General features: G+C 43.6%; 5 protein-coding genes across 8 annotated transcripts; all 5 read right to left on the bottom strand.

The window, feature by feature from the left end:
* Positions 1–32,864: 32,864 nt before the first annotated feature.
* Positions 32,865–55,108, bottom strand: LOC140662001 (OX-2 membrane glycoprotein-like). Of its 2 annotated transcripts, XM_072884970.1 has the most exons (8): positions 55,004–55,108; positions 50,241–50,324; positions 49,671–49,901; positions 48,145–48,226; positions 47,043–47,369; positions 46,107–46,373; positions 44,108–44,224; positions 32,866–35,405 (listed from the first exon to the last, which is right to left on the bottom strand). In XM_072884970.1, the coding sequence occupies exons 4-7, from the start codon at positions 48,200–48,202 to the stop codon at positions 44,112–44,114; spliced, it is 765 nt and encodes a 254-aa protein (XP_072741071.1). In that variant the 5' UTR covers positions 48,203–48,226; positions 49,671–49,901; positions 50,241–50,324; positions 55,004–55,108; the 3' UTR covers positions 32,866–35,405; positions 44,108–44,111. The 2 variants fall into 2 exon arrangements, with proteins under 2 accessions (XP_072741080.1, XP_072741071.1); XM_072884979.1 differs by lacking the exons at positions 50,241–50,324; positions 55,004–55,108 and having other exon boundaries at positions 32,865–35,405; positions 49,686–50,021.
* Positions 55,109–57,609: 2,501 nt separating this feature from the next.
* LOC140647619 (uncharacterized) lies at positions 57,610–64,917 on the bottom strand. The gene is made up of 6 exons (XM_072852470.1): positions 64,854–64,917; positions 60,361–60,699; positions 59,788–60,072; positions 58,928–59,030; positions 58,595–58,715; positions 57,610–57,957 (listed from the first exon to the last, which is right to left on the bottom strand). The coding sequence occupies exons 1-6, from the start codon at positions 64,915–64,917 to the stop codon at positions 57,610–57,612; spliced, it is 1,260 nt and encodes a 419-aa protein (XP_072708571.1).
* Positions 64,918–70,680: 5,763 nt separating this feature from the next.
* Positions 70,681–82,083, bottom strand: LOC140647124 (OX-2 membrane glycoprotein-like). Of its 2 annotated transcripts, none has more exons than XM_072851482.1 (5): positions 81,948–82,083; positions 79,762–79,911; positions 77,732–78,067; positions 72,280–72,591; positions 70,681–71,755 (listed from the first exon to the last, which is right to left on the bottom strand). In XM_072851482.1, exons 1-5 carry the CDS (start codon positions 82,060–82,062, stop codon positions 71,409–71,411), a joined length of 1,260 nt encoding a protein of 419 aa, XP_072707583.1. In that variant the 5' UTR covers positions 82,063–82,083; the 3' UTR covers positions 70,681–71,408. The 2 variants fall into 2 exon arrangements, with proteins under 2 accessions (XP_072707583.1, XP_072707592.1); XM_072851491.1 differs by lacking the exon at positions 81,948–82,083 and adding an exon at positions 81,553–81,564.
* Positions 82,084–98,186: 16,103 nt separating this feature from the next.
* C1H3orf52 (chromosome 1 C3orf52 homolog) lies at positions 98,187–108,428 on the bottom strand. 2 transcript variants are annotated; one of them, XM_072884956.1, is made up of 7 exons: positions 108,318–108,428; positions 107,240–107,458; positions 104,162–104,285; positions 103,460–103,593; positions 102,507–102,577; positions 100,443–100,642; positions 98,187–99,455 (listed from the first exon to the last, which is right to left on the bottom strand). In XM_072884956.1, coding segments are annotated over exons 2-7 (699 nt in total). In that variant the 5' UTR covers positions 107,408–107,458; positions 108,318–108,428; the 3' UTR covers positions 98,187–99,453. The 2 variants fall into 2 exon arrangements, with proteins under 2 accessions (XP_072741057.1, XP_072741049.1); XM_072884948.1 differs by lacking the exon at positions 108,318–108,428 and having other exon boundaries at positions 107,240–107,629.
* A 2,669-nt stretch (positions 108,429–111,097) lies between these two features.
* Positions 111,098–132,250, bottom strand: LOC140647110 (suppressor of tumorigenicity 14 protein-like). The gene is made up of 17 exons (XM_072851463.1): positions 132,170–132,250; positions 131,669–131,837; positions 130,881–131,005; positions 129,892–129,959; positions 128,686–128,867; positions 128,551–128,589; positions 127,570–127,789; positions 125,655–125,794; positions 124,082–124,179; positions 122,935–123,047; positions 121,894–122,027; positions 118,179–118,286; positions 116,973–117,092; positions 116,168–116,351; positions 115,194–115,465; positions 113,902–114,038; positions 111,098–111,256 (listed from the first exon to the last, which is right to left on the bottom strand). Exons 1-17 carry the CDS (start codon positions 132,248–132,250, stop codon positions 111,098–111,100), a joined length of 2,349 nt encoding a protein of 782 aa, XP_072707564.1.
* Positions 132,251–132,596: the final 346 nt, after the last annotated feature.

Here is a 132,596-nt window from a genome sequence, read left to right as displayed (position 1 = left end):
GCCAATCCTTGTATGGCTAGAGACGAATTATTTTAGGTGAAGGACTGGGAAACTTGGAGCAAGTTAGGTATGAATAGGCCCAGAAATAGACCTTTAATTGCATTTATTGCTCAGCTGATAAAGGTACGATTATTTTCATAGACTACAAGTAGCTTTCAGAATAAAAAAGAAATGTTTCTCTGAAATAGATTCTACCTCAGTGGTCTTAAACTGAAAAACAAGGACAGCCTGAAAAACAATGGAGAGTCTAAACGGATTTGAACAAAAGGCATGAAACTTCTCTAATTGCTTTTCGTGACCTGGATACAGGCCTTGCAGGCAGAACTCTCCTTCCAGAGAACAAATACACAGGAAACAATATGGTTCTTGAAGATGCTTTGCAATACTTTGCCTATACCATAGTATGTATAGGGAAGAGTCCAAAGACCCTCAGGAAGGTGAGGAGGGGTGCTGGGAACAGGCACGTTGCCTGTTTGAGTTTCCAACCAGCTGTGCGGTGCATTCATCAGGGCACGCACAACTTTCCCTCTGTCACGCCAGCGAGCTGAAAGCACCAGCAGGTCCGTTCAGAGCAGCCCCAGAATGATGCAGCAGTAACTGGGACCGAGAATGAGACCAAACACACGTGGAAGAAGTATTGCACCGTCAAGAAATGCAAAGGCTAGAAATCTTAACATGGTTTGTTCCACCCGTATGGCAAGGCTGAACCTTGGCTGAATAAGGTCCCCAGAGAGCCAAGTTTGATTTGGAAGATGAGATTTTTGTAGATAAACAGGAAGTATCTCACCACCTAACCATCAAATATGCTAGTGTAGAAAAGCGAAGCACAGGAGTCTGCAGTAGGTTCATTTTGTTAAGCGAACAAATTGAAAGACTGTGCCTTTTGAAGCAGGGAAACAAAAGGCGTTGACTGAAACCATCTGCCTTTTCAGGTGCGAATAATCCATTCAGATAAAGTGCAGCATTGCTCAGTTTTCACAGCCTTTTGAAAAAAAAAGAAAAAAGTTGTTATTTCCACCATCCACTGGCTGTAAAACTGACTGGTGGACAGAAGGACTGTGTGCTCTTTCACTTAAGGTGCTACATATTCATCTCAATCATCTAGTGCACCTCTAAAAAACATAATGTCACACTTGAGACATCACACCCAACGTCGGTTGTGTTAAGGCTCAGTGGACAGCCTGCAGATTTTACAGAGTAGCACCCAAATGGAGGGGCAGGACACCAGTGGGAGCAGAGCAGTTTCACAATTTGCCCGGCGTGCTCAGTGAGTGACTGAAAGGAGCCAGTACTGGGTTAAACCATGCAGTGAAATCACACAATCACAACAGTGCACTAGAGGAAACAAATAGGCTCGGGACCCATTCTGTGGGAGCTGTAAGGCACCTGTGCAGCCTCCCTAAGACATGGTGTGAGAACCTCAAATTTATATTACATAATTTTCTATGTCTTGTCTTTCCTTTGCTATTTTTGCACCAAATATGTTGTACAGGTATAGTCACACAGGAAGCCCAAAGAACAGAAACAAAACTGTACTGCTCTCAGTTACACCCACAAACCCACATGGAAGGAAAATAGCAAAGTCTGTGGAGCTGAAGGTCTGTTAATGCCAGCAAAGCACGTTATTGCTCTTCTTTGCAATCTCTTCTTGCAAGGGAGGGACATGTAACTAGTTACTCCCTCCCGAGCAACCTCCATAGCACACAAGCCTCTTACAAGCTTAGATGGAATGAGTGGGCTCTTGGACAGCAGAACACATCAACCATCCTAGTTTCACTTTATCCAGTTATTCCCCCCCAAACTGTGCTTCCTTATAAAGACATAAACAAATTAGTATAGCTTGAGGTTTATTCATTTGCCAACACTTGGCCCCCACAGGTCTATCAGACAGGGGACTGCTTTTGGCAAACCACAAACTTTTTCATATTGCTAGATCAAGCAACAGCTTGCTGAGCCTTGCTCCTCCACCTACCTGTTTTGCAATACTTTCCCCCACAGCCCCATAATAGCCTGAGCCCCATGTTAGCTCATAAGGCTCACAGGCAGTGAGAGAATGCAGAAGGGAGTGCTACAGCTAAAAGTACCTAAGAAGTGGAGCTTGCACTTCCAAGAAAAAGGCATCGTCTTACATTGCTAAGTTTCCTGCTGCTTTCCCCCTAAGAGAGTGGCCAGGGCTGTAAATTGTAGGAGTGCTCCTACAAAGTAATAGGGTCTTGTCATGGTTTAGCCCCAGCCGGCAACTAAGCCCCACCCAGCCGCTCGCTCACTCCCCCCTGGTGGGATGGGGAAGAGAATCGGAAGAGCAAAAGTGAGAAAACTCGTGGGTTGAGATAAGGACAGTTTAATAGGGAAAGCAGAAGCCACGCACACAAGCAAAGCAAAGCAAGGAATTAATTCACTACTTCCCATGGGCAGGCAGGTGTTCAGCCATCTCCAGGAAAGCAGGGCTCCATCACGCGTAACAGTGACTTGGGAAGACAAACACCATCACTCCGAACGTCCCCCCCTTCCTCCTTATTCCCCAGCTTTACATGCTGAGCATGATGCCATATGGTATGGAATAGCCCTTAGGTCAGTTGGGGTCAGCTGTCCCGGCTGTGTCCCCTCCCAGCTTCTTGTGCACCCCCAGCCTCCTTGCTGGTGGGGTGGAGTGAGAAGCAGAAAAGGCCTTGACTCTGTGTAGGCACTGCTCAGCAGTAACTAAAACATCCCTGTGTTATCAACACTGTTTCCAGCACACATCCAAAACATAGCTCCATACTAGATACTGTGAAGAAAATTAACTCTACTCCAGCCAAAACCAGCACAGGTGTACAGACAATGCTTGTTCCTCAGTTCACCTGAGCTGCTCCACCTAGGTCCTGCTGCACCTGCACTACCTGCACCGTGAAGGCAGTGGACTCAGGAAGAAAAGGGGGCAGCACAGACAGAGGGAAACATAGGATGGTTCGGGACTTAGCAGCCAAGCTCCACGGCAAAGCCTTGCTCCCTGCACCCCAGCCATTCCCCGTGTTGCCAGCTTGGATCTTTCCAACCTCCAGGCAAGTGCTAACATTCCCTGGGTCTCCCTACATCCCATGTCCTCAGCAGGGGACAGAGGATGCAAGCCTGGAGCTGAGCCCTGGGACCAGACTGCAGCACTGGTTTGGGTGCACAGGCAGGTTGAGGGAAGAGGGAAACATCCATTTCCCTGTCGGGGTTGTTCCCTGTCCTGCTCCTTGCACAGGGTTCCTCATTCTGTGGTCTCACGGCTCTGCTTCCCTGCCCCATTTCATATCAACAAATGTCAGCCCAGGCAAATGGGAACCAGAGACAGGAACAGTCACATGGATGGTGGCAGGGAAGAGAGACCAGCAGATTTCAGGGGAAGACAGAGAGCAGGAGAGGGAGACCTGAACAGGTGCCCAGAAAACAATCCCCAAGGAAGACCACCAGAGCCTAGAGAACAGCGGAGTTAGCTATGAAGCTTGAGATGAAAACAACCCCATGTCCCTCAATACAGACAAAGTGAAGAAATCTCATTTTTCTGTGAGTTTTAAATGGCAACTCCTATTTTCCATTTTAAAAAGCCTACAGTGGGCCAGGCCTGTTCATTTGCAGTTCCTGCTCACCTAATGAAAAGGAAAATGCCTAAGAACCACGTAAGCCCACATTTCCATCCACACAGGTCAGTGGCATATGTCAGCCACGTGAATCAACTGCACTCGTACTCTCTCAGTTTCACACAGGTGATCTTACCATGCCCTTTACATTCCTAACCACTGCAATTACATCTGTAGCCTGAACTCGAATTTCAAACTCCTGTTCCCCTTTCTGCCTTCTCATACGTACATACACACCTCCGGGGACCCAATGGAACACTACTGCCATAGTTACTGTAATATAACTAAAGCAACAGGGGATAATCAGTATTGGAAACACTGTTAAGAGGCTGAGCTTCTATTATGAATCTTGGCCTGTGAGACAGAGGAGTTCAGGTTATAATTAATTATGCATCTTGTGTAATTGATTTTAGTCAGGAGACATGCTCGATCAACTGAAGTGTGTAGTAAAGAATATGCTTGGCATGAGATGTAACCAGACTTAACTGAGAACATGAGAGTGATCGTTTTGCACAACTGAAGAGTAAAACTTTGCTGGCTTTAAGCTAGCGATATGGCAGCTGAGTTTTCATCCAAGTGGCATTTATTCTCAGGTAAACCAACTCAAATTCTCTTTTCAGATGAGATTTTCTAGACAAGATAGTGCATGTGCATTACTTTCTAGTTATCACATGTCTGCACGTGGCATTACCGAGACCCCTCTCAACAACAGTGCTGTGGTGTTTGCTGCAGCTCAGCCACCTCTGCTGCTGAGACACAAACCTGTCATCTGGCAGGGAATCAATCTCACTCATTCAGTTTTCACACTGCAGCTTCGGAAAGGAAAAAGGCGTTCAGAGGCAGGCATATTCAACAAGCACACTACTGGTGTACGAAAAGGATCTTTATGATACTGCAGTTAGAAACCAACAATAAGTAACAGACAATCTCTCCAGTCCATCCCAGCAAGGCACATGCACTGGGACTCAACACTTCCTAAAATCAAGCTGCCTTGGCTAATAAAGATCTCTTAAACTTATTAATAACCATCTATCTATGTCTTTCCATCTGAAATTGTGGCTAATAATATTGTCTGTGGACAACTTGCCCCTCAGTTGGGGTAGTATCTAGAAAAAGGCACACCTACTGCATACGCAGCATTTCTGCACATAGCCAGATGCACCGACACGTGTCTGTTGACTGAGACCTGCAACTGAGATCACATTTCTTCAGGTCTCGGCACTGTTTGCTTTGTGGTCACAAAGAGCCAGCTTTTCACCTAATGCAAAGGGATTCAGCATCATCAAAATCTACAGAGCTACTTCACCTCACACCAGCTGATGTACGGGTGTTTAGGTTTTACAGACAACAGTTCTTCAAACAGCTCAAGGTAATCCGTGAAGTCACTATTCACAGATTTCTGGCTGCAGTCTCAGAGACTACATTTATTTTCTCTTCTGTAACCTGTTCTAAAACAATGTCTGCCTCAGTAAAAGAGATGGGATTGTTGACTTTCAGTGTGCACTAAGAAACGTGTCTACTTTCTGGAGTTTCTGGATTATGGGAAGGATGGTGAAGCAGGGGTAGCTTTCACAAAATTTCTTTCTTCATTTTTTTAGTTGTTAATACCCAGAAGTCTACTACCTAAACTTTACATCCGGGATTTAGTCTCATTTTGCTGCATTTTCACAAATTCTGCAGAGGCCCAGAACCTTTGGGAAATGCCATTTCAATTGCATTTAATAAAAAAATGAATTCAATAACTTACAGCTGCCTTTGTCCATGCCTTAGTTATTGACAGTCGTGGTTTTCTGGAAGAAGTGGTAGCTTCAGTAGACCCTCCATTTTGTCAAGAAAGTAATATTTAAAAGGTTAACTACAGTGGCAATCTCTGTCACGGCAGGAAAGCAAGACACAAAAACTCACCTTATGTAATTTGTGGTTATAGTGTCACTACCAGCTCCCCAGCTGGGGATGTCACAGATGCACATGATGGTCAATTACGTCGCTCAGAGGCTGAAAACCCCTGTGATCTATCAGCTTCCTCTTCTCAGTAGTTTGGGAACAGGCTTTACTAAAACAGTGGTCTCGCATTATAAGTACATGATGGGAAGTAATAAGTGTGCTTTGATTTTGGACACGTACTTGTCATGATAAAACAAAAGTTGAGCAGAAACAGCTTTCAATACCCATGCAAGGCTCTCATCTTCCAGTGTGGTTTCTTTTCTTTCTTGGAGGGGCTTCAGAGCTCCAAGACAATGAAAGACAAACCAGAGACAAATCAGAAGTGTTAGTCAGTACTCCGGCTGACCTCAAATTATGGGAGTGGGTGCCAAGAAGCAAACTCAGAGTATAAGTGAACAAAACAAGAGCAAAAACGCTCCCCCAGGATCCTGGAGAACCTCACATTTCTTTGCAACAGTCCTCCAGGGGTGTAGCCCTTGCTGAAGTGCAGATTTCCACTTAGATGTGCAAGCTGAAACATGCTCAGAGAGAAATTTTAACTAGGTCAGGTGGAGGTGCAAGGCTTCATTTTCTCGTCTTCTGAAGGTTTGCAGCACCTGCCTGTTGGCAAGAGGCTATCTAGTATCAGAATTAGCACTGCAGCATCTGTCACCAGCACAGAAGGCCTGGGAACTTTTTTCCCTAGTAAAAAAGAGAAGAAATGTAGCCTACATTACATGTATTGCATTACACATATGTAAGAAATGTCATCCCTGAAGTAGCCTTTGTAACACATTTCTCAACATTTTGCAAAAATGCACCCATTTCACATATAGGAAATGTGAGTGCTAACTGCTTGGAAATCAGAAAATTTCTGTCTGTCAGTTCCAATAATGAAATGGAACTGCCTTCTTGAAAGCAATATGCACACATTTTTGGCTAAATATGATGCATCTGCTCTTGGTAAGGTCACCTAGGGCTAAGCTTAAGATCACAGATCTCACTTGAATGGGGCACACTGGCCACCCCTTCGTCCAGCCTTCACTTTAACTAGGGTCACCTTTGAAGGTACACTAGATTGCTCAGGGCTGGGTGCTTTTCACCACTCCATCTTTCCTATCTGTAAAATGAATGAAATGACATTACGATTGCAGAGTAAAAGGCAAGAGAAAGAAGGCTGGGAAGGACAACATGACCCAGGACAAGATCATGATACTGAAGCCATCCCGAACAGGCCTGTCCCTAATTTGTTTCTGAAGACCTTTAGTGATGGAGATTTCTTGGTCACTCAAGATAATTTATTCCAGAATCTGATAATCACTACCAACAGAAGCTTTTCCTAATGTTTAGCCTGAAAATCCTTTCACAGACTTAAAGCCAGTAGTTCTTATTCTATTTCAAGTGGACATGGAGAACATATACTCCTATCCTCTTTACAGATTTGTATTTATGTATTTGAAGATATCACATCTCATAGTAGACTAAATGACCCCAAGTCTTTCAGCCTTTCCTCAGACCCACCAGCAGTCTCGCTGCTGTTCTCTCTGCTCTATCAAATTGGTTGACATCTTTCTTGAAGCCCTGAAAAATTGGACTTGCTACCTTCCAAGATCCTATTTCTCTGAATCAGCAAGCACAGTTCTCAAATAATTTCTTAGTTGTTTTACAGGGGAGAAAAAAATCAAGCAGTGCCCTGTGCTAGATAAAAGATTGTGAATTCATAGATCTGGAAACAGCATTCTTGCTCCAGAAAATAGACAGGTACTATGTAATATCTGTTTAATATCTTTACCAATGATCTGCATGAGGGGATGGAGTGCACCCTCAGTAAGTTTGCAGATGACACCAAGTTGTGTGGGAGTGTTGATCTGCTTGAGGGCAGGAAGGCTCTGCAGAGGGATCTGGACAGGCTGGATCGATGGGCCCAGGCCAGCTGTATGAGGTTCAACAAGGCCGAGTGCTGGGTCCCGCACTTGGGTCACAACAACCCCATGCAACGCTACAGGCCTGGGGAAGAGTGGCTGGAAAGCTGCCTGGCAGAAAAGGACCTGGGGGTGTTGGTCAACAGCCAGCTCAACGTGAGCTGGCAGTGTGCCCAGGTGGCCAAGACGGCCAATAGCCTCCTGGCTGGTATCAGAAATAGTGTGGCCAGCAGGACTAAGGAGGTGATCGTCCCCCTGTGCTCGGCACTGGTAAGGCCACACCTAGAATCCTGTGTTCCGTTTTGGGCCCCTCACTACAAGAAAGACACTGAGGTGCTGGAGCGTGTCCAGAGAAGGGCACCGAAGCTGGCGAAGGGTCTGGAGAACAAGTCTGATGAGGAGCGGCTGAGGGAACTGGGGTTGTTTAGTCTGGAGAAAAGGAGGCTGAGGGGAGACCTTATCACTCTCTCCAACTACCTGAAAGGAGGTTGTAGCCAGGAGGGGGTCGGTCTCTTCTCCCAGGTAACAAGCGATAGGACAAGAGGAAACGTCCTCAAGTTGCACCAGGGGAGGTTTTGATTGGATATTAGTAAAAATTTCTTCAGTGAAAGGGTTGTCAAGCACTGGAACAGGCTGCCCAGGGAAGTGCTGGAGTCACCGTCCCTGGAGGTATTTAAAAGACGTGTAGATGTGGTGCTTAGGGACATGGTTCAGTGGTGGACTTGGCAGTGCTAGGTTAATGGTTGGACTTGATGGTCTTAAAGGTCTTTTCCAACCTAAATGATTCTATGATTCTATGAATAAGCTTTCACCCTAATATTATAAAATCAATTGTAAGGCTATAATGTCAAGGGAAGCATAGATTTTGAAAACTCTTTATGCAGCTAAAAATGAATTTTCAAATTATATGCATTTATTTTGCCAGGAGTTGCGACAATCCTGAGTCTGGAGACACCTGCCAACACCTGCTGCAAAGACTGTGGAAAGAGGAGCTAGGAACATAACTTCTTCCTTCCTTCCCCTGCAGAGATGACATAATATCCTTTTACCTTAGAAACCAGAGAAACACATACTGACTAGGCCAAATATATAATCGAGCTCTTTCAGTGGTGAGTTTGCACACAAACAGCTCAGCTCACTGCTCTGTGGTTAGGGACCACAAGAATTCCTTGCAAACCCCATCCCGCCCGAAGGTGATTAAGTCACATGCTTTGACATCTCACTTACATGGGATGGGGCCTGAAGACAGACCAGAAAGATAAGTTAGCTTAGATCTTTTGAAAACTTAGCTAAAACCTGTAAAAGCTATCTGGTAAACATGTGTCTAGATATACAAGGTGAGCACCCTCACTGCAGAAGTGTAGTTAGGAGAGGTCGTGCATGCTGGGGAGACTGCACTGCCTGGCTGGACACTGCAGCAGCCACAGCCACCACGGCCACTTGGTAGGCAAGAGGGAGACGGCTCTTGTCCCTTTGGTCCAAGACGACCACCGTCAGCAGAAAGAGCACTCTGCAAAAAAAAAGGCTAAGGAGCATAGCATCTAACTCATCAAGACTAGCCGCTGCTGGGACCACAGCCAAGAAGCCCTCATTCTGGCCATGATAACACGTCCTCCCCATCTCCTGGAGCACACGTTAATCACCTGTGGCTTGAACAGCTAGGTAGCTGACCTTACTTGCGGACTGATGTCCCATCCCCATCCCCAGGGAGGTGCCCAGTGCCAAGGGCTGGGGCTGCCCCTGGTGCCCCAGGCTGCCCTGCTCCTGGCTGGGGCGTGGGACAGGTCCTGGCTGCCAGAACCTGCCCTGCTGCTCCAGGGAACCCCTGGCCCTGCTGCACCCTGACACAGGCAGGGAAATCACCTGCCATCCACCTCCACTGCTGCGAGATACACTCTGATTTTGCTGGGGTGGGGGGTGGGAAAGGCTATAAATAAAAAAGACAAAGTGATCTCCTGTTTTTACTTTATCTAATTACCACGAAGGGTAAGGTGGAAAGTACCAGACTTGTACAGCACACTGTCTTTCATTTTCTACATGCGTGGAAATTTTGGACAAATGTGTCAAAGCATCCTACTTCCTCTGGGAAATGTTTTTACTAAAACCCCTGATAATCTGAACCTGCTTGCAAAAACAATACCCTAAAGCTTAGATCTGGTCAGGATTACTTTCTGTATATAAAGTGTCTAGTGAGTCACAAGCGTAGGGCCATTGCCTGTGTAAAAAGCTGAATGCAACTTGAAGTCCTTCCAGGGAAAAAATAATACACTTGAAATCTATTCAACACACCAAAAGTGTACACAGAGAACAATTTTTATAGTTCCCACGAGTGGGTAAGTAGGAGTGACTGAACTGTCAACCCAAACCACTCACCGGCATTTGCAAGTCACATTTCCCCTTATAATAGACATCGGCATCTGAGTTCACCACCATCCTAATCTAATAGTTATTCCCAGATAGTTTAGTGAGGGTAAAGTCTCACAGAATGAGTGGATGCTACTGAGGGAATACATGTCAAATATCGAGGAAGGCTACAGGGGGTTTGCCTACTCCAGACGATTTTTTTCCCAGTGTTTGCCAGTATTTTACCTGTCCGTTGCTATGAGCGAATGGCTGGTAGCAATGCTGGGAGCAGACCCGTGGCCAGGCTGACCACATCGGGTTGTTCAAGCCCCGATGCTGCTCCACCCAGCCCAGTAACACCAAGGACCAAAAAACCTGTGCTGTGATACCAGCATCCTCCACTTCAGTGCTCGCAAAACCCCGGCTTAGTTGTTCAGCGACCACCAGAGGTAAAACTTTGAAGCCCTTTCCAGCCTAGACAGAGAGCCAGCCTTTCCAGGTCAGAATGCGTGACCAAAACCTTCGCCACCTGGCCACCTTCTGGAGAGAAGAAAGAAGAAAGGGCAGAGGGGAGTGGATGGGAGGAGGCAGGAGCGCTGCAGCTGCTTGGCTGTGCAGGGGCAGAACGCTTACTGCCTCTCATCCTTCTCTCCCCTGAGCGTACAGCATCCTCCCTCTCTTCTGATCATGTTTTTAACGCCGTAAGATGTTGGGCAGAAGACTTCTGTTTTGGTAGACCACTAGATGGCAGGAAACGGCAGGGATTGAGCACCAGCTGCGCCTTCCCCCTCTGCGAGCAGGACCCCCTATTTCTCCCCCGCCCAGCTCCCAGCTGCGAGCCAAGCCCGCAGACCGGCCCCCCTAAATTCAATGAGCGCATCAGAGCGCAGACACAACCCCTCTACGCCCTGCAAACCTCAAATTAATTTCCCCTCTTTTTATTTTTTTCTTCTTTTTTGGGGGGTGGGGGGTGATATTTTGGGGGTTCTTTGGTTTCGCTTTGTCTTCTTACAGTGCTGAAAGAAGACATGGCACCTGTTTTGAGATGCCACTAAACTGTGGCATGGTGGCGGTGCGTGAATAGAGCCTGTTCTTTTTAGGGAAGCGCAGCTGCTTTTCTACAGTTCTTTGGAAGGCAAGATAACGTGCCACCAGCCAAAACAGGTTTTCATTGATTAAGAATAAAACAAAACCCTTACACCTTAAATTACATCTTTAATTGCTCACCCTTTTGCTCCGTCTTCTGAAGTGTTACGTGTCCAGAGAGAAAATCCCACAAAACTGTTGAAATTTCAGGGCTAAACAGGTTTACTCTGAGCATTTTTCAGCACTGCTAGCTGGGGTATCATTTTTATTTGCATTTTTGGCCAGGACAACTCTGATTTGCTTAACCAGAGAACACCAAACCCATTTGACAATATTTATTCAGTTTCAAGTCTTTTCTCTAAGTCTATGCTTTTTAATTTCTCTGGTGTCAGTGAAAGACCAAGTCATCCAAAAAGTTATATTCCAAACAGAAACAGAGCAATATTCTTCTTAACAATATCTCTGCCACCTTCTGTCTTTCTTGACTCAGAGGAATCCCCTACAAAGATGGAAGTTGCCCCCTGTCACATCCCTGCCCTAAGCTTCTGCTGTACCTGGCCACATGAAGCCAAGGCAGGGAACATCTTTCATTTTGGTGACGCTCTGATTGCCACAGGTCCCAATCCCCACCCCCAACCTGCTAACAGGCTGCATCATCTGCAGGGCTTGCTTCTACTTGGCTGTCCCAAATTAACTGCTAAAATAATTGACTTTCTTTTTATTTTCTCAAAAGACCATGCTTCTTTTGAATTGAATTTATCTACATTTTCTACTCCCATCCAGCTTTGTCTCTGACGAATACAATATTTCAAAACTTGCTCATCTTTCCTTAGAATTTCTTTCTCCTTCAGAATAATAAAAATGTAAAATAAAACCTTATTTGCCACATGGAATATAATCAAGCATCCCAAAACTGACCTTGGCATCTTGCCCCTGGACCCCGACCCTGGTGTAGGATTCATCCCACCCACTGCAGACAGCTACACTGGAACGCTGTATCTGAGCTAACCACCACCAGGCTCCCTTAAGACTCATGGGAGAAAAACGAATCATATCTCAGAATTTGTGAACATTATAGTTAAGTGGGCATTGGATGAATCACACCATAAAAAGGCTGATTCACTCCTTGATTGTGAAGAAAGACCATCTACAGAGTAGGGATCCAGTGACTTCACTATGAGCTTCACCAAGGAGAACATGACTTCCTTTGGTCTGCTGTCACATGCTTATTTTCCAGCATCCGCAAGCCTCCTTTCCAACTGCAGTAAAGTACATCCATCTGGATCAATTAAGGCAGGTCTAAGAATGAGATCTGCTCACCTGATTTGTATGCTGGGTCTGAGTTTGATCCATTGGGTCTAGATCCGGGACCGAAGATCCTCAATCCATGTTAATTTGTGGATGTCCTGCTACAACAACGGATAAAAACTGAGCAGGAAGCAAAGCTACCATGAACCATGGCAAAAAGTACCTGTCTCAGTCCCTCAGACACAAAAGAGTGGAAGCAACTGAACTACAGGGTTGTTCCCAGGAACTCAGAGCAGTGACCTTGGTGGACAACACCAGGAAGGTCCCAGTGTGAGAGCTGGAGCGCACCACTCCGCAATACAGGAGAACAGAGTTGCCTTCTTCCCCCCTAACATGAAGGTGGCAGCAAAGGGAAGTCAAAGATTTGTATGAGTAAAAAACTTCAGGCCAGCTCATAGGTTTCCTCTGATCCCTGTGGCATCTGAAGAGAGGTGACAGATTTTTAGGTAAACAAGGAAAAGTAGGGTGGGTCTGACATTACAGTTTTCATATCAGATAAAGTGAGTACAAAGGTTAGTGGTGGCAAGAGATTGAATCCCAGCTTTCTTTTCTGCCGCACAGAAAAACAATTTAGTTACTTCTTGTTCCCACCATATTCTGGCATAAACACCTCCTGAGGGCTCTTGGTAGATGAACCAGAAGGAAGAAAATTAATAATAAAAGAGTATTTTTATAGTTTCATATTTGTCTAAGCAGAGAGCATTTGAGGGGAGCAGACATACCACGCAAGCTGTTGCAGCTACAGTTAACCTCTTTCCATCATGGAAGAGGACAACTCCTTTACAAATGCGAGGGCAGGGATGTTAAATTCCCTGGCGTGATTTACTGTTAGCTCTATTAAAATAATTGAAAGATAACCATTAGAAACACTCATCAAGCATCACTGTAAAGGAAAACCAAAGACTAAATCCTGAACTACTGCTTATCTCCTTCTTCCTTAGGCAAGGACAGGGCTCCTGGAAGAACCATCAGAGAGTGATGTCCATGAAGTCAGGAGAACACCAGGTCAGCCATTTAGCATAACCCCTCTGTCATGAATTACAGAACTGGAGGAGAGGGGGGGAGAAAGAAAGGGGATTTACTCAAGGTCCACCCAGCAGATCAGTGCAAGCATGGGAAGAGCAGTCAAGCCTGTGGTTGACAGTGTGCACTTGGGATCCGTGGCAGAGCTGAGAAGGACTGCAGTGAGAAAATTTCCTCCCAGCATTTACTATTCTGATCCTTGTAAAGTGTCTTACTCAAAGGACTGTCCCAGCAAGGCACACAAAGTACAGCTTTCCATAGACAGAAAATACAGTTATTGTGCTTAACTATCACTTACCTCCCAAAGAACAGAAAACAAACATAACCTATTACAGGGCCCCAGAGAACTGTAATTTGCCCAAATATGGGGGAGGGACACTATTCATTCAATCTTGAAAATTTTAACAAGATGTCTAAAATTAATCTCCCTAGCATTCTTACGGTTCTTTTTCCATAAATAAATATCCTTTTACTAGCTACTGTTTTTCCAGAATAAGGGGTATATTACCAGCACATGTACCTTTGATTACTAGTTCCACGGGATTAGATTATCTTTAAGTTTTAATCGTTCTTGCTTTGCTTTGACTTTCTGAAGCACTAGATACACTTTCTAGTAGATTAGCCTGTTACCTAAACGCAGATAGACTTGGTTTAAAAATTGTGTATTGTAACAGGCTGTGTTTTGAGACAGCTCCCACTTTTGAAGTACACAGAACGTAAATTCCTACCGGTATTCCCATAGTTGCTTCAATACCACTACTACAGCAACACTTTCATTATAGGAACCATTTGATGCCATGGAGCAAATTACACATACTGAGAGGATACTGTGACCTTTGAGTATTTTTCTTTCTTATAGAGCTTCAGTCATTGATGAGGACAACTGAGAGATCTGCATCCCCAAAGAAAAAGGACTGCAGCCAGTCAGAAAACTTCATGTAGAGATGACTTGTGCAATCAGCCAAGCTAAAAATACTCATCCCCCACCCACACATGCAAGTTTTGGGCTGCACTAGCTGAGGCCTGCTGGCTATTAGAAGGCAAAAGCAGCAGTGTTTTATGTAGCTGCCTCAGGCGGTGCCCCTGGTGCTAGCGACAGATAAAGCTCACAGGAAGACTCAAGACCTCTCCTTAGGTTATCTGATCTGGCACACAGCTCTGGTGCAAGTTTTGATTTCCTCCAAACTCACTCAGGGGTCACAAAGCCCCCACTGCCTACACTGACCATACACAGCAGGCAGTCTCAGAGCAGACCATGGGTGATGGAAGCAATGGCCCCTGGCAGGGCTTCCAAGGAAAACAGCTCTGAATTATGAAGTTCTGGTTTTCCTCTTATAAATGGTGACTGCACTGTGGCCCTCCCCAGAGTGGAAAGACTACGATAAGGAGAAATAAACATCATTAATTTCTTCTGAGACAGTCCAGAGCTTGCAAAGGTTTCTGGAATAATGAGCAGGCACAGCACAGTTTTTCAGATGCCAAATAGAGGTCTTAATGTGCTTCCTTTCCAAAAAATATTTTTCTCCTACCACCTCATCTTTGTTTTCCCTGAATTTATTGTAAATGTAATTTTGTTCCTAGCAGGAAGGTTATATGTGTAGTAGATGAAGGACCGTATTCAGGGTGTGACGCACACAGAGCGATACCCTGTAATTTTCACAGACATGTAGGTGTCTGTCTGACCTCATAATTGCTTTACTATGTCTAAACCTCAGGCTCAGTCTCTGTCAACAGTCGCAGAAAGAGGAGGGGAGGGCAGAAGGGCAAGTGGCCCTGGCAAGGCAGGCAGGGGCTGAGCTGGGCACGGCCAGGGCACAGCCACTTGCCACCCCCAGAATTAAATACTGAGGTTTGGGCTGACAACGTGCCAGACTGGGTCCAGCCACTTTGGGGAGGGGGGGGGAAAGTTTGAAAAATCTCCAACAGTTTCAGGTGTATGAAAACAGCATTTTTGTCTAAACAAACACAAAAGGTATTCGGCAGCTCTGTCCGGAAAATTGTGCCCCCTGGAATACCCCAGAGGACAGGGATGTTTACACTGATGCTCGGGTCAATGCTATGGACCTGTAACGTTTAATGCAGTTGTCTTAAATGATCCTTGACTTTTTCCCACGAGAAAGCTTTTCAGAGTTTGTCTCCTCATAAGTTCTCCTAAAAAGTTGACAGAAACATTCAGAAAAAAATATTTTCTGATGAAGAAGATAATTTTTTTCAGATAGATTGTTTTGATGTAGCAAAGAATTAAAAATAAATTCTGAGAGACTGTAAGATTTCATTTCTTCTTTATCTGAATAGGTGTTTTATTATTTCATTTGAAAATGCTATTTTAACCACGTGTGGCTTTCTTTTACACCTACTAGCTAATCAGCTAACCTGTTACCATATCAGCTGCTGTTTTAGAAGTGGTTGCCTTGGTTAAGAAACGAACGAGACCTTGAAAGGATATGGCAAATAGGGCTTTTATGGCAGGCAAATCAATATTCTGCCATCTTTAAGTCTGCATCATGGTAAAATCGTTGTCTTACTCCATGATGACTCATGTTCCTTAAAGAAAGAGAAGACAAAGATAGGAAGCCCTTTCAACCTGATTGCAAGTTACTCATTTCCTGACCCCTCAGCCTCCAACCTTCCGCCAAGGCACAACGTCCACCGCCCCCAGGCACCCCTGCAGCTCCCAAGGGCTCTGCACACCCATGTCCTCCTCTTCCTTGGGAGGGAGGGGAGAGGAGGAGGAGGGGACAGGAAGCTATGAGCCTCTGAAGCACTCAGAGCAGTGAAAAAAATCACTGAAAACCATGTCTTGAACAACTGAAATAGATGAGCACTGTCTGTTCTAGTCGCCAAATGAGGGAGAGTCCCATGGGGAAAATGTAGGTTGAGACTATGCTCATTCACACACCCAAGGAGGCCAAATTAAGATTACTTACACAAGCTTTTCATTCTATCATTTCGTAAGTTCCATTTACATAAGGGTATAATGCTGTTTTTCCTATTATTCATCCTGTTATCTGGGTAAGCTACTTCTTTTAGGATCTCCTTTCCGCTTTTTAATTTCAAGGGCAGACGGTACCGTCTCTGGCCATGCCTCAATCTTTTCCGTTCTTCATGCAATTAGTTTCAAACACTCAACACACAAGAGGAATTCACACACCCTTTTCCTGTGCATTACCTACTGCCCATTCATCGGTGCGATCCTTGTTGCCCATTCCTGTTAGACTCGCCAATAAGGTAACCGAAATCATGGTTCATCCATTTAGGACAAACACTGTCTTTCCCATTGCCCTCTGTGAACTACTTCACAGCAGCACCCTGAGGGCAGTGGGCTTCCCCTTCAACTCCCAAAAATGTATTTTGGGCCCCACTGAGTATTTTGTGGCACCGCCAGACAAATTCCAGTCCAAGCCAGTCCAGGAAACTAAGTAAGTTGCAGACAAAAGTAAATGCCGTTACTTTCTACCTAGCACCCGGGCTTGGACATTTTGAGCGCAGCTTTCAGAAAGTCCCCCGTTCCCAGGTAATCTAACTACTTACACACTTTTAAGAATACAAGGGGTTTTTGCCTTTCAAACACCCACTGCTTTAAATAGGGTATACAAGAGGGGATCTCCTTGCTGATTTCACTAAACTTCAGGTTAGGCCAGCCAGGAAATGCCACCCATATAATGCATTATTTTTGGCCTTAAAATGACGCCAGCTGGCAAACTAGGAGCTAGGGAGAACTAGGAGGGGTTTTGCTGAATACGTTAAACTAAATAGAAATGAACAATTTTTCCTAGACTCTAATAATTCATCAAAGAGAAGGACATAAAGGTTTGCAGGACAGTTCAGAAAGTGTTGATAGAGAAGTTTAATTTAGTTTTAGTGAGGCTTTTCTGTCCTCATGAAGAGCATTGCAGCTCAGCTCTCACAAGGAGAGTTGGTCATCTTTACTAGGGATGTGACCCCTATACGACTGGATGGCCTCTTACCATGTCAATGTAGCAGGTTTCATATGGGGCAGCCCAAGTATGCATTACCCTACAAAAAAGACATTCTTTGTGGCCCTTTAAGACTAAACATATCACCAATCTCATCTGAGCATCACATGAATAATATTTTAATACCATAAATGTCTCAAGTTAACATATTTCTAGCTAACAGGCAAGAAAATTTTTCTCCTGGGTAGCTGAGTTAAAGCAAGAATGAAGAAATACGTCTTTATTACTTACATCTTCACATTTAAGTACAGAAAGAACTTTTGCTCCATCTCAGTAGGCACCATGCATTTTTTTCCATGCAAGATTCCTAAAAATTTCCACAGTTTGCCAAAAGATTGTGTAATGGCTGTAAATGTTCTGTGCTACTTGGGGCCTGTAACTTAAGTGGATGTTTGAATTTACATACATTTTAAACAGAAGCCAAGACTATATACGAATCCCATAACTTAAAATGAGTTAACTTTTTCGTATCTTTCCCTCCCATGCGTTAAACTAATTTCCCAACTTTCAGTTTCAGCAGTAAGTCAGTAATACAGTAAACAAACTCCATGCAAGTAATTTTGCACAAGTAACAAATGGACAGGAGACAGAATCAAGAATTGACATTCAACCTGTTTGACGTTCATGGTATGTTTGAACTTCAGCCTCTAGATGGAAGACCTTCTACTACTATGTTTTCTGCAAGCAGATCCAGGTTGCATATTATTTATTTGCTTATGAGAGATTAAATCTCCAGTAGGTGTTCCTCCAAGATTGTAGCTAACAGCAAAAGTCTTCTAAAATTATTTATTTTGGACAAATTCATTAATACAGTCGTGTAGGACCAGCTTAGTACCTTTGAAGCCTAGTCTAAACCACAATGCACACCTATTCAGCAATACTACAGTATTATATCAATCAGTGCCTGCCACCCATCTTTGTATGAGCTGAAGAATAGATCCAAGTAACATAAAACCACAAAATGGAATATGTGCAGCTGTTTCACATGCCAGTGATTAATGAGCTTGCTTCATAGTAGAAAAATTTACTCCACATCAAAACCCCCAGAAATCTCACTGAATAAAAAAAAGTGGTTTAATACCCTGCAACCACAAGCTCCACACAAAATGGACTATCAAGAAGGCTAAAGCATGATTCCTCACTGCAAGCCTTTATCCCTTGAGCTAAGACATTGATTGGTGATAAGTGTGTAGTACACATGCTCCCACTCCCACAGAAGCTATGGATGCCTCCGTAGCTTGGCTTACAACGTAAGATAACACCTTTCAGCAAGAGAAGAAATAGCCTCTGCTTCTTTCTCTATGCTGCGTCTGATTAGGAAGGGATGGTAACAAATCTGGAGTCAACCTGGGGATCCTGGAATTTTCTTGCTAGGCTGCTGCAAGCCAAAGATACTGGGGTTTACATTCTGGCTGGCAGATCTCCCTCCAGTCAACATTCTGCTTTACTAGCTCTCAGGCAGACCCTATAGACGGTACAAGGTACACAAAACATGGACTAGTCCCCCTTTTTACCAGTTACTATTCCTGGAAACTGAAGGCTGCTAGTTCGCCAGCTATGTAAAAAGAACTAAGTTTACATTTTGTCTAAATAAATATTTGATGGCAATGCACAGTAACAGGAAAACAGTTACCAGTTTTAGAGACAGGTACAGCTTTGTAGGTAACTTTGGCAAACCACTGGGATTCATGGATCTGTCTCCTCTTTGGGACCTACTTAAATGCAGACTTTCTCTGGAGTTTCCTGTAATCCATCAATTTGACAATCTTTCCTGGAATATCAGTTTAATAATATCAGCCTGATATTTATGGAGGCTGTCATTTTTACTGGAGGAGAATTGAACACAACTGCCCAAATTAGATGCTGACCTCCTTTGGGAATATGGATGTGGAATAATCTCCTGGACAGAAAAGAATAGAATAAAATAGAATAGACTATTTCAATTGGAAGGGACCTACAACGATCATCTAGTCCAACTGCCTGACCAGTTCAGGGCTGACCAAAGGTTAAAGCATGTTGCTAAGGGCATTGTCCAAATGCCTCTTAAACACCAACAGGCTTGGGGCATTGACCACCTCTCTAGGAAGCCTGTTCCAGTGTTTGACCACTATCTCAGTAAAGAAATGCTTCCTAATGTCCAGTCTAAACCTCCCCTGGCACAGCTTTGAACCATTCCCATGTGTCCTATCACAGGATCCCAGGGAAAAGAGCTCAGCACCTCCCTCTCCACTTCCCCTCCTCAGGAAGCTGTAGAGAGCAATGAGGTCGCCCCTCAACCTCCTTTTCTCCAAACTAGACAAGCCCAAAGTCCTTAGCTGCTCCTCATAGGACATTCCTTCCAGACCTTCCACCAGCTTTGTTGCCCTCCTCTGGACACATTCAAGGACCTGAACATCCTGCTTAAATGCTGGGGCCCAGAACTGCACACAGTACTCAAGGTGAGGCCACACCAACGCTGAATACAGCGGGATAATCACCTCTCTTGACCAGCTGGTTATACTGTGTTTGATGCACCCCAGGATGCAGTTTGCCTTCTTGGCTGCCAGGGCACACTCCTGACTCACACTGAGCCTGCTGTCGACCAGCACCCCCAGATCCTTTTCTGCAGGGCCAGTCTCCAGCCACTCCTCTCCCAGTTTGTACTTGTGCCCAGTGTTACTCTGCCCCAGGTGCAGAATCTGGCATTTTGACTTGTTAAATTTCATCCCATTAGTCATTGCCTAATGATCCAATCTATCTAGATCCCTCTGCAAGGCCTCTCAACCCTCAGGAGAGTCAACAGCACCTCCCAGTTTGGTATCATCAGCAAACTTGCTAATGGTGCATTTAACTCCTGCATCTAGATCATTGATAAATATATTAAACAGAACTGGCTCTAGAATTGAACCCTGAGGAACACTGCTGGTGACCGGTTGCCAGGCAGATGTAGCCCCATTCACTACAACCCTTTGAGCTCTGCCCCTTAGCCAGTTTTTCACCCAGTGCACCGTAAACCCACTCATCCCACAGTTGGGCAGCTTGTGCAGAAGGATGCTGTGAGGGACAGTACCAAAAGCCTTACTAAAATCCAGAAAAACTACATTCACTGCCCTCCCTTCATCGACTAAGCAGGTGACCCTATCATAGAAGGATATCAAATTAGTTAAACAGGAATTTCCTTTTGTGAACCCATGTTGAATGTTTGTGATGATTGCATTATGCTTTAAATGCCTTTCAATAATACCCAGTATAATCTTCCCCATAATTTTTCCAGGAACTGAGGTTAGACTAATAGGTCTGTAGTTCCCTGGGTCTTCCCTCATGCCCTTTTTGTAGATGGGAATAACACTGGCTAGCTTCCAGTCAGCAGGGACCTCCCCAGACTCCCAACACCTTTGGTAGATGACTGAGCGGGATCCTGCCGTAACATCCACTAGCTCCTTCAGTACTCTGGGATGAATCCCATCAGGCCCCATGGACTTATGAACATTCAACTGATGCAACTGGTCCCTTACAATTTCAGTGTCCACAAATGGAAAGTCACTGTTCCACAGTCGCGGTCCTCTGACTCAGGAGACCAGGCAGCCCAAGGTCTATCAGTATTATTAAAGACTGAGGCAAAAAAAAACATTGAATACTTCCACTTTTTCTTCATCTCTATTTGTCGGATGACCATCTTCAACAAGTATCAGTCCAATGTTTTTCTAAGACCTCCTCTTTCTCTTAACGTACTTAAAAAAGTCTTTCCTCTTGTCTGACACAACACTGGCCAGTTTCAACTCTAGTTCAGCTTTGGTCTTACATGTCTTCTCCCTGCATATGCAAACCACAGCTCTGTAATCTTCCTGCAAAGTCTGACCTTACTTCCAGCGATCGTACAATTTCCTTTTCCTCTTGAGCTCCATGAGGAGGTCCCTGTTCAGACAAGCTGGTCTCCTACCCAGCTGCTTGACTTACGACACAGTGGAATTGCCTGCTCCTGTGCTTCTAAAAGGTGGTTCTTAAAAACTGACCAGCACTCATGGACCTGTAACACCTCAAAAGCAGATTCCCAGGGTACTCTGCTAAATAGTTCCCTGAATAGCTTAAAATTTGCTCTCCTGAAGTCCAGGGTAGCAACTCTGCTGTCCTTTTTTCTCATTACACTGACAATTTTAAATGCAACCATTTCATGATCACTGTGGCCAAGACAGCCATCTAGTATCACATCCCCCATGAGCCCTTCTCTATTCACAAATAGCAAGCCTAGGAGGGCATCTATCTGAGCTGGCTCACTCAGTACTTGTGACAAGAAGTTGTCTTCAACAGACTTCTGGAATTTCCCAGACGTGATTGTCACAGCAGTATGGTATTCCCAGTTGATGTCTGGGAAGTTGAAATCTCCCATAAGGACAAGGGCTACCGATCCAGAGATTTCTCCTGAGTGCCTATAGAATAACTCATCAGGGCTATCATCCTGGCTGGGCTACCAACAGTAGACACCCACTATAACATCTGCTTTGTTTTCCATCCCCCTAATCCTCACCCAGCAGCTCTCAAACACATCATCCCTAACTGTAAGGGCTGTACAGTCAAACCTCTTCCTTACTTACAGTGCAACTCCTCCACCTCACCTGCCCTGCCTGTCCCTCCTGAACAGCCTGTAGCCCTGCATCCCAGCACTCCAACTGTGGGACTCATCCCACCAAGTCTCACTAATACTGATGACATCGTAGCTCTGGGAACAGACCAGCGCTTCCAGTTCATCCTGTTTGTTTCTCATACTGCATGCGTCGGTGTACAAGCATTTCAGATGAATAAAAGAAGTGTTTTGGTGAACAGGAGCACAAACCCTAAGGACAGATGTTTTCATCAACTACTGTAAAAAAAGAACTTCCTATAGGCTGGCAGGGCAGGATTCAAACCTCACAATGTGACCTTGAATAATATGATAATAGTGTTTCATATAAATGCATAAAACACCGCATATTTTATACCAACAAGTAAAGGCAAGCAGTATGCTCAGTTCAGTGCTAGGTCTCATCAAAAACATGCCAGGAGGGTACCACCAACCGAGGTGGATGACCATTTAGCCTTGACTGGCAACTGAGGCTTGTCGTGACATAGTCACCATATACCTAACCCTCCCTTTTTGCATCTCTCCCTCCTTGTGGGCCTTAACAACATGTCGTCAAACTTACCCTTCAAAAGACTTTCCAAAAGTCTAAGAATACCTCAGCCTGCCTCTGTGCAAGAGCTTCGTATGAGGATAGGGAAGGGACTAATGCTTATCAGATTCATAATCCCTGGAAAGAGGGGTTTGCTGTTACTTTCTAATATATAGTCACTGTTCAGAGGCATCCCAGAACGTACATAAAATGACATAAGTTACGGAGTACACACTGCATCACTGCTGCTCCAGGACTTCAGCATAGCTGCATTTACATAAGCAAAAGCAGAATATGATACTATACTACATCTCTGAAAATATTTCCATTATCTTTCTGAAAACTAATTTTTTTTCTATAATTAATTATTTTCCAGAACGAGCCTCAATGAGTACTGCCACAAAATGTTTTCTTCTTCTCTTCACAGCTTTGCAATTGTTCTCAGTTAAAGAAAATGACAAAACACATACACATAACCAAAAAAACCACTGGAAAAAACAACAAGGAAAGTTACAGTTTATGACATTTAATCAGAGCTTCTCAGATCTGGAAGTGGAATACTTTAAGATACTAACAGTGGAAAGAATAAGCGGTGCCATGTTTTTTTCTCTGATGGGGAGTGAGTCACTCAGATAAAAGTCACCTATGAAATACCAGGATGTACAGTCTGCACTAGTTTCCTTTATAATTATCTTTTCATCATGTTTACAGTAACAGGTTCTGGAAAAATGGGACTCTCTCACACTTTTGGGCCTTCAATTATAAAAATATTTTTTTACCCACTTTTCGGGTTTTTTTAATAAATCCTCATCTAAAGGATGAGCCGATAACTTAACAAAATTGATGGCACATACTGGACTAACCACACCCTCACAGCATGTTTGTCCATGGTTGAAAATAAATGGCATGAGGCCTTCCTTTGACCTGTGTCTCTACACCCTTTTTCAGCCCAAAGCAAACCTTTCCATTCACAACCACACCAGTATGAAATCTGCCCATAAAGATCTACGGGCATCCTGGCAGTACTGCCAAAATGTATGCAATCAACTGGAAGCCAAAATATGCATTGTTCTGTTGTTTCCACTGCATTATGTATAACCTTTGTGCATGACAGGTTACAGAGGCGATGGCAAGTGAACAGCAAAAAGGGCAAAAAAATATGAGGTGGGGGAAAAAAAAAAGAGCACGTGGGTGGTGAGAAAAGTTAAAACACAAGAACAGAGGAGAGACAAGATGGGGAAGAAAGAGAAAACCTGTCTGTGAACCTGCATCATTAAGGTCACCATACATGTTCCTATCCCACCTATACCAACAACTCGCTGTGGCTCTCACTCCCCTTCCCCTCCTAATCACTTCTTGTGAGCTAAAACTCACAGTTTCACATTCTGTTCCTCCCTGGCAATATTCAGACACATTCCCTGGCTTCAAGCAGTGAAGGTTACAAAATAAGAAAATAACTCAGCAATCAACCCATCCCCACACATACATCTCTCATCCTCCCTTCCGCAGCGCTCTGCTTGTAGGAAATTACTGGTAGCCACCAGAAACCTTTAGAAAAAACAAAGGATGGGAGTTAACCATTTAGAAAGTTTTGCTACAAGACTAAAGGAGTTCAGCCCTCACCCTCCCCCTCTGGACTGGGTCATTATATCAACAGCATTGCTCACAGCCAGCAAGGCAAACTGGTAGGTCTCACCTCTTCCTGCATAACTGCTTGGGAAGGGAAAAAGACACGCTGTGAAGAAAGTAGTCTGAACTTTCTCAGGATGTGGGAAAGTTGAGGGGTTGCTGGCAGCTCATTCTCTGGAGATGATGGAGCAGAAAGAAAACACACGCTCAAAATTAGGATTCAGTGAAAAATTTTAGTTCCTACCCCCATGGGACAAAACAATTTTTCTTCCAAGTTAGGGCAGAGAAGAGTCATTCTTAGTAGTTTTTCTTTTCTGCACTACACTGCTTCAATTATATATGTAGCACAAATAAGGTGAGAAAGAAGAGCTAGATCTCTGCATTAATAACCAAAGATTTTTTCCAGCCTAAACCCACTGGGTTTACACACCTGGGTTATGTCACTTCTCCCTCTTTTATAAGGAGACTGACGGTACTTTTGGTATTGCATCTTCTACATTCAAATCTGTTCCTCCCAGAAGATTCAGTGGACTGAGGATTTCCCTACTGCCTGCAAGGAAAGATTAAAATCTCTGATATGTAGCAAAATCAGATATTTTCCTCCTGGAAGACAAGATAACCTGGACAACCTGGACTCACTGCACATACAGAGAGCTGCTGTGTGGCACAGGGGTAGTTGTACTCCAGTAGCTGCTTATTGGGGGTCCTTTAAGATGGCCCCAGGCCATGCAGATGTGTCTTCCAATGGGTCTAAATACTTGGCTTCTTAGAGAAGTGAAGTTCCTGATGTGCCTTTTGGGGGTTTGGTCCTTCCTTCTTTTCAATTTGGGCGGCGTGTGTCTTCAGAAAGGGAGTGATGGGTTCAAGTTAGCATTTGGGAAGGAGGAGAGAAGTCCTCTTTTTCTTGGAAGTAACTACATCTGTTCTAGAAAAGGAAGCTCCAGCCTGGAAGCTATTACATAGAAGGAGAGTCCCAGTGAAGAGCCCAGGACCTGCATCCCCTAAAGAAAGCACCATGAGGAACTGAGAGCAGACAAGGAGCTGCTAGAAGGTACTGTGCAAAATCTGATGCAAGGCAGAAAAACATAGAGTTGTCTGAAATCAAACCTGGAAGCAACCTGCCTACAGGGACACCATGAGGTGGGAACAAGATGTACACAGGCCCTTTATTTCTGTCACCTCAGTTTTCTCTTTCTAGAAGGTGAAGACTCCTCATTTAGATACTAACCAAAACCTACCTTTTTGAATTTAGAAGTCATTCTGCTTTTCAGTGGATGAACTTGTCTAGGGAAAAGGGCTACTCAGAGTAACCTCAAAGCTGGATTCATCTCAGGATCATGTCACAGAAGTCAGCAAATCGCACAGAAAGTTAAGTACTGGTTGTATGTTCATATGTACGTTAATCTTGAAACAGCGTAAAATATGACTACATGTGCCCCAAGAAGGAACCTGGGGTATTCTCTAAGGTTTTCTGCAAGAATGAAAACTAACATCTGTATTTCCACATATTTCTATTTGACCCTGTTATCGAGAACGAAAGTCATATCTAGAACTAAAGTCATATCAACAGAGATCACCTTGTAAACGTGAGAATTTGCATGGGTCTTTTGGGGTTTTTTTAGCACAGAAGCCAATCAGCAAAACCACCAGCATTAGATATTAGCAGTTCTCCTGGAAACAGGTGAGTTCATACAGGCAGCAAAAATCTGAAGCAGCCCCATGTTGGGTTTCTGTAAGTGTAGGCTCTCCACAGAGAAGGGCTCTCCCACTGCACCTCAAAGTGCAGCTGGCTTCTAACTTGCACTCCCCTGAAAACCCTCCCCATCACACAAAGAAGTGGCCTCCTTAGGCTTCTCTTCACAAAGCTAAACTCTCCCCATAATTCCTGTAATCGTGTCTGCTACTCGCCGTAGTTCCTCTTCTGCCCTATAGCCCACTGTTGATGGCACCCTAAGTCAAACAGGGCAGGTTCAGGATCTCTCCTCTGCCTGGGGGATTGGCTCCACCATCATCTGTCTCTCAGTGCTCTGAAGACAAAGATGCAGAGCAGTGTGGAGGTTGTTCTCAGCTCTTCCTTTAAGACAATTCTTCTTCATGCAAGGTCAGAGAAATGGGCAACTCCATTTCCAAATAGTTACTGGTTTGGAAATGCCACTGAGAAAGGAGATTCATAAAACAATATCCAACCTCTACCTAAAGTCTCAGCACAGCTTATTCGGTTTCTTGTACATCCTAATCACTGCTCTCTTTTTTCCCCTCTATTGTAGTCTCTTACCTTCAACCAGAGCAGCAAATCAGAGTCAGAAGATGTAGAATTTTACATTATTTGGTGGTGTTCACAAGAAGTCTATTCCTTAACATAAAATATTTTCATAGTAATTTATAAAGGTAAAATAAAACATTATGGAACACTTTAAGTTGAAGACTTATTAGACCTTGAAATACTTCTCTCACAAAATATTTATTTATTCCACTGAAGGTACCGTCCACCCTTTCAGTGGGAAAGGCAAAAAAAAGCAATTGTTTATATTTACCCTATTTTTGGCAGCAAAATTTCTGGCAGTAAAGGTGGTGAAGTAATATTTTCTTTTTTTGACTTAACATTGTTTACACTGTGACAAGATGAATAAAAATTCTTTATTTTTAAAATGGAATATACCATATATGTGTATGCCAGCAGAGAAGAATGTTTCATATAATATCTAAATCATACACTATCTGAACTAAGACACACAGTATTTTGGGACAGGACAGTATCAACAGGCCCACTTCTCCTAAATGCCCATTTCAGGGGCATTTCCTCTCTGAGAAACAGCCCCAAGCTAACTATTTTCTCAAAAGGATATAAATGCCTGTAAATTCTAAACATAGCTCAAACCTCTCTCCCAAAGATTTCAGCAGGAAAGGCTAACAAATGCGTACCGATATAGTCGGTTACACATACGAAACACATAACTATATGAAAGCTGTACCTGCCCAAACACACTCTGTAGTGGAACGGATTATATATACACCATCAAAACAGCCATTCTGTACACAGTGCAAGCAAACGAAGCAAAGATATTAAATTAAGTCTGCTTGCGCTATCCCAAGAGTGGTGTAAAACCACTGAGCAGAGGATTTACAGCTTGTGTTGAACAATTTGTCATATTATCCACATAATACAAATTAGGCTGATAGCAAATAAGGTCATGCCTATTGTTTACCACTTATCCCCTCAAATTTTCAGACTTATAAAAAGGTCATAAAGACCAGAAGAAACAATTGTGCAGTTTCTGGGAATATCTCCCCTCTTATATTAAAATACTGACCTTCCAGCTATTACAGAAAAGCTTGAGGAAGGGAGACCTCGCAGCAGAGGTCTTACTGTAAACACAAGGGGAAAATGTCCTGAGGAGTGCTTCCAGGAAACCAGAAATCTGTTCTAGTCAGTCCAGTTAGCTGCTTACACCATTTGAGGTTTCCACATCCGAACTTTTGCAATGGCTGTCTTCCCTGCTTTTAGCATAACAATTTTTCTAGGTGCCGGGGTGCCCATACTGCTTTCTAGGGCTAATTTTACCCCTAGGTTCTTTACATGGGCTAGATTAGCATGCAAAGCTGTGTCAGAAGGGAGAGGGAAAATATCTGGGTTGGCTAGCAGAGACACAGTTCCTACTCCTGTGGGAATGGAGAGATTTTTCCGTAGATGGGAGTGCTGCTTACATGCCAAAAAATAAAGGCATAACAAGCTCTTTATATCGACTGTTAGGCACCATGTTTATCCCATAGCAGAGAGTTTTATCTTTCCCAAATCCAACATCAGATTAAAGTTTCTCACCCAAATCTGGCCTGCGCAGCACTAAGAAATGTGCCTGAAGACTCAGAGTCTGGATCTCGTGAACCTGAACAGCTAAGGCCAGTGGAGCACTCAAAAAATAAACTCTTCACAGTCCCAAAAAGCACTTCATAGGAAACACAGTTGGGAGACCACAGCAAAAACCTCAACCTCGGGTGTTGAACAAGGCCATGCTAACTCCTGCAGCCTGATGCTCTAGGTCAGTCACAGGGCTTCACACCACCTCTGCTCCCGTATCGATTCGGAGGGGACAGGACCAGACCAGAGGGGCTGCCCCTCGGCGTTTCTCACTCTTGGTAGACCGCCAACCACCTCCTACACGCACCCATGAACTTGTGTCATTAATCCTCCCTGACACTGGGATTTCTGCTCTTCCAGTGGAAATACAACTTCTGCTTAGGAGGCAGCCAGACTGCTCAAGAATCCCAATTTCTCCAATTTTCTCCATTTCCAATTTTCCAGTTTCTTAAGTGGCCAGTATGCCCCTTCTCAAACATTGCAGGCAGCCAGACCAAAACATGGCTGGTCAACATGCGCAGAGTAACAATTTCTCTTTCTGGTGAAGCAAATGGGAAAAGGAGCTCAGTCCATGGTTACTACTGCAAATTGCAACAAGATTTACCCCCCCCGGTGCCCAAATCAGTTTAGAAGGTAGGATTCTTAGCTGCAAATTAGGAAGGGCTTCACTGAGGTGGGAGTGATGGCGGCAGGAGGAGAGAGGAGCTGTTCACTACAGAAGAACCCAGGTCAACAGCACTCCTACCTTATCAACGATAACATTGCAACAAACTCCCTAAAAATCCTAAAACTAAACTATCGATCTCAGATCCTAGTAAACACTACACAGCTCAGTGCAAAAATATTCCTCAATAGATTCTCAATTCCTCTGAGATCCTACCATCACTCCAGATCAAGCAGAATTTACCTTCATTTATCTCTGAATTCCAATCCCTTCTTCCACACAGACTGGAAAATGTTTCTTATATCTCTTCTCACACCTCCGTATCTGTAGAGAAACATAGTGGTTTAAGGAAGAATTAGGAACACAAGGGGAGGGCACTGGGCCTGCCTGGAGGTGGAAGGGCAGAGCACCTGCTGCAGCAGCACGGTGGCCACCAGGCAGTCCTTTGGGCTGCTGCCCAATACATGTGCATGTTTGCACCCATGGCAGTCAGGACAAGAGGAAAACACAGCTGAGCAAGCATAAGCAGCTACTTGACTCCAGGCATGTGATTTGGAGGCAGAGCAAGACGCACGAGCTCTCTCTCATCTCTCCCAGTGCAACCACTCTCATGCAGGTTCCTGCTGGGATGCTCAGGGCTGGCAGGGAAACAAGCCAGGTTTCTCTCACCCAAGACTTCCCATCTCTCATTCCAGTCACCATGCCTTCTGTGCTGTCCAATAAAATATTCTCCAGTGTTTCCATCAAAGCCTCATGTGGTTTCCTAGTGCTGCTCTGATTGCCACAGAGTGCTCGCTCCCAGGCTGGTTGGTCCAGCAAGAAAACAAGACTTACCAAGTGGATTTCATAGCTACCTTTTGATTTCTTATCCCAGATTGTGCCATGATAAAGGAGGCAGAACAATGCCAGTATTTATCACCCCTACATAAAGATCCGTTAGCTGAAATCCCCAGCTGCTTAATATAAATAACACAAGTGCAACAGTGTTGAGAGTACGCTTCCCTTTTTCTCCATGGTGAAACACCAATCACGTTACTCAGTCAGGCCCACAGTTGCTCATTCTCTTTTTCTGTGCATCTTGATGGGACAATCATGCAGCCCAGCAAGGGAGGAGAAGACACGTCAGTGGGCTCCACACAAGCTCCAGGCAGTGTGTGCCCAGGATCTGGGCTCTGTGGAGCTCCTGCAGAAAGACAGTCACCTCCGTTTCTCCCAGGTCTGTCTACTGGCGTCCAGGTTATTTGCCTTTCCTAGAAGGGCTGCCTTCTGGTTTGGAAACACGGACAAGCTTTCACCAAAGCTACTTTCACCATGTGGTTACTATGACCCAGGGACATAATAACACCTTCACATGATGGAGTGACCGCTGTGAACTTTCAGGTATCAGAGAGGGAAAGGGAGCAGTCAGATGGAGAGTGTGTCCAGAGAAGCAAGAAAATAGCACTCTTGAGGCAAAATCCTTTGCAAAGAACAACAGAGTGACCAGGAAGGGACTTGTTCAGGACTGAGAGGAACAAGGGGTCAGGGAAGCCTGAACAGGGAAGGACATAATCAAGAAGAAAGGAGCTGAAATCAGAAACACTTTAAGAGTGGGTGAAATCAAATATAAATCAGTCACTCTCTCACAGTATGTTTCCTTACCAAAATACATTAACTAATAGCTTGTTAACCTACCGCTGCCAGAACAGGCAATCTGGATGAAGCAACATACTTCATCTGCCAAGGAGCAACCTGCTTAAACCCTGTTTCAAGTAAGCAGTGGGAAACACCCCGCTTCCTTTTGTCAGCCTACTACACTCAGCTATGTTGTTTTCCAGAAGTGATTTACTAGGCTGCAACTAGCAAGGAAATCCAACTCCTCCGTTTCCTTAAGGAAACCCAGATTAGCAAGGCCAGGGCTGCAATCCTATTATTTCCTGCCCAGTTCTGTCCATCCAGGCAGCCACATTTCCCTCTCACAGGCGGAATGCCTCAAAGCACTGAGCTCCTGTCGTTCCCATCTCCTTTGAGCCATCCCTACGTATCCCATGGCAGAAGGATCCTCAGTCCCTGGGGGAGACATCGATTCTTTCAGCACACGGAAACCGCAGATTGCCTGTCTTGCTTCAGCACGAGGCCTTCAGCAGTTGGGGGGCTGACTAAAAGACTTGTTACCCACACATTTTCCTACTAAGACAGGGCACACAGCCTGCCTCAGACTCCATCCAGGCAGATTTTTTTTTAAGATAACTCATGAAAGCTGCTGAATGTCAGAAGGCATGCAGTGCTGGTGAGCTTTCGGACCTGCTGGAAACACCATGAAGCAAGTTTCTTCTGGCACAGAAAATGATCAGCGAACCATTAGGCAGCTGACTGTACAGAAACAGACCTTCAGAAGGCTGTGGAGGTTTCCAGCTGGATGTCGTGAGATTAGAGCCATGGAAATAGAAACACCCTATTCAGAATGAAAAATGGCACGAGGTCCCGGAAAGGAGGCAGCAGGTGATACCTATATAAAGTAAACCACTTTCTGGTGGTCTCAGAAAAACATATTTAAGTGCTTTCGATTTTAAGTTGAAAGCTCTTTAAGCCTTTCCGGGTGATAAACACTGGTCATCAACATGCAAATTCTTGTCCAGTGCCAATTCTGCTGCTCACTTCAGCCCACCTTAAAGGAAAAAAAAAATCCAGACAAAAATCCCCCATACATCCTCTTAGCTTCTAAAATTATCTTGCACTTCCTTCCCTGACATCTTGTTATGCAGCAGACTTTGAGAATAGCTGCTGCCACGCTTTCAAAGCAAACAGCATTTTAGTTAGCAGGGCAGCAGCCGGGCGACACAGGAGTGAAGCAGGCAGGCAGGCACATGGGATGACACGACAGGGAAAAAGTCACCCAGAAGCATCCAGAAAGTCTACTTCTCAGACTTGGAAACTGGAAATATGTTGTGCAGAGGCAAAATTCATGGATCCATGAAGGATGAGGAAAGGATACAGGAAAAAACCCAAGCATGCATTCGCCACTTCTTCAGAGGCAGCTGGAGCAGCTGTTCTGACATCGGGCTGGGTGGTCGGTGTGGTGAGGCAATGAGAAAACACCCAAGGCAAAAAGAAAAAGTCATCCTCATACTGCTGTCAGAAGTGATTTTTTTTTTGCAAACTCCCTTTCCTAGAAACCCAGCCCTGCCTGCTGAGGTTTTGAAGACCCTCTCTTTCCATCACTACGGCCACACATGGAAGTTATCTCTAGCAGACACTTCACCTTCCTGCCCCGTATGTCAGCACAATTCAAGACTAAGAATAATGGCATCCTTCAGCATGCCAGGGACAAAAGCACAGAAAGAGAGGACACAGCTGTAGGAACTAAACAATTCACTGTGACTTGAAAACAAAAGCAAACATCCTGACAGGTTCTGAGGAGTAGGCTGTCAGCCAAAGAAGCAACCTTTTACGGCAACCTTGAGGTTTCGCTGAGGAAACCTGCTGTTCTGGATTTGTTTATCTTTTGTGAAGTTAAGGGTGGCCAACCTTCTTTCTCTAAGGTCATTCAACGCTGCTACCATACCTCAGCCCCAGCCCTCACTGCCCAGTTCCTGCCCTGCTCTGCCAGCACAACTGACCTCGTGACTGGTGGGCCAGGCAACACTCGACTCAGCTCTGCCAGGAGCTCCTGGGCCACGGCAAGCAGACCTTCTGCTTGGTAAAAATTGCTCTTGTGCCTGGGAAAGCGACAGCTTGCCCTACACCGTGCTCAGGACAGTGGTGCTGCTGGCTCGCTACCTTCCCTTTGTGCACGGAGAGGTGACCTGGCTGATCTCAGAGCGCCAAATTCCCAGGAGAAGAAACTACTAACTCCCATCAGTCAGGGTGAGGTACATCAGCAATGAGACTTGCACTTCTGGCCAGCATCTAGTAGGAAGTTCTTCAGAAACCATCAGCAGCAACCGTTTGTTTCCCTGAAAAATCAAGAGTGGGAGTTTATGTTACAATCTCAAAACCTTTGGAAATCACTGCCTATTCTACTCTGTTCTATTCTATTCTATTCTATTCTATTCTAATTCTATTCTACCAACTGGTAGAGCTCAGACAAGCAATAAACTGTTGCCTTTCACTGTTATTACAAGACCTGGGACATAATCCCACGACACTCAGCTCCTTTATGGAGATGGCAGTGTTACCATGTCCTTTTAACTAGATCCAAGTTTCTCACTATCACATCTTTTAAGAAGAAAAGTGCAAGCAGATGCCATGACAAACAAAAATTATTGTGGTTTCATAATTCACCCCAAAATGTCATATGTCTTAAAGAATACACCAGGTCACTACTGCCTTTCCCAAAGGAATTATTCATGCACTTGGAGGTCACGTGTGATATTTCTCTCATCAATTTATTAAAATAAGCTCACAGGCAGTGTGCTACAAATGAAAGGAATCATCCAGCCTTATGTTCAAAGTTGCTTTATTTGGCTTCTTTCCAGCAAAGGCAAATACAGAAAACAGGACAGTCAATACATCAGTAGAGCATGTAACTTCAGATAAAGAATAATTAAGCAACGAACACGACACACACACAATACCTCTAAAAATATAAAATACAATTCTTTGATTGACTGAAGTTATTTTTGAATCTGAAGTAAACTGCAGCTGCTGTGGTCAAAAATACTTCTGTAAATTTATCTCAAAAGTTGTTTCACTCAAAAATTTTTTTTGGGGAAAAAAAAAAAAAACAAAAACCAACCACCCAAAAACCAAAACACCTTAAAAACCCCCTGAAGTCTCACTTTCTGTACAGAAAGGAAGCAAAGTGTAAATCAAAACTACAAAAAAGCCCAACTTGCAATGAAGCATTTCTGGTATCCCAAACACCCAGAAAAAAAAAAAAAAGGACCAGTTGGTGTTTTGGCTGGATCAGTTTTTTTTTTTTTTAATTAGAAAAAGTGAAATATATAAATAAATAATTCTTATTGCACCTACGATAGTAACAGCAAACATCACCCCTCACGTCCTCAGTAATACAGGCAGACATATACACACACACCCCCCCACACACACCTTTTTGCCAGACTCTAGAGAGGCTGCTGCTCTGGAACCAACAAAATATTGGTTCTGAACACTTAGTCATAAGTCTTGCATCTGCTAAATCTTCTCTGTTGATTTTTTAGATTGACAGTTTGTATTCTTGGTAAACATATGACATAAAAAGCACAATCCAAAATGCTAGGCACTTAGATAGAATATTTCAGATGCACAAACAACTGCTAATCGAACCCAAAAGACAAGAGGATTCTGGTAGCGATCCTGATACGATGACAAATATTCAGACAGAAGGAAGACTGAGAAACACCTTAAACATTAGCACTCGTCAGCAGAACAAAAATCACCAGAGGACCCCCTGCAGTCCTCCATCTGTCTACTCTGTCAGTAAAACGGGCAACGAAGTCGGTACGCCCAGAGGTAGGCTTGTTTTTAGCAGCCTTCACCCCGTGAAGCAGGCATGAAGCTCTGGCGAGGCAGAGGGCACGCCGAGGCTCCGACCCCTCACAAATGCGATGAGCTGCGAGGCAATGGCCAGGAGCACTCGGCTCTCACACGTGGCCTGCTGCCGCACAGCAAGCAGGGAGGACAGGCAACTGGGGCATTAAGCCTGGACGTGGCCAGATCAGGAGGCTGGGGCAGGCAGCGAGGAGCAACTGGGGCTGGGGGGGAAGAGGGTCTCCAATCCTACCTGGGGCAGGAGCAGAGTTAGGTCCCAGCTCGTAAGAGTAGTGCAATGTCTTTCTCTGCTACCAAAAACATGACAAAGCAGTAAATTCTGCCTCTGTAAAATTCCCCACTGATCCCATTACATTCACAGCAGTGACACACGATAGTTAGCTCAGGGTGTAACATCCCACACAACAAGGTCCAGGTATAGAATAATGGCTTTTGGCCAGCTGAGAGATGTGTCTGTGTTTAAAAAGACACAACAAAAAAGGATGAAGACAGGGCAGACTATTCTGAACTGTGCAAAAGATGACCATGAGAACTATCAGCAAACCTTGTCCACGCATTTTGACAGCTAAGAAAGGGCTAGGCTGGGTTAATTAACAGAGTTGTTTCAGAAAAAACAGAGAGACAATGACAGCAAAACAGAAACGGAAGGAAAGATGGGGATGCCAATACTTCCACTACTGGGCTTTGCTTCTATCTCCTCCTCACTTATATATTAAAAAAAAACAACACCCCAGGATTAGAAAGAAAAGCCAAATAACATAAATTACTCATAACTCTTCCTTCCCAACTGTGACTGCTACTGCCTCTAATCTGTCACCTGCTTGGAGTCCTATTGCTCTTCCCCAATAATTTTGGCAGCTTTGGTGTGGTTTGAGTCCTGTGGTTTTGAGTCCAGCAGGTCTCTCCAGAGAGAGTTAAGCAACACGGTCATTGGCACATTCACACATTCACTGAGGAAAAGGAGTTGGATCAGCTGGATAAGGGAAGGAAAACTAGATGCCAGGAAGAGGGCGATGAACGGAGAGCTGCTGCAAGTGAAATTGCAGACAGATGTTGGTAACAATTAAATGCCTCTTTACTGCGAGAGCAATTAGGCACTGGAAGAGGATCCCCAGAGAGCTTGCAGAGCCTCCATTCATGGACGTTTTCAAAACTCAACTGGAAGAAGGCAAATATATTTTGCACAATAGCAGTGCCAAGAGTTGCACGAGCAAAGTAGATTTTGCCTGGCAGCAAAGGAGCGGACTAAGTGGTCCCTCTGGTCCTACTTTTTATGATTAAGCATCTAGACCGGATAACAAACATTGTGCTAGTCTTTTCAGTGATCACCTCGGCGTCTAGATAGGGTAGTGTAGGTGATGTATTTCCCTTTTATTGCTGTTTCTTTCCAGCCAGTCAAGTCACTGCTTGTAATGTTGACTTCAGGCTGCTGGGCTGTAATGATCTGGTAGGTGAATGGAAATCCTCTAGGATCCTAGAAAACAAAGGAAAAACAGGAAGAAGGATGAATTGTGGCCATTGTGTTGCTGCCTCAGGTCTTGCTGAGCAGTGTGGTTGCCGTTGGGGTGGGGGGGGCAGAAATGCACAGTGGGGAAAGTGGGGAAGAAGAGTCACAAAACTGCCCTTTGGTGAACAACCGTAGGACCTTCCCTGCTCTACGACGAGTCACACATTTTCCTAAAACAACGAAACAGGCTTCAGCCTGTGTTCCCCCTTGCTCCCTTTGTTCACTATAGATGATAACCTGACCTTAAATTTAAGAAGCTACCTTATCTTTAACAGCACAGATGCACGCCTGCCACACAAAGTGTCATAGCATAGAAGAAGGGTCTGTGCCTGAACCCAGGACACCTGAGCCCAGCAGTGCTTGCCCCAAGTGCCGCAGGAGATGCCTGCGGAGCCGCAGGCGGCACTGCTCCCAGCGGTCCGCACTCACGCCATCCAGCTTGCCCCATGCTGACATTCCCCCCAGACTCCTCAAAAGGGATACCCTGAGGGATGTTCAGCCCCCTCATTATTTTGTTATGCCCCAAGGGGGAATAATCTTAAAACTGGTGGGAATTTTTTTTTTTCATCCCCTTTTCTCCTTAAGCAACAGAAATTCCTTTGGGAGCATATTTATGAGAAAGCCTGAAAACAACAGTTATGAAAATGTCATGCTACGCACTATACAACAGCGTTTTCTCCTTGGGTAGGGATAAACTACCCAGCTCGTCAACACCCGCTTCGAAGCCATTTTCTACCAGCAGAACCAACTGTTTGCCTTGGGAGGAAGCCAAGTGATCCTGCTCAGCAGTAGCTGCCAAAAGACATTACCAGTGTAGAGGGGAGTACAGTATTGAAAAAGGTGTTTTCAAACCCAGGTAGTTTATATTATACAAGATACCAATCTACATGTGAATTTCAGTTTATGATCACTGAAGGAAAACCTGCATTTATTACAGTACAACCACAACAACAAACACTTATTTTCAAGTAAACTAATGAAAACAGAGAGGGAGAAAACAGAAGTACATAGGAAGATTTAAATCAAAGCTTCTTCCCTGGTGATTTTGATCACCAAGATTTAAAAATCAGTCCAGCTTAAAGTAGCCTCTAAAAGGCAACTGCTAGGTTTTTTGTCTCCCCCTCCCCAAAGATTGTCTTCCCACCCTAAAATTATTCTAAATCACTCCACAGCTCTGATTGCAGTGCCTAGAGAATATGGGACGAGAGCCGCGGTTAAAAAGACTCCTAGCCTTTGCCCTACCCGCATTTGGAGCACTCCCTGGGGAAGCGTGGTGGCATGCCTTCAGCCAGCTCGCTGGTTACACTGCCCTTCGCTTTCCTGTCGCTTTAACCAGTGGCCAGCCCTCCTCAGAGACCTGGAGGAGATCTATACACACATCAGGATGAAACCAGCACATCCTACTGTAACATGTACGGTGGAAATTTGGAAAGATCAGCTTAAAAGCTGTTCCTGCCTTCAGGTAAACGCTGGAGTAGCAGGCATGTCGCGGCACCGCTTGCGCTGCACCGTCAGCCGGCCCCTAAGCTGACGGCGGCCGTCTGGACTACCGCTACACAGCATGCCCCATAACCTCGCCCTCTGCCTCAACGTAAGCATGGCTTCAGATTCACTTCCTTGCATCTTGCGAAAATTTAATAAGGTACCTCGAAAGTAACTGGACAATTGTAATGTCCCTTTTTGAATGCAGAAATTGGCAGCTGAGTGCAAAGCCTTACTGTATATTTAAACAGTATAAAACAATAAGAAGGCATTTCCAAACAAGAGACAGGGAATATGGCATGACAAATTTTCAGAATGAATATTAATCTATTTGCATATAGTAAGAATGATTTGCTAAAGAAAAAAAAAGAAAAAAGGCATTCTCCATTTCCTACTAATACAATACCAAATGAATCAGGAAAGTTATTACACTGTTCTTTCTTTTCATTTAACTAAGACCATCAAAACCTGTTCAAACAATATTTCAGATTTTTTTTAAAAATTATCTGAAGACAAGATTACGTGAATTTTTTTAAAAAAACTACATACCTACTACTAAACCAAACAGTTTTTTTAATTCTGGAAACCACACACACTGCAGAATTCAGAATATGACAGTGAGATAAGGAATATATGAAACCCTAAATGGATTTAGAAACTAGAAAAGCAAACCAGCTTTCCTGGTTGGTAATACACAAATAAGGTTATTTATTGAATATATAAATAGTTTGATATTTCAGAATGTCATTCTGATGTTTGAGACCAAACTTATGACACTATCTTTATGTGGCTTTGAAAAAAATGATAAAGTACATGGCATCCTTACTTTCCGTGTAGAAGGGTAAGAAAAAGGTTTCCATCTCCTTATCTAATAACCCTGCATACAGCCGAAGTATTTTGCAAAGGAAAAACCTTTCGGAATTGAGCACATAAATAATTCTTACCAAGGAATTAAACAAGAAATTGAAACAGCAAGACAACTATTCATATAACACAGGAGTGCTATTTCTTCTCCCTTTCAGCTGCCAGCCATTTTATTTTCTGGTTATATACAAAGCCCTATTGTTGGAATGAAGAGGAGAATGAAGGACTGGAAAATTACTTCATAATTTGAAAGAGCACAGATATGATGCACAGGACAGAAACTGTGTTAAGCTCACATAGTAAAGGCCTCCCTGTTTGCAAAGAAAGGACACTGTTTTCAGTAGCCTGTACTTCGACACCCCTCCTTTAGATGGGCAGGACAAGCTCCGAGATGTTTCCTATGCCGCTACCTTCATCCTGTCAGGGGCAAACAGGATTTATTTTGTCCTTCCAGACAAAAACCCCAGCCATGCCCCAGGAGAGCTGACACACCCTCCCCTCCTTCCTCCTCCTCCGCCACTCCTTCTCCCAGCTCTTCTCCAAAATGGAAAGGAGCACGAGGAGCATGCTTTCCTCAGCAAAACATGCTGGGGGAAAACACGATGGGAAAATGAACAAAGCACCAGCCATCCCTGTCCTTCGCAATGAAAACAGGTAGCACTAAACCATGGAAAGCGTGGAAAGAGCGCCCATGCCCTATATATATATGATGCAGACTGCAGGGTACTGCCAGGCACACTTCTGTGAACCAAAAATTAAGTGACTTACTAGGCAACAGGAGTTGTCTGGAATCAGTGTGTGATTAAACCCAGAAAACATCTTCACTTGGGTTGTGAAATATTTATGTCTGCGGGAAACCTCATGGGCAGGCTGACAGCAGATTACCCCTCCGTTGACATTTTTGTATGGTTTTTGGTTTTTTTTTCTTTCTTTCTCCCCTCATTAACTCTGTTCAGGTCTGTTTGGCTACAATTTTTTTTTACGCTGTGGTTGTTTGGTTTTGGGGGCTTTTTTTTTGCTGTAGTGTTAAGAAGGGTAAAGGAATGAGGCTGCTGTAAGCAAAACAACTTTCATTTATACCACTGCATATTTTTGCTATTTTTGGGAATTCAAAATAGGACAAATATAATCTCCTACTCATAATAAAACCACACTTGAGAAGAAACCAAGGCGATTCTAAAATGAGCCTCCCCAGCTGGGACATGACGGCCAGAGACCTGTTCCTCTGCAAGCAGGGTGCATTATATCCATCTGCCTCATGAAAGAGGGATTTATGTCCTGAGTTTATCATCTGAAAGGCTGGTATTTAGCTGTCACTTCGGGAAAAATTATTCTGAAAAGTCTCCTAAAACCGCGCTGCTACTATGTTGTTCTCAACTACCTAGTCTCTCACTTTTAAGAAAAACAGCTGTACGTCAAAGCAAATCCACTGAAGAAACAAGCCAAGTCATACAGATAAAACAAGAATTGCCATAATTTATAAGCCAAAGCTTAGAAATACAGCCTTATCCAAACCGAATAAACACTAGAGGAAACTGCTAAAATGGCTTTTCCAGAAATAATTCCTATCTTTACTATAAACAAAGCAACGGAAAGTATGTGCAAGTCCTTGTAAAGTTTCCCAAATAACTGGAATCTCCTGCACAAGACTTCCATATTTCCCAACCTTTCAGGACATCTTTGGCCACCAAAATTTAAGTTTCTGATACCTACGTATTATAGCTGATCAGCCAAGTTGCTATTTGCAGCTTAACAGACCTGAATCTGTATTATTTGTAGCAGTTTCCAAACTTCAAAAAATAATAATCAGGGCATCTTAAATTCCTATTCAGGGTATTAAGTGATCTCTAGTTGGTAACAAAGAGGTATTTTCAATCTGTCTTACAGCACTTGTGTAACATTTGAGGTACACTGAGGTTCAGCGTTTCTTTGAAATACAGTTAGTTGGCTGTATTCAGACACAAACATCTTGAAACAAAGACTTTAATGCTGCTTAATCTAAGTTCCGTAAAATTTCTGCTTGAAGGAAAACCTGAATGTTTCAATTTCCAAACAGGAAAAACCCATTGCTATGTTGGCACTTTCTGCGGAACAGATTTTTTGATCTGAGCTAGTCTCTTCTTCTATGAAGTTTTCTTCTTCCACGTTCACCTAATCTGCTCAGCTTTCTTAGGTCGCATCATATCTATTCAATAACAAGCTCCAAGAATTTTTTGTCCTGTTGTTATAGCTTTCTAAACACAAATATACTATTTGACCATTTCTAAAGCTTTCCACATGACAAAACATGCATAAGCTACCCAAAGGAGATCAACATACCAATGCTTTAAAAAAAATAAAAATAAATCATGCTGGCCTTCATATCCATTTGTGAAATAGCCCTTCCTCACAGACCACCACAAGCCTCCAGAAAACTGTTTGCGTGGGCTTTTATCCCCCTGCACACTGCTAGGTCCTGAGAACTGACTTTAAAGCTTTTTAACTGGCCAGGCTGAAATATGAGTATCCTGCAAGCCTTGAAATAAACAACTGATGCTGTGGAAAGCATTCAGGTTGAGACATGTATGCGATAGGCAAGTCACAGGAATTTATTCAAACTAATAACCTTTATTTTGCTTCAATCCAGGCACTTGGCTTGTTAACTGGACAGCTTTATGTTGGTGTGGTCTACAGTTAAGCTCTATTAGTTGAGCCAGGTAGGAAATGGTGAAACTTTTTACCAGAAGAGTAGCACTGAGAAACCCCCAGCATGGGTGAAGTTATGCCTGGTGATTCATCGCAGCCTGCTCATTGCACTTAAATTGAGTGACAGGCATGGCTAGGTTTGCCTCTCTGCTTGGCAAGGATGAAGATGTGAGTTTTCCAAAGCTTTTGCATCAGCTCTTGCCACAAAGGCTGCTCAGTTTGTTTCCAAACAAGTGACTTTTTGCCAAATGTTGTGAAGACGCTTCACTTGGGATGTTTTGAGGGAGAACCAAAATGCTCTGTAACTGGTACACAAGGCAAATGCCTGAGGGATGGGACATCAACTTTGAGCCCCAGCTCTTCACCTGATTCCCAAATGTCTACCGTGGAGAGGAGGGAAACAAGAAAAATAAAAGCAAAGCAAAAACCAACCATACTCTCAACAGCAGAAGCAGAAGAGAAGAAACTTTGATGGAGAAGGGTGCCCAGCCACCCAGACAAAAAGCTGTTGTTTTACTTTAAAAACCAGGCATCTTGACAAGACTGAAAAGGCTTTGCTTGTTATCTAGTGCAGAATGAAAAGAAGTACTGACGCCCCAGATAACAGCCTCAGACAGACATTGGTATCCTCCAGCCAGCGCTATTAGCTCTCTATTGTGCCGTTACAAAAAGCGCGTCCAAAAATACGTATGTAGGCGCTGCTCCTTGTTCCAACACAATCTGAGGATAATAGAGGATAAAACCAGGAAAGGGCTTTCTGCAAGATGTTATTCCCTTTTGGGTGAATAGACGGCAACCAATGCTTTAAAAAGCATAACCAGAGTTCACAGATGAGGGGGGGAAAAAACAAGCCACTGCAAAAACAGACTAGGGTCCGCAGTGTGCTGCTCAGAGGGGAGCTAAGGAGGTGTAGGGGATTTCCTCATTACAATGTGATATTTGTGGAGTGGTAATGCACTCTAAACATAGCGTTAAAAATTACTATAGCTCCCCAGGTATTCTTGGCATTCTAAGGATTTGTCTGGGAAAGTGACAGTGGAATCATAAAAGAAGATAAATTGTAAGTAACTTTTAGCAACAGGCAAAAAAGAACATCCGGGGGGGGGAGGTGTCGAAAATCAGATGGTGACAGAGTGATCAAACTGCACCAGTATTGGAGTTTTACAACAAACTAATTAATGAAGCCTTCAGGGAAACAGATGTACGTTAGGTAGATGGACTAAGCTTAGGGACTTAGCTTTCCCTAAGCTGGTCACTGTATGAAGGAATAGGATCAGCTGGTCAAAATTACTCTGGATAAAGTAATGTCGCCTTTATGCAAAAAAGGATCCAGGTCAGTGCATTACATTTTCAAAACTCAAGACCAAAAAGCAACTGAAAAGATACAGACTAAGACTGATAAAAACTAGACTGCATTAAAAGAACAGAGACTGAATGACTTACAAGCCCACTGCAGAAGTCACATCCTGGCATCCCAGTTAATCAAAACCCATGAGAACCAGGAAGGAACACAAACAACTGAAGTCCCTCAGATCCTGCTTTTGTTGATGAACTCTAATACAACAAACTTACACCCACTGCTAAACACTGCTTGTCTAATTTACCCCCTCTGCCCCAGTGAACAGGTATTTACATGAAGTCTCGACCCTGTGACACGCTGGCACACGCATGGGGCCAGGACTGCAGATGTCCTCCCAGGCAGCGGGGCATGAGACCCCACTTCTCTTGCTGACACAGCAGGGCTTCAAGCTCTGAGCCATTAGCTAAGGAAGAAGGGACACAGTGCTTTCAGTTTAAACATATTACGCTTTCCTGTGTCTTATGCTTTCTTTATAAGGCAGGGGGAGGGGGGCTTCATTCAAAGTTTCCAAAATAATGCGTAGGCTCTGTTGTTGTGCAACACAGCGGTGTCTCTGCAGCAAGAAATCATGTCTTGCATGACCCACGACATGGCACAAGGATGTGTGAATGGCTTGAAGGTTCCAAGCTTGATACCTCGCGGGTGGTGTAGAGCATAGGAAACCTGCTGTGAAGCTAACTGTACTGCCTGCTGGGGATGGTCCTTTTATAAGCTATCACTGGAACCACATGTGGGCGTTGCCTGGGGAACCACTAATATCTGAGGGCCAGAATCATGCCAAGAGGTATGTTAACATCCTCAGCCTAGCATAAACATGAACAACCTAGTCTTGTCAGGCAATATTTCACTGACTGACCCTACTCCTGCTTCAAGCACCAGTGCAGTCACAGCGTCCCAGTATGGTTTTTCTCATCTGGCACGCAATGAAGGGGCTTCAAAACTCTGCAAGGCAGCACCTGCACTTTTTAGCACACTGTTTGCCTGGTCACTCTCTGATCCGCTCTAGGGGGTGATCCCAGACCTCTGCCAGGTCACCTCTGCCTCAAGGTCTGTCTTTCAAGGTCTGCTTAGTACAAGCTCATCTGTGTTTGGAACGGTTGTTCTAGCATAAAGATACATCTTTCTTTTGAGCATTTCACCTTTTTCTTCTGATCCTTTAAAAAAAATAATTAAGAACCAACTCCTTGCTCTTTAACTTCCAGGTTGGTCCGAAAATTCAACAGACATTTTCTCTTCTGAATTGTTTATAGGATCAATGGAAAGCTCACATACATTTTAAAATTAAGAAGTTACATTTGGGGTGTAAGAGGTGTTCATTTCTCTTTTTGCTCAGTGATTGTGTCTCTGGCAGTAGCAGATTTACTAGATCAACCCCTCATAACAGTCGATGCTGTTGGTCTAAGTTCACAATAGACAGGTCTGATATTCCTGGAAACACTTCTTTACCTTATATCACATTATCATCATGAAGCAAGTATCTGAATATTCAGGAACTGAGTTAATGTGTTCTGAAGTTTCTAAACATATTAGTAGAATTGAAAGCCAGACACAGAATTTTGATCTAGTTAAGCAAGAGTGAAACTACCAATGACCATCAAATTTCTGTGATTTCTGAAGCCTAAGGCCTCCCCATTCCTCTATTTTTTTCCTTTCATTCTGTTATTAGTAATTAAGACTGGAAAGTTGAGTTGATCCATGATCAGGTCATCACACATACAAGGACATTACACTGACTGCAATTTTTCCTTAATTCATCATTAGGAAGCAGACTCATATGCCAAGTTTGAGTGCACTTCTCCATCATATTACACTGTTTGTCTTACAAATACAAAGAAAGCCCTTCCCTTGAAGGCATGTCACTCTGCATGAGTGGGTTCCTCTACGACATACCTCTTCTGCCAAAAATTCTCTGAGCATACTTACAGTCGACACTTTTGTGGCCCTCCATGAAAATGCAAAAGACCAGTGAATTACTTCTGCTGAGACTTCTGCCTGAAAGCAAACCACAAGCAGCGTGTCCTGCTCTGCTTGGATCCTCCCCTCACAATTTGTAGTCTTGTATTGTCCCTCAGCACTAGCAGTGGGAAAACAGCTCTTAAAATCACATGCAGCTGAGGCAGCCTCTAATAACTGTAAATTATGATAAAGTTTATTGTCCAATATAACAGCCTCATACCCCCTAATGGTATCTCAACAAAGACTCATTCTTCTCTGCAGAAGACCAGACCTTATTATGGGCTCTACAAAAACCGTTAGTTTCTGTGCAACAGTGACTCACCACTTCAACCCCTCCTGCATATCCTCTTCCTCCAGCACAGCATGATCAGAATCAGAACTATGATGATAATTAAAATCCCCACAGTAATCATCAGCCAAAGCAACGAGGATCCCTCTTCTGTGGAAACAAAACAACAAAAAATACACCAAACTAAGCTAGTTTATATAAGAAAAAGAGCAAAAAGAGCCAAGATGTTGTCTGATTAATGACAATGGTTCCTCATCAAGATTGTGAAAGTTATTGCTATAAGCTACATGAAAGCAGCAATTGCTCAAAAGAGAGAGTGAATGTGTGTATCTTCAAAAACAAACCTACTTGCCCACAGAAAATGCTCTGTGAAGAAAAGATGTGCTCATGTTCATCCATGGCAAAGAAAAATGTCATTCCCATACCTGATACGGTAGTTGGCATGTGTACATAAGCAGAACTTTGTACACGTCTTGACACTTTCTGAAGAGTTTTTTTGTTCATCCAGAATTTGAGTTTTTTGTTTGTAAAAGTTCGTAAAAGTTTCCTTTCACTGTTAAACACCTATCACTGTCGCAAAGGCTCAATTAACTTTCAGAAAAGAAGACAGGCTATGTTTCAATGCCTGCGAGTAGCTCTACCCAACATCTGAGCGTAAATGTCCCTCCTGGTTAGACATTAGCTGCTTCATTTGACTGCCATTAATCAAAATGATAATACGAAGGCTCATTTCAGTGCTCACTGATGTTAACTGGAAAACTTTCTGAATTAAAATTTATTTGAATCAAGCCAAAACTATCATGTCTTTTAACAAAGCTAGGTTGAACTATTCATTTGAATTTCTCTTTCTCTAAAATATAAGACTGTTAAAACAACAAGCTATTAGCTCATTTTTCATTCTCCTACAAAGGAATAACAACAGTCTTAGTTTCCTGCTTTCTGAGATACACATTTCCTTTTCAAAAGGCCAAAACAAAAGCATATTGCATTTGAGACAGGACAAAAAGATTTATTATGCTTTTTCAATTAGTGTGACTCAGAATTAAGAACTAATTTGCTTTTCAACTTTTAGAGAGAAGATATTAAAAGTCAGATCTTACTCTTTACTATTATTCCTATAACAATCACTTCTTGAGCATGTAATTTGGGAATTAACCCACAATCCCAAACTGCTTTTCCTGTCTTCCTAATTTCCAAGTGGTCTTCCTTTTAAGGCTCTGGATTTGGAGACACGTGAATTTTACATCACCTAAGTCAATGTTCCTGTGTGAACTGAGAATGGTGCTTCAGCTTTTAATGTTTCTATTTCTCATCTATAGAACTGGGGCGAAAGTCTTTCCAGCAGAACAGAATGTTGGAAGAAGAAATAAATCAGCACTACAAGGTATTCAGATGTTACACTGATGTATTTAAGATTTCCCCATAAAACCAATGTAAGTATCTTCAACCGATCACCTTCCTGTCTGCCTGAAAACAGTATTCCTCCCTGACCGTTACTGCAATGCACATGTATCTTAGCAAAAATGTCAGAGAAACTAAAACATAATACACAGTTTATCTGTACCAAAACATGTAGTAAGTTTAACTGAAATGTTTGGTAAATTGTTGTTCAGAGATAGTTTGTTACTAATTTTGAAATTTCCACTTCAGTGTTCATTAAGTGATCCACAGAGTTTTTACTTCATCTAGATAGATATCAGGTGACAGATATATATATATCTATCTTTGGACTGTCAAAGAAACTATGAAGGCCTGCATGAAAACTGAAGTTCGACTTGCTGCAAAACACGTGGTGCCTCTAAAACCCATAGCTCCCTAGCTGACTAGTTTAGCTTTTTTCCCTCTCGGAGAGGACCCCAGTATGTTGTCGTCTCAAAGATGACAATGAACGCAAAGTAGGATTCCCTTTCTTCTTACCTGGCACATACACATCTCACTCCCTCCTCTTCCCAGCAGATTCCTATCCCAACATGCTATTGCAAAACACAGAGGCCAAGAGAACACTACCAAGGAGCTTGTATTGTTCACCTACCTTCTTTCATTTTCACAGGCAATTCCATTGTTTCATTCGTGTTGCTTACTCTGCAGGTCAAGTCCTGTGCACTGATGCTCTGAGTGTCTGAGATCTCCAGTTTACTGGTGATGGACACCATCCCATTGGTGTGCCTGACCGTGTCCTGTGTAGGAGTAGAATTGAACAAGTTGTTCCAGGTGATGGTGGGCTCTGGGAGGCCAACAGCATTACAGATGGCTATCAAATGACCTTCGGAAACGTTGTAATGGACAGATGCATTGAGACCTTCCAACACACAAATGAGACAATCCATCACCACAATGAGCACCTGGTCATAAGCAGTAATAGCAGTTCAACCTTTACCAATCAGAGCAAAGCTTACTGGATTCGCACTGAGCCCCAGGGCACACGAATGCAAGAAGAGTTCATTGGGTCAGGTTCCCCCCATGATTCAATACTCCTTCCCTTATATTGAAGTTATACCCCAAAGGTTTCACTCAACCTGAAATCTCAGGTTTTAAAATAATCTGTTAAAGTAAAACCATTTCTTGGTCCGTGCTGTTCTCCCATCTGCTAATTCCCTATCAACGGTAGGGTTTGGACAGCAGCTCACAGCACTGGGGTTGTACCTGGCACCACGAGGAAACTGCAACAGGCAATGCTGGTTTGCCCAAGTTCCAGCTGGGACTGCTCGGAGGCTTACAAAGAACCCACCCCTTGCTTTTTAGCTGCTACTCACAGAATAACAAACAAGGACAGCCCAGAGCCAAAATCACAACAGGCTTGAATATGACCCCACAGAGTCTTGCTCACAGCAGTAACGCTCTGTTTCTACACCACGTTCCACCAAGGGATGTTCTTACTACTGCATTTCCTGAGACCACTCAAAGAAATGCTGTGGGTGAGAAAACACCTCTTTTTCCGCTAGAGACATAGCCCTGCAGTGAACCTCACCAAAGACACTCAGGCAGGTACGTCCCGAGAAGGAGCCAAAAGGGAAAGCATTGAAGAGACACGTGTAACACCCCGAATCATCCATTCTAGTGTCCCAAAAAGTGATGCTTGTCTCATTGAGTACCAGACTCGTGAAATTCATTCGGTCTTGATAGGGCTCGTGAATCTTTAATCCTTTTATGGTACTGTATGTAGCTATATTATTGTGTGATTTTTCAGAGTCCTTTTGCCATGTCACTTGAAGAACCTCCTTGGGTTCTGTCAGGGCACAGCTGAGAGTCACGTTGTCGCCCACCTTCACATTTCTGTGTTCAGCCTGTGGAACCACTGCAATGACATGAAATAGTTAGTGGAATGGGCAGATATCACACATATTCAGAAGCCTAATGCTGATTCGAAGGCCTGGATTATGCACAGACATAGCAATTTCATCAATTACATACTGTTTCTATGGTTTTCCCCCACCAAAAAGTCCTTCTCCTGCATCCTCCCAGATATCAATGAAGTCACGTTGACTTACATTGGCTGAGGCTCTGGTTTTCTTCTAAACTGTTTAAAAGAAAAAGACATACCCTATTTCTGTATCCATCCCTGCAGACTTCCCACTTCAGTTTTATTAGATCAGCTCATGGCTTCCCATTCCCAGCAAAGACTCAATTTTTGTTTCCTAACAGCTAGAGGAAGATTGAATGCACAAGGGAAGTGCACGCCAAGCCATTCTCAGAGAACTGAGCAGCAAAATGGGCTAAAGAGAATTTCTGGACTATGTAGCTTCAGAGTTTGCAGTGCATTTGAGAGGGAGGGAAAGAAAGAGAGATTTGTTTCCAAGGTGAGGATCCTCTATGGGAAGTGGTGAACTCAGGTGAACAACGGGGTCCAGTGTCATTGTAGTTATGGGATGCTCCATGTTCCTCCCATCTCCAAATGGTGCATAAGACCTTATGTCACATCTGCCAGCTCCATGTCTACGCCTCAGCTATCTAACGTATGTCAAATGGCACCAGCAATCTGTATTTCACCTATTTTTGCCTCTTACTCTGACTGCTGAAGCCTCAGGAATCAGAAACCAGTTCCCCAACCATTTTCAGGAAATTCAACTTACCATTTGCCTTTCCAAGCCCAGCACAAGCCAGACACAAAACCAGAGCTCGGAAAGTCATTTTGGAAGGGAAAATCTGCTTCACCTGAAGAAAGATAAGGAGAGATGGGTGACTTAATGACAGATCACCTTCCGGTGATATCATGTCTCCGGGTGCAAACATTAACGGCAGCTTTGTCATGTGAGAAAAACATAGTTCTGGGGGCAAACAGCGAGTTTTGACAGGTCTCATCACACAACACAGAAAGTGCTCCAGTCAAGGTGGGAAAAAAATTGCATGATGGAAATTAGAAAGGCGTTAATCCACCAGAAGCATGATGTACTGGTTGTCCAGGGCTAGCTGTGGCATGGGGAGAGAGCTTGTGAAGTCAAGGGATAAATTCAAAGCAACTTCTCTGAGGACTTCAGGACTCCTCATCTGTCCAAAACTGCATGAATCGGGGAACTTTTGGGGCATACTGCAGCTGCTACATACAAATATATTTCCAAGGTGGGAAAGGGGCAAAAGTAAGGTTGTGTTGTTGCTTTCCCTAGTTGCAGCTTTTGACCTGCTTCCTGTTCCCTCAATCAGGTAATATTGCCACAATACAGCTGAATTGTAGACCTGCCTGGAACTGAAGCTGGTGTCATATTTAAGCGGAAACAATATTTCGCATAAAATACCTCTGTAACACACATCACCTACACCTGAGGTTTTTTGTCAAGGTCTGCAAAACTAGCTGATGTTTCTTGAGAGTGCCTTCTGTCAAGAACACAAGCAAAGCCCAATTTTTTAAAGATTTTCACAACATGCAAAGAACAGAAGAGACAATCAACTGTAAAGCATTTTCTATGTTATTGTACGGCTTAAAAAAGGAGGACTGATGAATAAATAAATGAATTGGAGGGAGAAAAAAAATTCTATTTAAGAAACAAATTCCCAGCAAACTTGTGCACACAACGCATATCCACGCAACCAGCAGCGTGCCTTTAAATTTTAAACACGCTGTGCTAAAAAAACTCCTGATACAAATCCGCAGTTACCAAGCATGAATACAGACCAAGTTCTGATGTGTAAAATAAAGAAACAAGAAACCATCAGCAAGCCCAATGAATAATGAATTTGCCAGATAATACAGTGCAGTCAGGTACTTGAGGATGGCTCTGAGAAGCTGAGATAGATATTTCTAAAAACATGCAAAAATCAAGCGTAGCAAGCCAGAGAGAAATCTCGAGTTATAAAAGTGTTTATAAACCAGTGGAAGATGTGCCACACCTGCAGGAAAGCACAGTTTTCAGTAACAACCTTCTATCTCACTGCTTTAATTCCCGTTAAAGTCCTTAACGCACCATTGCTCACAGCCGGTGTAGCTACAAGATTTCATACAGTGAGGAACCAGGCTACTGTGTAGCTACACCGGCCACAGAAAAAGTCCCTTTAGGGCACAAGCCCAATCTACAGTATTACAGGGGAAAATAAAGAGGAAAAAAAAACCAAAAAGCTTCTAGCACTAGGGCGAGCAAAGAGCAAACCCTTCACTGTGCCGTACCTTCCCAAACCGCACCTCACAGGTCTCCTGAGCCACCGACCGCGTCCCTGTGCTGGATTCACCAGTCCTCCGCGACCTTCTGTGAAACTTTATCAACTTTTAAAAGCCTTTTGTTCTTCTGGCCGCCACCAGCTCCGGTAACTGCTCGGTGCCACTTGGCCCTGCCGACTTCTGCCGCCACACAGGCTTCAGAAGGCAGCTGTTGCGTGAGTCCGGCACTTGGGGATCCTCCTGCTTAGAGAAGGCGGGGAAGGCTCGGGCACCCGCTGCAACACCCGGGAAGCCCCGCCGGCTGCCTCTGCGCTGGATCCTCCCAAAATCCTGCGCCTGGAGCCGCTCCCCGCCTTCCCGGGCGGCTCCGGGGATGAAAACCTCCCCCGGGGATGGGCCTGCGGGCACGGGCAGGGGCTCAGCGGCGGGGGCCCCGGCCTCTCCCCCCAGCCCCGCTTCGGGGGGATCGGCCAGCTTTCCGCCCTCCCGGCGGGGCCCCGCTCCCAGCGCCGCCGGGCGGGCACGGCAGGCTGCCCAGCCCGCACGGACACCCGCGGCTTACCTCCCCCCAAAACCCACCTCGAGCCTGTCCATGCGCCCAGGAACGGCGGCCAGGAGGAGCGGGGAAGGCGGCGAGAGGGAAGGTTGCTCACGGCCAAGTACCTGGAAGCAGGGAGGGAAGGAGGGAAGCAGGGAGAAAACGTGCCCGAGGGCCTCATCCAGAGACTGGGCTGCGAGGACTTAGCGTTCCAGAAAGTAGTTGGGTTTTTTTCAGACCAGATCCATTTCTGGAACTTATTTATTGTAAGGCTTCACTGGAAGTTGCACAACAAACGTACCAACGTTTTTTGCACCCTGGTAATTGTTTCTCTCTTAATTACCACAAACCGTGATAATTAACTGCCAGTAGCGGGTCAGTAGTCGGCAATAAAATTTTGAGTACTAGACCAAGGCTTTGCCTCTCTTCTGGATCCTCAGCCCAGGTAAACAAAAAACCCCACCTTTTTTTCTCATATTAGGCTGTAGGAAACTAGCGTTAAAAAATTCAGTGGAAGGTCTTATGGAAAGGGAAAGTCATTTGATCATACAAAATCTCTAGGCAAGTTGATTTTATGCCCAGTTTCATACTCACAAGCTGTAGGCATACAAACAGTCTGGCCAGGATCTTCTGGGTTCTTTGTTGGTGATGAGAAACTGATTTTGAGATATGTCTTTTATATCAATGGAAGTGGTTTTGGCTGCTACCTACCTCTTGGGCTGAGCGGAAAAGGGGCAGCGCAAAGTGGTACAGGGCAATCTCGTTGCCATCTTCCTGTTGTTAGACTACAGGATCTTCCACTGGCAAGTTGTCTCTGTTGTAGTTTTATCGGGCTTGTACCAGGCTTGAGATAAACAACCCATTTCTCCATTTGATTAATTAGAAACAGCATCCTTTGCAATCAGTACAGGACATTTGGTGTCTGCTGTTTCTTCAGCTGCTTTCACACACATGCACGCACACGTTCATACGTTTTTCATACCAATTGTAATATTTCTCTTGCAAGGCCCTAGGAGGCCTCCTGTTTTAAAACATCATTGTTCATGGGAAAAATATCAGACTTGGCACAATTTCAAGCCCCTGCCAAAATTAATTGACAAAGACACCCAAACAGTGGCCAAGAGCCCACATAAAACCAGAAACCCTTTATTATTTGACGCAGATGTGTGGGAACATTTGGAGCACTGCTATTAAACTGTCCTAAGTAACGGGGTGGTGTTTGCGCCTTTCCTGAGTCATCTCAGGCTCACCCATGTGTTAACTGTGCCTGTTCTGCTGCTCTCAGTACCTCAAAGCACAAAGCAGTACCTTTTGACCTGCGAAAAAAGAAAGCCCCTGCCACCCCCACCAGATCAGGTCTAATCTGTTGCTGGAGGCTGGGGGTCAGGGCAGTGGCTCTTCCAGCTGGATACAGCTGGATGCCTTGGAGACATCTTCTTCACCACCATGCTTGATTTAGTGGAGCCCTTCCTCTGCCAAATAACAAACCAAAGCCCGAGCTCCGCCACTACCTTTTTTCAACATTTTCTTCAGTCTCCTAGGACCGATGAGTAGGTCTCCCGTCACTTAAATTTCCCTCTGCCAGCCTTCCCCATTTTGTTCTGAGTAGAGAATGGGTTCCCTCTAAAGCAGGTCAGGTCTCCAGCAACTAACCTACTACTTGTTGTTTGAGGCTGATGTACCTACACCCTTCATGCATGTTTTTCTTTTTATGAGACAAATGTGTTAGCAAGTCTCCTGTGCTCACTTGCCTTCACTATAGTTGAGGGGATTTCAGAGGCAGCTCCAGAGAACTGCAGACTACACAGCTTAAAATAAATTTATCCAGAAGTGCCCTGTGCCATGAAAGCAACAAAAACAGGGAAGTCCCAGGGACCTCTTCATGCCCTTATTTCATTAAAATAAAGGGGACGTTTGGGGGACTTGAGCAATATTTTATATTAGCTCACCCTGTAACTGACATCTACTGAGGTGGAAAAGTTCTATATTTACCCAAATTTTACTGCTCCTTCAATGGGCTGGGGAAACTTAGAGAAGAAAGAAGAAAATGATGAAAGGCACTGGAAAGTAAGAGGGCTTCTTCTTTGGAAGAGAGGGAGAAAACTAGACCTCAGCAAGGAAAAGATAGTTCTGAAGTAGTAGATGAAGACCAGAGGTAACCTCAGGGCAGACAGGAGCAAATGGAAAGTACTCCAGGCAGACCAGCAGTGGCAGAAAATTAAAAATCTTTTTATATTCATAGAAGAACAAGACACAAAAATCCCTTTCTGCCCTATTCTGTGCTCTCATGTCAACCGTTTCTTTTTACAAGGACTCAGCTCAGCAATCTCTGCTGAGTTTTGCAAAGTTCTTTGCACATCACCTTCTCTGGAGCTGGTGATGGCCAAGCTGACACCAACTCTCTGGTGTGACAAAGCTTTGAAGTTAGTGAGAAAGAGAGTAAGTAGAGACCTCTTGTCCTAAAATCCAGAGTTCTTTGTTCCTCTCCTTTTATTTCTTCACCTGCAATACACCCTGCGTGCTGGTGGAAGAGACAATCTGAAATCCCTTCTGTCACAAATGAGGTCTATTCTTCCCTCTGCCTTCTGGGTGGACACACTTTGCTGTTAATATATTTCTTGGTTCTTCCCTTGATTTTTTAAGCAGAACCATTTGAGCCAGTAACCAGTGAAACTTGTGCAGGTTTAAGGAAAAGAATATGATACAGCTGAAGCAAGTTGCTGTTATTTAACAGGGAAAAAAAAAAGCCTTAGAGGATGACTGGAGTCAGTGACACAGGTTCTATTAAAACCAAATCCACTAAGTTTGACAGGGCATGTTGCTTGCAGGAGGCCTACATCAGGACTGTTAGGCTCTGCTCATATAAATTAGCATATCCCCCTTAGTCATCCTATTCAAGCAATGCTTCCTCAAGTCGTGAATGCTCAAACAGGTCTACTAGGAGGTCCAGAGGATCTGCCGCCAGCTGTCATTTTGCTAGTGATTCAACCGTGTAACCATGGACAAGCCACATCTTTTCTCTCTCTCAAACTTACTTCTATAAAACAAACAAACGCTAAATGGGTTACAGTTTGAGATCCTGTCAGTTTCTCCAACACAAATTGCACTGCGTTTCCCAGCAGAGAAAGTTAACCATGTGGGTGGGGATAAAAACACAGAAAAGTCCTGGGGTCCCTTTACATGGCAAGAAAGGACTGGATACTTTCTACATTTTGCTTTGCTTTCCACCTCTAGAATAGCTGTGTAAAATGGAAGCCACCTGAATTTAAACTTCGCTGTTAAAGGAGGTTTGGTATTAGATAGACTTAACAGGAATGGGGGTTGTTGGGCATCAAGCAGCCATACATCTTTGGTACAGCTAAGATATTCATGCCTAAGCTCGCATTCTCTTCCCTTCTCTTGTTTTCCAGTGAAATCTGTTGGTCTTTTTGTGTGGTTCATGTCTCTCTCACTGATCTTCATTTATGTGCCTTTTCTCTGCATGAGGGCTGAGCATCCTGGCAGCCAGGGGCTGTGGGTACCACTGGTTGTGCAGACCCTCACAGAAGTGTGCTGCACATTACACAGACTAACAAATATTCTTGCACCCTAGACAGTGCAAATCCTAGTTTCCTAGGGATGAGTAACTGGGAGAAAAAATCAGGTTCATAGTCACGAAAGAAGGATATTTCATAAAAGAAAGGTGAGACAGTCATTACAATTTTTTATATTCATTTCTGCCATCCCACAGAACCTCCTTTAGCGCCTGGGACAGGCACACTAAAAAGAAAGCAAGCTTGGGCATGTTATCTGGGTCTTGTTAGTGAGGCTGGCTTTAGGACAGCTTTGATCTCAGCTTTCTGTTGTTTTGCTTCTAAAAGTGGTAGTGTTTTTCCTTCTGAAAGGAAGCAACACAATTACTAGGACTGAAAGAAACAACTAATTCCATTTCATCAGAAAGAATCAAAGAGCACTTCTAAACTCCTACCTAAAGAGTAGTGAAAAACAGCTGATCTGCCCCATAGAAATCCAGTACTGAACTCTTTTAAAAAAGCCCCCCAGAGAGACTGTCATGGTTTAGCCCCAGCTGGCAACTAAGCCCCACCCAGCCGCTTGCTTACTCCCCCCTGGGGGGATGGGGGAGAGAATTGGAAGAGTAAAAATGAGAAAACTTGTGGGTTGAAATAAAGACAGTTTAATAGGTAAAGCAAGAGCTGTGCACACAAGCAAAGCAAAGCAAGGAATTCATTCACTCCTTCCCATCGGCAGGCAGGTGTTCAGCCATCTCCAGGACAGCAGGGCTCCATGACGCGTAACAGTGACTTGGGAAGACAAACACCATCACTCCGAACGCCCCCCCCTTCCTCCTTCTTCGCCAGCTTCACATGCTGAGCATGGTGTCATATGGTACGGAATAGCCCTTAGGTCAGTTGGGGTCAGCTGTCCCAGCTGTGTCCCCTCCCAGCTTCTTGTGCACCCCCAGCCTCCTTGCTGGTGGGGTGGGGTGAGAAGCAGAAAAGCCCTTGACTCTGTGTAGGCACTGCTCAGCAGTAACTAAAACATCCCTGTGTTATCAACACTGTTTCCAGCACACATCCAAAACATAGCCCCATACTAGCTACTGTGAAGAAAATTAACTCTACCCCAGCCAAAACCAACACAGAGATGTTCTGGAAAAATTGAGATTTTTTTCCTGCCTATTTGTTTTCTGAGTCCTTGGTGTGCATTTCGTCATATTTTCATTTTTCCTTCTCCATCACCAAAGCTAACTTTTTACTCTTAAAAAACCCTATACTTTTGCACCGAAGATAAATCATGTACTCACTGTCAGAAGTACAGAGGTGAGGCCATTCCTCTCTCCCTCCTTCAGCAGGCTCGGAACCACTCACGTGGAGTACCACTGGTCACTCTCTCACAGCACTGAGCCTGCACGTTTCTCTTTACTGTCGTGGTTTAGCCCCAGCCGGCAGCTAAGCCCCACACAGCCGCTCGCTCACTCCCCCCCACGGTGGGATGGGGGAGAGAATCGGAAGAGCAAAAGTAAGAAAACTCCTGGTTGAGATAAGAACAGTTTAATAATTGGAACAAAATAATAGTAATAATAATAATGAATTGTAATGAGAAGGAAAACAACGAGAGAGGGGAACAAAACCCAAGGGAGGAAAAAAAAAGGGATGCAACCGCTCACAACCCGCTGACTGATGCCCAGCCAGTCCCCGAGCAGCGACCGCTGCCCCCCAGCCAACTCCCCCCAGTTTATATACTGGGCATGACATCATATGGTATGGAATAGCCCTTTGGTCAGTTTGGATCAACTGTCCTGGCTGTGCCCCCTCCCAGCTTCTTGTGCACCTGGCAGAGCACGGGAAGCTGAAAAGTCCTTGATCAGTGTAAGCACTGCTTAGCAACAGCCAAAACATCAGCGTGTTATCAATATTATTCTCATACTAAAATCCAAAACAGAGCACTATACTAGCTACTAGGAAGAAATTAACTCTATCCCAGCCGAAACCAGGACATTTACAATTTCTATTTCCTGGGAAAAAGTTATCTTTGAAAAGCAGTACTTAAACTCACTCGCCTCTCCTTTTGTTGTTGTATTTATATACATATATTGACGGCTTCCAATCATAGCCACAACTGAAGATCACATATGTGTCCATGACTGCCACAGAAAAAAAACACAGATAATTTCTCTGCAAGAAAAAAAAATTAATGAGCATTTAATCTCAGAACACTCTCATTCGAGGAAGGCCAAGCTGAAGTCCCTCAGTGTAACCTACATGCATGCGGCATGACAAACTTCAAGGCAAGCTGAATCAGCACATGATTTTCAGAATGCAGGGAACAGTTGTCCTTTAAATGCTGAGCTACTCTTGGTTAAAACATCACTTGAGATTGACTTCTAAAGGTCCCTTGGTCAAGAAGCCTGAGATTGTTTTCTAAGAAGCCCAGCTGCAGAAAATCCAGCTCTCTCAGGAGGCAACCCTGGGCAGAACTTGTCAGAGGGATTTGGGCAGCCTAGATGCCTTCCCAGGTACTACCAAATGCCTGCCATTCCCACTTCTCCTCCAGCAAACCTTTTTATCCATCTCAGGCCAGCCTGGCAGCTTGGAGAACAGATTTGGGAACGTTTCCACGTTTCCTTCCCTGGTCCTTTGCAAGAGCTCTTTCTCCAGGAGAGCAAGACAGGACTGAAGACAAATGCCTAGTTCCTTCTGTTAGTCCCATTCAATACCTTCTCTTCCAACAACCACAGTCAGTGTCTGCCACAGGACAACCCTCGTAAAGTCATTTTATTGTGTTGTTCCTGAATGTCTTTGGGTACAGTGGTTGTAATTTCTTGATACCTGGGATAGGGTTGCTGGATACCAAAAGACTATTTGAAAGTCCAAAGGGAAAAAAATACCACTCGTGAATTAGTATTTTAATGGAAGACTCATGGGAGGTGTTTTCACTTTCCTTCGTGATCTCTCCCACTAGAGGGTACTCTGCTATTATGAAAGTGCGTGCTCTGCGCTGAGGCTGCACCGTGACAAAAGCTGTTAGAAGAGCCTTTGCAAATACATTGGAAGGACATTTCTAAACACACCTCATGTAATGATACAGAGAGCCGGAAGGGAAGCTTTCCAGCTCAAGCCCTTAAAAACGTAACTTTTTGTCGAAATACTGATCTTGGTACAGTTCTGTGGGTCTTCCTGCATCTGCAGCACAGATCCTCCCCCCTGATTACTTGTGAAACGTCGAAGGGCCTCCCGGGACACATCACCTACTCATCAGCTTGTCTGGCTTGATCCTTGCTGGCACCCACATGCTCACCCGCGCTCGCTCCAGGTGCTGCACCACAGACACACAGACTCTGACCCTGGTCCACGCTGGTGGCTGGCACTTGGTTTCCCTCACTCGGGTCTCCCCAGTCGCTGGCACCCAGGCAGATGTGCCCGCTGGCCCATGGTCCTGGCCCAGCTGCTAGCACCAGGCCCCCATATGTACATGCACACCAGCTAGGGAGTCCCTCACCCAGGAAAAGAGTTAGAAATAGAGTTTAATGAGAAGACAGGACAGACCATGGTGACCAGGCGCTGGGCACAGCCAGACAAGCGTATTGACCAGCGTCCCACATACATGCGACCAGACCCTTTTATCTCTCCATTTTCCCAGGCTTTTTCATCCCCAAATCCCCTTGATTCCTCCCTTTCTCACCCTTGGTTCCTCCTCTAAGCATCCCATAATAAGTCCTGTGCAATCCCAAAATGTTATTCCCTGCATCCCATCATGTGTCCATACCCCTTTAGGCAGTGACCCCCTCAGTTTGAAAGGTGCTCCACTGGTGACTCATCTGGATGGGTTTCACACCCAGACCCTGGGGCTGAGGATTTCCTGGGACATCCCTGGGAGGGGTCTGGGCAAGGTGCCCCTTCCATGGAGTCCTTAGTTGGGACTCCCCACCGGCCCTTGGGCCCCTGTGCTCCTCTGGGCTTGTGGAGGTGGGCCTTCAGTGGGCTGATGTCTCTCCTTCCTGTGCTGGGCTGGGGAGCAGCTGGGGTGGGGTCTTATTTGGACTCTCCCACCTGCCATTGCCTCTCTGTCCTCCTTCATTGGTGTGCAGCCGAGCTCCTTGACGCATAACCCAACAGGTCCCCTCTCAAACACGCCGGGGATGTTGCTGTTCAGGTTCTCCGCTTCCTCTGAACGCAAGGGCCTGCAGGTTTTTTTCTCTCTCAGGTGTCTCTTCAGACCCGGTAGCCTTTTGTGAGGTGAGGAGTCTGGTGTCTGTTCCTGCAAAAGACCCAGCACAGTGCTGTGGTAACCACGACAAAGCTCTACGTTATCTGGCAGAGAGAAGTGATGAGAAGACAAGAGGGCTCCCATTCACAGCACAGGACTAGCAAGAGCTTGCAAGGAGGACAGGGAACCTGTGGGAGGTCAGAGGAAAGTGGTTAGTGGGGGTGACTCCCAGCTGTGATCACTTACTGGTTTTGTCTGTGGACGCCACCAGCCCTCCAGAGCACCTTCATGCCTGTGTGACCAGTGGGGCAGGGCAGACTTTTCTAGGGAAACTTCTGCGTGAGGCTGCGAGTTACAGCGCCGGAGCTCTGCAGAGCTCCCTCGCCTTTGTCCAGAAGGGACACCCCATCTGCCTCCTGGGCATTTCCAGTACCTCTTCCATGCCTTTCCACCTAACTGTTGACTAATTTTTCTCCTTCACGCTCCAGGCCTTCCCCAGCATTGCTGGAGGTTAGATGGGGCATGTGTGGTGTCATCTACCCCGTGTGGCTGTCCCATGCAGCAAAGACATGGCAGCAGGAACGGACCCCAGCTCTCAATGGAAGGGTTCTGTCACATTCCTGGTAAGTGTTGCCAAGGCTTCTGAAGGATGTGAGTAATTACTGGAAGCCTTGGGCATTTCCATTACCTCATTTTGGTAAACGACATGCTGGTCCTTTGGCACGTGGAGGCTCATGGCTTTCTCGCTTAGGTCTTGGTGTAAGCCTTTCTTCTTTGCAGGTGTTCTGGGTGCACTACGTCTCTTCAGTCTGAAAAAAAAACCCAAAACATTAACTAGTCACATAATGCTTAGAAACCTCCTGGCATTTAGAGTGAACCTTGCTATTTTAAAGGTGCTGTTACCACCTGGATAAGTTTCCAAGGCAGGTATATAAAAAAACCAACAGGAAACAGAAAGGCAAATTGCAAGGTGAACACAGGCAAGCCATGTCATTTGCAAGAAAATGGAAATTATTCTTACTTTTTCCTTTTTCTGTTGATTAGTCTCATGATGCAATGTATCAAGATTGCTAAGAACACCACAGCTATTAAGACCACCATGATGATTATGGTCTTCTGAACACCTACAAAAAGAAACCAGTAAGTTCACACAGAACATAGAGGGATGTCAACATGTTTCTCATGTCCTCTTTCAGAGGTTGGGACTGAAGTGAAAGATTCATCAGTTTGTGCTCATTTTTTCCTTGAAGAAGAGAAAGGAACAGTGTAACAACGTAACACTGTGGTAGGTGAGGAATTATTTTATTTTTAAATAAATACTGATAATGTCTCACATTTCCCTGGTATGGGGGGAACCAAAGCCCAGCATTTTACTCCTGAACTATTTGTGTTTCTCTTTCTGCATGAAGAAGTTTTATCATGAGGAAAGTCTTCCATCCTTCCTGAGACATACCCTCCTGCAAGACCTTCGTGTGAAATGTTGTTCCCCAGCATTCGACAGCCAGGGGCCTGCTCTGCTGGTACGCCTCAGCTGTAGATACCACTGGAGAGCTGATCGCATCTGCTCTAAATCAGTGATTATGTAGAAATATAAACATACAGAGACATATATACATATGTACACACAAATCTACATATTTATTTTATATGTGTATATATATATATATATGCACACACCCACCACACAGACACAAAGGTACCACAGGGAGGAGTCTTCTGGATGGTTTCAAATAATGAAATCTTCATCTAGCATGAGGTTTGAACTCTCAGAAAAATGTCTAGTGAGACCTATGTAAGTATAATCTCCACTCCCACAACTGCACATCGTTTCCTAAGCGTTCCCCACTACCTGCTGCACCTTTCCATACAAACACAGCATACCTTCCCTTCCTTTTTCCAGGTAAACTGCCTTCATTTTTCTTCCCTGCGGGTGGTCAACAAAGCAGGCCAAGGCACGGAGGTGGTTGGCAGAGAAGGTAAGTCTGTTTGCCACCGTTACTGTTCCATTTGCGTTTTGGACGTGGTGTATTTCAGGGGACTCATCCAGGTCTCTCTCATCCAGCCAGGTGATTTTGGGGGCAGGCTTTCCTGTTGCTGAGCAGACTGCAGTGAGGAGACCCTTGGTGGGCAGGTGGGATTCATATTCCACTGTTAGCTCAGAAATTGCTAAGAGCGAAGAGAGAAGGTACTTTTTACACACTGTGGCGAGTTTACGGTCAAAGCTGAATGGCTCACCTCTTTGTACAGGGGTTCTTATCCAAAAGCATCTTCTGGCTTATTTACCTTCACCTCCTCTGAGGAAAGGTGGTGTAATTCTGGAAACTATCCACCAAGGAGATGCTGCTGCATGGAAAGTCTCCATGCGGTGGAGAGGATAATGCCTTACCCACCTCCTGACTACATCAGACCTGTGCTGAGTGCCAGAAAGTGAGAAGGTGTTAGTGGAAAACTTACTTTGGATGTTGAGGCATATATCTTTGCTGAAAGAGCCATGAGGGAACACGTTGAAAATGCATCTGTAATAGGACTCATCCTCAAATGTGAGATTTTGGAGTGTGATAGCTGAGGCCTTCAGGGTTGCTCTAGTGAAACGCACCTTCTTCTGAAACGACCCTATCAGCCTCAGCCCATGGTTTGGGCTGTAGGTGGCCATGTTCTGGAAGGAAGACCCATTTCTCTTCTGCCAGGTGACTTGCAAAACATCCATCGAGAGTGAGAAGTTGCAATAGAAATTTGCCTCTCCCCCAAGGGTTGCTGCAATAACGCTATCAGATTTCACAGCTTCCTTCAAACCTAGGAATGAAGCAAACCCCAAAATCAGAGCAAGAGGAAAAACAATTCACCTGGGGAAGGCTATAGTGCCTTGAAGCATCCAGTCACAGTGTTCCCATCTTGCAGAGCACTGGAGCAAGGAACTCTACCACGGGGCCATGTGGCACACTGGGAGACCTCAGACACCTTGGTCTCATGGGTGGCCGTCACATCATTCGCCTATGCTGTACATTTCCCATGGTGGGGAGGAAGGCAGCATGGGAACAGAGGGCAGGCAGGCTCCTTAGCACGCACAGCAAACGAGCCCTGGGCTTGTCTGCCTGCTTCTTCCCAGTGCGTTACTCTTAGCTCGCCTTTGTTCCTGGGAGCTCAGAGGTGTCCTCTACAGACCTGACACACAGCAACCACCAAGCAAAAGCAGCTCTCACTCCCGAGAGCATCCTGGCTCCCCTCTCGCCAGCACCTGCAGGGGTGCAGGGGGAGGCAGAGCAGCCCAGGGCACCCCGCAGCTGGAAGGCAGTGCAAATCGCTGCAGAGGGATATCCCCCTGCCCCAGCCTCTCGAGACAGAAGCGTGCACCGCCCAGACGTGCACTGGAAATGCAAACCTGCTCCAATCCTTTGCACTGAGGAGCTTAGCAACACTTACAAGGAAAGGGAATATACAGGCTGAAAATACAGCTTCGGTGCAAAGACAAACTGCCCTGTGCCCTCTCTGACCTGCATTTCCTGATTTTGCTGCTGACCAACCCCCAGATTACTAGCTATTGTTCCAGTTACCAATTAGTATTTTTTATTCAGGATGGCATCCGGGTCTCTCTGCTTGCCAAGAAAGTCTGATGCTGCTCTGGAGTTAACCTTGTGCAGGGAAAGGGTGCTCCACTCACCTATTGCCGGCTCCTCCAGCTGGCAGCCTCCGCAGAGCAGCAGCAGGCAGATTTCAGCCCAGCAAAGCAGGGGGGAAAACATCATGGGACAGAGCAATTGCCCAGGAAAGCTCACTCCCTTTCCCCGCGTCCCTCAGAGGGCGGCTGGCATGCCCGGGGGGACCGTTGAAGATTTCGCGCCTTCTTTTCAAAGCACTCCTTGGAGGCCAGCGAGGCAGGAACACTTCCTTTCCTCCTGGGTCAATCATTGATAACAGCAAACTGGCTGCGGGTTAGCAGCGTGACTTTATCCCCCTCTGACTGCACTGGTTGCCAGAGCTGGAAATAAACAGCTTTCCCTTTTTTTTTTTACCCCCAGCAGCAAAGCTTGGTGTTGCCCCTTGTTAGCCCCATGCTGCTGAGCTCTGCTACAAGTGCCATCAGAAGGACTTGCACCTCGCAAGGTGTAAATGTGGGCTCTTCCTGGTAAGCGCAGATGGTGGCTGGTGGAGAGGGAAGAAACGAGCGGCCACAGGCCCTGGCAACTCCTGCTCCCTTTCTCTTTGGCAGGGAAGGAAGGGTGGGCAGGGAGGCACTGCCTGTGGATCACCCCCTCTTCGGCTTGCTGAGCACCGTGCTGGACACCGATCCTGGACTCCCCGGGGAGGTCACTTTCCTCCCCTGGACCTGGCACAGGGGACTCACAAGCAAGAACAGGAGACGATTCTCCACCAAGAGGGCAGTGTGGAGACACCTGCACACACCACCGCTTCGCCCCAACCCGCAAGCACACCAAAACCACAAATTGTATTATGAAAGGAGTCTCTGCAGAGGACAGATTTGGCTGAAGCCTCTCCACCCTAAATGTGTTTGCATCTCATGTAATTCCAGAAGGGGAAAGCCAGGGGTGCAACAGTGCCCCTGGACACAGGGGTGAGGTCTCATGTCCAAGGGTTTTGCTGTAAAACCACACAGTGCAGCTCCTAGCCACATGGTAATCCAGTGGTGAGATTAAGCACCATGTGAAGTTTCCAGTTGTATTTACAGAAGGATATCCACCATACTCTATACAATTTTTCTGGGTTTTTCTGTAAGAAAGGGAGAAAGCTATCGTACAGGAAAATATGAGAAGCAAATACCATACACATTCTGTCTGTGTTCATCTCTGCTATTTATGAATTTGACTCTTCCCTCCATCAGGAGGGGCAGCATAATGTTTTCAATTTCTTGCAGGTTTCCATGGATTTGCACTTCCCTACCCCACACTTTGTAGATTAATTCATAAAAAGGTGAGATGGACTCCGGAACATCCCTCCTGGCATCTCTGTTAGGGGAAGGGGCTCCATTCAGCCTCTCATTACCAATTTGTACCGCAGGCAAAGAGCAGGGAAGTGAAACCAGTGCACACCACAGTGTCAAGAGCCTTTCCACAGGGCCCCTCAGGGATTTTCAGCTTCTTTCTCCTTCCCTGGCTCTATCATCTCTCTCCTCTGATGCTGGCTCCCATCTCAGTCTCCTCTTTCCCAGACTTCTGCTCTGGGCAGAAGGGGCTGCTTTATCCCAGGGGAGCAACCAGACAGGAGCATTTGGGACCCATCTCTCTGTGACTCAGCAGGCCCTGGGGGCTCGCTCTAAGTGATGCTCCTCAGCAAACTCTATGTCACATAGTAGAGAAAGCCATGGCAACTCATTTATGGTCCCTTTCCCACAGTCAGAATTGCCAACCAAATTCGGGTGCTTTATTGACAAACCAAAAGATCTCAACAAAACAAGCATCAGAGATCCTTGCAGAAGCAACTTGAGACAAGAAAGGGAGGACAAGGACAAGAGAGGATGCAGCTAATGCTGCAGAGGTCACACAGGGACTTTCCTGGGTTAGGAGGGCCAAAGAGCAGTGGAGGTGAACATGCTCAATGCACATGGGCAGCCGGGTGGGGACATGAGCTCACTGCCCCAAGAAAACACCCAGCCCTAGCTAGCGCTAAGCAGCCAACACAAATATCACTGCAATGTGGATCTTGCACCCCAGATACAGCAGACAGAGCAGAGCAGATCTGCTCCTCTCTCGCTGGTCCCCAGAGCCTGGCTGGAGGTGGGAAAGCAGACCCAGGGGCAGGCACCAGTACAGGGTCACACACAAAGAGTTTTGTGGAGGTATATCTTCAGTTTCTTTCCTATGTGAGAGGAGAGGTTGGTGCAATCTTAAATTGTGCCTGCTTCTCCCCTTCGAGAAACTTCATTATCCAGGCAGCAAAATGGGCTCGGGTATTTTTATTACAGCAACAACCTTTACCCTCTGAATCTCACTGCTTTTTGAACAGGGCAAGGATCCTACCGGCCAACTGTGTGCTGTGGGGCAAAACATGCCCCCACCTGCTCACATACAAAATAACAACATACAAAAATGGCACTTGCACCTCTAAAAGGTCCTGGTAAAAGGTCAGATTACTGAAACAGAATCTGTTCAACTTCTTGTTTCCCACATCCCTCCTCCCCAACTTTTACTTTATGTAGTTCCTGAACTTTGCACACAAAGAGAAACTGGCTGGTTTTCTCTTTTCAGGCATTTCTCAGAGGTCCTGGAAGGTACAGTTGTTTGTTTAAAAAGAACTATCCTGGAGGACTACTTGTCCAAGCCAGACCTCAATGCTTTCAACTTTCCAGATAAAGCAGCATGTTTGGACTGTAAGTACTGGCGAGTCTGACCTTAATTAATTAATTCTTATTTTCTGAAGAAAAAAAAATTAAAGTCTGCAGAACTTCCCTAGGATTAGATTGAAAAGATGACTTTCTGGGGACTACTCTCTTTTTCAGGCTTTAGTTTTGCTGTTTCCGCTGATGCCAAAGAGGAGAATTACTAGTGAAGAGAAAGACAGTTCATCAGCAGTTTTACAGCACTTTAATTTTCTTCCCCTTTCTGTTGATTCATGTTTCTTGTTCTCAGTTCTGCCAGAGCCCAAGGGGCACCCTGTTCCTGGTCACAACCTGTAGACAAAAGAGTGAGGAAGAAAGGAAATGTCGGCTCACTCCTGGCTGCAAGCCCAGACATGCTGGCTGCTGAGCCAAGAGGGGCAGACATCATCCCAGCAGACGCTGTGCAGACAATCTGAGAGCAGGTTATCACTGAAAGTGTTCACCCCACCGTGTTTCCTGTTGGTAGCATGTTTGCTTCCGTTAGGAAGTTATGGGGATTTTATACTTTTGATCAGAAACCAACTGGGGAACGTGGAGTATGATACCCAGTGCCACCTCCCTCCTGAAGCATCAGCTCCCAGCTGTGCCCAGCCCTCTCCTTCCCTGGCTGCATTACCCATAGCCAGTCTCATGTCATACACCAGCTGGCACCAACCAAGGGGCAAAAAGGGACTGTCCATCGCTAATTAACGCCGCAGACGTTGGAAAACAGGACACCTGCTCATGCATTTAAGTGGCACGCTTTCCAAGCACTCCTCAAATTCCTTTTCCCAAGCTCTTGGCACATCTTCTCTGTAGCTTGGTTGTCAAACTGGCCAAACTTCTCAAGCCAATTAGGCTGCTAATGCTGTGCAGAAGTGAGAGGCCACAGAGCGATATAGATCCCAGATAACATTCTCATTGCAAAGCTAGTCTTGTGAGAAGTGTTTCTCCTGGAAGCAACCAAGTCCTAAGGACTTGTTTTCTAACAAATTGCTAACCTGAAAGGTTTCCCAGGGAAATCATTCCCCCACTTGGCTCCACTCAGAGCCCCTTCTCTCTTGCCCTCAGGCTCTGCGTGCGCCCTTTTGCCCTGGTCCCCTCTCCTTCCTTCCTAACTCCTACTTCCCCGCTCAGCCCCATGACAACCCTGGATGGAGAAGGGCAAGGGGTGCCCAGCAGTGGAGGGCTGATCCAGGCAAGAGGACAGCATCTTCAAAGGTATGATGAAATGGAATAACATTAGGGAGAGGAAACGACCTTGAACAGACCAGAAGAGGCAAACTACGTGGCTGGGTCAAGTAACAGCAAAGCAAAGGACAAACTTTGTCGTTTGCAGCAGAGGTATTGCACTGGTTGATAGTACAACATCAGGTCTGGATCCCATGCCCCAGAAAAAGAGCAAAGGAAGAAGAAATGTGCTAAAGGAATGAAGGAAGCTGTAGAGAATCAAGCAGAGGGCCTGCAGACATCCTCACTCACCTTTCAGGAAAAAACATCTGTCCCACTAGCGAAACACTGATGCTGTTTCCTGGTGGCTTCTGGCTTCAGTTTTTCCAAGTTGGCCTCCAAATCCATGTCTGCCAGTTCCATAGCAGAATGATGCAGTGTCATAAACCTGAGACGAGAGGAGTTAAAACTGCACAATGACCACAAGTTCCTTCCACTGGGCCAGAGCGCACTGGAGAGCCTGGTGCATCACCCCACTTTGGGCTAGGATGTTATTAGCCATGGCACAGGATTTGGCCCCCCTTCTTTTACATCCTAGTCAGAAGGTTTCCACCCCAGAGGAGCCTGCAGGGAGCTCAGCACTTTCTGTTGGTGATGCAGCGAGGCCTTGGTTTCCCCATACAGCCTGAGCTAGACTCTGAAGAATGCTTTCTGATTATCTTGATGTGGTCAGAAATCTTTATTGTAAAGATTTTCAGAAAGAAATGTTGGATTTATCTATGTTATTTACATAGATAAATACTGAAGCATTGAGTAGAAAACTGACACCTTGCTTCTATTAATAAATCCTTTCTAGAAAGGAGACAGCCTACAGTTAATACCCTTAAAATTAACTGTTCTGAAGTAGATATGCAAAGATCTTCATAAAACTATACAAGGACATTCCCCCTTTTCTCCTCTTTGTGTAAAGGTTCTGGTATTTAGAGAAAAACCTGTAGCAAACAAAGGCGTTTCTTTTTACTCAGCTGATGGGCAGCTAAAAACCCACTACAATCTCACTTATGAAAATAGCTACGTTCCTGTAGACAAGGAAGGCTCAGGGCAAACTGTTTCTTTGAGCCTAAAATGTAACCCTGGGTGTTTATGATGAGCTGCTGGACATTCTGTAATTTATTTGAAGTATAATATCAAATAAAATATTCTGATTGAAAAAAGAAATCTCTAATTTTTAGTCTAAAAGTGTAGGGGTTTTTTCCTGCAAGCTTTTCATTGCATTAGACTGAGGATTCCCTCAGGCTTCCCAGAAATTTCAGATGGCTTTTTTCAAAGCTGAGCAGATTACAACAGAGTCCATCCACAAACAGCTTGGACAAGAGTTCAGTGCTCCTTTCACACACAGCTTTATATGAGCAAAGATGAAAGCAGCAGAGATATGAGAAGGCCCTTTGTATAGCTTCCAAAATATGAGTAATTTCTGGTATACTAAGAGTGAAAACAAAAAAATGCTTGATTTTTATCTGCCTGGTTCGATAGTCTCATTTTTGAGAGAGAAAAATGCACTCAATTAGTGCAATTCTCTTATTTCAGATGGTTTGCAAGGGCTCAATGCTGAAAACTAAACAAAAAACAATAGGTTATATTTTCTTCTATATCTGACTTCATAAGAAAATTTACTGGTGTGGTATTTAGTAGATGAATCATTCCCCCAGGGTCACACAACAGAGAAGTGATGAATGATGCTTTCAATCTTCTATCACCAAAACAAAGTTCCTTTTCACTGGGTGGATTTAGTCCCATGCCTCTGCCAGCAGTGGTTTCAGAAAAAAGTATTCTTCCTATTTCAGCCAGTGACTTGTAAAATGTCTAAGGGCAGCATTTCAGCTGCATTTCAAAGTCACATCTTCAGGGGCGATTCCTTTACACCCTTCCATCTGCTGGGGTGATTCCTTTACACCCTACTGCTCTCTCAGAACCGGGAACCCGGTGCCCAGGCAGAGACAAATACCAATACGGTACATCTCTGAAACGGCCTGGCATGCCAAAACAGGAACCTGGACATTTTATACAGCCTGAGGACCCTTTATGATATACCAGTATATATACATGTAAAATACACAGTTTAAAAGGACACTGTCTTAAGGTCCTACGTGAGTTAAAACCTTAACCCAAGCTGGTTAATGTCAAGATCAAAGGATCCCAGAGCCAAGAGGTGCAGGCTAAATAATCCCATTTGCTTTGCACAGAGAAACACATTACCCAGAACCAGTTTTACCCGAGTAAGAGGCAAGCAGGAGGGTGCATTCCCACTTGCCCTCTTTCCATCTGTTAGGAAAAAAAGATGCCTTGCATCAACACCACTGTTGCGGCGACAGGAGGTGGCCGAAGGCAGGGTTGGGTCAGACCAATAACTGCCCAGCCACAAGACAGGAAAAAACCTAGGCTTTCTGTGGTGTGGGCATTTTTTTGGTGGTGGCAATAGTAGCTCAGAACATTCTTGTAGAGTAATCTTTGAAAATATGCTCTGCTTCCATTCACTTACAAAGTTAACCTGCTTCATATCACTCATACTGGAGCAGCAAAATAGAGCAGTGCATTCCACTTTAATTTCTTACTTCTCAAGACCTATTCAAAATTTGCAACATTTCATAGCCTAGCTACTATTTATTAAACTAAATATTAAGTATCTGTATAAACCCATCTGAAATATAACCTCCAAATAATTACTGCCAAATTGTTAACAGAGATAACTGGACAGACAAGCACAAGACAATCACAAAGAAACCTCAGAACAGCAGTTAGGATGTTATTCACCCACAGTAAAAACTTCTGATCCCCTCAGTCACATGCTTGTTTGTTCCCTGAAAGGTGGTTTGCATCTATTACGTACTCTTCTTTTCCAGCTAACAGGCAGTTAATTACACATAGTCTGTATGCTTACATTCATTTAATTGCTACATGAAGCCAAACTCCACAGCACTAGCATATAGCATTTTATGGCATTGAATTTTAGTAGCTGGCTTTGTATAGCACAAAGGCAAATACATGTATTGATTTTAAGTGTTCTGCCTTTGGATGTCATTTGGTGTTCTCGTTCTGATACTATGAAAGACAAATAAATCAACAACATCTTCATTTCTTGTACAGTATTTTGCTTGTAAGCTACCACATCTTCGTCTTTCACTCAGTCTCTGGTGCTATCGTGCTTGTAAGCAGAAACCTACAAAAGCTTTTCACAATTCGACATTCAGCTAAATAGTAAATTCAGCTAAAAAGAAATTACAGTCCTGCACATAAACAGATACTTTCATGACTCCAAACTCTGCTTTCCCCCACTCCAGATGATCAGCTTGTAGAAAATAATAATAGGTAATCTCTGCAAAATTCCCAGGTTTATAAGGGTTTCTTGCCAGCTTTGTGCCTTTCTCTCTTCCCTCTGAAAATCCTTTTCATTACCCATGTCCAGACTCCCTGTTTCTGCAAGAGACTAATTTCTCTTTTTTTAAAAAAAGACCCATTAGTTTAAACATTAGTGGAAACCTTCTTTTAAAACTCAAAAAAACCTCTCCCAAAAACCCCCTGAAGCGCAAGTGTGGACCCTGCTGAGTGGCGAGGGCTGGTGCTGCACAGCCTGTTTGGGAGAAGTGCCAGGGGCTGAGCCCTGCCCTCTCGCCAGCATCCTGTCCCCCACAAACCGCCAACCCAGGGGAAAACCTGCTTCTCCCCAGCCCCTTCCCTCACAGAGGAGGGGGAAATTAAGCTGCAATGGCAGGAAAGCTTGGACAAAATGCGGCTTCCTCCTTCAGTAATGATGGGGCTCAGGAGAAAAATTCCCGATTGTGACAGTTGCAGCCAGTTCCTCTTTCCCTGCACTCACCAGCTGCACTATTACTAAGCATTAGGGAGCCTAAAAAAGCGTTTTGTGACAAAGACTGGGTTTATTAATTCTCAACTCACCCACTCGCTTTCATTTTAGGTTACTTAACTTTTTGACTACAACTCAGCCTGATTCATCTGGGATGCACATCTGAAAGATGGGTGAGGAAAAACCAGATGACATGCACTTGTTCCAGGAAGCCAGGAGGAAAGGAAACATCCTGCACTGGCTGTCTTCATGCTGCCCACAAGACCACACCAACCGAGTAGGCTCATTTCTCCTTCCATGGGTCTACAAGGAAAGATTTCATGGGCATAGGGTGGGATGCAGGGAATTACAGAACTGCTCAGAACTGACCTACAGGTTATAAGCAATGAATTTTAGCAATAGGTAACACTTATTGCCCTGTGCTAGTGTATATCTGCCCACGTGCAGCATCCACCCCCTCTCTCCTACCAGCCTCCTGCTTCTCACTGCACTCACCTGCCACCACACCATGATATACACAAAATCCACCAGGCAGCCTGCTGCCCCTTCAACTGCCCTTTTATTTCCCTACGTCCTCCTGCAGATGGGTGGGATGCCTGGAAACATAAGGCAGCTGTGATGGATTAGGGAAATTAAGAAGGGGGCTGTGGAAACCACAGAAGATGAAGAGGGGAGAAGGAAACATCTATGTGCCCTTTGCTTTTGCATTACTTTCTAGGAAAGGCTGGTGGAGGTTAATGTTGGCAACTTCCTCACGTCTGATGACTTCTGGCTTGAAGCCTGTTGCTCCTGGTGCCTCGGTTACAAGTTCAGGCTGGCTGCAGTCTTGGCCTGATCTTTCGTGCCCTTTGGGGAACGGGTTCAACACCTGAAGCTCACAGCAGTGTGCGAGACTGCTCCATGGGTTTTCTGCACCCCGGCTCCTGGCTGGGGTCTCCTCTGGCCCATTGGCAACACCTCCCAGGCCAGCAGCCCTACAAAATGCTGCCCTGTTTCAGACAGTCCCCCATCTGGTTTTGAGCTTGCAATGTTAAAATATCAGAAAGGAATAAACATAACTTTCCAAACCCCAGAAGTTACAAAACACGAGTTTCATTATGCTGATCCCTGCAGACAGTCTGAGTCTCAAATAAATAATTTACAGCTTTTTTCTATGAAACAGAATGTTATAGTGTAACAAAATAAATAAATGTCTATTATAAAAAGTCCTTTTTTGTATTTTCCTTGGAGTGAAGTCACAGCAGGTCTGCTTGGAAGCCCGAGGTGCCATTGCAAGAAGTTTCTCTCTCACGCGCGTAGGGTGGGCAGCTGCTCAGGTGTTCAGCGGTGCGCCAGGGCTGGGGGGCACTGCGGGAGCCCACCTGCCCACAGCTCCGTACTGCCCGCACTTCTTGGTGTTGGTGCAGGCAGGAAGGACCTAACAGAACAGAGATTGTTGGTTTTTTTTCCTTCTTCAAAATATATGGATATTTTAAGCGCAGGCGTAAAGATCCAGGCTGTGTGCATTACCAAATGGGTCCTTGCATCTCTCTGTGTGAGGGGAGACTAAAGTTTTCCCCTCGCAACTCCCCCAGCAGGCTCCAGCTTAGACCTAGCGGCATGGCACCCATGGAAGAAGACGTGTATCACATTTCCTCCTACTGCTTTTTGTCTCCAAAACACCCATTAAAAGTAAGGGTGCATGCTCTGTGTGTATCCTGCAAGGAGGCTGACGTGCCTTCAGCACAAAACTGGGCTGCGATTTTCTGAAACGATGCCACCTTACTCAGTTTACCCCTGCCTCGAGCTTGCCTCCTTCACCCCCTGTGCCAGCACGGCCTCAGTGGACAACCAGCAGCTCCTCGGCCCCTGCCGCAGTGCGGCACCCTGGGCTTTCCACACAGAGGCACGCTCTTCCTCTAAAGACCCCATTTTGTTTGAGACGTGTCCTCGAAGCTGCTTCCTCCACAAGCTGCGCTGGCCGTGCCAGAGGGAGGTTACTTTAGGAGATGCAGAAGAACAGTGCAAGGGTACGGCCACTGCTTGCACAACTATTTTGTGCATCAATATGCACAAAAGTAACAGAGCGACACTTCTCCCGCAGCATGTCTTGTCATTGAGAAAGTGAGTGTTTTCTAGCTGTCATCACTGTCGAGTGCCTATGGGCCTGGCTAAGCACCTTCAGGTTTCCCCTTCCCAGCGTGCTGCTACCCAGCTGTCTGGCTGGGGGCTGATCCCTTCGTCCCTCCCTGGCCCAGGTGCAGCCTGGGCTGGGCAACGTGCAGCCAGCTCCGGGGTGGCCGGGCAGAGCCGGGTCCCAGCGGCGAGCCCCGCAGCTGGTGTGGGTGAGCCCTGCAGCAGCCCGGCGAAAGGCAGACCTACCCAGCATGGCCAGGCTGGGTTTCTCTCTGGGTCACGCAGGTGCCTGAGGCAGCGGTGGAGGAGGCAGGCGAGAAGGAGGAGGGAAGTCAGAGGGACCAGCACCCCCACTGCAATGGCAATGGCTGGTGCCACGCTGCTGTCCAGACCTGCGGGGAAAGCAGCGGGTGCTCAGTTGGTGCATGAAGAAAATAAAACAACCCAAACCCATTTCAGACATTCCTTGGCCAGTCCCCGGGGCGAGACGGGGCAGATAGGGGCACATGCCAGCAGGCACACAAACGGCACCACCAGCAGACCTGTATTTGGGGTCTGATGCCACGGTCAGGCGTGTGGCACCCAGCCCCTCCGAGCTACCCAAAGCCGCACGTCCTCTTGGTGCATCAGGCTACGTGACAGGGAAACCCTGCAAGTCCTCGGCAGGGGCAGGGAGGTTGGGGCACATCACAGCGTGCAGGGCACCCGACAAGCAGTAAGAGATTGTATGCCATCTCCAAGGGTGTTTGGATGCTCCTCGGCACCTCTTCCGTCCCTCCCCAGCCCAGCCTTGGCTGCTCTTCCAGCTGCCTTCCCCTCCTGCCCCCCGACCCTCGGAGGAGTTTCCTGATCTACCCCAGGAGGTATTTCACGATCTCCTCCCCACTCCAAGGCAGGAGCAGTGTTGCATACTGACCCTGCACCACGGTGTCCATCGGCAGGAACAGGGTCACGTTTAGAGAGGGGTGTTGGATCACGCAGGCGATGGGATACCCCTGAAGGATTTTGGGGTGGGTGTGGGTGAAATTGCTGATGACAGTCACAGTCTGGTTGCTCAGCCTGACGTGGTACTCCCTTGGTTTCTGCTGCAGGATGCTGGGAAGGCGCCAGGTGATTTTTGGAGCTGGTTTCCCTGTTGCTGAGCAGCTCATCCCCAGCACTTTCTCAGAGTCCTCAGCTTTGTCTGGACTGCGTATAAGCTTAGCCTCCACTTTGGGGTCCGAGATGGCTGTAAAACACAAAGTGACAAAATCCATAACTTTCTGCTCACGTCTGAGCAAAGAGCAACTGTATTTACCATTATCTTGGAGGACAACCTTGATATCTAATCTTGCCTCCCCTTCCCCAAAGTGCCAACAGTGACAAATAAACATAAAAGTGATCAGGCAGCAGTTGGAAATTAAGAGCTTGGCAAAACCAAAGGACAAGAGAGTAGAAGCATCTGTGTTTCAATTCTGTTATTAACGGCAGCACTGCAGCATCCCAACTGAGAAGTGCTGATTATGGACAAGTACAGAGCAACAGGTAGTGAAACCATGAAACCACATGTCCTCCTCTCTCTGAAAGGGCTGAACTGCTTCAGTGAGTCAAAACTCTTGTTCTTTTCCCTTAAATGTATCTGCAGGATTAGCTTTATTGCTGTTTGAGATGTGCGGGCTTGTGGATCAAAGGACTAAATGCATCTATTTATGCAAGACAGTAATGGTGAATTTGTATGTGGTTACACCACAGAATTTCACCTGTGGAGGTTTTGTGCTTGTGCAATTTTCTTCCCTCTAGTGTCAGGTTTTGGGGGCGTCATGGTATCTCTCAAAACCTTCATTAAATATAATTTCTTCTGAACTCCTTCTCACCCCAGAAGATTTGCGGATGCTGTCATATTTAGTCAGCAAGAAGGATGAAATACAGTGAGTGCTTACTCACTCGCATGAAGCCTGCTTATTCATTCCTATTTATACGAACTGTATTTGCAAGGAATAAGGAAAGGGGAGGAGTGCAAGAAGCTGTTTTCAGCCTGGATAGAACTCCAGGGGAGACCCAAACATGTAAGGACATGTCTGTCACCTGTGGAAAATAACCTATTTATTCCTCGGCCATAAAATCATACCATAATTTAGGTCAGAAAGGACCTCTCGAGGTCATCTAGTCCAAGTCCCTGCTCAAAGCCAGTCTAATTAGCTCAGTTTGCTCAGACCAAGATCTATAAAGGCACGTAGCTCCATTTGGCAATGCAATCCACAGGTTTCTGTATGGCAGCTCACCAGCCTGCCTTCCGCCTCAGTGCGTGTGCTGATGGCATAGGGGTCCAAACCACACTCTGCTTCTAGGGCCCTGTTTCTGAATATATTACTTTTTTTAACCATTTAAGTGCAGTGGCAATTCTAGTTTCATTCAAGTCTGAGTTAATATGAATGCCCTCTGATTTAAAAAGTATCTATTACTATATTTAGTAGTACTCCATGTGTTTATTACTATTTACATAGCAAAAATAACCATGGTCAGCACAATATTTATGCTGAAATTAATTTTTGTCCCAACACTAGCAAACACATCACTATCATTTAGTGATCCTACTTTTAAACAACAAGAAAAAAATCTGTTTATTCTTCTTAGGAAAAAATTATTCTTTTTCCTTTTGGGAGGTAAACGAAGACTTGCATATGAATGAGGTGTAGAAGACACCAAATGGTCCTGTGAAAGGGGGAAAAAGCTTGTGCCAGATGCATAATGGCACCTATAACCTCCTGGTATAACTCCAGATGCACCTCACGAGGTTGTCTGGATCCTCCAAGCCATAACTGCCAAAAGGTGGAAGCGAGACATTGTATACCATCAGTTTTGCTTTTTTTTTTTTTTTTATGGCTAGACCTCATTTATTTACTATGGTTGTGCCTGCCTAGAAAAAAAGTGGGTATTTTTCATTTTTTGCATCACCCATGGACAGAAACTCAAACCCCACAGAGCTGATGAAACCCACTAGTGTTGCTCTGAGGTCAACAAGAAAAGCGTGTAGGGGGATTTCAGCTGGAACTTCTCAAAATCTCCCATGTATGAAAAGACAAGTGTCACAAACAGTTTATGTTTTGATTAATAAATGATCTCTGAACTTCTTCTTTCGCTCACGGGATGCATAAAAATAACATATCCACCCACTGCATTAACTTCAAATATTAGGTTGCAACATCCAAAAACAGTAAAGGAAAGCTGTCACACATGTTTCCAGAGGGGATGAGAAAAATTGCTCAGTATCTTGGCAGAAACACATGCACTCTGCATCTGCTCTTCTTGTGACTAAGCAGTCCTCTCTCTTTCCACACTGAACCCCAAGGAATTATTGCCATGTGAAAAAAATCATGTAGGGTTGAGCTTCCCTTTAGAAAGTGTCTGTAACAGATGCAGACAAAACCTGTGAGTACTTGCATTTGCAGGAAAGTCCTGCTGCAGTTTGTTAGCATGTGCCCACTGTTGATGTTTGATGCATACACTTAAATTAACTGCTTCTTTTGCCTTTCATCAAAATACTTGTTTCCAGTGAAAAAGTACCTGCAAGAGATGTTGTGTGCAAGTACTTGCCTTAGTAGCTCTTGCAGAGCAGTAATGCAAACATTCCCAAATTCGAGCTGTGGCAGTGTTCCCAAGTATTTGAAAAAGGGATTTTCTGGTGAAGTACATCAGCTTTGATTATCTGTAATGGCCTTCTGTAATTAAGGGGGACTGTCAGGTCATGATGTGCTTTTTATGTTTAAAGGCTTGACAGTGGTCTTGGAGAGACTGACAAAAAATTTTAGGAATTACAGTATGCCTTATGATGACAGAAAGCCTTTTCCAACTGTATGGGTGTTCGTCAGCAACACTGTGCCTCAGTTTCCCTGTCTAAGAAATAGTGATGGCATTTCTCCGCTGTGCTCAAGACTTCCAGGCGAATGGTGCCATGTACAGTGAGGGCAGAAGGTCTCTGAAGATGGCCCAGCAAACACCTGGGGAATTTTGTGACCCAGCAAGTCTTGCCCATCCTCATGTGGCACATCCCCCTCTCTCCGCACCGGCTCACTCGATCCCCTTCCTGGGTTGCATTCTCATCCTCTCTGGCAATGAAGGTCAGCAAAACATTTCCAAAGCAAAACGGAGGGGGAAGGGGAGCAGGCTGTTCAAAAGAGATCCGCCAAGCACATTTGAAACTATTCTCTTCCAAAATGGGTTTTGCTACAGGGTAGGAAATTTCTGCTTCTTCTTGGGTTTGCTGTTTTCAGCCAGGCAGGTCTGAGATTCCTCCTGTCACACCTGATTCGTTTTTCACAGTGTTCTATCCAGTTCTTATGCGGTTTCACTTCCCCTTGTCACACAGCGATGGTGCCCGCACTGGAACAGCCCTTCTTGCGAAGGCTGTTGTAATCGGGCAATTACCAGCTTGTAAACTCCCTGGCAGTTCCCTCCTGAGGGCAGAGACATGGCAGCGTTTCATTTTCAGCTGGTGACTCTGGCTTGCTCACCTTGCCCTGAATCCCTGAGCCTTGGGAGATTCCTGCTGGCTTCACACTCCGTCTCGGGGAGTCCTCCGGGCTTGTTCCCATCATTATGAGTTGGGGAATCAGGGAGTAAGACTGTGGCTTTTAAGTAGCATTGCATAAATTAACTTCAATGAAATACACCATATGTGAACCAAAATCTTCTGTCACAGTGCCGTACACTTAGTTTATTCATGGTGACCCTCCAGGACATGTTTGATAAAGCATGTTTCAGGGAGGCCACCATGACCCCCGTGAGCCAGCCCCTGGCAGTGGCCCAGGAGCCCACGCTGGTGCAGCAGGAGCAGCGGGCTTGTGCCTGCCCGCAAGAGAAGTGAAACCCTTCTCAGTTGATGCATTTTAGTTCAAGGCGCAGGAAGAAATGCTGCAGGAGTGTGTGTAGCAGCAGAAAAATGTTCTTTTTTTAAAGTAGTGCTCTGCTAAAGGATGAATCATAGCCACAAGGCTGGTGACTTTGGAAAATATTTCCCCACTTGGATAAAAAACCCAAACAAAACAACAAAACAAAACAAATCTAACTGTGTTTGGATTTACATGGTAAAAAAGAATGGGATTCCTCTGCAAGGCACTTCCATGTTTTCCTGTAATGTATAATCAGTGTTTACCCTCTGAAGGACTCAGGGCTGGGTGTCTTCAGGAACACCTTCCTCTTCCTATCTGAAATATTGAGTTAATTTATCCTAATTTCTCTTTTCTGCTCTAGGAGCTTTCCCAAGGGAGAGGAAAAAGAACTTTTGTTCCAGGCTTGGTTTTCCCTCGTATTCCCACCCCCTCTCCCTTCCCCTACTGCTTAAGTCATCTTTCTCCTATAAGCCAGGGGCATCTTTTTTTCCATGCAGAGGATTCCTGACACATGGGTATGTGCATGGCCATATGTGTCTGTGTCTTTGTCAGCAGAAGGTACTAGGGATAAACAAAATACTCTGCAGGGGTCATACCACCAGCAGCAAGTCCCAGACACTTTTATTTTCCACATGGGACATGGTCTTTGGCCAACGTCCCCACAGCAGAGTCACTAATGTCTTGACAGAAAGTCAAGAGCCAACAGGATGTCCTCAGGGCATGTTTAATGTCTCAGCTTTCTCACTGGCAGAAAACCAAGACCCTCCCTCAAAAGATAAACAGCTTTTCACTTTTGTTCCTTTTGAGTTCATCTATTTGTCTGTATTTCAGCTTGTACTTGCTAGCTGACGATTTCATATGGAGGTGTCAAATATTGCCACGTTGACTCATGATTTGGTTTAACTCTCTTCTTGAAGCTAATTGATGCTGACCTGCACAAGATATTCATGTGGCACAGCCCACCAGCTGCACTGTGTTTCAGCCTTTTTTTTTTGCAACCCATTCCTGAGCCCAGCCTAACTACTGTCATCTTTCCTACAGCTTCAAAATCAGCTTCCAGATACTCCGGTCATGCATATGCCCCTCTGCCTTTTGAATATTTTGAATTTTTAAGACTGAAGGCAGAATAAAAAAAAAGTGCCTGATTTCCAGGTTTAGGAGGTGAGAGCAGTAGTGAAAGGAAGCAGAGGAGCGTGGGGTCCACAGCTGCGGCAGGCCAGCTGTCAGCACAGCACACGGCCAGGGAAGCTTGGAGTAAGTCATGGGTTACACGTCAGCTTTTGTATCTCACTGTTGTTAACTTAAAGGGGAAGAAAATTAAAGAACTGTTGAACTGGTTTCCCATCAGAAGTAAAACCAGAGAGGGAAGGAGAGCCAGAGAAGAAGCTGAGCCACCTTTCCCGCAGCAATTTAGCAATGATCAGTGGTCAGGGAAGGTTTTTCCCAGGGAAAACAACTTGGTCCTCAGATGACAGCCCATATACAATTACAATGCCTTACCGTAAACTTTGAGACACATCCTGCCAGTGACAGCCCCCGAGGGGAAGGTGTTGAAGATGCACTTGTAGCATCCTTCATCTTGGAGGGTTACTCCATGAAGAGAGATGGCCGAGGCTTGTAACTCACTGTGGGCAAAGCTCACGTGGCCAACGTAGCCCTTCGCTATCTTCTGGCCGTTCATCGTACTGTAAGTCGCTATGTTGTCTTCAGCCCCATCCATCTCCTTCTGCCAGGTCACTTGTAGCACATCTTCTTTCGTGACCGACTGGCATGAAAAAGTAACATTTCCTCCTGCCTGGACTGACTGGACCTTTCTGTGCATCACCTGCACGGAGCCTGAGGGAGAAGCAGATGCTGCACTCAGCATTTCTCACCACCCTTCTGCAACCCACCCCCAGCAGAGGCCCCCCAGCCTCTTGCCCTCACTCCTCAGCAGAACAGCTCCAGAGGGTCTCTCTGCCCCTCCATCCAGGGAAAAAAATGAAAACACAGCCCAAAAGAATTGCCCTGAGAGTTTCGCTGGACCTAACAACTCTCACACAAAGCGTCTCGCCAGCCTCATACCTGTGCTGTAGAGAGCACCACCGAGAAAGGCAGCTCCAGCGTCGGGAGTGACTGATTTCTGCCTGCTAAGACTATTACCCCACGGGCACCCCTGGAGAGGTTCCCTAAACACTCAGCCATGCTAATGCCCAAACAGCCGCCGGTGCATTACCGCTCTCTGAGCCCTCCTGCAGCGCAGCGAGAAGAAAATCAGTAAAGCTGCTACAAATTCCTATGTGTATCACTATAGGTCATGCATCCACATTTGCCAGAGACTGACAAGAGAACAGAAAACCAGAAGGAAAAAGGAAAGTAGGGAGGACCAGAGGCAAACTGCATCTGTCCGCCTATCTCAGGCTTGAGGCTGTGCTGCTGGGAAGCAGCTGAGACCTTGCTGAAGGCCCACAGTTGGAAAACTTTCATAGCATAAATGCCATGGTATTAAAGGTCTCCAGGGAAAAGAAAAAAAAAAGAAAAACAATCAGTCTCCTCTTCCAATTCACAGACACATGTGGAAAAACTATTAAGGGGACAGGCAATCAAAATGGATGCTCCCAGGTTTGACAGCTCAGCTCCACAGTCCTCTTAGGATAATAGTTTTTAAAGTTTATTTGTGTACATCACCATGGGAAGGGAGATATCAGCAGGGACAGTTACAGCACTGAAAACATGTAATTCAATTTACAAGAAAGGGAAATCTCTTTGCAGGTTTTAAAGAGGAGCAAGGCTGTCTGCAGTGCCCAGAGGCACAATTGTCTAACCTGCTCAGCAAAGCTTGCTCAGCTCCTGCCCCCTCCGTGGCGGTGGCTGTGGCCGTGGCCAGGCAGATCTCTGCAGGAGACCAAGAAGCCAGCTGTGAAGCTGTGCCAGTCACTTTGCTTTTCAGAGCTCAGTAGTGCCATAGGCACTACCATGTGTGTATGGTATAACAGTGCATGGAATACAAATCATGACCATGGAAGCTAGTTTGAAACTATTTCAGCCTTTTCTACATTATTTTTAATTACAAAAACAAATGTAACACACCCATGCTTTTAGTGGCCTGAGCAGACACCTACAAGCACCATGTCCATCACTACAAATAATTCTGTCCTGAGTAAAGCAAATCAGTGCCATACTCTGACCCAAATCCCAGCCACGACAGGAGATGAAATCAAATTTCAGCCATACAGGTCATTGGGAGCGTTTGGACATTTGCCTGGTTTATGATTTGCAAATTGCAATAAATTCATACATCTGTCTGCATCTTATAAATGCACTGGTGGTGAATTAAGGAGAGGATGCTGTCAACGCAACCAGCAGTGACACGTCTGAAGCCCCACACGAGTGGTGCAGTCGCGTGCAGTGCCACAAGTGTCCTGTCACCCCAGGGGATGCGAGGGGGGGACTGCAGCACCCAGCAGCGAAACAGCAGGCTAGGAGAGCCACCGAGGTCCCTAATGCCCTTACAGGAACAATGCAGACAGACAGACAGACAAGGGAGTTACCTGACGCAACGGTCCAGATGCTGGAGAGGAGCAGACAAGTGACCATCATCTTAGCTGTGCCCTCAGCAAGACGAGCGAGCGACTGATCCATTGAGCGCAGCTTCCCCTTTTTTATACACTTCGGTCTTACTCTAGGGACATTCCCCCTCCCTGCACATACGGTAAGAAGCATCTTGTAAAAACCTCCTGCCCTCCAGCACTCAGCTGAATAACAAAAATTTGGGGGGGCATAACAAAAAATGTCACAGCCAGAAACCGAAGATTTCCCAGCTGGCCTGCTAGGCAGACAGGGTAACGGGGTTACAAGGCTGGGTTTTTCACAAGTGCCATTTCCATAAGGTTAGGTTTTTGCAAGTGCCTGAATAGAAGCCCAGATTTCTAAGCTGGCTGAGCTCTCGATGTCTGTCAGTCTGCGAGGGGCAGGAGGAAAGGCCACTCTGGCCCTGACCTGAGCTCAGGGAAAGGAGCTCAGGTCAATAGTCATGCTGCAACGAGCAGTACAAATGTCCCCAACATGTAACTCAGAGGACCCAGTCAGGGGTCTGCACCCCATGTGTAAATCAGTGGAGACCCAGGAGCTGCTGCCGCTGCTGTAGGGCAACTCTTTTTTCCAGGTAAGGAGACCAGAGCAAACCGAGCGCCCAGCCAGGGCCGAGGTCATACGTTGCCTTGGGGAAAAAGCAGAGCCTTGGTCTCCCCTCTCCTCCATCGAGGTTGCCCCCATCCCCTCAGGTCCGTGCTCCTTCCCCAGCCCTGTCCCTTGGAAAGACAGGGCCGCCATCCCACAGGCTGACCCATTCCTCTCTGCCCTCACCTGAGATGACATAAAAATAGCCCACACAGCTATTTTGAGTCATTGTTTTTGCGCCTTTTTGCTTTGTCATTTTTACACCTGTGTTTTTCTTTTTCTGCTGGCTGTGATCACGTTGCTGAAACCAACAAAATCCCAGCCCGCGGGCCGCTCACACACCGCATGGTGGGGCAACCAGCTGATGAGACCTCATTTGCTAATCAAACTTGTACTGGTAAACTGTTTCAAGTTTCTGCTTTCTGATTAGGAGGCTTATATTTTTGCAAATTCTTACAACTCCACGTGACTATGATTGCATTAAAAATGTTTTCTTTTAGTTGAATTGCCGCACAGATTAACCTTGAATCATTCAAACAGGTTGGGGGAAACCAATGGCCCCAAATCATAATGCGACAAAAAAAATTCTCAGACATGCTTACGCATACACAGTTCATTCTCTCCTCCCAAGTGGTAATTAATTATCTGAAAATAGAAACAGCTCAAGTATCAGTATTCCTCTAAAGAAACATTTTAGATGTGCTCTTGAGTAGGTTCAATAATTCATTCCCATCACTCTGCAAACTGCGATTGCTTCATACTATTGCCTTTTTCCTTTGAGGTATCACATCTCATTTTCCTTTCCTTTCCTTATTTTCATAGTTGCATTTTCCTGCAAGATTACCGGAGGGGCATTCTGGCCTGACCAAAATGTGAAATCAATGAAAAACAGTTCTTGTGGGGTTTGCCAGACCATTATACAGCTATTAAGCAATGCAAATAGCTTCAACAGGCTCTGGACCAAGTCAGAGGGAAAATTGCCAGCCTTGAAATGGAGATTCACAAGCAAACATTTAATTTCTGATTGTCAGCCTCTCAGAACTTCCAAAACTGAAAAAAGCATTGAAGATTTGCTGAAACTAAGTCCTTTTGCAACAAAGCCTCCTAGTAGGGTGTGAGTGACCTATGCAAAGATTCATTCCAGGCTTTGCTGGTGTCCTCACCTTAGATCTGCTACAGTTTTGAAACCGAAGATTAACAGAAGAACTTGCCATAAGCTTGCAGACACTGTTGATGAAGTCCTCATAGCTGAACTTCACTACTTGATGATCACAAAAGGAACTGCACTCGATGTAAAAAAGAACTGCAAGCCCAGTTGATGTATTTTTCTGCTCAAAGGAAATGCTCTTGTCAGCTTTAACCATTTTATTTTCTGCCAGGAACACTCTAATCTTCCAAAAGTCCTTCCAAACAACCCTGAAAACCTGGGTTCTGCTACAGCAAATACCTTTCAATAAAGAGCAAACCTTAAATCTTAGCAACATCCAAGCAAAGGATAGAGATGGCTATTATGGTTGGACAAATGTGTTGACCTTAAATTGTTTACAGCATTCCCTACCTGGTGATAAGGAGCCATGTATGCTGGCTGCTCCTTCCAGTCTCTGCCTCTCCCCTGACAGCTCCTGAAGCCACAGGGAACCTGGGCATGCAGGGACCTCCCTCCCAGCCCACATGCATGTGTGTCTGCATGCACATCTGACTGCTCCAGCATCTCTTTCTGACCCGCCCCTTCCTCCAGGGACCAGCCAACGTCAGCAATTGCTTCATTACCTTAAACGTAAGGCAGGCAGGAATGCAACGTCCATTCATTAACCCCACTGCTTATGTCATTTTTGTGAGTGTATCTTTAAGTGCATTTATTCAGGCAGTTCCTGATCTGGTTGTCTTTGCATAGATTTTTGGAGGATTACAGACCTCTTCCTTGCTTGTCAGTCAGATCCCATGCTCTCCTGCTTCAGCTGCACAGCAGCTTCATTTCTGAGAACTGCACGCTATGCCTGAGCTTCAGGCACCTTCCAAAGCCAGTGAAAGCTTGGGAATAAATTAGGCAGAGGATAGTTCTGCAACCACTGCTTGGAAAACCCAGCGATTCACATTCTTCTCTTCCTTTCTGCTGCACTAGGATGGTCTCTCTAGTTCCCAGTAAATCAAAAAAGGAAATACAAGAATTAATTGCACAGTCACTAAATGACAACATTTCCATGCAGCCCAGCTGACTAATGATATCGATAAATCACATAGCTGAACTTCTGGAAAATGTTGCCGAATGCAGCCACTCAGCACAATTGTAGTCCAAAACATTGTTTTGTCAACCATCCAAACTCAGGTTAACAACCGGATAGCTGTCTACCTTGTCAGCAAGATTCAGTGCTGCCTCTCAAGGCATTGCCTGTAAAGAGATGGTTTAATCCACTGCTGAATTGTGGTGACTTTTGGAGGCTGGCCCACCAGTACTAGTAGTAGATACCACTATTGGGAAGCAGCTTGTCAAATGCAATTGAACAGGCCTGGCACTTTATAACATGTTCATAAATAATGCCTGCATATGGCAAATCCCTCTACAGCTCGGCTGGGTTTGGAGAGCTGCAGTACACGGGGGTAAAGACAGTAGCTGCATCTACTGACGTACGCTCCAGCCTGTGCCGCTGCATTGGGGAGGGCTGCGGCAGGACCTGCAGTCAGTAGCCAAGGGATGCTGCAGGACCAGGTGATGCTCATTTGGGCAGGCTTACAGATGAAGCATCACGTTTGTGCACAAGTTTTAGATCAGACGGCAGAAGGGTAGTTTGTACGCAGCCACAGCTGTTTATCCTTGGGCATGTTTGACCTGGAGATATTTGGTCTGTGATCTCTTCCCAAACTGGGATCCCTCCCTCCGCTACCACACTGCTGCTGGCTGCAGTAAGGACTGCAAATTACAGCTGCTGGCGCTGAAATCTGGTGTGCAACTGCCTAGCAGGTGCAAAAGAGAAACTAAGGAGGGGTGCTGCTTAAACTGAGACGTAGGTCATGGTGGAGTACACCTATCTACAAAACCACGTTACTGGGGAACAGCACATGTTGTGAAACTGGTTAACCGCCCATCACTTCTCACCTCTGTATTTTGATGAAATTGCTGCAGATACCTGAGGTCTTACAGAGATTTTTTTTTCTTTTCCAGCAATTACAATGTGCAAATTAAAACATACTAACTCCTGGAACCATCAGCCCTGCAAATTGTATTTCTGGTTCTTCTCTTTTTTGTCTTCCTTGTAGCTCAGGAGGAAGCAAAAGGTATAAAAAAAGACAAAAAGGAGAGGAGGAAGCAAAAACAGATTGCACTGGAAAGCTTCAGTAGCAAAGGCTGTGCTTCGTTGGGGTTGAAGGGTTTGTTTTTTACTATTTGGTCTGTCACACCATTTCTGAGAAGAGCAAAATGGTCAGACATGTGGTTTCCTTTTGCTGAGAGCACCCCAAGTTGCTATTTCATTCGAGGGATCCTAGAGGGAGTCCATGCTGCAATCCACTAGTCACTTCGGGGAGGCCACCAGCACCAACACACCCTTGGTGGCCCCAGCGCCCCAGGAAGCCACGTCGCTCATCCATTCCTCCCTTCTTCCTCTCCCACCCCCACTTGTCAGTGCTGGTCTGCAGTGGAGGCTTTGGAGTTGGTTTTGGTTTTTTTTTTAGGTGCACTATATCTGGGTGCTGCATACACTTACGGTGTGAGAGATAATGAGCCTCTTTGGTCACTGAGTTTTGCTCTGTAACACAGCCAGTACAGAAAACAATTCAGCCAGCACGGAAACCACATGAAAATTGGCTACCCAAGGGTGCAGAGATCCAGTGGAAGGATGGGAAACTGCCTACCAAAAATAAGGTAGGTTCAATACCATTTTATATTTAATTACTAAACAGAGGGCAAAAAGAGTGATTCTGTTAAAAATAGGAACAAATGATACCTGCAATGAATCAGCCTTAAGGGACAATGTAAGGCACCATGGGGAGCCTCTTGATTAAACAAAAGTAATTTAGCAAGCAAATTAAGATGAACAATATAGCTCTTAGTATGTCAAAGAGTATTGCCTCAGGATGTTTTTTATGGAGGCAACTTCATCCGTAGGCTCCCAGCACTGAGAGCCTGCTGAAGCAGGGAAGGGAGCTGCAGGTGAGGAACACAAGGAGCAGAGAGTACTTGTCATCTGCTCTGGGTTTCCAGGCAGGAAAACTGCACTTAGAGGTTCACCTTGCCATCTCTTATCTGTTGCACCATGTCTCATAAAGACAAGCTTTTATATAGAAACATAGTATAGCATAGAAATAGATTAGAAGTATTGAAGTAGATTAAATTATACCATATATTTAAATGGTGTACACAGTATATAGATAAATATACTATAGTTATGTACAACAGTGGGTAGGAATAGATTATCTCCTAAGGAGCTATGAAGACAGAGGAGGATGCTCGGCAGGAGCCACCTAGGACAGGCGGGTTGCCTTCAGCGCCGTCTGTGCCGGAGAAGCTCAGTGCAGGGACCCCAAGCACTGGTGGGCACTGGCCAGGCTGCCCCTCTGCTAGAGCCAACAGGCTGCCATTGCTGCCCTCCCTGGCGGAGGGTTTCCAGAAGGATTCGCCACTGTTCAGCACAGCACTCTTTAATGTCACCCATAAAAAGGGGGGCAAATTATATTAGAAATTTCCCTTTTACCTGGAATTATATTAGAAATTTCCCTTTTACCTGGATATAGTAAAGCACTTGGATATTTCTGAGTTTATCCCATCCAGACGGGACATGCAGGAAAGCTTGGGCTCTTGAAGCAGCACATTACAAAGCAGAGAAATAAAGTCATGTAGCTGGAAATTTTTGAATTATAGTAACGAAGCCTCTCCAACAAAACCGGCTGGCTCAAGCAATGACTTTTTTCACTAATGTGAACAGAAGGAGGTTTGCTCTGGGAAAGCGGCAACTCATGTGCTGTCTTAAAGCAACCTGGAATTTTCAAGGAGGGTACCTAACCCCATGTGCCTAAATATTATGAAAGGGGGAAGGTGAGAGGCAGATCCCTGGACACAAGCAGGTGAGAGCCAGCACCGCAGCTGGCAGTGCTGCACAGGGTGTCCGGGGCTGGCCCAAAAGGGCTGGGGGACCCCACCACAGTGCCAGAGCTGCACATGGCGTGCTCACCCTCCGACCTTGCTGTGTTGTGGTACACGGCAGTGTTTTGCCTGGCCTGGCTAGCCATAGGCATAGGAAAAGACACCTGGAAAAGGCAACACCGCTTCAGAGTAGCAGGTGCTGGTCGGCTCTCCCACCCAGTCATCCAGCCTCTCTGGCCATTGCTTTCCCGGGTATTTGTGTCACAGCCTTGCTTCTGCTAAATGCTGTCCTAGCTCTCGGTCTGTGCCTTCGTACTTGGGATGGTCATCAGGGCCCTCCAGTAACACCTCTCCTAGTAGGTAACAACCAAAAAACCCACTGTATGGACAGATGATTTCCTTGAAGGCCCACAGAGAGGAAAATCCCCTCTCTTTCCCATTGTCTTCTCAGAAGATCAAAGAAAAAGTTTTTCAACCTCTGAGTACTGTACCCTGACTGCTTACTTGGTCTTAAGGAGCTCAGATGGGGCACTCAATTGCCAAAATTAAGCGTTCTGCTTGTTTCTGAAGAGAGCGCATCCCTCACCTCCCTGCAGGTCTGTGGCCAGAGCTCTAAGGCATGACAGTTTTACCTGGCCTTGAGGGAAAGGGCAAAAGTCCCCAAAACATGAAGCCTTGCTCTCAGGAGCAGTTTGAGTCAAGGCCAACAAAATCCATGTGAAGCTGGTGGGTCCTCACCTGTGGCAGCAAGGAGTAGTGATGCCTGTAGGGTCTCAGCCCCAGGCTCCTAGCTCCCAAGCTTGCCAAATCCCCATTGCTTTAAGTGCCGTTGTGACACTTACAGATGGGACTTCTGCTGCTTTTGAAAACATTCCCGACTGCTTTTTACCAGCCGGAATCAGGACACCACGAGCAAGGTTTTCTTAAAGCAGATTTTTCCTGCTAGCTGTTGACGGAGCTGTGAAACCCATATCCCCCATCAGAGGGGAGGGGAGGAAGGTCCACTGCTGTAAAAGGCGGCAGCAGCCCAGTGCCCTGTCGCAGCCTGCGCTCGTGCGGCTCCACACCCTGCTTTCCTCACTTTCAAAAACTCTTCTGTAACAAACCACTGCCAGGAGAGGTAACAGAGAGAGAGCATTAACTAGCTGCCCTTGCAGGACAGAGAGAAACTGCAACCCGTCTCGCTCCATCTCCTGTCGATTAGCAGTGCCTGCTCACTGTGAGTTTTGTAGTAGCACGTCACTCTTCAGTCATAGCTGCCTGATTGCTGATAAAGCCGGGTCTTTCTGAAAAATCACAGACCTTGCAGAAGTTCAGAGGGATGGAGAAATGACAAGGGTTTGGTTTTTGGGTTTTTTTTTCAGAAAAACTGTCATTCCTGTGCAGTGACTCAGCATCCTGCAAAGCTCTGGTGCTGCGGAGGTCCAGCCCCAGCTGCCGCAGTTCAGCAGGCAGCACGAGAGGCAGAGACTGAGGGTCAGCTAGGAAGGGCTCCTCTGCTCCACAGCACGGGGCAGGCTCACAGTCAGGCTAAATCAAAAGCTCAGTTTACAACAAGAGAGTTTGCATGTCTCTCATAGCAGTCAGCCCATCCACGCCAACCTGATCCTGCATACACTTAGTAGTGTTGCGGGATCAAATCCGTAGCAATTGCTCTAAGGTCCCCCAAAGCGCCCTTGTTTCTTGTCTTAGACGCTAGGCACGTACCCACCTCCAAAAATCCTCCCCAAAGCATTTTGTTCTGCATTCACAGCTTATATTGTTATAAACCCAAATTCCTAAGGAATAAGGCTCATGCAGTCACACCATCCAGCTGTCAGCATCTCTCCTGAGTAGCTTTAACAAGATCTGGAAAAAACCAAAGTAGATGAACACCTGCGGATGAGGGAATGTCTACAAGGCTTGCGAAAACCAGCAGCCAGGTGGAGGAAATAACCCCAAGTTATCACTCCATTGAGGCCAGCAGGCAAAGTTCATCACCTCGAGGTGAATCAGCCCATGAGTAGGTGAGGACCAGCATGGCTAGTGGGGTCCCGGAGGGAGGACACAGGGGTAGCAGGAATTACAACACACTGAATCTATGGGGTGTTGGGCTTTCTGAGTCAAGCAGCCAGCCACAGAACAAAGATGGCACTATTTTGCTTCGTCGGATGAGGTTTTTTTTACGGTTTGGCAGTTTTGTGTTAGAGGTGGTTGGTTCAAGGAGCCAGGTAGGAGCAAAATTATTTCTGAATCAGTAACCTCTTGTTGAGGGAGAAAAACTTAGGTGGAGACAACAGCTGCAGCAGGTCCCCACTGAAATCCTCTCTCCTGAAGGCTAGTGCTGTCATGTCCCACAGCAGATCAGAGGAGCATCGTGTTTCTGAAAGCAAGCGAGGCTGGCATCACCCCTTACAACGGTGGCTCAGTGGATGTGTCTGTGACTGACCGACCGGCAGCATCCCACTACCTCTGCCCAGGAAGTCCCCCTTCAGGGACAGAAAGGGCATCCACCGCCTTGTCTCTTGGCACTTTGGCAAATGGATTTGAAGTAAAATCAGACCAAAGGCAACCTTAGCTTCAGGTGTGCAAAGCAGACCCAACACAAACTCAAGCTCTTAATAGCAGGTGGCTTCATACTGCAGCTGCTGGGAGAAAATGTCGCAACCTGGAGCTGAACAATTTCAGACTCCACCATTTATCCACAGACCCTGCTGCCTTCTCTGTATTTACTTTCTTGACCCTCTTTTCTTCTTCCTATATATCCCCAAGTCTGCCACGTCATCCCTTCTATTTGGAGAGCTCACTTTTTAGTGGCTCTTCTATATTTGGCTTGACCACTACCAGAGTGACAGCCTCTGGAGCCTGTACAACAGCTCATGCAGATGCTCTGCAAGCAGCAAAATGAAACTATAGAAACAAAGAAGATTAATTCTGCCTTTGTTTTTATTTCAGTAGTTGAGTCACGCTTCTCCTCTTTTGAGACTGCTGATCAGAACTATTTCCCAGCATTTTCACTGATAAAGCTATACTTATAATTGCCTCCAAAAAAACCCAACACGAGCCAACCCCCCAAAAAACCCTCCAAGCATAGGCAAGTCGGGCTCTCCTCCTCTAACTGCTGGGCACCTGCCTCAAAGGAGCCAGCATGTCTGTAGTATGACTGCAGATGCTGAGAAATGCTTTCAATTCTCAGACCACGCGACATATTTTCCCACAGGATTACACATTATTGACTAAATAAGATGACTTTATCTAAGGGTTGTGCAGCAGTTTACGGGTCTAATTTGCTACAGGAACATATGCTATTTATTTTTTGACAGTTCAGGACAAGAGCTATCCAAGCCCAACAACCTTGCCTTCTGAGCGGGGAACTAAAAAATCAGAAGCCAACTGAATATAAACAAGAAGCAGTGGAATAAATAGATGATCAGAAAAGGAAAATACTTATATCAAACTCATGATATCTGACAGTTACAATATACTCCTAATGTGAATTATGTGTATTATAATTATACATAAGATACACATACATATTTTATTTAAAATGTACCTCATAGGACTTCTAGAACCAAATTGTGTGAAGCATTCACGCTGGCATCTCCAACTAAGCTAGAGGAGTTTATGCTTGGTGTGGGCAAAATGCTATATACAATTCAAAGAAAACCAGGTAGGCCACCTGGAATGAGGTAGGATTAGCTTTATTTTTATTCCCAGCTGTACTAAAAGTGATGTAAATTCTTCTATTAAACAGGAAGTCAGGATGCAAAATATTTACGAAAATTTCTGCTACTCTGATAAGAACACCAGAGGCATGTGCAGAGAGAAATTATTTCATACTAATTGCCGAACTTGAATGGTATATGAAATAACTAAGATCTAAGAGCACACGTTTAACAAGCAAAGTATCGACAGCAACAAAGAATGGTGACGTTATCGATTTACCTCCGGTCCTGGGAAAGAAAAAGAATATGCAAATATGCGATTAGAGACTGACTCATAATACACCTCCACCAGAAAGTTGGGCGCATATCCCGACTTCATATGACTTGGCAGCTTCACAGCCCCTTAGTATATTTTTATTATATATGTAAATCTAACATATAAATATCAATACCACATGGTAAAATGCTTGTAAATTACTCTACAGGTGTTTTACAAGCACAAAATTGTAAACTATAAGCAATAGTGCATGTTCTAGTGAGCCTAGCTCTTATCAAAAAGCTTGGTAGCAGAGCAGTTGGGAAGTAATTTAAAGGAACTTAAATTTGCCAAATATTTTCAGTACTTAAACCTGGAAGTATAGTCTTCTGCTTGAAACAGTAAAGTTTATTTGCAGCTGGAGATTAGATGTGCCAGCAACTGGCCTGTCCATGAACTTTGCACTTACCTGTGGGTTTGCAGTTTGTGTTACACAATCGCTGTGCTTCTCTTCCTTTTGATTTTCACCAAGACACACCCGTGCATAGATTGATGTGAATAATTTGGGGAGCGTGGGGCTGGTTCTCTCATATCTCTTCACAATATTTACTGCTCACTCACCCATCTGGAGGTATTTAATACGGACAAGCCCAGAAAGGTTGATTGCTCCTCAAAACCACAAACTTTGCTGAGCTACTGCCAGGCTCCCCAGGGGGACAGAGGCTGTACTTCGCAGGAATGGCTAAATGCTGTAATGCCTACTGTCACCTGCCGGCTTGTCCCTGCCATCCCTCCGTCCACGGAGCTGTGATTTGTGCCTCTCCTCCCCTGGGGCAGCCCCTGCTCCTGCAGCTCCCAGGGCAGGGCTTGGTGCCTGCCAGGGGCCGCCTCCCTCTCAAGGGCAGAGGCAGAGAAGCTGCACAAAGTGACTTGTCCGAAAAGCTGGTGGAGTGGTCTCCCTGTGTGACCGCAGGCACCTAGGGGTTGGCAGTGGGGAGCGAGGACTAACCAGCACCAGACCTAACTTGCCCACCCTTATTTCCAATACCCTAGGTGGAATGTGCGCATCCCCATCAGGAGAAAAAGATACTCCCACAAGGAAAGTAAGTAAAGAGGCTTCTCGAGCACCTCGGGGATAGTGTGGCATCATATGAGTGGGGGCGTGCGGGAGCTCTCTGCCAGCATCCAGCATCGCTGCAGTGGCAGCCGGTGGGCACAGGCACGGCCACGGGCAGCAGCCATAGCAAGGCATTTTGCATCCCAGCCAGGGGAAATGTCCTTGTAACCAGTGTGCGGGGGGGTACCTGCCCTCTTGCTGCCCCACCATGCTGGATTATTTGGGGCCTCTCTTTTTTTTGTTTCTGGAGTGACGCAGCACAAGGAGGCAGCCATCCCCTCCAGCCTCCTAAATCACGGGTGCCTTGGCCACCACCACGCAGCTGCCTCCTACAATGGCAAACTCAGCCGTGGCACGTCACAGCCAGGCCCGCAGGCTTGCAAGCTCCTGAACCGCAGCCGGGGAGCACCCGTTCTGCGGGGCACCTGTGCTACACCCTTGCTTTGTCCTGTGCAAACAAGGCAGAGGGCTGCAGGAGGAAGGGGGTTGCCAGCACAGCACACCCCGCGTTTGGTGACACGCCAGCCCCCGTTCCCCATATACAAGCACAGTTTAGGACTTTTTCTAAACACACGTCGGTATGAGGTATTTTCCTAATGAGATAGTTTCTGTGTATTAAATTTGCAAATAGGGAAGACCCACATAGTAGCCAGGATCACATGTGCTCACGTGAATCACGAGGTCTTGGTTTCGATTCAGACTACTACCTTTTTCATCAGTGGATAAAGCCATTCATGTAGGGATGGTATAATACTTTCACCGCTTTCACAAGTTGTGGTATTTGCTTGGCAAGGAACAGCTTCTTGTTAGTCTTGTACATCGGCAATTTCATGGGAATGTCAAGGCAGCACAGTAATGTTTTAAAACACTGAAAGTTCTCTAAGATGGCAGCTTTAACGCAATATTGGGAGACTGACGTCTTTCCTTTAGTCAGGTTGCAAAACAAGTACACTTAAAACCCCCGTTATCTTAGGCAAAAGTGAAAGCTCAGCTCTGAAATTTTACAGGAGCAACCAATAGTTCAACCAACCTCATAACAAGAACCAGCTAGGCAGCTAAAAATAAAGCTGTGAGAAAGGATGATTCAAACAACAACCCCCTGCCATTTAGATGCTTACGGGACAGAGAGACAAATTTCCAGAAAAGCCTGCTGAACCCATGTGCACAAACACCCAGTGCACACTCGGGCACGTGGCACGTCACGTAGTACCTCTGCGCCCCAGCGCCCAGCCAGCGATCCCAGGCAGAATTAAGGCTGCATTGGCCATAAAGCTGAAACACAGTCAGAGAGATATACAGTCAGAGAGAAATACAGCCATTTCTGAGAGACATGTAAAACTGATTTCAGTTAAGTTAAAACCAAACCAAAACAAAACAAAAAACCAACAAGTTTGCACATCTAGGTTTTATTAAGGTCGATGAGCAGTGCTGCATGATGTAAGTGCATGTTAAACTAGAGAAAAGATAAATCTTGGGAAGCCATCAGATTTATTTAGCCCTCGGAGATTCAACCCTTTCCCCAACTAATGTCACACTAGCTCATGCTTTTGCACAGCCTGTGCTAAGTCTGAGTAAACCCTGTGCTGCAGAAAGTCCTTGTGTCCTGTTGCTGCACCAAAGAATGACAATCACATGTGTTTTCTTCCTCTTTCCCCAGCTCAGACCTACAGCCACCCGCCAAGTACCATCAAGGTAATGACTAAAAGTGAATGTTTTTGCTGCTCTCCAGGGCAATCGAGTCCAAAACATCCATGTGTCAGAAAGACAAGGTGTCCATCTTGTCCAGGAGAGACAAAAACTCATAATCAGGGTATCGGCTTGGGATGCAGAAAAAAGTCAGTTTAAGCCTATGTACCAAATAAATGTACGTACATAAACTATAACAACGCTATGCAGCCCCACTCTCGGGCAGCTGGTGGCCAAACAGACCGCAACACTCACCTGTAATTTCAGAGGCCGAGTGTAACATTGTCTGGCCTGAATCAGGCGGTTCAGGAGGCTGTACCTCATGATCATGCCCTCGATGAGTGTCCCCAGCCACTGGGCAATTTATGGCTGCGGGGGTACTTTTGTCTCCTCCTCCTCCTTCCCTTCTCTCAGCTTTCTGGTAGCCAGCATGACCTCTCTTGCCTACAGTTTCATCAAAACTGGCATATTTCCACACAAAAGTTTCAGTTTCAGCATGACATCTTTTAATGAAAAGCCATTTAACTGGACTATTGCCAACTAGCTTTAGTAATAAAAGTAGTCTTCAGTTGAAAGGCAAAGGGAGATTTAATATTTGGAGGCTTAAAAGGTTTTGGTTAATCTTTCCATTGTAAAAAAATAGCAGATGTCTCAACGAATGGCTAAGTCTCTGTTGGAACAGAATAAGGTTTCCCTTTCCAATGTCCCACTGACTCCAGAAGGAGGGAGAAAAGCCTCAAAATACGCACTGTCAGACTGAACATTTAATTTCTTATAAACCAGAATGGATCAAATGGTTGCACTGCAGGAGAGGACGCAGGAAAGACTGGCATGATTAACGTGTTGCCCAGTCCATCTTATTTCCCTGCTTTGGGGTTAGATTCAGGAGCTCTGGCAACGCACCCCAAGGTAATTTAAGAGGTAACTATACAACTTGGTGTGTGCTCTGCTCCTTTGCCCAAACTCATTGTCCTGGAGGCAAGGGGTGGCAGGGGTGGGGGAGCAGCCACTTCTCAACTGATGCACTTCACAGTCTCCTGTAGTCATTCGTTTGTGTTAATACACTGAGCTCTGAAAGGCAGCAGCTGAGTACCCGTGGTTTGCTACCTCTGCTTTGTAAACAGCTCATTTTAGCAGAGGACGAGTGAAGTTGCCTCAAGTCACCAATGATGAACAATCACCAGAAGCCCTATGTACCGCAGAACAAAGCGCTGCCATTTAGCAGCCCAACCTGGTTGGTTTTTTTTAATAGAGATGACATCAGTAAAAGAGAAGTTGGTGCCCAGCAGATATGTGGGTGTTTTGCAGAAAATTTTGAAGAAAGTGGACAAGATGACAGAAAAGGGTGTGATTAAATGAGCTCATCATTTGTACATGTGAGCGTGGGGTGGATTGTGGGGGAAGAGAAGAGGAGCAGGTGGAACTGCCAAGTAGCTGTCTAGTTTTGAGAGGTTTTGGTCCCAAGTAAAAGCCCCAGAGTGTAGTTTGAAAACAGTCCTGGGAGGGTTGTTAGTGCAATAGGAGAGACGCCTCTTCTGAGTATTAAACTTGGCCTATGAGTAAAGACAGACTCAAATGAAATCTCAAGAGTCTTCATTCTTGCTCCTCCTGCACCGTCAGTGTGTGTGGCAAATCACTCCACCTCAGCACTTCAGTCTCCCCCCGATAAGAGAAGGTCAATGATAACAGCCTTTCAAAACTTGTAGACTGGAAGGATTCTGAAAAACGTGGCTATGAGCAAGTCTTGGGTAGACCTATATGTTGGAAGGGACAAGAGGTGCTCCAGACTTCACTCAGTGAGTTTGGAGCCAGTCACTCATGAAAATAGCGAGCCTACCTGTTCTCATTTCGCAGACGCATTAGGAGAAATACTGCTGCCCTCCCAATTCTTTGCAATAGTGACTAGGGGAAGAGAGAGACCAATGCCCCTGCAGACAGGCAGGGAATTCCTTTTCTTAAGGAAGTCCACCCTGATTGCCCTGCTCCTTAAAACTTCTGGAATTTCTAAATCTCAACATTTTATAAAGCCTCAAATCAACACTCAGGATTTATTTTCGGTGAAGTGTCCTCAAAGTCAGGAGATCTTTCACACCAAGCAGAATCTAAACAGACAAAATGACTTTTATAAGCTGGGAAAATCCGAGACAGATTCTGCAGGAATTAGGTTCTAACAACTACTTCTCACTTCTAGGTTTGAAAAAATAAAAAAGAACCCTTTGGGTTTATTAACCCATGGAGCAGAGACCTCTGTTCCGCTTACAGGGTATGAAAGGTAGCTACAAATGTCAGCATGAACTCAGCAACACCCGCTTAAAATACTGCTCCCACTGCAGACAATAGAGGATGACACTATAAAGCCCGTACTTACTCACTGGCTTTTTTTATCCAGTGGGTTCAAGTCAAGAGCACCAGGGCAAACAAATTTTTAACTTCTGGCTCTGAGTACTTAATCAGTTCACATCATCCCTTTAGATTTAATGAATCATCCTGCTAGCTCTTTAGATGCACAGTCACCCACAACCCATTAGCAAACACCGTCAAGAGGCAAAAAGAGGGACAAGTCTGAACAGAGTTGGGAAGGCATTTACCCACACAATCTTACCTCCTCCTTCATTAATGGCTCTTCCTTTCTCCTCCCTCTGTTTTCAAGAAGAACATTAGACAAGGACAGCCAGGGAGGCTGTTAGCCATTGCTGCACCTCCCGTGAGGCCAGGGCCCCTTCCAGGACAGCGTGTCTCCTGCACAGACACATGCACACACACACACTTGGGGTCTCAGTCGACTCTCAGACCCTGCGGTCTCTCTGGCAGCTGGCCGTGACTCCCCCGGCCCTCCCTTTATCCCCCTACTTTCCCATGCTTTTTGCTCTGCAAATCACCCTGATCCCTCCCTTCAGTTCCTCCCATAAACATCCCATAATAAGTCTTGCATAAACCCCAAATGCTCTCCCCTCACATGCATTGGTAATATGTCCCATACCTTTAGTAACTCCCCCTCCACCCCCATTTGTAAGGTGGTCTGGAGAGCTGCTCCCATTTACTCATTGGGTAGACGTCACCCTGGGACCACCAGGATGATGGCTCTCCTGGGACAGCCCTGGGGGGATGTGGGGCAGGAGATGATTCAGGTTTCCCCACCTGCCATTTGTGCCACTGTGCTCCCTTGTGTGTGTGGTGACGAACTTTTTATTACCTAAACTACCGCTAAGTGCTATCAACCTCAGAACAAGTCAGGCCTTCACCCTCCGTCCGCACCAGCTGTGCATGTGTTGTTGGGTGCTCCTGGTGTCCAGCCACAGCCTGTACGCTACAGAAATGACGGTGGATTTACAAACTCTTCTCGGTGCTATGTACATTGGTCAACACCACTGCATGAGCACACAAGCTATACCACATTTGTTCACATTGCAAACTTCTTCAGGGTATAATCACGTTGAAGCTTCTCTCTCTTTTTCTCTTCTCCGCTTAGGAACATTTTGCCAAAAATGATGCTATGAATTCCAGTGAACTGTGGTACTCTACTGTCAGACACGACATAAAACGTGAAGCCTCTGTGACTAACATCAATAATCAGACAGAATACGCACTTATCAACGTGCCCAAGGGGAAGAAAAATATTGCCAGCACTGAACAGCACAATGAATATGATTATGTCCTGATATGATAACCTAGAAAGGGACACTTCCTGCTCCCAAGGCACTCTTTTACTTGAATGTTTAAGCCAGCAGTATGCAGCCTTGCTAACTATCCTACCTCTGCTGTCAGGACTTCAAACAAACATCTCTCTCGTGTTACCGAGATTACTCATTAGGACTCATCTGCTATGAGACAAATCTATCCATGAAAAGGTGATCACAGAAAGAGACATGGATAGGACACAGGACTTGACAATTAAACCAAAAGCAATCAGTAGCAACTGCCGTTGTAAGACAACGTTTCTCTATAGAAAATTAGGTGCTTCCTTACTAGAAGCAACTGAGACTGCATTTTTCCAGACTTTTACAGTACTTCTTTTTAAAAAGGGACCTTACAGAACTACTGATAGATATTTAAAAAATGCAATAACAACACCCCTTGGTGTTGGGTTTTTTGTTTGTTGCGGGGGGATGTGTTTTGTTTTTTAAATGAAAGCATAGACCCTGTGTTAGGTGCACTTACTCTTCTCCAAAGTTTCTCTGGCCTGCTTGATATATACCATTATACAACGTACAATTTCAATAAATAACTAATTTCTCAAATTGCCCCGCCCTTTAATGTAATACTACTTATCTTAGAGTGAAGTCTTAATGAAGTTGGAATTAAATAAAAAAGCAACAAACTGCATGCAAAACAAAAATTCCAGCCACTTAGAAGACTGTGAAACCTGGTGCTGCACAGACAGTAACTGCACACCTCTCAGTAGAAGACTCCCAGGTGTTGCCTCCATGACACGATGCTTCCAGCTCACTCCTGCTGGAGTCTCAGGTTTGGCTCTGCAATGCCAGCACATAACCTCCTCATAGCCCATCACCCCTCTGCAAGCAGCATTTCTGGACATGCACACAGGGCTGAAACCAGTTATTCCACTGTTCAGCAGAACTCGTAAAGTGATTATGTGCCTGTGTTCTTGCTTAAGCATGTTTCTTTGCTCGCTCCGTTTTTGTAATAAAACAATTTGGAATAAAATGTTGCACAGTTTTCCTGATTTTAAATCTTCCTTTGTATGTGACTGCAGGCTGCAGCCCCGGCTGTACGGTGTAGCGCCTTTGCGATTCCCACCTGCAGTGCCGATGCCGGGGGCAGTCCCACGGGTGAGTGGTTGCATGCAGCAGTGGACAGACACACTGCTGGCATGGTGTGGGCAGCACTCCGCAGGTACCGCTGCAGTGACAGGAAGCTGAATCTGCCCAAAATTTGTATTGGCTGCTGTGGCTACACAGATGACTGCCTGCCATGGGATTTTAAAGGGCTGGTTGTACGCTCCACAAGCTGAATTGCCAGAACTATCTTTTATCTTCCTTTTTAACAGTGTCTCAGTTGCCTCAGTCATTAAAGTATTACCCACACTCCTTCTATTAAAATTAACATTAAGCATTCACACAAAATACCTAACCTGATGAAATAATGTGTTTTCACACTGCTTTGTCCCTAATGGATGAGTTCATAATTAATTCAGTGGGTTATTTTCTTTTACATTATCAATTTACCTCAAAGATATAAAACCAGAAACCACTTTTGTCATTTTTTTGACATTTCCTTCCATGAGAGTTCAAAGCTTGACTGGAGGTAGACTGTAAAGTCGGACATTTTCTGTTGAATATCACAACACTTTGCTACAACTCCACCTCCTTCTTTCCTATGAATTGCTGGGGTAAAGGTTCTGGGGCAGAGGAGAGTGGCTGGAAAAAAAATGAATGCTTGGCTCCTTCTTTTTTCTGTCAACTCTTAATGCACATAGGGGTATCACCATAAGCAAGCATAGTCATTATATTATTTTTCAGTTCTTAGAAACAGAATCAAGATTAAAAAGTGTTCAAGGGCAGGTTCAGACGTCTTAGTAAGAGCAATAAGATCAAGCAGCATCTCAAAGGCAAATTATTTCTTTGCTGCTGGTATTTTCACAGCCTTCTGCTTTTGGGAAAAACCATACAAACCAAGAATTTTATCCTTCCCCAATGTAAGAATCAGAGGGAATATCTCTTCTAGTTGTATGCTGCATAGAATATTGCATCATGAGAAATTATGGTTCTTACAGCCAATGCTACATCTTACAAATCAAGATGGGGTCAGAATTAGCCACAAATAGGAGAGCCATGTGAACTACTGATTTGGACCAGGCGGTTTCCCAAGCTCAGTTAAAACTCAAGCAACAACAGATACGGGTTTGAGTGTACGGCTCTGTCAGACAGATGCTTCATACAGCTCTCAGCATTTAGAATTCTGGTGGTTATTTTCCAACTCAAACAGCTGAAAGACTGGAGCTGCTGAAGAATGAAAACAATCACTTTAAGAGTAAAAATAAATAATTTAATGCACCGTAACATTGTCAGATTACTCCTTAAATAAACTAGTAATATTAGAAAAAGAGAAACACAATTTCCCATAAGATATTTCTCACAATACAAAAGGTTTCTTAAAATAAATTTGTCTATCCAACAGTACTAACATTTATACTGGCTATAAACATATGACAAGAAGCTATACTTCACTAACATGGTAGTGAGTCCTTTCCATTCTGCGTAAAGTTAATGCTTAATTTTTAATTTTCATGTTATAGCCAGGTGCTGGCTATAACTCTCATGCCATGCTGGCCTACATGGTCTGCTTCAGCATCTTCCTCGTGGCATTGGTCCATCTCATCTGATCTCTTGTCAAAAAGAACAACTATTTGCTGCCTTATTAAGGCAAATATCTTGCATCTGTTGATTTTTATCTCCACTGCTGGAACAGGGACTACAATTAAGGGTATAGACTAGTTTCTCTTTGAATTTACAAATGTGGCTCAAATAGCTGTCTGTTCACTAGTACCAGTAGCTAATTATTAAAGCACACAGCTAATTTGACCCTTGAAAGATTCCTGTGACATTCAGATGCATTAGTGAACAAGACGTGTTTCTTCCCGATGTTTCTTCCTTCACTTCTATTTCACATTACAGAAGAGAAAAATAGAGCAGCTACCACCTTATCCAGGAAGACTGTAGTATGAACAAGGGAATGATGAGAGTTGAAATTCGCTTAAGAAGCTAGTGCAAAGGTCTTGTATGTAATTAAAGAAAATAGAGAGGATATTTAAATTTTCAGGCTGTTTTATGAGGAAAGAACAATGAGGAAACATGGCATATGAAGTTAGCAGGGAAAAAAGTAACAGACATGAACATGGGTGGAAGTGAGCATTAAGGATGAAGCTGTGCAGGTAATTTTGGATAAGCCAAAAGGAGAAGAAAGGAGCCATGTGCAAGAGGATTTTTAAAGCTTGTGCAGGGAATCCAAATTTAATCATAAGGCAAGACAAAGCAGAGGTGTCAAAGTCAACAGAGCATGCACCAGACAAGATACATGATTTTCACAAGAGTGAAATGGGTTATTGAGATATTAGGACAACAATAAAGAAGGAGGTAGCGGTGTTATAGAGTACAACACTGTTATAAATATACCACATTTTCCATTTACAGACAGTATTTACAGGACAACATCTTTGGAAGTGTTTCTACTTAATGAATAGCTCCCCACCCTGGGATTAATAATAGATAGGAGAAGCCCATCACTTCTAGGTGGTGAGGAAGATGAGGAGTCTTTCCATAATTTCTCTGAAAGTTAAAACAGTACATTATTAACATTAAAATGAAACTTTAGTTAGATATTTCAGCCTATTCTTTCCTGTCCCTTTTACACTGCATTTTCTATGAATCCTGTCAATATATAAGGAACAAAATGATACTGAGAACTGGAACTCATGACATGTTGCTCTCTTGTGCCTTGATAGGAGTACCAAGAAAAATCAATGAGAGTTAATCGCAATCTTACTTATATACACTGCATGGTGACGTGTTAGCCTAGAATTATTCTGAAGCGTGTAGGTGTGGCTCAGTGAGTCGGGGGTGAGGGGAAGCAGCTCCATGGATTGTTTTCAGTAAAACTGCAAAGCTCCTAGGACTTTTATACTGACATTTCAATCAAGACAAATCTAAATGCATTGGAATCACTACCTAGTCACTGGTAGTCATTGGAATCACTACCTAGAAAACCTGGAAGAATGAACATTTGGCTCCTTTAAAAGGTATCTCTGTGCATAATAAATTTTCCCAAAAAACTCTGAAAAGACAAAATTCAGGAGGCTTTTTCATCCTTGACTGAAGAAATCAGAAGTTCACTCCCAAATTACTTATCCTGTTTTACTTGGATTAAAATTTGTTTTATAAGCATTCAAATATGCATATACAATAAGGAAAAACATTTTTAATTATTTCGCTCCTTGCTATGGTACACACACATATGAGGAGACTTTCTTTGTACTCGTAAAATGCAAGAGATCTGAAATTTTGGTTGGAGTCTGTAGCTAACCAGTTTCATCACTACTCCTTTTCTCATCAGAGGACCAAACAGTAAATCCTAGGTTATAAGCTAAGCATAGCAAGACTTTCTTGGAAACTGAATATTTTACAATTTTCGTAATACTGTTGTGCAAAATATATTTACTAACAAATCTCAACATCTTTCCAGAAAGATTTCCCTCCTTTCAAGTAAATACTTCTGCTCTTTGTAAAGAAACAGTCTCTCTAATGTACAGTACTTACATGTTAATGTGAGAGAAGTCGGGTCAAGCTTTAACCTGTTACATTCAGATGTCCCAGGATTTAAAGTATCATCTTCGTCATAAATATTTTGACGTAAAATGTTCCGTATAAAATCTGGGTTCATTGTGTTTTCCATAAACCCCTCTGTTGATGGTGGCACAGAAAACTCTAGCTGATAAAATACAGTGGAGCTTTCATTACTGAAAAACAAAGTCGAGTATGAATGCCTTCAAGTCCCCACTGGATCTTTTCTTTTTTGAGAAGACTGACTTTTCATATCAATGTTGGCGTGGATTTTTTTTAAACTTGTTCTAAAGAAAAGCATTATAACAGAAAACTGCCATCAAAGATTCCAGTTTCCTCCTCCCCCTCCCTTCTCAGAGCAGCTCTTGACAGAAACTGGGCACATACCTGAAGCCAACATGAGACGTGTTTTCAAATGCACAAAGGGCAACGTGTCCTAATGGGGTGAGGTTTTCAGCACTCATGCTTCACAAGTACCTAACGATAAGAGGTGCTGCGATATCTCAAGCATAGGATAGCTGAGAACCTACAGAAAGATTTGCTCTCCTGCTAGCAGTACCTGGGGCCACCCAGCTGTGCTCCTAACTCAGCTCTGGAGTGGATTACGCAAACCACTGAACTGGAGTCCATCTCTGGAGATTTCATTGTTTGTGGTCTACCAAATCCACTGGCTACAGTTCGACAGTTACATTTTGTATTCACAGAATTTAAAACATCAAAAAAGTAGTTGGATGGGAGAAAAGGAGACAGAGAGACAAAGAGGCAGAGACAGACACACACACACAAAGAGGCAGAGAGAGAGAGAGAGAGATCAGCTAGTCAATATGTATGCAGAACTACAGCTTTGTGCGTGATGGTCTAAATCATCATTTTTACCCGTAAGGCTAAGGAGCTACAGCTCACTCGTTGAACAGAACCAGCATGCCCAAGGCTGGCCATGCAGGGGAGCACATTCCCCAAAGTGCCCTCAGGACTGCCCCTTGCCGCAGCCCAAGGGGGCTCTTCCCCTGTCCTTGCTCCCTCAAGAGCCTTGGGACTTTGCAAATCTACTTCCCTGGATTTTTTCCTGTCTTTCTAATCCTTTTGTAACAGTGCTTTTTCAGAAGTCCTCGGGGAAGCTCTCTGACTGCCTTCCCTTGCCTCTCTGCTATCTCTCCATGGCAGCACCACACTGCAGCTGATCTTTCCAGCCCCACTTTTTCCTCTGCTGCTCAGCCTCCCTCCTGTTCTAAATCTGTGGTATCTCCCTAGATTAAAAATCTACAGTCTCAAACACAGTAAACTCCTCAGCCTTCCTCCAGTGCCAGTTTCTGCCAAGAAACAGTTTCCTCCCTCTGTTCCAGCTTGAAGTTTTCTGTTGCCCCTGCAAGGCAGGCCTGGATGCTTTTCCCCTTCTTCCCACCACTGCTACTCCTCTGTCTCCACCAGCCTTCGGTGGAGCTTCTCCTTCACGTGTAAGCGTCTCCCACCCAGGCTAGCCTAGCCTCCGCTCTGCCACCTGCTCTGCCTCTCACTCTTGTTCCACCAGTCTCTCCAACATGCTGCTGCTTTGAGATTTGCTCCTGTTGTCCAAAATAAAGTGAAGGGGAAAAGCGGTCCAAACAAACCAGCCATTTTGGCTCTCATGACTTGTATGTCCCTGTTGCCTTCAGCTCTTTTGGGAACAAAACAGTTCTCCCCTCCCCATGAACACTGTTTTATTTAAGGCTATTTAAGCCATGTCAATCTCAAGTGGTTCCAGCAGCTCATTTTCCTTTTAATAAATATCTTCGAATATGTTTACTAAGGGCTGCACTTGGAACAAAAGACAACAGACATGATACTTAACAGCAACAAAATGTTACCGTCATCGTGTATTATTAGCAGCATTTGCCATTTACACCAGAGGATGCTTTGACCAGTTTTCACTAACTATATATGTAACGTTCCCCCAGACAACCTATTTTTCACAGATTTAAATGTTGTGCATATTTACATAGGCACAAATGCTTATCAAAAGCCTGGCATTTTCAGATAATTTTGATGACAGAAATTGCTTACCTGAAATAAACCACCTGAGCTGACCTAAAGTAGCGTCCTAGAGCTGGAGATGAACTGTAGACATCTGTTAACTTGGAGATAAAAAAAGAAAAGAAAAAGAAAAAATATTTCTTCCATTCACTCTCTGTTTTCCCCATAAAAGAAAGTACAGCGAATCATTCTTACAAGATGTTTTAAAGGGCATAAACACAGGTGCTGAAGGTCAAATATCAGCAAATATCTGCCCTGGAAAAGGTGCGCAATCCCTTTAAGCTTGACAGACAAGTTAATCTGTGCGTTTGCATGATTACTGTATTACCTTAACACAATGGAGGCATTCAGGGTGAACTAAAAGTATGTGTTCATGTTGCCATGTGCAATTTAAGTTGTTTGGCTTGGGTTTTTATTAGTACCAAAAAGTCCTTCTACTCTTATTTGGTAGAGGGAAGGGTCTCTCTACTGAGACTCCCTTTCCACAATAAGTCTAAATCAGCACTGCCATGCCTGCTGAGCTTATTTCAGCCGTAACTCAGAGCTGTGATGGCTCAATGGAAATGGCAGCTGTAAACCCAGGCTGTCATCGTGTACTTACAGGAGAATGCAACACACAGGATTTTTAGCCAGCATTGGGTTTAGATGACCTTCACAGGTCCCTCCTAACCTAAATTATTCAATGATTCTATGAAAAAGGTGAAGACTGTGTCCCAACCATTACTCGAATTTGGGAAAAAAAATCAGGTACTCTTTTTTTTTTTTTTTAATCAGTGTAAACTGCTTGTGTGCTTAAAAGCAGACAATTCTTTTTTCTAGATCTGGACTTAAAATTATACTAGAAAAAGTATGACTCAGAATTTTCTGTGGACTTGCAAATGTCTGCGTTGCTATGCAGAGAAACAGAAACTTCTTAAAAGGGAAAACGCTGAATCTATGTTACAAGCAGAATCAGCTTTGCCAAGAGCCACATCAACACATACCCTCTTGGTAATGTCTTCAGAGAAAAGGTGTGGGAGACCACACATTAACTCCAACGTTCCTGAAAAATTGCGACAATTTCCACTATTTAGTAGTGCGCCACGATCCCAATAGTCATCCTCATCTGTGTAAACATCTAATATTCAAAAGGAGATAGAAAGAGGAGGAAAAAGTTCCAGTTAGCAGAAGCATTGAAAAAACCCCTCTTGGCTTTCTCCAGGGTGGTTTTCTCACAAATTTCCTAGATAATGACTGACTGGGAGAGACAGAAAGAAAGTGCAAGTCATCTGAAGAAAAGTGACAGCACATGGAGGTCAATCACCTGCCTCCATTAGCAGAAGTCAGCTGCTTTGGGAGCCTGACAGGCAATGACACCACACGAGGGGATATAAGTGATCTATTGCACTTGTTGCAATGTTACAAGCATAATTTCCATCCTCATCCCCAACTCTGTTCTCGTAACATTTTCTCACTTAGCTACAAACTGGAATTGCCATCTGATCAGGATACAAGTTGCTCGCTGCCTGCTCAAATAAAAGCGTTCACATCCACTACTCAACACACCACGCTCTGCAGTCAGCATCCCAGTCCCTTCAGCAGTTTACAGAAGGAGTTTGAAGGATGCCACTGTTCAATTTGTGTTATATTAGATTGTACGTATTGTACATTTTTATTAGAGGATGAACCAAGAGTGAGATACTTACTAGAATAAAGAATTAGGCTGATGAGAATGACCAGGAAGAATACTAGAAAAATTGTAGTTACAACCATCCATAGTTTACACTTCCAGAAAACTACATCCCCGCATGATTTCCAGTGATCTCTCTCCTAGATACAAAAGGAAGGGGCACATTGATTAATGAAATAAGGTGGGAAAAAATATTTAAGCATGTCTCTACTGTAACGTCCAGAAACAAAAAAACCCCAAATAGATGGGAGAGTCTCATTGGTAAGCAATGCCCTACGCCAGGGGTTCCCACCCTTAAGTACTGCTGCAGGTAGGAACATAGATGTGCAGAAGCCAAAGGACATTCACAGGAAGGCTATTACTTGGAAGAGACATATCATTCCCCATTTGTACAGAATTTCCAATTCCCAAATTGCCCATAAAGCTAAGGTGCTACAAAGGTGTTTTCATGGCTTCCAAAATTTTTTTTAAACTACATAGATTTGATTCACATGTTCCACAAGCTGTCCTTTTAATGTTTGCCAACTCTCCCAACCAAAATGGTGTCTGTGGAGGAATTTCCAAAATCATTCACCTCTGCAACGTTGATTATAACTCCTGGATGCCAGCACCCAAAGCAAGTGGACTGCTATTCATTAGATACTATTGCATTAAAGAACACTGTAAAATAATTGAGACTTTTACAGCTGACTCCTTTGTTCTTCAGAAGATTGGATACTTGAAGGCTATGGAGTACATTTAACAGAAAGTTTATTACAAATCTCACCTGTTCTAGGAGATCACAAGGAAACTCTCTTCAAAGAAATTGTGCATGTGTGCGCATTCATATAGGAGAGAAAGGACAATACCTGCCTTTCATTTAATTTTTAATAAGATTTAAGACCATGGCAGAAGTTAGTGTTTTATTAGTTATCCCAGCAGTACTAATATTAAAAAAAAAAAGCTTAGCTGATATAGCAAAACAAATAAGAAAAACTCCAACTTTGTTCCACAGCCAGAAGATTGAAGGAAGAGCATGAATTCATAAGCAAGCAGGCCATGCTGCCTTTTTAATTCCTCCTCCTCCCCATCCACTGTAAACCCAGCTATAAACTCCATGTCCTTTTTGACAACAGTACCAGGTGAGGAAAAGCACATGCTGTAGGTTGTCTGGGCCACACACGTGCAGGGTGGCAGGAACTAGCTGCTGGCTGGAGGCACTAACCCAGGTTACCTTCCTTTACTTTTTGAACTTTCTAAGAACCCAGCATAATAGAAAGTCTTTCACTGAATTTAACTGACATCCACCAGCTGGCTTAAAGCTTCTTTGGGGGTGGCAGATGAACAGGGGGAGAAAACAGACACCCACAGAAAGATCTTGCAAGAGTCATTTCTCCAGGAGCGGGGGCAGAGAAAGGGAAAGTGCTCTCTGTAGACACCATTGCATGCAGAACTTTGCTTTGATGGAGAATGAAGGGCAAAGGCTGAATATGGTTTCACTCACAGCATGCTTTCAGGTGTGATCATGTTTACATACATATTTTCTATTTTATTTTTTAAATGTATTAGAAGAATGAAGCTTCACTTTCATACGTGACACTAGCATATCACTTTGTATCTGAAAAAAGAAAACAGCCAGTAACTACTGCCTAGAGTACAACTATGAAATCAGACATAGTAATATCAGTTGAGACAGACAGTTACCAAGCCCAAGTTTCAATTGAGCCACATATTTAGACCATCACAAAAGTGTAATTCTTAATCACGCATAGCAAACTGGCTTGATCTCAAGCAAACATTCAGCTCCCCAACTACCCCCTACTAGCTGGATCAACACCCTCTGGACATTGCCCATGTACATCGGAAGACTGCTGGGAAGGAGAAGCAGCAGAAAAAATCTCTCCCCAGTGGGCAGGGCAGTTCTTCTGATTAACCTGCCACCTGAGCAGGAAGCAGACCATACTAATTTTCCAGCAGTCCCTATAGGATAGGAAGCCAATTGCCCGAATCAGCAGAAACGGAGCCCAAATGAAAACTCAGTTCTGGGAAGGGGAAGGCTAAACAGAAACTTAAGGGTAAATTCTCTAAAGATAGCTGAGCGGATCTAGCTCAGCCCTGCCTCTCCTCCACCGTCTCCTGTTCCTCTTTGCACCTCCCTAGAATTTGTCTGACCCTGCAGCAGGCTGTTTCAGCTTACCAGACCAGAGGAGAAGTAACTGGCCCCTGATATGGTAGAGTAAGTGGGGGTTTTGCCTAGCCGGTGGAATGAATCAGCCCACAGAGATGGCTGGCAGGGCTCACACAAGGAAGCAGTCGCTGTTGCTCGGCCAGGAGCAGGAAGGGAGGGGTGGTGTGACTAATACAGACGAGCTCTCGGGAGGACTCAGCCATCCCCACGGAAAAGTATGAAACTTCTTAGCTCTGCCACAGATATTCCCTCTGCTCTTGAGCAAGCAATGAAAATGATTGTACAACAGTCATCTGTGAGCATATATGACTCCTCTGCCAGCATGAGTCTGTTCCATAGCTTTAAGCTAAATGCTGGGAGCTACCTCCCTCAGGACTCACGTGCTGGTCTTAACTGAGGCTTTGGGGCACTCTATTCATACAAATTCATAATTGTTAGCAACTGCAAATTACTCAAAGAAAAAGAGAGAGAATCCAGCATCATCTGTTGCAGGACATCCTATTCTTGTTTTGGCAATGCTGTTTTCCAATTAATTTGTTCTGAAAGAAACCCTGTTTTTAATATGGGTTTCAACTTTTCTCCTTTCTGGTTTTGAGCCCGATCCCACTGACAGCACATGAAAAGAGAAAGCAAAACTCAGAGCACCAATTACAACTTCATTTCCTAAGTTAAAGTTCACAAACGGCCAAGCACCAAAAAATAAAGAAGCTTAAAATCCCACTCCAATATTAGAATATTTCATTGAGAAGAAGAAAATAAATATTTTTAACAGGTTTTCAGCCTTTACTTTCAAGTGAATAACCTTTCCCTCTCCCTTAAATGATGAATTAAACCACCCTTACAAACTGTTCCTGCAAAGTGTCATTTCTCTTGCTGTGTGGTATTTTCCCTAACAGCAAGCGTCAAATGAGCAAGTGAAATTCCTACCTTTCTTGTTTGAGCATTTAGAGGCTTATCACTATCAGCCTCACTTTCCTTCATATTATCTTCTTGTAATTCAATAATCTCATGCTCCTGACCAGAACTTTGCCTCTTCATAGCTTCTGTCTCTGTGCGACGATCTCTGTCTCTGAAGCAAGCACGGAGGCAACTCATTTCCTTCTGGTTTCAGCAGCAGTTATGGTCAGAAGCAGTTCTGGTATGAGGCTGGAGACGGTAACAGTGAGAGTTGGGATAGTTTTCACAGGAGTGATCTCAAACCACTGATAAATACGGGGAATTCCTTGAAAGGACAAATAATGTCGTCTGCACTAGCTACACAGAAATGGGAGGCGGGGAAAGTATCGATTTGCCTAGTTCCCAGAACTACAGCCCTCAGCTGTGCAATACTAGGTTTTCCAGTTTGTCTACCTTGCTGTACCAGCCCTTGACAAGCACAAGCAGGTGACTAAACCTTCAGCAATGTTGTCATTTGCTGAGGCACTTTTGAAAGGAAATGGATTGCTTTCCCTGCTGCTGTCAGCTGAAGCACTAAAATGCTATTGCTATTATCTGCACAGATAAACAAACAGATGTGGTTCTGAACAGCATAAACTGAGTAAAGGATCACGTAGCTTGTGGTTCGGTTAGGCTGTGAAGGGAACTTATAATATCCATCAACACTTCTAATTTTAGTCTCCCTGTATCATCAATAAACAAATGAATGCTATTGACCTTTTTGCTGTGAATTGTCCTCTCTCTAGCTGTTATGTAGCCTACAATCACGTTTGGTACTAAAGATCCATTCATATCTATTCACATACTATCCAGCCTAAACCTGAGAAGCCACTTCCATGTAAAAAAAAAACCCAAAAGAACAAATCTGAAGAGAGGAGGAAGGTGGCCTTCAATTGCAGCCTGTGCTCTATAGGGCATGCTTTTATGAAGCAAATCACGGTGTGAGTTGAGATCTGGTCTGCACTAGCTTCCCACAGGAACTCTTCCGTGCTACTTAGAGTCACTCATAACAACTTACTGCAGCCAGGGGCTGATTCCGCCCCCCATTCTCCCGTATCCTTCATCGTACCTCCTCTCATTTCTCCTGTTCTGACTCCATCCTCACGTTTCTCCTTCGTCCCCACAGAGCACCTCTCTCCCCTCCAGATCAAAAGGGTTCGGCAGGCAGCCAGTAACTGCACTCTTGCTCGCTCTCTTGTCCCAGCAGAGAGGATCATGCATTAAGAGGAAAACAAAGCCTCTTTCTCGAATTCCCTCCCTTGCTCGGCTTAGCATCCACTCACAGCACTGCTCCTTCTTTTTCCTGCCAAATGCTGAGGATGCTTTTCCTCCCCCTAGATTTTCCCATTGTGCAACTCATCTGGCTACTGATGCCTGGAGCATTCCCGAGGGTTCAGATTCCTGATGTCATGTCACAGCCCTCCAGGCAAAGGCACTCCATCAAGCTGAGCACACGGTTTGGTTTCATTCAGCGAATAAAAAGAAATACAAATTGCATACCCTACCTTTTGGTTCTGGAGAATCCTTAAAACTCCGGAGGACTGAGGATGAAGCTGAGCAGTCATCAAGATCAAAACGTGTGTCTGGATCCACAAGATTTTACCCGGGACATCTTCACTAGAAAAAAGCCTTTACCTACTGGTTCCTAGTACTCCTGCTGGAGATGAGCTCCATTTATTTCATTTCCACTCACAGTAAAAGACTTTACCTTCCTACTGAATTGTCTGAAACCAAAACAGTTTTTCTAAGTCAAATGAGTTAATGATTATGAATCTCACCCTGAAAAAACCAAAGTCCTTTTATTTATATCTGTGAAGGAGGTCCTTACAAAGTCTTGAGTTTCTTTCATCTGGGTGATCCAACTTCCACACTTGGGGCCTTTCTTGTATGTGAAGTAACTGACCCTTCTGATGCATGGAGCTGAGAAACTCTTAAACAAAATGGGAAGTCAAGAACTGATCTGAACTTTCTGGCCTAGGCTTTTATCTAAAACAGAACAGCAGGAAAACTGTTTTCTTCCGTAGTGAAGACATCTCTGGTTTCAATATAAAGAAAAGAAACTTGTGCCCTTAAATGTGCGCTTTACTAAAATGGGCAAGTTAGTCTCAACTTTACAAAAAGAGGAAACTCCAAGGCACAAATGTAGTTCTGATTGCACCTGGGGATTAGAGCTTCAGAGGCACAATCAAATGAATAAAACATAGCCACTTGCATTTTTAGCATGTGTTTATTAAAAAGGAAAAAGTGAAGGACTGACTAGCCTTTAAAGATACTACACCCCCTAAAATATAGGCTTTGAGTATAGCTTACGTAGTAAGTTTGACACAAGCCCAGTGGGAGAGGAAAATGCCCAGCACTGGTGCAAGAAAGGAAGGAAAAGCAGTATCAGTGTTAGATGCAGCAAACTCCCTGCATGCGGATTACAGTGCTAGCTCATTTCAGTGTTTTCCCCACATACTGCCAAGATGGGTCTAACACTAAACAAGGATCACATATTTATGTACTGTAGAATAAAAGTGTGCTGTGTGGACAGCAATGACTGGTATTCTCATTGCAGGCTTCATTTTTTTTTTTTAATACATTAAAGGTGAAAGCTAAACTCTTCCAAATACTGAGCACAATTTTAAGACCATCTAGACAGATCTTTTATTAAATGGAATACCAGCATTCTTAAGTCCCATAAACAGCTTTGGAAACCTTAAATCAGCTAGATTTGGGCTGATCGGCTCATCAGAAGATTATAATTATCAAAGCTAGATTTACTGCTAGGGTTAAAGGAATGTGGCTGTCATTTCCTCTTCTACTTTCTTTGAGTCCAAGGATGCATCCAACTACATAAATCCCCTTTTCCTTTTATGTCCCTTTCAATGTCGTGTAGCCATGTGGGCACAGCCCAGGAAGAGATACAAACCAAAAATCCTGACCCTGAAACTCTGCTTGCTGCGGACCAAGGACGCCAGGAAAAGCAGCACAAACCCACCAGGAGCATGCTAAAAATCACAAAGCATAACAGAGCCAATGCTGGGGAAATACACTTGTAACATATTGCAAACATGAAATCCTACAATTATGTTCAAATTGTAAAGAGAATATAAGAAAGCACCAAAGTTTCCTTTTGTTCAATTAATTACAGCTGAGTATTTCTTTCCTCTTATTTAAACATCATCCCAAAGAACCTAAATGATGCTTCCAATTCTTTAATGAAAATTTCTTGCATCCTAACATTTGTGAGCTATATATCTTATGTTTTTAGGAAAACACAGGAGGCAGCCCAAAAGTTACAGCCCAGAAAGGAACAGTCATGCAGTGGCAGCATAACTAGAGAATGAATTAATCTCACCTTTGTACAGTATACTGATTATAGTACTTGTATTTTCAAGAAACATTAAATAATTTCTTATGTTTAGAATCCTGTAGCATCACTAAGGTAATATATATGAGTTGAATATATATGGGACGTGGCCATGAATATGCAGATATGTGTATGTGGAAATATATAGATATATAGATAGTAAGGGAGATGGAAGGAGGGGAGAAGATTTGCAAAAGAAAGATTTGGCTGGATTTTTGTTACAGGTTCTAATCCATTTTACGTTGGTTTTAAGGCAGTGCTGTTTCTGCTGCTGGGGATAAGGAAGATGAATCCATAAGGACTCTGAAGTTGCTCTGAATCTGAACAGTTACTGCTAGGTGAACAACAAATGGTAGTTTCTTCTTTAAGAAAGTGCATTCTTTCACAAAGAAACAGTCAATGGCATTTTCATGTTATATTGTCAGAGATGGACATGGCAGACTACTGTAGGAAGCAGCTTTCATAAGGGAGATGATCTGCATTTTCTCCTTGGCTCATCAGTTTGTATTCTGACGAATCCAGTCATAAAGTGCCGTCACCTTAGCGTATACACCAGGACGGTTGCGCCGAGCACATCCTTCACCCCAGCTCACAATGCCAGCAAGGTACCATCTATTTCCCTTTCCTGTGCAGGCCAAGGGACCTCCAGAATCTCCCTAAAATGAAGGGAGTTTGGCCATTAGCATGCACGTGTGCACACGCGCGCACCTCCCCGCTCCCCTCCGTAACAAAAGTTAGGTTATTTAAGGACACTAAATACCTGCCCTTCTCTTTCTCAAATTACAATTTAATATTAGAATCTTATTTCTGGATAGAATGTACCCAGCTAGATGTCAAATTTATTAAATTTATTTTAACTTATGGAAGTAGCACACTAATCATTAGAAAGCAATGGCAAGAAGTAGTTTAAAAAAATTACTCATTGCTAATGTCCCATTCATAAAGCAACTGATCACAGGCTGAGTGGGGATAGGAAAAGACAGGTATGGGAAGTGGGAATTCTGCTGCCATTTGACCATAAATTGTCCACAGGTTGAAGGCAGAACTCTTAATACTGTCTATTAAATAGGAACAGAAAGATAGCACACACCCCCAACAAAAAAGCCAAGCAAACAAAAAAAAAAACCCAACCAAAACCAAACCAGGCACAATTAAGTATTATCAGCAGTTTCATGATCAAGACTGCGTCTACATTCATAGAGGGAGAGGGAGAACAAAGACTAAGGAATGTGCAAACAAGAACTGGCTTCTGAAAGGGAATGTGCAACTCTGTACAGCAATATAGAAAAGTAAAAATTCCCATTGAGTTCAGTTCACAGGGTCAAAATGCATTTGGGCTCACAAATGCTTTGTGCCCTTCAGCGTTTTAACCTTGTATGCCTTCTGTGAACAGAGCAGTTCAAAGAGCTCCAAGCAGTTACGAATGCAGCTCATCTCTGCAGCTGTTCCTTATGCATACGAGGCAGTCGGCAGCCTCCAAGCTGACCCTGGCGTTTGCTTGGTGCCCCTAGTTGGAGCTAAAACATGGAAGAGGTCAGAAGAAAGCCATGTACTGGGAAAAGAGTAACAATAAAAAGCCTTCATCACCCAACCAAACAAAATTATCTAGAGATAAGAAAAGAAGCCAGAACAGTTCTTCCTCTCTCTCAGGCTGCTGTCATACCGGCAGTTTGAGAATCCAAGAGGCTGATCGCAAAGTGACTTAAGAAAGTAGGCTATACACTCTGGCCAATTACACAACCAGTTCTAAAAGACCAAAGGGGCTATATGCTGGTGAAGAGGAAAGATCCTAAAAAGAGGAACCAAGACCAAAGAATATCCTAGAGTGGTAAGAAAACACAGTCTGAAAGAGTAAATGTTTTATTTCTCACTGTAAGTATCACATGCTCTAAAGATGAAAGGTGTTTGGAAGCTTCACGTAACCTGTGCAGTACATACACAGCTTACGTGTTCATGAAGAAATGAAACAAATTAGGATGCCCACCAGTCTGAAACTGTAGTAAAAGTGTTTCAGGGTACTGTGGGGATTTCCTGAACTGCCAGCATCATTCCTCTCTAGCACGGCAGAGGAAATATACTAGTGACTGAAAAGAAAGAAATAGCAAAGATGCTACTCAGACTAAGAACTTAAAGGCCCAGAGGGCCAGCATGCTAGGACTCAAACACAGCATATTATGTTAGAAACTGCATTGACCAATAAGGTATATAGTTGAACTGGCTAAAATGTCCATCTAAAAATTCAAGGGCATTTCTTAAGCAACACATTTTTTTGAGGAACATCAAGCCTCTAAAACAACATGTTTTGCAAAACAATTCCAAGGTCTAAGGTTATACACAAACTTCACATAAAGTTAACAAAAATAATAATTCATTGAATTAGAACTTAGAGACTGCAGGAAGATTCTGCAAATAGTCTCCTGTGTATAAAGAAGTTTGACCCATTAAGAAATACGATCTTGCAAAAATTATCCTATTATATTAAAATGGTAAAATTTATATATTACAGAAAAATTATATCAAATTACCACAGCCTAAAATCAGTGACACATTTCTCTCCCTTTACACAGTAACTAGTATAATGACCATGTTTGTAATTTTGAAAGTGGATGTTCATCATAATAAGTTTAAATACTGATGAAGTGCACAACTAGTCTACCAACTGAGAAGGAGAAAGAAGGCAGAGTCAAGACAGTTGAAGTACGTCCAAAGAGCAGTTTCTGTGTATGCAAACAAACTAGGTCATACAACTTACAATACCATGATGTAGTCAAAACTTGCAATTATACACATGAATGAACATAGGAAACTAAAAGGCAGCATTGCAATTGCATTTACCAAACCTAGTTTACCTTTGCCTTTTGTGTTTCTTTGTAACTGTAACAATACATTACTCATCATGCTGTTACAGTATTTTATTAATCCCATACCCAGACATCAAAAAAGGAAAAAATCAACATGAATACCAAAAGTCGCAGATGACCCTAACTTTATTCCCTTTACCCTTACATCTCTGTTCTTTTACAGGAAACGTAACTGTTGAAGAGGAAAAAAAATTCTTTTTGACACATTTTACCCCTTATTTTTGCAAAGCAACATTTCTCAAGAGATTCAGAGATTGTGTGTGCCAAATTTCCTTCCTTATTTTGGAGAGCCTTTAATTGCCATGTTAAATTAACCATACACTCAAGACATCTCACGCTATTACTCACTCTAAACCAAAACACAAACAACCAACAACTCTGAACAGTTTTCCAAGGAAAGCAAATATTCCTTTGTAATTTCTCTACAAATTCCAGATTACCTGGCATGCATCAACACCACCATTAAGATTCCCAGCACATAGCATACGTGGTGTGATAAGATCATCATACAGCTTGTTGCAAATACTTTGGTTAATTATTCTCACTCGAGCTTCCTGCATTGTTTTGGCAAGATGACCTAGAAAAAATACAAATAGTATTGCTGAGGTTATGGTGGTACGGATTTCTAACAGAGATAGCACTTGTCAAAACAAAAGATAATTGCTCCAAACTCAAAATTTACCCAGCTAATGGCAGGAGAGTAATTCCCCTGCCCCTTCAATTGCTGCCTACCCTCAGCTTTTGAAAGCTGTTGTCTACACTACCCACTAGACATAGAGGTCCTGATGTACCACCTTTCAATTTCCTTAGTCTTTATCCTTATGAGCATCTTCTGCCAGAAAGTATTAAAAAAAGCCATGCAAATTATAATACAAGATTCCACACAATGTGACTGATTTTGAATGCCGTTTCAAACTATGCCCAAAGCTTTTTGCTGTTATCTGTGCTCCAAAGATTGTCCAAGTCCTAGTAAATGAAATTTCTACATTGTTTTCCATCCTCTCACTTCTAGGGAAGTACCTGAGGAATGAAGCTGGGGAGGGGGGGGATAATTTTAAAAATCTAGCCTGTAAGTCACAAGTGATGCTAAGAGCTTAATTCTATACTATAGTATTGGCAGAAGGTGTCATTGTTACTATATCCTCAGTCATATTTTGGCTCAACAGTGAACATAACCTTTTCAATACCTGGATGATCAGAGGAAGTGGTGGGTTTTGGTTTGTTTGTTCATTTGGCTCTGAGGATAGGTTGGGAATGAAACAGGTAAGATAGGAAAGTATGGGTTTTTCACATATCATTTTACTGATTTTTAAATATTACCTATATCATTTTGTTAAAAAGCGAGACATTGTAAGAAGACATCAATTGTAAAGCCATTTGCACTTCATTAGGCTATTATGTTATCATCTAGATTTAAATCTTTTTTTTAAAAGGCATATTAAGAAAGCCAGAATTACCATGAGCATGAAAAGGGGCACATTTTTGTAAATCTATGATCGTTTGCTTTTCAATGGTCTGTGACACCCAAGTACATGTATTGGCACTTATCACCTGCCATCCAAGCAAACATTCAGAATTCACAGACTGTAGCTAAGGGGATATTTTCTAGCTTTTTATAGACCTACTAAGTAAACCACAAGTATTTTTTCTTATGACTATAAATATTTCATTGTTAGAGTTTAAAATTGCCAAAGCCAAACTTGCAAGAAGTATATCCAGGAAATGAACATACTATTTTCTTTTATGGCTCCCCAGCCAGTTACATAGCAGACAGTTCCATAAACAAATACTCTAGAGGTGCTGGGTAAACAAATGGGCTGTACCAGCTCACTGAAGGATACAGGCGTCTCCATTTCCAACAGGGCAATGTCATAGTCTAAAATAGATTGGTCATACTGTGGGTGGACAATAATCCTTTTGATTGATCTCATAGCTACATGATTGCTCTTTTCATTAATAGTATGTAAGCCCATATATGCTCTCCATCCCACAGGAACGGAGTATCTGTAAAGAGAATATTTTTAGAACATCCCATTGGAAAGTAATGCAGTGTCAGTTCACTCAATTTTATCTGCTTTTTGGTATTTGATGAGATTCATCAAAACCAAAGTGAATGGAGTAGAACACCACTTAGGAAGATAGATGCACATAGTCTCTGTCTCCTAAAACATTAAGTAATGGTTTTACTTACCAATTTGGAAATAATAATTTCTTGGAGCTATAAGACCAATTCCTTGCAATGCACCATGCTTTGGAAGTCAGAAAAGTGTATTATGAAACTCTATTTCCTCCTTGCCACATGTAGGAGGTATGTCTTTTCAATTTACACCTACCTAAACTGAACATTGGTGAGTTTTACACTCCACTTATCCATAAGTAGTCCTTTCCTTGGGAGAAAAGGCCATAGCTTCTACTCAGAAAATCCCTGTCTTCTAAAAAAAATTGGTTTCACCCTAAATCTAACAAAACAGTGTGTTTTATCATGCAGGATTCACTGGCAATGGAGGCAAAATAATTACTTCAGACACTTAGGACTTTTGAAGCCACCAGAATACAATATTGAGGGTTCATGTAGTGATATCGTGTCACAGAGTTATACCCTGAATCAACTTATCTAGACAAGTAATAGCTACCACAGACTTTTGAAAGTCACACTGTAAGGTTATTAAACTGCAAATACTCTATGACAGTATAACTTTTTCATACCTCACAGAATCAGAATCCAGGAAGCAATGGGCAGCAGATATGAGCCACCTATTGGAAATAACAGATGCGCCACATACATGGCCATATGCTCCCATCTGTAAACTTGCTTGCCAAGGCCACTTTCCAGATCTTGCATCTTCACCTCCAACAATTCTGTTTTTCTTAAGCTGGTGTCTTCCACAAGCTAATAGAAGTAATTGAATAAAATAGTAACAAAAAACCACAAGGTCATTTCACTTTGCTATGCTTAATACCTAATTTTTTATCCATAGACCTCAAAGCTGTTGGAAAAAAAGTATTTTCTTACTGTGCAATTGGTAAAAAGGTAAGGGTACTTGCCCATTTTCACTCAATGGGCAGGTGAGGAATAAACCAATTGCCTATCCTCCCTTAAAGCTTTCTAAAGACGTTAGTAACACAAAAAGACATTTAAGCACAATTCTAAGCTGGGTTGTTTCCAAAAGTTCACTTGAATAAAATCTCATATCTTTTTCCCTCCTTACATACACAGCTCCTTGACTTTTCATTTCATTAAGCTCAAACAAGCACTAAGACCTACCAGCTTAACCTGGAAGTGTGCACTGCTTGAAATAAGTCATCATAGACAGCATGGATCAGTGGATTTAAAATGAAACAATGCAAAATTCAAGACAGATATTTTCATACAGAAGTTACCAGGCGATTAATTTTTTTAAATTCAAATCTGATTTAATAAATTCTTAATTCAATAATGCTTGACCATAGCACAAATTCCTGACTCAGTTTCCCCAATTATTAACTAATTTTTAAATAAATGTTACCACACCACAGTTCATTTCATCAGATCCATCTGCACAGTCTCTTTTCCCATCACACTCAGGATTTGTTTTCAGCAAGCATTTTCCATTGAGGCATCTGTATGCATAAAGGGAGCAACTTTTGTAGGCTGAAATAAGAGAGAGAAGATAGCGTCACATGTTTGGAGCCATGGTTTCAAATGATTAAAAAAACTTGCATGTTCAACCTACTCACTGGTGAAAGTTGTTCAAAGCTACACATTCCAGTCTGCTTGAAGTCATAGTCCGTACTGGTGTAAACTGGTGCCTCTATGGAGAGGGGACAGGGGGAATGTTCCACTCTGATTAATGATCGCACTAATTTCAGTCTCCACTGTCCATGAGGAAAGACAGAAGAGCCTCCAACTGTCCTCACTCCCATTTTACTGAACTCTAAACTGAGCAAGCTAGGTTTGTCAGATCTGTTGTTTTACCTTCACCAGCATTATTGGCATTACAAATTATAAGTCTTCACAGCAGATATCTGGAAGTCAACCTTTTTGGTTTTAAGTGAGAGTTGAGAAAATTGTGGAAGAGCTTTTTACCTTTCTCCAATAAATTTTTGGCTAAGGACTGTTACAGTTTACTATGTGGGAATCCTGACAGCAATAGGCTTCCATTACTATCATTCTTATTATCAGTTGTTTACAGTGACCTCTAAACAGTGGTAGGGATTTTTTAAGTTTTTTTCAACAAACAAGGACATACTCCTGGCTACCTCAAGGACCTAAGCTTCAAAGCAAGGCAAAAATTATAAAGGCAAAATGCAGCAAGTCACTAGGGAGACATTAGTGATACCAGCAACGTCCATAACCATGGTGTATCTACAGTAAAGAGATCATGCATGTGGCAAAGGGCAAAAGTCCCAAAGCTACGATGTCTCTCTCCCTTACATTATTTGGTACTGATCTGGCAGCAGTTGGGGAAAAAGTGCACTTCTAACAGGATCACCAGCAAGCTGTGGGTAGGTCATCTGACTAAAATCACTGTTATCTTGGATTCTGCTTCATTAATTTCTCATCTAGACTCTCCCAAGAACTAGTTATACTCTGCATGTCTCGTTTTCACTATTATGAAACTTATACCTTGTCCTATGAAAAAATGTATAGAAATACTACATTTAACCATTAAAATAAGCATATTCCTGCTTCTGCCTTCCACCTTCTTATGGAAAATAGCTAAAAATATATACTTACAGCAGTTGTTTTCATCACTGTCCTCCCCACAGCTGTCATCATCTTTACAAGTCTTATACTGATGCTTACACTTCCCATCACCACAGTTCAACTGTTCTGGATTACAACCTGAAGAGGAAAGGTCTGTAAATGCTTTATAATACAAATAGCTGGCTAGCAGCCATGTGCTACAGTCCTTACCAGAGGTCACCTTGATGTTACCATGCCATGTCTGCCAGTCATTAGTCTACTTTGTTTTTGATAGCCTTCAGTGACACAGAGACATGTTGCATTACCTAACTTGTGCTGTGCTCTCTGACCTTGGATTCCCTTCTGGTCACTCTTTCTGGCATCTCTTCATTGTTCCCTATCTTCTTTGATGTGCAGTGCCCAATTTGGATACAGTACTCTAGCTGAAGCCTTCCCACTGGTGACTGGGAAGATCTTTTCAAACTCCTGTCTTACATCCTAGCGTGACACTTTAAAAAAAATAAACAACAAAACACCAAATAAACACAGAACACACACGGAAAATTGTATGACTTTGTGACTCTCAAGTCAGCTTTTGAGCCACTATCACCCCCCAGCCATTTTTCAGCAGAGAAGCAACTTAGGCAATCCACATGTGTATTTGGTTACTCAAGTTCAGATCTTGTCTTTATTGAATGGAATATCATTTTCTCCATATACATTCTCCAGCTTGTCAGGATCATTTATAAATCCATCCCTCTTTCTATTGTGTGGCACTTTTCCTATTTCATAAGCATCTTCTCTAATCCATCATTTAGATCACTAACAAAAATTATGAGATATCCCATAACAGATACTGGCAGAATGACAATAAAAATATCCTTCCATTTTGGTAATGAGCCATTGGCAATCATTCCCCGGAAACAGTTTTCTATATTTTTTCCTCACTGTGTTTCCTTTACTTACTGATAAGTTTGTCACACAAGACAGTGTCAAAGTACAACTTCTCTATTTATCCTCTCACAGCAGAGAACTAAAACAAAATAAAAAACTCCATGCTGGTTTTTAATACTTTTTTAACTGTTGACAGATAGTTTAGTTTGACCACTTGTTGCTTAATTTTTTTTTTGGAAGCTTAACTTGTAAAGATTGGTGTAAAATTCCCTTCTCATTTTTTCAGTTCTCTCACTCTTTAAAGAGATGCATTACACAACCTCTTCTCCAGGCTTTTAGATCTCCACCCACATCCTTCATGTGATCTTAAAGATAGCCACCAATATTTTAGAGATACTTTCAGCCAGTCTCTAAACTTCCTAGAACAAACTGTTTACAGGAGAACACAAACAAGAGATAATTGCCCTACTACAATCTAATTCATCACTACCATCTGAGCAGCCTTTCCAGCCTTCAGACTGATTGCTTGAAGGGATGCATGTTCTATCTGCACATCTAAGGACAAGCTAGAAAAATAAGAAATTAATGGCACTAGAAATGCTGTCACAGTCTAAATGCATTAACGCAGGACTGTACCATGAAGAAATATTAAAATGGCTATTAAAAACCAAGGCTAGTGTCATTTATAAACTAAATTGAATGTTAAAAAAGGAAATGCTATCTTACGTGGCATAATCTGCCAAAGATTTTTATCAAGCGGTCTGAATTAAATGAATCAATATTCACCTAAGTGGGCTTAGAAAATTAAATTCACATTCACTGCCTCACTCTAAGGGTTGAAAGTGGTTCAGCTAACAATTAACTAACAATTAGCATTGACGCTAAGGTGTTTCTTTGCAATATATCAAAAATGTTTGTTCTCTTCCACTTTTTCAGATGTGCCAACAAAAAAATCCAGCCTTACACAAACAGATAGATGATCTGTGGAAGAATAAGTAGCAAAAAAAATTCCTGTTTCTGCCCATGTCAAGTCAATTTAAATTTTTTCCCCTCTAGCACCACAGGCAAGTTAACAGCTAAATGAGACTGAAGGACCAAACACATATGTCTCACATTTATTTAATCAATTCTGGTCTGGAGTCATTTAGTTCTCTTCACTGCCTTGCATGTGATGCTGGTGGGAGGAAAGCACACACTATGCAGCCAGCACTAGGTCAAAGCAAGAGTCTCTCTGTATTCTCTTTACCATTCCCTGAAGTTATTCAGCTGATGGCTGGCACTTGCTTTCCAGGTCAACTCTGAGAGCAGAGCCTGCGATTTTAATAACCATGCTTTAGTAGGCTCCCAACAATAGGAAGAAGCTAATCTGATGTGGGTGGCTACAGGTACTAAAGATGCAGGAGAAAATGAATCTTTTTTTTCCTCCCTTTTATTATTGCTACAGGCAAGGCTGTCATGGAAGACCACTATTCTCAAGACATTCTGCTCTCTCAGATAGCCTGCCACAAATGCCTTTACTGTATCGACTTGATACTGACACATCACAGCTAATCTACCCCTCCTGGTGAGTCTTAATACAGATCCATAAGATTGTGACTAAGGATTGATTACATGACTGAGCCATCTACTTGCTGGCTCAGCACTAGAAATGGAGCAGAAACACACAAAGTAAAGACTTGCACATGCAATAAAGACTGGGGATTTTCCCTGTAGAAAAAGGTATCCTTAAGCTTTGACTCGTCTCTGAACAATTTTTGAAGCAATAACCAGAGTAACCACAGGACACAGTATAGTTTGTAACTTCTTCCACTAGAAAGAGACATACACTGGTGGAAATAGAAATCCCTGAAAATATCTGAGTCCTACAGAATGACTTACCACAAAATCTGCCACTTATTTCTAATGAAAGGCATGAAGCAAGAATCTATACCAGAGATCTTAATACATAAATACTTCTAAGTCAGCAATGAACAGAACTACACTCAATCAAGCAAGCTGAGGATCTGAAGAGGTTTCACAAACTGAACTGATCTCCTGAAATCATCGAGAACTTCAGCTACCTAGATGTTAATTGGGAAAAAGAAGCTTAGAAACAAAAAAAGAGAGAATGTTTCTGGAAGTTACTGAAGAGAAAGCACTTACAAAGAATATATTGCAGATGTGTCTTTTCTAAGAAATATGAGAAGTAAATATATATATTTTCTGAAAATCCTCATCCCATCCACCCCCCCCCCAAAAAAAAAAAAAAAAGAAACAACAACAAACCACCAAACAAACAAACAAAACCCAAAAACCAAACAAAACAATCTAACACTGCTCCCGAAGAACAGAGACTGGGGAGTCAGGAAAGGTCTGTAAGAAACCCAGTCATATTTCTGCAACACCTGCTAGCAAGGGGTCCTCATTGACTCTCAGTGAAAATGTAAATAGTTTGTCTAAACCTGGAAGCTGATCCAGAGAACATTGAGTTGCGATTTTAAAGAAAAGACTGACTATTCATGGTTAACTCTTGTTGACAGAAGAGTCATGCTTAGAGCCTCTCTGACATATATTTTCATGTTGCAGCTTGGCTATTTTAAGATGTTAGAAAAACACCAAATAATTAGATCTACAGAAATTGGGAAATTCTACTTTTACTTACCATTTTACAGAAGTGTGGTTAAAAGTTAGAAAATAAGTACTAGCTTCTAAAAGCATCTTTTTTCTAATTTTGTACATCTATTTGTTCAATTATATACATAATAACATTTTAAACATTTCTCTCTTGCAATTAGGTTAAGAAAAAAAGGCAGGTCAGTTTGTATGTGGTCTGTCAAGCATGGTTTCTTGGAGATTTCTCCTTAAAAATTAAAGTGCATGCTTTATCACTTACCATCTGTGTGACTGAAGGCTTTATATTCAATATAAAACCCTTTGTGGGTGACCAGTTCATCAGAATGGAAGTTGATTGCGACAGAATAGCCATATTCTCTGTTTCTGTTGTTTTCTGAAAGAGCTTTACAGTATCTAGCAAGGCAAAAGTGAGAATAATTAATTTCTAACCAAACTGACCATTACCATCCATCCACCCCTCCTTCTACTGAAGGGTACCAATGCCAAAAAGCTTTAAAACAATACAATAAAGATCAGCTATTTTTTTAGCCTTAAAACACCCCAACAGAAGAATTAGAAAGTCTATTTACAAATGCCTTCCACTCCACAACTTTTCTGGGATTGGCAGACTTTGAAACAAAATACAGCAAGATGATCAATGTCAGAATCTACCTTATAAATACAAACCACTTCTAAGAGTGCTTGATTTCAGATTTCCCATTTGGGTTTGCAAACCCAAAAGGTTACAATCCAGTAATGGAGTCATACAGCCAAATCCAACAGCTGTTGCTCGTTTCAATACACTCCTTCCAGGAAACAAATCACTGAGTACTGTTTTGTTGGGGTTTTTGCTTCATTTTTTTAATTTGTTTTGAGTTTTTTTAGGCACAAACATTGCAATTTGTCATATTTACAGAAAACAATTACATTCACTGAAGGATAAGTGGTATAGAAAATGAAACTTCAGATGACGCAAGCTCTTCACCCATGTCAAGACTATTGCCAGGAATTTACAGTTCAACTGCAGCTACAGAAAATCCTGCAGTTTTCTACGTCATTGCTCTTAAGGGGAACAACAAAGTAAGTAAATGACTAACACTGTAGAAAAAGCAGGATGTTTAAATTAACACGATGAAAAATGCTTGGTACTAGGGCAAGATTAAGACCATTATTCTGCCAAAATTCAGTGGAAACATGCCAATTCTTGCTCAAATGTATCTTTCTGCACTGGAAGTGCTGAGATGTTTTTTCTTAAGTACAGTATGTTGTGCAGAACATCAAAGTGCAAATTAAGATGTCAGAAAATAGTTTATTTACTCACCGAACCCCATCAATTTCTAACCAGTCTTTATCACATTTACTGGACCCCGGAGACTTCTCTTGAATTTGTATTATGAGGATTTTTAATGAGAGCTTGTAGCCAGGCAATGGTGCCTAAAAATCAAAGGATAAATATCCTGACATACACATCCACAAAATGAAAAGGCCTGTGCTTCTAAGATGGTAAATCTTGTTTTACTTATTATCAGATTGAAAATACTTCAATTTTTATGATACATATAAGCACCTTTGAAGAACCAAAAAACTTTGCTATTTTAAACAGGTATAGAAATCTTTCTAAACCCAACTTTGGCCAGACTGTGCTAGATAAGATAAAGGAGTGTAAGCCTTCCTGCAGCCAGCACAAAGCACTGTATCTGAGGTTCATGCTATGTTTGTACTGCCACGTGTTCCTGTAGGTCAAATAAGAGATTTAAGATATCTATGGCAGCTGGTCACTCAACTGCATTAGCTATGACCTCTCTGTTTTAGAATGCCTTTTTCTTCCCTTTCCTGCATATAGATGAGAGTTTTGTGCTACAAGCTGCTAATAATTTTCATTGAGCCGGTGAAAGGTAGAGACTGTTACCAACTCATAGGCATAAAGAGCATCCTTTTCTAGGGGCAGTCAAAAAAGTAATGAAATGCTTAATGGAGCAGCAGGTAAATACACCAGGAAGTTGGTGGAAATCATGAGCAGATTCTAAGTCCTGCCAAAGGGCTTTCTGGAAATCCAGAGCTGAATTTCTGAGTGAGAGAAAGTCCTGTTTCTGCAGAGTTCAGGAAAATACAGTGTGTTCTCCATCATATGAGGCATGATTTACATGACCATTTTTTCTTTCTGACATAGAAGCAAAGCCCTGACTATTAGCGATTTTCTCTGGCTGCTAGGAGTTGTCATCTTACCCATCACTTTGTTTCTGTCATGAATAATACTCAACCTTTTGGAAACTGGCAATGTTTCCCTCCCATAGCTGGCACTTGTACGTAGGACAGGAAAGAAATGGGTGCCTGAGAAGAAGTCAGGTGCAGTGGTCATAGTATGTTTTCCCTTCATTTCACCCACATCAAAAGTAATTTCTCCCAATTTCATGTCTATATCACATAAAGCAAAGTCATCACTACTCAGAAGAGTTCCCAGCACTTACTCTGATGATCCAGCTGCAGTCAATGTTTGGTGGGTAGTAACTTGGGTAATAAGGGGAACTCAGTGTCCCATTCCAGGAAATATAATGACCACCACACACTGGGAGAGAAATATATTAGCAAGGAACATAGTTATCTCAGCTGGACTAGAGTGAAGAGCCTACTTCACTTGCTAGGACCCTTCTCTATGTACAGAGTTAGAAAAATGGGTTGTGACAGTATTAAACTCAGGTTTTGCCTGTATTAACAAAAAATCATGAAACTTCCACTTCCCCATCACTCTGAATTTCTCTTATTTTTGGATCAAAATATAATTAAGGATAAGCACAAAACGCCTCTGACTGGAGTTTTTTTAAAAACGTTCTTTCATGGTAAGTGGAAGAAGCAATTAAATGTGGACACAACAGACCTCCCCCTTCCAATTTACTTCTGATCTTTCTGTAGACATTTTCAAAAATCAAAAACCAATTAGCACAGTGAAGTGAAACCTCTGATTAATTTCACGTAAACCAGGATGTTTCATGCCACAATTAAACAATATCTTTGAGGTTTTATTTTCTACCAAGAACTCTCCTAGATATCCAGTCCTTAGTGCTTTTGGTTTCCTTTAGGTAACATAGTAAATGCAAACATGAATATAACAGAAATTAAGACAATTTTGAAAATAGCAAAATGTTGTGGCAAAACCTGGGCTATACATCTTTTGGAGTGCCCATCTTCACAACAATAAAACAATTATAATTTGTAATGTGCATGGCATGAGTATTTGGCTAAGCAGCATCTACAGAGACATAAACTGAAATGTGTAAGCTTTGGAGAAGTTTATCCACATGCTATCCCCTATGATTCGTTCCACAAGTTAAAAAATAGTCACTTGGTTAATTGTCAAAATTCTTTCACTTAGACCTTACCAAACAACTGAGGCTAAACTTTCACAAAGTCCCTATATCTCCTGTAAAATACTACGGTTCATCATTATTTGAAATATTTCACTAATCACCCAGAACTCCTACAAAATTCATAGTACTGCATAGGTTTGGAGTATACTTCTTGAGTCTTGAATACAGTTCTTATGCAGTTAACTACACTGAACAGAGCTTTCAGAAAAGCAACAAAGACATATTAGAAGTAAGTGTTTGCTCTTGTTTTCCATTTTCATTAAACACGCATTCCCCGAGCTGGGGATAGATTGCCAAAACTGATAAAAGTGTTGCTCTGCCACTGGGGCTATCTAGCTTTGGCTAGACATATAGTGCCTGTAGTGCTATCTGGCTGGCTGCTCTGTTACCATTGCTCAGTGTTACCAGTGTAGTAAGAGTAACAGCTGGGAAAGATGGCCTGGGTAGTAATCAGGAAGACCAAAAAAATCTCCCAGACCAAAGGATATTCTCTATTCTTTGTTCAATTCTCAGATCTTTTTTTTTTATTATTTTAAGTGGATCAGAATGACAATTCCCTGATTTATATGCCAACATTCCCTGCCCCCCAGATATGTTCAGGCAATATCAACTTGTTTAGAGGAAAAAAAGAGGAGTGTGTGTTTACATGAGATGGTTGTTTCTATTAATTACTTACTGATTTTAGGAATGGCTTGAAAGTGAGCTTTTAATATGTTGCTTTCTTCTTTTCGGTCCAGTGAGAAGGTAAGCAACATTACATTACTTGACGAAGTTAAACGTACAACAGGAGGAGTCCAGGCCCCCGGTCTACACCATCTGAAATATTACAAAAAATGCATTAAAAAAAAAAATTTCCCACATTCCAGTCATCTTTGCTGAGAAACTGGGCAGAATAAGACTTATCTGGTCATCTGTGTTTCAGAAGTATGTCCCTGGCTACCACTTCCCTTTTATTGTTCCACTCGATACTACACAAGACGTTAGAGTTTCCCAGCATTGAGGCTGAGTCAGCCAGGGTGAACACCACAGATATTCTTGCTTAACAGGTGCCCTGGAGTTTTCAGACCTGTAGAAGCATCAAAACCGCAGTGCCAGATTATGTTACTTGAGTAGTGATAGTGGTACAGAGTAGTAGTGGGTAGCACTGAAAAGGCAAGTGCCAGTGCAGCAGTGTTGTACAGCATTGATGCAACAGATAAGCCCAAAGCACTTCCAATCTATTAACATTCAGCTTGGTTTCATGTCACAAAAGCTGTCACACAAGATGTGGACCCCCATGCATGGCAACTATTTCTTCTTATTGTTCTTCTTTTGTTTAAATAATGATGAGTTAATTTGTATCCTGAAGCTTGAATACTTACTATCACTTGTAATTTGAGATGCTATTTCTTGCACCTGTAAATTCACTTTTATATTTCTTCCATTTTGAAATCCACAGCATATTTTGGATTTCTTTTCATTAATTTACAAATCTGCACATGAAAAATTTCTGTCAGCTTTCTTTTTCATCTGCACACCAAATTAAAACAATTAAGATCAGACCTCACAGTAAGAGGTCTCTGAACATGTTACGTCATACACCTGTGTTGGTTTTGCTAGCTTCCAGATGCTTTCACGCACTTGACCGACTACACTTCCAGTTCCTAAAACGCTGAGCCATTGCTAATAAAGCACAACAGAGTAACAGTCCTGGCAATAACCCATAGTCAGCAGCAGAGCAGATGCAGCCCAGCATCAGGAATGGAATTCTCCATGCTATGCTACAATCTGAGACTAACTCCTCACAAAAACTCTGTGCTCACTCCATGCCTGCCTTTCTGAGTCTGCCAACAATGGCAAGCTCTTGTACCTTGTTGCATAAGGAGAGAGACAAAAGTCTGTTAATAGAGCTGAAGAGGACTACCTGCTCATTTGAAGTAAGTTAAAGCACTACCAAATAAGTGCGTTTCAGACACTGCTAACTGAATCTGCATGCTCAGCTAGCCTCTTCCTAAAAGTTCTTAAAAAAAATAATTCCCCCCTTAAAACCATCCATCCTCAGATTCTAAAACTTGTTTATTTTGTTAATGAAGACAAGTTCATCGCAGATAAGATGTCTGTACATCAAATTTGACTCTGAAAAGCAGAAGCAGTGTGGCCACTGAAGGTTACAAGATCATCTGATCTCACTTATGCAAATGGACTACACAGTGACTCTGGGGATGGAGCCTTCCATAGACACAACACTCCTGTTATGAACAGGGATTTGCGTGTGACTGGACTGCTATAAAACGCGTGTTTTCTAAAAGTAATAGAGTACAATGCTCTACAAAAATTAAAGTCTGTATCTTTTTGAGTTGTGACAGTAACTGCATGAAATTGAAACCAGTAAAAATTAGTCATAATGTAGAAGAAAACCCACAGGAATTTATAATTCATTGGGGGGGGGGAGGAATAATATGGAATATCTTTTTATAGCCTTATACAAGATTTTTAATTAAGTTGTATTTGCTTACATTTTGGAAGCCTGTTTGATATCATTTTGATATCACGACAGTTTCAGAGAGTTTCTGTACAACTCAATAAAACATCTTTGTTCTGTACTATCATACCTTGTAATGATCTTGTTCTGCAGAGGAAGAAGGAAATCATATGCTGATAAGTGGTGTGATGCACAGCTCTCTGGAGTGACACCATGCAAAGTGATAACTACCAGTCTCACCACATAGTTAGAAGGAACTCGCAGCCTCCATTGATAAAAAGACTTTTTGGGATTCATCAGAGTTAGAGTCCTGTTGTTACCTGGCTTGGCATACAGGTCAAAGGATACTGCTATACAAAAGAAGCTAGATCAGTGGCTGAAAAGCTGTTAAGTTGAAAGGCAACAAGTTATTGGGTAAAATTTCAGAAGAGGTGGCAACGATCACCTACCCACACTTCTTGACTACTCCAGTCTCCTCTTCCCTTTCTTTTACAACTCTATTCCCTTTTACCTACCAGACTGCATCACCTTCTCCCCCTGTTCTGGCCAAGGAAGCACACCTCGCCACCATCGTCTCATCATACACTCAGCAAGCAGGAGGGGACTTGGCTGCAACTGCTACCATCTCTGCTTGAAACCTACTGCTTCCTTTGTCATTTTCTCTTCACCCCTCTCCATGCAATGAGAACACTAAGAATATGAGCCAATCTTGAGATGTGCTTGATATGGAGAAACCAGGCAAAGGGATTTAAAGCTCTACAGTATTTGACTGATCACTAACTATGAATAACCAAAATTATCTAGTCACAAGGCAAATAAATTATGTATAATTTTATGTAGTAGCTTTTTAAAAGATGCCAAGAAAAGGAGGCACAGCGCATTGCAATTCAGTGGGAACTACTAAATTTCAACCATTCTAGTCAGAACATCAGAATAAAAGCTGTAAGGCATTTTCATCTCAGCCTTCATCTGAAGCACAGGCCAGGGAGGTCCCTAGTCTGGTTTAGTTCGTAGGCCCTTACGGATATAAGAATAACTGGGAAACGTCCATTTTTATGTTACAGGATTTTTTTTCCCAAAGTGATATTAGTTGGGATTGAAGAATAATTACCTGATTTTAGCATCACATCGTATTCTGTGAAATCTGAAACTGAAATTTAATAACTATCAGCTATACAAGCCAAAGACACAAACTGGAGAAAGAAAAATAGCCAGAATAGGTATTAAAGGACAGGTACATTGTTACCAAAAAGCTCCATTGTAACGAGATCAAAATATTCCTCCCCAGAAGAACTGAACATGTGAGCTGCTTGTTTACTACTGATTTCTTTTTGTTCCACTGGGGTTAATTTTTTAAGAGAAGCAACCATATCTTGTGGTGCCCAGAAAGTATTCCAGTAGTAAGCTCGAAGTCCAGACTCTCCTTCACTGTGGAGGGAAAAAAATGCATCATAAATACACTCTAATTAGTATTTTCTACATGCTTTTCACTGGTCTGCATTTTGGGTTTGCACAGTTTCATTGCCAGTTGAACGGCTGTGCAAAAAGTTGCAGCTGAACACAGTGGCAAAAAGCTCTCTTGTTTAACAACTGCTTTTTCTGTACAGTAGAAATACTTCAGAAATATTCTGCTTAAACAGTAACACACTGAGGCTGAAAACTACACGTCATAGAAAATCCTTGCAATAATTTTTGCAGAATTGGATGTTTCCATCCCTGCTGCATAATTATACACTTTTAAGACCATATTACAGTTTTAGACACATTTTCCTTAATATTTTTAATTGAGTCTCACACCATATGACAATATAATTTTATGCCCATTTGTTGATACAACTTTTCACACAATTCTTGTTAAAATTAATAATCTGTATGTGTGAATATACAAAGTATTACTTAAGTGATTCAAAGAGAAAGTCCATCACACTCTTCCTTTCAAAATGGCCTATGGACTGACCTTTCAGAAGTGTTCAAAGGCTATCAGGATAGTAGTAGCCATCTGATTAATGTATTTATGTTTCTCACCAGGATCTTAAGTAGAGTGCCCTGCTCAAAATTATACCTTTAAGTTAAGTTGTGTTTTGAGAAGTTAAAAAGGAACTTAATTTAAATAGACAAAACTAAAATAAGATTCTGCAAGTGGTAGAGAAAAAACCCTGCTGAACTGTGATTTCAAAAATCAAAAGTAGATGAATAGACTACAAAGCAATCCATAAACCAAGGCACGATTAATCAGACTTCATTCCTCTCACTGATTCTACAGGGCAAGACAGAAATCACACTATTAGTTTAGCTCTTAGCTCACATACTTAAGTGCTTTTCTGCATTTTTCATTCCCTGCTGTAGAGATCTGCGTATTCTTCCAGATAACTTATTTTAAATGCACGAAAAAAGATAAGACAAACGCAATTGAATATCTCAAATTTATACCACATGCTGGAACAGAACCTACCTGAAAGCAGCCACCACAGACTTCAAGTAGTACTTTCCCAAGGAGGAAGACTCATATGATTCTGCAAACTAACAATTAAATAATGGCAACAGAAAATATAAAAAGTGTTACATTTTAGTGTCAATATAATCTCTTCTGCTATAAAGTATTTGCCTTATTTCTTCCTTTCCCCTTCCTCACCCCCCTCCCATATTACAAGCATTATCCACCATTTTCACAAAATATATCAAATAAGGATCATAAATGTGCATTCATTTCCACTAAAAAAAAAAATTACCTTTAAGTCACATCACATTTCAAGACCATTGAGATAACTCTTGATAATTAGCCATGAAAAAGAAGCCTTTATGAATACATTTATATTTTTGTTTCAGTCCTTAAATTTCTGGCATATAATCTGGACATTAGCAACTTGTACTGGCTGCGCACAAAGCAGCTTTGAGACACTAGGTTAGCTCTTTTAGGAAATACAGTCTAACAGAGAACTGCTTTGTGTTTAAGACTGATGTTCACAGGTACCCAGGAAACAGTACTGATCTCACAAATAGGAACTCACATAAGAATTGCAAGGAAGCAAGCATTGTTGTGGGGGATAAGGGAAAACAAAACAAAAAGTTAAGCATTGAATTTGAGCTATAATTGAAAAAAAAAAAATCAAAGAGAGAAATGTAGCAAGGAAGAGTGTTTGAGTAAAGCAAAAAAAAGCAAAACAAAAACCACACTCCTAATTCCTTTAAGAAGAATAATTTGTCCATAACCTTGAAACCCCCAGGTTTTATTACCTAAGAAATGTTGGCTTACTGTGAGACACATAGCCCCAGCTGTCTAGCTACATTCCTAAAGTTGTACACCGCCGAGGCACTTGCTAGCTTTAAACTTACTATTTTGAAGGAAAAAAATTTCTGACTAACTGGAGTCTTCTCCTCATTCCCTATCTGATTCTGTGATAAATATTTTTAAATTATTGCTATACTTATGTAGGTACTTACATAATTTTGGATTGCTTCTGCATGCAGGAGGAATTTCTGTGACTTTGGATCATTGAGGTCATTTGTATATGTCAAATTCGGAATTTCTACACTTCCACCAATATAAATGAAGGAGAAAGCTGGAGCTGACAAAAAAAGGATAAGAAAAATAGCACACCTAATAACATTACAGAAAAGTTTTCAGAGCAAGAGGCTTGCAGAAGCATATATTTGTCCTTGGCATCGGTAGGCATTAGCTCTTAAGAGAAACAAGCAATAATAGCCAGAGCGCTGAGTCAGTCCCATTGATAGAATAATGTCCAGAAGGAAAGGAGAGGGATGAGGTACAGGTTCAGACAGGCGTTTCTACTAGCAAGCTTTAATTGTTAAAATTCCATTTTTTGCAACGCTATCCTCCTGGAGAGATATGATTTTAACGGCTATAAGTTGAGATCTAGGAAGGAGTGTATACAAGTTAGGTACCCATTCTGTTTTGAAAAATTGAATAGAAGATAGACAGTTAATTCCTATAGGTTCTTGGGAAAGATTACAGTTATAATAATGACAGTATCCACAAGCAGAGACAAAAAATTTAGAGGTAAAATACATACCTTCATTATTCTTGTCCAACTATCAACCACTAATTATTATGCATTTTGTTGCCTTCGCAAAGACATTAAGGAGACGGGAAAGTCTCCTTTATACACACATTACACACTTAGCTGCTTAGTGCAGAGCTTTTCATACTAATCCTTCACACAGTGCAAAATACCCATCCCATCCAGACCATGCTGGGGAGTAACACTTACAGAACGAATAGTGCAGGGCTAGCACAATTACTGTGACTATTAAAGAAACTATAGGTAATATTCCTAGAAGCCCTCTTCTCCAGAAACACCGCCTCATCCATTTGAAGAAACAGTACTTCTGACACAAGCCTTCTCGGTATGATGGGCAGTAGTGAATGTGCAGACTTTCCTAGAGAAAGACATGGGAAGGCATCAATTAGTAAGATAAAAAAAAGAAGAGCTATTGTACCATATTTTAGCATATTTGCCCTTTTAGTTTTTAAAGAGGTTTAAATTGAGATAATATATTTCATGTTATCAGCTATGTCACACATGAAACCCACATACTTCTCGGCTGCTTGTTTGTGGCATGCATTTCAAGCTATGTAAGTGAGGGGAAAAATTGCTATCACTTTGGTTAAGAACAATTTGCATATGAAGAGCAGAGGTCAATACACACCAGAGTGGGCAGAGAGATAATTTACCCTGTTCCTGCTGTAAAGTTTAGCTGGTGTCTCTTACCTGCCCTTCAGTCTGCTCAGAGTCGTATGGAGCTGGTATGCTGTACACAGACACACGGCTGGAGGGGAAAGCCCGTATCATGACGCCTTGACAAATGCCTTCCGACAAACCTAATAACAAAGCCCTAAAAGAAATGAACCTCATTTCTTAAACATAACCCAGAATAGCCTACTGCACTCCCCACCATGCACACCAGACTTCTCTCATTTCACCTTTGCCATACTGCTTCAAGCTGGAGCCAGCTGATCTGCAATCAAAGAAGGTGGGGAGGAAAAGTTACCATCACTGTAACTCTTTGTTTCCCTAACTGGCTAAGTAGGATATGGATCCCATCATTTGAAAACAGATCAGCTACCCACTTCTTTCAGAAATGCAAGAATAGGAAATATTTATGACACAAAGCAAAGGACGTGCAAGCAATTTACAG

This window comes from Ciconia boyciana, chromosome 1 (genome assembly GCF_034638445.1).
Source record: "Ciconia boyciana chromosome 1, ASM3463844v1, whole genome shotgun sequence".
NCBI classification, from domain to species: Eukaryota; Metazoa; Chordata; class Aves; order Ciconiiformes; family Ciconiidae; genus Ciconia; species Ciconia boyciana.
Note: the sequence above shows the minus strand (reverse complement) of the source record. Positions and strands in the feature narration are given on the sequence as shown.

Excerpts from the sequence above, each read along its gene's own strand:
- LOC140662001 (XM_072884970.1), bottom strand. The coding sequence starts at position 48,202 with ATGACTTTCCGAGCTCTGGTTTTGTGTCTGGCTTGTGCTGGGCTTGGA. Across the intron at positions 47,370-48,144 it reads TGGGCTTGGAAAGGCAAATG|TGGTTCCACAGGCTGAACAC; the intron begins GTAAGTTGAATT and ends ATGTCATTGCAG. Across the intron at positions 46,374-47,042 it reads TACCTGCCTGAGTGTCTTTG|GTCTCAATGCATCTGTCCAT; the intron begins GTGAGGTTCACT and ends GTGTGTTGGAAG.
- LOC140647619 (XM_072852470.1), bottom strand. The coding sequence starts at position 64,917 with ATGGACAGTCCCTTTTTGCCCCTTGGTTGGTGCCAGCTGGTGTATGAC. Across the intron at positions 58,716-58,927 it reads ATCAACAGAAAAAGGAAAAA|ACTGAAGAGACGTAGTGCAC; the intron begins GTAAGAATAATT and ends TTTTTTTTTCAG. Across the intron at positions 57,958-58,594 it reads ATGTCGTTTACCAAAATGAG|GAACAGACACCAGACTCCTC; the intron begins GTAATGGAAATG and ends GGTCTTTTGCAG.
- LOC140647124 (XM_072851482.1), bottom strand. The coding sequence starts at position 82,062 with ATGTGGGCTGGGAGGGAGGTCCCTGCATGCCCAGGTTCCCTGTGGCTT. Across the intron at positions 79,912-81,947 it reads ACATGGCTCCTTATCACCAG|GGAGGGGGAATGTCCCTAGA; the intron begins GTAGGGAATGCT and ends CCGTATGTGCAG. Across the intron at positions 78,068-79,761 it reads CATCTGGACCGTTGCGTCAG|GCTCCGTGCAGGTGATGCAC; the intron begins GTAACTCCCTTG and ends CTTCTCCCTCAG.
- C1H3orf52 (XM_072884956.1), bottom strand. The coding sequence starts at position 107,407 with ATGAGTTGCCTCCGTGCTTGCTTCAGAGACAGAGATCGTCGCACAGAG. Across the intron at positions 103,594-104,161 it reads CAGCCTAATTCTTTATTCTA|ATGTTTACACAGATGAGGAT; the intron begins GTAAGTATCTCA and ends TTTGAATATTAG. Across the intron at positions 102,578-103,459 it reads CTGAAGACATTACCAAGAGG|TTAACAGATGTCTACAGTTC; the intron begins GTATGTGTTGAT and ends TTTATCTCCAAG.
- LOC140647110 (XM_072851463.1), bottom strand. The coding sequence starts at position 132,250 with ATGATACGGGCTTTCCCCTCCAGCCGTGTGTCTGTGTACAGCATACCA. Across the intron at positions 125,795-127,569 it reads CAGAACAAGATCATTACAAG|ATGGTGTAGACCGGGGGCCT; the intron begins GTATGATAGTAC and ends GTAATATTTCAG. Across the intron at positions 117,093-118,178 it reads CAGTGATGAAAACAACTGCT|CCTACAAAAGTTGCTCCCTT; the intron begins GTAAGTATATAT and ends CTCTTATTTCAG.